The following is a 109,131-nucleotide window of genomic DNA, read 5'->3' as shown; positions in this document are numbered from 1 at the left end:
TGTGAGGGGAATGGGGGTGGTTGCAATTTTAAATAGGGTGATCAGGTTGGGCTTTATTCAGCTGACATTTGGGCAAAAGCTTACAGGAGGTGAGGGATTAAGCTATGTGGAAATCTAGGGAAAGGGTGTTCCAGGCAGAGGGCACAGCTAGTGAGAGGTGGAACGTGCCTGGTATGTTGAGGGAAAAACAGGTGGGCCAGTGTGGCTGTTGCCATGAGTATGGGGGGTGAGGATGGAACGGAAAGAGGGGACGGAGGAGTCGTTCAATCTTTCTGGGTCTCTGTTGCCCCATCTGTAAAATGAGGATAATCACATTACCTCAGAGGTTCGTTACGAAGATGAAACGAACACATGTGCATCTCTTAGAAGAGCGCCTGACCAACGGGAAGGTGGACTCTTGGGGCGCAAGTCCAACCTCCACCGCCGGGAGGTAGCAGCGAGTCCCGGCCGGGCTGGCCCAGCGCGCAGGGTCAAATGCACTGCCGGCCACGCCACGGCCACGTGAGCGCCGGGATCCGGCACGCTTCAAGCCATCTTTTGCTTCTCTGCGCACTTCGGCCTTCCCAGCGGGAGCACCCTCCCCTCTCCCTTTTAACGCTGGCTCAAGCCCTGCCTGCCTCCAGCCGCCTCCAGAGCTGAGCGTCCTCCCAGCTTCACTCCAGGGTATTGCCGGGATGCGGGAAAAGAAAGGGTGGGAATGGTGTGGGGATGAGGGGCGAAGAGAAAATCCAGAGACTCAGGGAGCCCCTTCCTCATGATCTGTGCAGACTTTCCCCCAGTCCCTCAGGCAGGCCAGCCGGTGGTGAAGGGCCCACCTCTGCTGAAGTTTAAAGACAGCTCCAGGGAATTCCTTGGTGGTCCAGTGGTTAGGACTCCATGCTTTCACTGCCGAGGGCCGGGGTTCAGTCCCTGGTCTGGGAACTAAGATCCCTCAAGCCGCATGGCTCAGCCAAAAAAGAAAAAAAATGTTCAAAAACAAAACAAAACAGCCCCCCCCAAAAAAACTCCAAAATATCGCCTGCTTCACTTACCCCTTTGCTTTAAAAATTTAAACTATTTAGAAAATACATGACCATGGTGAAGAAAAATCTTGTCAGTATAAGTACACACAAACACACACTGAAAAGTCTCTCTCCCATCATCGCCTGCTTGGAAAAACTGTCTTTTCACTGGTCTCTCTTCGTTTGGTCTCACTGGTCCCAATCACTACCGCCAGAGCATTCTGTCTAAGGAGCAGATCTATCTAGTTAAAACCCTTCAGTGGCTTCTTTTTTTTTTAATTAATTAATTAATTGATTTTATTTTTGGCTGTGTTGAGTCTTCGTTGCTGTGCCAGGCTTTCTCTAGTTGCGGCGAGCGGGGGTTACTCTTCGTTGTGGTGCGCGGGCTTCTCATTGTGGTGGCTTCTCTTGTTGCGGAGCACAGGCTGTAGATCGCGGGCTTCAGTAGTTGTGGCACTCGGGCTCAGTAGTTGTGGCTCGCAGGCTCTAGAGCTCAGGCTCAGTAGTTGTGGTGCACGGGCTTAGTTGCTCCACGGCACGAGGGATCTTCCCGGACCAGGGCTGGAACCTGTGTCCCCTGCATTGGCAGGTGGATTCTCAACCACCGCGCCACCAGGGAAGCCCTCTTCAGTGGCTTCTTACTACTTCAGGACAAATGCACACTCATCCTTCAAAATCTGGCTCTGGTCACTCATTCAGCTCCTCTCCTCCCAGACTCCACATGCTCCAGGCTCTTCCCTGTCCTGACATGTCCTTCCCACTCCAGCTCCTAGGCCTGCCCAGTCCTACTCACACTGCACCTATACCAATTTCCCAGACCTTCCTGTGTGGCTCTTAGCACAACTGATGACACGGAAATTGTCTGCCTTCCTCTTCAGGGCAGGGAAGGGTCTATTTATTTAATTCAACACCAATCCTCTCCTTGCACAGAAAAGTCACCTAAACTGTTTGTTGCTGGCATTAATTAGTAGTAATGATAATGTAACAGGGAAGAGCCATATCTGACTACATGTTCCATCTGTTTCTTTTACTTTAACCTTTGCTTTCTGCTGCTTTTGTTCACTAAAAGGATACTGTCTACACACAATGGCCTGCCTCGGGGAACCCTGCCCTTCTGCCTGAATGTTAAACCAAAGTGCCTTTGTTCAGGGAAACATCTGGACCCTGTCTGCCTTTGGGTGGCTATAAGAAAGAAGAAATTAACACATCCCCTCCCCGAGGCTGGCCATTCCAGGTGATATTTGCAAAACTTATGGCCTTTTTACTTTACTTCCTCATCTCCTCCCCCTCTCTGTGCTATAAAAGAAACTGGCATCCAAACCCCAATAAGTTGGTTATTTTGAGACTTTAGTCTGCCATATTCTCGGTCTGCTGAATTGCTTGCCCAACACCTCGTCTCCTATGGCCTGTCGTGCAGCAATAATATTAATAGTAATAATACCTAGTAGAGTGTTAATTCCACGCCTGGCACTATACTGGGCACTTTACATATATAAATTCATGTGACCATACAACCCCAAAGTTGGTACAACCTCATTTTACCAATACGGGAATTGAAGTATTGAGTAGTTTAAGTAACTTGCCCCAGATGGTAAGTGGCTGAGCTGGGGGTTGAACCAGGCAGTCTGGTTTCCCACAAATGAGTCAAGAGCTAGAAGGGAGAAGGACGGGACCTCAGGGGAGGAATCCAGGTAGGGTTTGGTCTGTGCACTTTGCATCTAAGGGTCTTCTCGCCCTCTCGCATTTCTTTCCCAGAGATCCTATTTTATAGAGCAGAAGACAGAGGCCCAGAGAGACCAGATAACTCCGGGAGCCCTGTGGAGAGAGCTGTGCTATTTATTTGGGGACCTGGGAGCAGAGACACAGCCACGATGGGCTGGCTCGAGTTGCGAGTCCTCCGCTCCAAACTACAACTCCCAGGAGGCACCGGGCGCCCATAGCCCACGTGACGTCACGGCGGCAGAGGGCGCGAGCGGCTCGGCCAGCCCGGCCGGTGGACTATTGGGCCGTTCCTCTCGGACCCCGGCCCTGGCTCTGGCCCCGAGGTAAGTGGAGCTACCCGCTCAGACCGTGCCGCGAAGGCTTCGTAGCGCGCGCCCGCCGCCTCCGCCCTTGCTCTGGATTGCTGGAGCGCGCGTGGACTGGGGTTGGGGGGCTGGGGGACTGGCATCTACCATATGGGGAAGATCCGGGCCGAACCAAGTGACCCTGCGGAGGGAGGGAACCAGACAGGGACTCCCGAGCCGCTACTTCAACGCAGCCGACCCTGGGGTGCACAACACTGTGTGCCGCAGGTACGCAGGCCAGACACCGGCCGGGGTCCGAAGGCGCCGGATTAGGGGTCAGCCCCGCCCCCTGAACGAGGGTGCCCGGGATCAGAGGGAGCGGGGGTTGAGGTTTTCGGGCTGGATGGGTCTAAGGATCCTCTTCCCTCCAGACTACCAGACAGAACATCAGATTGAAGAATAGTAGCCCCGGAAAGCAAGGTTATCCAGGGTCGGCCTGTGTGTGCTTGGGGAAGTGGTTGAAGGGGTGGGCAGAGATTGTCCAAATCTGACTAACCAGTGCTCACGTGGAAAGATAGTGCGCCTGGATTCAGAGCCTTACAACTCCCCCTTCTTCCGCCTTTATAGATGGGAGCTGCTCCTGGAGGCTGAGCTTGTCAGCATCCTCGACCGGCTCTCGCCCCTGAAGTCAGAGAAGTGCCCCTGCCCACCCACACCCTTCTTGCCCCATTTTGGGGTCGCCTCCATCTATCCGGTCCTCAGCCCTAGTGGCCGCCCAGTTCGACAAAAGAGCAAAACGATGATACTGGCTTCCGTGCTGGGGAGCGGACCCCGGGGCGGGCCAGCACTCTGGCCTCTCTTGGGGCCCTCACTGTCTCTCCGGGCCCGCTCCACATCAGCCACCGATACCCACCACGTGGAGATGGCACGGGAGCGCTCCAAGACAGTCACCTCCTTTTACAACCAGTCGGCCATCGATGTGGCAGCGGAGAAGGTGTGCAGCTAGGGCGGTGAGGCCTGGGTCCAGAGCTGGAGTGGGTGTCCAGGGAAGGGGTGGAGCTAATATGATGGGGGCAGGGTGTCAGAGATTCAGTGCTCAAGGGCCCTCTGCCCCTCCAGCCCTCAGTCCGTCTCACTCCGACCATGATGCTCTATTCAGGCCGCTCTCAGGATGGCAGTCACCTTCTGGTAAGATTCCTGCCCCTGTTTTTCTCTTGGTCCCTGGAGCTCTGACCCAGCCACTCAGGCCCTGGCCTTAACTTCCTTCCTCTTTTTCTTCTAGAAAAGTGCCCGGTACTTGCAGCAGGAGTTGCCAGTGAGGATCGCTCATCGTATCAAGGGCTTCCGCAGCCTTCCTTTCATCATTGGCTGCAACCCCACCATACTGCACGTGGTAAGGTGGCCTCAAGGCGGCGTCGGTTTCCCTAGTAGAGAGGACCTTAGATCAGTGTGCCCACCGCCCATGGGGGAAATGGAGAGACGGAATCAGAGTGGTAGAGGCTTACCTGCCAAAAGGTTTCAGGGCCACAGAGGACTCGGACCCAAGCCTTCATGGAGGCTTGAAAGGCCATGATGGGGTTTGAACCAAATGAATTGGGGTGGATGGCGATCCCCATAGGTGGGCATGGGTGGCTATTCTCTACCTGGTGCCCACAGCATCCCTGTGAATTCCCACACCTCTTCCTTGCAGCACGAGTTGTACATCCGTGCCTTCCAGAAGCTGACAGACTTCCCTCCGGTGAGGGCTGGGCCAGGGCAGGGTGAGGGGCTGAGAAGTCAGGGCTGGACCATCCAAGCTCATGACTCTGTGGCCTGCAGATCAAGGACCAGACGGATGATGCCCAATACTGCCAGCTGGTGCGACAGCTGTTGGACGACCACAAGGATGTGGTGACCCTCTTAGCTGAGGGCCTGCGTGAGAGCCGGAAGCACATAGAGGTCAGGGGCAGCGCAGTGGGGGCTCAGGCCTGTTGGGAGGGCCTGGGAAGGGCACAGGGTCTTTTTTTTTTTTTTTAACAGTTTTTGTTTTTATTTTTTGTTTATTTATTTTTGGCTGCGTTGGGTCTTTGTTGCTGCACGCGGGCTTTCTTTAGTTGCGGCGAGCTGGGGCTACTCTTTGTTGTGGTGCACGGGCTTCTCATTGCGGTGGCTTCTCTTGTTGCAGAGCACGGGCTCTAGGTGAGCGGGCTTCAGTAGTTGTGGTGCGCAGGCTCAGTAGTTGTGGTGCATGGGCTCAGTAGTTGTGGCTCGCGGGCTCTAGAGTGCAGGTTCGGTAGCTGTGGCGCACAGGCTTTGTTGCTCCACGGCATGTGGGATCTTCCCAGACCAGGGATCGAACCCGTGTCCCCTGCGTTAGCAGAAAGATTCTTAACCACTGCGCCACCAGGGAAGTCCCAGGCACAGGGTTTCTGAGCCCCTACTCTTTACAGGATGAGAAGCTCGTCCGCTACTTCTTAGACAAGACGTTGACTTCAAGGCTTGGGATCCGCATGTTGGCTACACATCATCTGGCGCTACATGAGGACAAGGTGGGGCACGGGGACCTGAGACCTACCTGGGAATGTCAAGCTTTTGGTGGCCACGGTGTGGGTGCAGGTGATCCCTGGCCCTGACCTTCTCTCTCCTGCCAGCCCGACTTTGTTGGCATCATCTGCACTCGCCTCTCGCCGAAGAAGATGATCGAAAAGTGGGTGGACTTTGCCAGGTGAGGCTAGAACGGCTAAGGGGGTGACGCTTCGGGCAGGGAAGGTTTGGGTCTGATCCGTTGCCCAGGGCATGGTCCAGGGCAGGGTTTTTCAACTGTGACACTGTTAACGTTTTGGGCCAGATCATTCTTTTCTGTGAGGGGCTGGCCTGTGCTTATTAGGATGTTCAGAAGAGTCCCCGGCTTCTACTCACTTGATGCCAGTAATACTCTCCAGCTGTGACAGCCAAAAATGTCGCTAGAGATTGAGATTGTGAAATTTCCCTGGGAGGGTGGGGACAGAATCACCTCCAGTTGATAACCACTGGAGGTCTGAACCCTTGCTCCTTTCCGCAGACGCCTGTGTGAACACAAGTATGGCAATGCCCCCCGAGTCCGCATCAATGGACATGTGGCTGCCCGTTTTCCCTTCATCCCGATGCCGCTGGACTACATCCTGCCCGAGCTGCTCAAGAATGCCATGAGGTGGGCTGCTGGATATATTGGAAGGGGGCAGACAGGAACTGGGGTGAGGCTGGGGCACCACCACCTACTGATCTTTGCCCCCTGCACAGAGCCACAATGGAGAGTCACCTAGACACTCCCTACAATGTCCCAGATGTGGTCATCACCATCGCCAACAATGATATCGATCTCGTCATCAGGTTTGCCCTGGGTGGGAGTTGGGGTGGGATGCATGGGGGTTCCGGGCACTGTTTCTGATTTGCTGGATGCTCTCAAGCCAGTACCTGCCCCAGTCTGAGATTCAGTTTCTGGTTGGACAGGATATTCTCCAGTCCTGAGATTGCCATGAGCTGGACATGAGTGGATCTGGGGCCAGCTGTGGGCCCCAGGGCCCTGTCCTTGTCAGCAGCTGAGGGGCCCAGAGTGGGAAAAGAGTCAGAAATAAACAGTCTGCGGTGCTGGGCTGAGAATAAACGTCAAGTCCTATGAGGAAGTATAAGCAGTTAGTGGCAGAGGTAAGGGTGGAGAAACATAGCTTAAAAAAAAAAGGCCCAAGAGTCTAGGTGACCACATTCCATGTCTGCATGGAAGCGACAGGAAACCCGACTTAGCACTGTCTACTTGGGGAGGTAGTGAGCCCCACCAAAGCTGAGCCAAACCCCTGTCGTCGTCATCCTGCCAGGATTTCAGACCGGGGCGGGGGAATCGCTCACAAAGACCTGGATCGGGTTATGGACTACCACTTCACTACAGCTGAGGCCAGCACCCAGGACCCCCGGATCAGCCCCCTCTTCGGCCACCTGGACCTGCACAGTGGCGGCCAGTCGGGACCCATGCACGGGTGAGGCCCCACCTGGCCAGAATGGAGGGGCGGGGGGGCGGGGCAGGAGACTCAAGCCTCTGAAGCCCGTGTTCTGTCCCCTTGCCCACCCCCAGCTTTGGCTTCGGGCTGCCCACATCGCGGGCCTACGCGGAGTACCTCGGTGGTTCCCTTCGGCTGCAGTCCCTACAGGGCATTGGCACGGACGTCTACCTGCGGCTCCGTCACATCGACGGCCGGGAGGAAAGCTTCCGCATCTGACCCTGCAGCCCTTGGCCTGCTTGCCTGCCCAGGCTAGGCCACACACCCTGGCAGGACCTTCCGGGCCCAGCAGGGTGCCACCCTGCTCTACACACTGCTGCATCTCGGGTCTTAGGGCCCCAAGCAGATGGACTTACGTGGAGCCAGGCACCTCCCCTCCTCCTCGATGGGGTCCACTGCTTCCCTGCCTCCAGGCCTTAGAGGGGATGAAGTGGGGACCCTTGGGGTCTCCAGCACCAGCTCCGTCATTCTTGTTCCTGGGGAACCCCCACTCTGACCTGCTGTTTGTTATTAAAGTTCACATTTTGAATGCCCTCTTGGGCCCCATGTGTGGGCAGGGCAGGTGAGCCTTTGTTTCTGCCCCCATTCAGGTCCCCTGGGCCCTCGGGTTTAACTAGTTCATGTTCCAGTCTCTGTCCTCACAGCCTGGCAGACCAGGAATGGAATTGGCCCCGAGTCGCTTGCATGTTACATTTGGCGGGAGTGGGGATGACTTGGGCAGTTTGTGCAAAGACCTTTCATTTATTTCATTTACCAAATGTTTCTGGCTCCCAGACAATATTGAAGGCCCGGGTTGGCCCAGCTTTAGGCCTCAGTTCTGACTCTTCCCTTCCCAGCAGTCATAGGTTGCGGAGGTGTAGGTCACCAGACTAGGCAACTTTCCAAGCCACCTGATTCCTGAACCTGAGTAAGGTTAAAAATACTGTCTGCCAGCTGTGCTTGCTGTTGCCAAGGAAAGGAACACACCAGATTGTGCTCTGACAGGCCCCAGAGGACAGTAGGGTCCTGGTAGGGAGGGCAAAAGGAAAGGACTCCAAGGAGCAGGTGGTGAGGTGACCGCCTGCCTATCTTGCCAGGGAAGGAGAAGGCCTGAAGGCCTGCTTGGTGGAACTGGTGATGGAGGTGGGGCACTGAGGGGAGACAGGAATTGTTTCTGGTGGTGGGAAACCACAGTGACTTGCCAGGCTGAAAATCCTGCTGGCTGCAGGGCAGAGGGGGTGAGACTGGAGAGGTAGGTGGCAGTCAGGGTGAAAGACCTTGAATTTACAGTGAAGAAGCATGGGTTTTATCCTGGAGGCAGCAGGGACCCATGGAAGGGTTTTAAGCTAGGAAGGGATGTTTCAGGTTGGGTTCCCTAGAAGCACATCTTAAAAGGAGGATTTGTGTCCGAGTGACTTGTTGAGAAAGTGCTCCCAGAAGGGAGTAGGGGAAGTGGGAAAGGGAAGGGCAGGAGGCCAGGCAAGAGAGCTAAGCTCCACAGTCATTGATGGGCTTCTCCACTGGACAATCATTTGTTCAATGTCCCTATTTGAATGGGGTTGGGGAGGTACTTAAAACTCGCTGGCTAAGAACTTCTGTTTTCATCTCTTCTGAGGCAAAATAGCTCTATTAGCCTGAGGGGCAGTTTGCCAAACAAGCCTCTGGTGCTGGCTTTTGAAAGCCCATCAAAGGAAATATGAGCACAAAGAAGCAACAGAAAGATTCTAGGGGATCTGGGTGAATCATCTACATAGTTCTAGGGGTGGGTGGAGAGTGGGAAAAGGTACTACAGTTTTAATTTTTTTTTCTTGCCTGATTTTTATTTTTTCTGTTTCATATGCTGCCAGACAACTGGCATTTACTGCTCCCCCCAAACTCCTTCATTCCCCAAAAGCCAAGTTACCAGCACTTCCCACTGCCATCCCTCACAAATACTTAGACATTTCCTGATCTATAACCTCATCCTTAGGGCTTGAGCATTACATCCCTCTTAGAATTGTTTCTAAGCCCAATAACCAAATTATAAATCAAAGATGATTAAGAAAGAGGCCAAAGGGAATGTTTGAGCACCTACCCTGTCTGGTATTGTGCAGTACACTTGTTTTATATACATAAGAGATAAGTATATGGTTTAACCTTTTTATAGTTATATGGCTTGTACAGTTTAACCTTTAACGACACTCTGGGAATGGACATACTTGTACAACTTCCCCAGTGAAGGGGCAGAACCCAGGATTCCTCACTCAATAAGCCCCAGATGCTCTCCATTATGTCCACTGCCTTTGGCTAGTTTCTGTTTAGCGGACCTGGTCCTTTCTTTACAAAGGCTTGATTCTGTGAGAGTGATTTATTGGCTGTCCTAGGACACACATCCGTCCTGCTTCCCCCACCCTAACTGTCCTTTTCTCACTCTCAACAAGGAAGGCAGTTTCTTCAGTCTTCACAGACGGGAGACCCGTATTTGGCAGGCGGAAGTGGGCGGCACGGGGATGGGTGCTAATCCCAAGTTCATCGCCCCAAAGCCAGGCATCCAGGTAGGCTGCTTTGCCTCTGCCAAGTGCGGGCAGCGCCCCCTGATCAGGCACCCGGACCTTTAAAAAGATCGAGCTGAGGCATCACATCAGGAAAGCCTTTTTCCTCTCTTCAACTCTAGGGTGCAGCCATAGTTCCAAACGAAAAACAACTCCAGGGCAACCGGCACAGTCCACGTCAATCTGGCCCAGCGCCGCGGAGACCGTCGCACGAGCCAATGAGCTCCTGCCACGTCACAGACCCCCTCCCCCCTCCAGCCGGCCGCGGCCTCCGCCACGAGTCGCTGACCCGGAGCTAAAGGCCCTGCGCGGCGCTGTATTCTGGCGTCACTTCCACTACAGCGATGGCGGCGCAGGGAGGAGCTGCGGCGATTGCGGCAGCGACTTCAGGGGTCGCGGGGGAGAGCGAGCCCGGGCCCGGCGAGAATGTGGCGGTCGAGGGGACCTCCCCGTCCCCGGGCCGCGTCTCTCCGCCGACCCCGGCGCGTGGCGAGCCAGAAGTCACCGTGGAGATCGGAGAAACGTACCTGTGCCGGCGGCCGGATAGCACCTGGCGTGAGGGCGGGACCCAGGGCCAGGGGGCGGGGTTTAAGGGCGGGGGCGGGGCCTGAGGGAGGAGAACGCGGACTTTCGGACTTGCCCGAACGCCTACAACCCCCTGCGAGTTGGGCGTTCGCCAAGTTCTTCCTAATGTGTGTAGAGCTCCCAGTCCACTTCCTTGCCCAGTCTTAGGCTTCATTCCCTTTTCTTGTTAACCTCCTTCCTCAATGGTCTCCCTTGTCTCTGTGACTCCCCCCTTCCATCCATCCCCTGCAGCCGCCAGCGGAGAGGACCTACCAGAACACAAAAGCGAGCTTCCCCTCCCTTCTATTGCTTTGCCTCATTTCCAGAATAAACCCCAAGTTCCTTAGAATGGCATTCATTTTTGTAACCTCTGTGTTTTCCAGCACCCTTAGTAAAGGCCATTGCCAGACCCGACCACACTGTGTGCTCTGAAGGCCATATGCCTTTTACTGCCTGTGCCCTCTGCTTGGAATGCCCTTTTTTCCCTTTCTCCTTGTTTAGCTGGCTAGCTCCAGTCATCCTTTTAGCATCATATCCCTTGTGATGCCATTCTTGACTCCCTTCAGGCAGATTGAGTCGTTCCCTTCTGTATGTTCCCTTTCTGTATGAAGAAATGCAACATTTTCTTCATACCTGAGCTATAGTGTATGTAGCATTATGTTGTCATTGACTGTCTGTCTGTCTTCTATCAAAGTGGGAGCTTCCGGAGGGCAGGCCTGCTCGTGATCCATTACTGTATTCAGCAGCAGCCCAGCACAGGGCCAGACGTGCGTGGTTGCCTTCCTCATCTATCGAATGGTCGGCTGTTTGTCATTGAAAGTTTTAGAGCCATTAATTCACCGTTTGAGGTGGGCACGGTTATCCTTATTTTACAGATGAAGGTGCTGAGGCTCAGAAAGCCAAAATAACTTGTTCAGTTAAATATAGCTAGGAAGTGGGGCCGTCTGATTCCACAGCTAGCCCTCATGACCCCTGAACAAATGAACGACTGAGTATAGTAAAAGAAACGTTGAATTCGGAGCCAGACTTAAATGCGGTTAAGTATTTGCTCTTATTACTTTTCAAATAGGTGACCCTGGGTAAGCCTCAGTTTCCTCGTCTCTAAAATAAGAATAACAGCTCAATCTGGCCCACCTCAGACAGTGATTGAAGGGAGTGGCAGAGGTGAACAGGTGAGGTTAGCGTACAATTGGCCACAGGATCTGGGAAACTGCTCCTCAGTGTGAAGGATCACTGTTGTTCCAGCCCTGTTTTCTTTCCTGGTGATCCTAGCCTTTTCCCTTCACAGATTCTGCTGAAGTGATCCAGTCTCGAGTGAACGATCAGGAGGGCCGAGAGGAATTCTATGTACACTATGTGGGCTGTGAGTGACTTGGGGTATCCAGGTCTGGGGGGGGCGGGGGCGGAAGGGCAGCACCCTCATGGCCCATCCTCACAGTTAACCGGCGACTGGACGAATGGGTTGACAAGAACCGGCTGGCGTTGACCAAGACAGTGAAGGATGCCGTGCAGAAGAACTCAGAGAAGTACCTCAGCGAGCTGGCCGAGCAGCCTGAGCGAAAGATCACTCGCAACCAAAAGCGCAAGCATGACGAGATCAACCACGTGCAGAAGGTCCGGGCCCCTCCCCTTCCCCGGGGCCGCAGGAGGCTCAGCTGCCTCTGCTGACTCCCTTGGGTCCCGGTGCCAAAACCACAGCAGCTCCCATTTCTTAAGCTCCTACAGTGTGTAGGGGACTCTATCTATTTCTTCCCAGGTATTCTTCACAGATGAGAAAACTGAGGCTCAGAGAGGGTGACAGCTTGGCTACAGTCTCGTGGCAAGGAAATGACACAGCTGGGACTGGAACTCAGGCCTCTTGCACCTTTCGTGCCTGCTCTTGGCTGTGCCACATTGACAGATGGACCTGGAGTCCAAAGGGGAGGAAGAGAATGAGTGATTTGGGGCACTTGCTATTACCAAGCATTGTGCTGAGTGTTGTGCCTATATAGGCTCATCAGATCCTCCCTAAACAACTCAACACCACGGGGATAATTAGTTTTTACTGAGGAAAACAGGAAGCAGGCTGAGAGAGGTTAAGTAACATGCCCAAGATCACACAGCTAATAAAAGGGTGGGTTGAGATTAGAGTTATAATGGCAAACATTTATAGGCTTGTGAACCACAGTATTAGGCTAAGTATTTCAGTATATGATCTCACTGAAGTTTCACAGCAACTCTGTGAGGTAAGCATTATATCCCCAGTTTACAAGGGAGGTACAGGTAGTTTTAGGAATCCAGTTAGGAATTAGATTGGCCAACTAGATTGTCCTACTTTGGGGCACAAGCTCTTTGAAACATGCCAGAAATTCCTGCCACTTTATTCCAAAACTTGGGTTCTTTTCACGAAGCTAGCCTGCCCTGGGGGGTTTCTATCCTCCCACTCTGAATCTTAGTTTCTGGATTTGTGAGATGGGCTGTGCACACAAGAGGAGGATTTATGGAGCTCTCAAGACGCCCAGATGTTCATTATTTTCAACCAGTGCCAGTCCATCCTTCTGAGTGCTCGTCCTGGGCTTAGCAGCAATGGTTTGCAAACTGTGGGGCTGTTAGTAGATTGCCAAATTAGTTCAGTGGGTTGTGACCATGTAAATTTCAAAAAAAAAAAAAAAGGAAGAACTAGGACAAGGTAGAAAGTACCATAGTGCATTGCACTTTATTAAAGGTAAGTATTGTTTTAAGAAGCTTCTGTCTCACATACAAATATATATATGTATATACACAAACTTGTCAGTTGGTTTACAGTGCTGTGATAAAAAAAATTTGAAATACCTGAATTAGAAAGATCTCTCACTGGGAATTCCCTGGCGGTCCAATGGTTAGGACTCGGCACTTTCACTGTCATCACCCGGGTTCAATCCCTGGTCAGGAAGTAAGATCCTGCAAGCCATGTGGCGTGGCCAAAAAAAAAGATCTCTCACCATCTAAGGCAGCACGGTCCAAATGAACGTCCTGTGATAAATGGAAATGTTCTGCCTCTGTGCTGTCCGAAACAGTAGCCACTACCCACGTGTGGCTCTTGAGCACTTGAAATGGGTTTCGTGTGAGTAGGAACTAAATTTTTTAATTTTATTAAAAGATTTTTTTTTTTTGGCCGCGCTGCACGGCATGTGGGATCTTAGTTCCCTGACCAGGGATCGAACCCATGTCCCCTGTATTGAAAGGCGGATTCTTTACCACTGGACCACGAGGGAAGTCCCAAGAGTTAAATTTTATCTGAATGTAATGAACTTAAATTTAGGTGGCCACTTGTGGCTAGTGACTACTTTACCGGACAGCTCAGATCTCAGGTTTTCTCAGCTCCCCAGCCGGGTTGCACTAGCGCATTAAGTCGCAAAGATGCACCTGTAAGCTGGCAGGCAGCGGGGTGGTTGACAGTGGGCCAGTGGGGCTAAAATCAAAGAACGAGCAACAGCGAGTTAACGATCAGCAAGGTTCTCCAGAGCCTAATTAATGTTTAATTCTAAATAAACTGCAGCATTTACGGAAAGTAGTGTTTTTGTAATTCTTTAATGCATTTACAGAGGATTGTGTTGTATGAGTTGGGAAATGTGTTTTAAAGAGGCACGTGAGGAGGAAAATCATCCTTCCCTCATCTTTGCAGGGGTTAGGTGTGGAGTTGGACAGGCGAGGGGCCCATGCCCAGCTGTCCTGGGTGCCAGTTCTGTGAGCTTACCTCTCTGTGCCTCAGTTTCCTCTTCCGTGCAGTGGAGAGAGTGAGGATTCCCATCTCAGGCTTGTTCTGAGTAATGCCTACGACGTAAGTGCTTAGTACTTGGAATAAATGGCAGCTGGCTAGTCCCCAAGGGCCAGTGACCTCGCCTCTCCCTGCCTGTTTACTTCTCTGTAAAGCAGAAGTAAGAACATTGTATCTCAGCGTTGCCAAAAGGGTTAAATGAGGCCATCCAGGCAAAGTGCTTTGTGGAAGGGGTTCCGGGTAAAAGACTGGCTCCTTCTCCCTTCTGAACTACAGGGCAAGGCTACCATCTACTCTGGTGTAGGTCATAGGCCTAACTGCGTCCACTGTCAGGCTGGACTTGGTTCCTCCTTCAGCATCTGGCCTAGGAACAAGATGGGCTGTGAGTGCCACCTGACTTGTAGTCCCTGCCTTCCAAAGACTTGGAAAATGGGGGAAACCAAGAAGGGGGAGTCGGAGGGTACTGTTGTTGACCACTGAATTCCTGACTTGGGAACGGATGTATTCTGCATCGGAAGAATGCAGTCAGGCCTCCTGGAGGATTGTTGACCACACCTTCCCAGGGTGCTGGGCCTTGAAGGACAGGGAGAGCACAGCAGAAACAATTACACGTGATCACTCGCCAAGCTCTGCCTCATCATGTACTTGCCTGGCTCGTGCTCGGTGCCAGGCTGAGTAAGCATTTTCTGGCAGCTGTAGGAGAGGGAAGGACATTCAGGGTGGAAGGAACTGCATGTGCAAAAGCATGGAGGCCAGCAACAGGAGTGTTGATAGCAGAGCAGATCTGAGGGGGCTGAGACTGGGGGCTGGGAATTTACAGAGGCCTCGTCAACTATCCAGACCTGAGACGGTGGCAGTGGCTATTTGGTGTGGGACAGAGGAACCGGTTCCAGAGATGACGAGGAGGTAGCGCTAACAGGACGTGGCCATTATTCGGATGCCAGGCTGAGAGAGGAGGAGGAGTCTTGAGAGCTGGCCTCTTATTGGTCTGGGGTAGTTGGACTGAAGGTGATGCTCCTCGTGAGATGGGGAACCCAGGAGGATGACCAGGTTTGCAGGGAGGAAAGGTTGAGTTCCTTTCTGGACACCTAGAGCCTGATGTGCCTGTGGGAGGGGCCTCCGGGAGCAGTCCCATGGGCAGGAAAGAGGTCCAGGCACACCGGAGTGTCCGCACCAGTTCCTGCTGTGGAAGCGGAAGACCAGGCCCATTATGTCATCTGTCTCACAACAACTGTGGCAGAGCTGGATTGACCGCGTTGTACAGCTGAAGCTCTTACCAGCCTAAGAACTGGAACCAGGCCTCCTGATCCTAGCCCTGTTCATCAGGCAAAAGGTCCAAACTTGGGCATCAGGAGTGTCTGGGATGTATGGGTGGGTGGGCAGATGGGAGAGGAACTTGGACCAGTCAGCTCCGAAACCAGGTGAAACAGGTTTGCTAGATAGGCGGGAAGTGCTGGGTTCTGGGATGGGAGGCGTGGCGTGACCTCCACTTCTGTTCACCTGTGTCCACTGCTCTTTCTCACTCAGACCTATGCAGAGATGGACCCCACAACAGCAGCCTTGGAGAAGGAACATGAGGCGGTAAGTAGGGGAGTGGGTCCTAACTGGGGGCACCCCTTCCCTACAGCATCCCTTGCCCCGACCGAGCCACCCCCTGCCCTTCACTCCCACCTCGCCCACAGATCACCAAGGTGAAGTACGTGGACAAGATCCACATCGGGAACTACGAAATCGACGCCTGGTACTTCTCCCCGTTCCCTGAAGACTATGGGAAACAGCCCAAGCTCTGGCTCTGCGAGTACTGCCTCAAGTACATGAAATACGAAAAGAGCTACCGCTTCCACTTGGTGAGGCTGGGCCGGGCCGGGCCTGGTGAGTGCGGTGGTGGGCATAGAGGCTGAGGGCCAGCTGAGGCAGCGGCACTAGGCAAGGTCCAGAGCAGTTGAGTCCAAGGAAAAGCTGCCCCGGCTGGAGAGACCTGGATTCCAGGCCTGACTCTGCCTTTGCTGGAGTGACCCTGGCCAACTTGCTGACCCTCCCCAGACCCCAGTTTCCTCTTCTGTGGAATGGGGACCTTCTGGGGTCCCTTGCCCTCAGCACATGTTTATCAAGGCCAGTCCAGAGCCAGGTTCCCCTGTGGAAAAGAGGAAGTAAGCACAGCTCCGAGCTGTGGGACCATGAGGTGCGGACAGACAGGAAGCTTTAATCCACATGCAGGACCTGCTGGGGCAGGGCAGTGGCATGTTTCCCACAGGGTAGAGACACTGAGGCAAATGTATGTGGTTTGGGAAATGCCCTTGTCATGGGTGCCGGCCCTCCAGAGTCCTCCAGAGCCAGGCTGAGCTGGACTTAAAACCGTCTCGCTGTGTGATGTTTGAGCCGGTTACTGTGCCTCGGTTTCTCCATCGGTAGAATAGCACCCGTCTCCTCAGATGGTTGGGAGTATTACTCGATGTAGGTAAAGGGTGGGGCCTGGGGTCTCCAGGTGGAGAGAAGCAGAGGCCTGCTGCAGGCCATACAGGGCGGGATGGGGCACCTAGCGGGGAGCCTTGGGGCCTCATGCCTGTGCCTCCCCCTGCCCGTCCCCACCCCCAGGGCCAGTGCCAGTGGCGGCAGCCCCCGGGGAAGGAGATCTACCGCAAGAGCAACATCTCTGTGTACGAGGTGGACGGCAAAGACCACAAGGTGAGCCCCGGGGGGAGGCGCTGTGACAGGTGGGGGGACACGCTGGGCACCTCCCGACGATCTCACGATCTCACCGGCGCCAAAGGGTACAGGCCGGCCTCAGTGTGCGAAGAGGACTGCGGGCTGGTGCTCAGCCTGGCACTCGGCCTGTGGTTGGTGCATAGTCAACTCGTGGCCCTGTGGTGCCAGCCTCGAGTTCTGGGTTTCCCTTCTCTCCCTGAGGACTTGCCTTCTGATGGGGTAGCTTGGGGGGGCTTAGGTTCAGGCGATTTTGGAACCCAGAGTGGAGACTGTCTTGCCTCAGGCTGTTCTTAAAAACTGCTTTCTCTTTCTGCCTGAAGAAAAGGTGTTTGTTTTTCCTGGGTGTGAACTGCTGTGTGTGAGGTTTCCTGCTGGGAGAGCTCTGTGGCCCAGACCGCTAAGTTCCTTGTTCCTGAAGGACTTCATTGCGGCATTGCGGCAGGGTGGGGCCTTTGGGGCCTGCTTTGCTGTGTTGAGAACTTGACCCTTGCCTGGTCAGTCTGGGAAGGTCTCCTGGGGAAGTCCAGTGGAGTGTAAGACGCAGAGGCCTGGCTTCTGAGTGGCTCCTGGCTTCAAATCGCCCCGTCACTTCCTAGCTGACCTTGGACAAGTTACTTAAGGTCCTTTGTTCCTGTTTCCTCATCTTTAAGACAGGAGTCATGCTAATAGTTAACTAACAGGCTTGTTAGTGGAGTAAATGAGACAGCGAAGTCAAGTACTTAGCACAGTCCCTGGCATCGAACAGGGTTTAGTAACCATGGGCCTCTGTCAGCCTTATGATAAGTAGCTTGTGAAATCTTAGCCCCACCAGAGCCCCCTGCTCTGCCCTCCTGAGCATGAATGGGGCTGAGGGCGGCAGGAGGGGCCCCAGCAGGAGACCTGGGTGTTCTTCCCAGTTCTGCCTTCTCCAGCTTTGGGTCCTCAGGCAAGCACCCCCCTCTGCCACCCGCCAGAGCCTCCGTTGCCTCCTAAGCAAAATGGGTCTAGCAGCGCTGGGTTCACACAATTGTTGAATCCAACGAGGGTGGGTGTAAAAGGTGTCCTTGATCTCTGCCATGAAGCCAACCTCCAGGTCCCACTGGCCCTCCTGGCATTGGTCTCTGTTCCGGTGTGGCTGAATGGGCAGACAGCTCAGGCTGCAGTCAGGCTCGAGGGTCGTCCATTCAGCAGACATTTACCAAGCTCCCAGCTTCACGCTTAGCCTTGAGCTAGGTGCTGAGGACACAGCTGTGAACAGTCAGAACTCATATAGCAGGTTGAATCCTGCCCTAGTGCTCACCAGCCATGGGACCTTGAGCGAGCCACTGTCTCCTCTGAGCTTGTTTCCTGACCTGAAACAGAAGAGTTCGTGTCTGTGAAGATTGAGCTCCTCTTCAGCGCTCAGAAGCGGTAGCCGTGATGGGTCCAGCTCTGCCGTTACCTCCTTGAGTGCTCATAGCTCTCTGATTTTCAGTTTCCCCATCCATCAGAACGTGACTCTAAGACTCCTTCCAATTCTAAACATGACTGTTCTGGTGAGGATCCCACTTCTCACCGTGCTGGCACTGGCTGCTGTCTGGAGCCTGGCACTTGCAGGGCAGGGTGGCAGCTCCTGCCCAGGCCTCCATGGGGCGAGGCGGAGGAGTTACGCCTGCTCCCTGAGCCTGCTTCCACCTCGCGACCCCTCAGATTTACTGTCAGAACCTGTGTCTGCTGGCCAAGCTTTTCCTGGACCACAAGACATTGTACTTCGACGTGGAGCCATTCGTCTTTTACATTTTGACCGAGGTGGACAGGCAGGGAGCCCACATCGTCGGCTATTTCTCGAAGGTGCTGGGTTGGGAAGCCCGGGTTGAGGGAGAGGGGGAGAATGAACCTGAAGCAGGGGCTGAGCCTCCGCAAAGGTCCTGACCACCCACCCCTACAGGAAAAGGAGTCACCAGATGGGAACAACGTGGCCTGCATCCTGACCCTGCCCCCCTACCAGCGCCGTGGCTATGGAAAGTTCCTCATTGCTTTCAGTGAGTGGTTCCCGGCCTGTCCAGGAAAGGCAGCTGTGGTGAGGGGTGCCAGGGCAGGGTGGGTCCTCAGTTTCCTCATTTCCACTGTTGCCAGGTTATGAGCTGTCCAAGCTGGAGAGCACAGTAGGCTCCCCTGAGAAGCCACTGTCTGACCTGGGCAAGCTCAGCTACCGCAGCTACTGGTCCTGGGTCCTTCTGGAGATCCTGCGAGACTTCCGGGGCACACTGTCCATCAAGGACCTTAGGTAAGGGAGGCACCTGGAACCCTCAAGAGGGAAGGACTCTCCTAAGATTGGCCGTGATGCTGTCAAACTGTCTCCTTGTCCCGTTTTGCTGTCCCAGCCAAATCCCACAAGGGCGCTCTCCCCAGCATCTGCTCTAATCCCTTTCTGCAGCCAGATGACGAGCATCACCCAGAATGACATCATCAGCACCCTCCAGTCCCTCAACATGGTCAAGTACTGGAAGGGCCAGCATGTGATCTGCGTCACGCCCAAGCTTGTGGAAGAACACCTCAAAAGTGCCCAGTATAAGAAACCACCCATAACAGGTGGGTGGAGTCTGCCCAGGGCGTGCGCGCGCGTGTGTGTGTGTGTGTGTGTGTGTGTGTGTGTGTGTGTGCGGAGGGTAGATGTAAGGACTGCTGTGAGCCAAGGCCTCTGTTTTGCTGTCATCGGATCCCCAACCAGTCTGACCAGCTCCCAGGACCGAAGCCTGGGGCAGCCCCCTCCCCAGGACCCAGTCTGCCCCTGTTCTCACCTCGAGGTGAAACCTGGTCTGGGCCCAGGGCAGAGCAGCCACTGCGAGCGGCCAGGCCCAGAGGCCCAGTCTTGCCTCTCATGCCTCTTCTCCCCACAGTGGACTCTGTCTGCCTCAAGTGGGCACCCCCCAAGCACAAGCAAGTCAAACTCTCCAAGAAGTGAGTGTCCTGTGCCTGTGCCCCTGCTGCTGGACCCGTGCCTCCTTGCACCCCAGCCTGTAAATATGTACAGACCTGTTTCGTCATTTTTTTAATAAAGTAAGTTCTGCCAGTGGCTCTGGACTTTGGAGGTGGGAGGGAGAGGCCCAGAGCGGATGGGCGTCATTTCACGTCACATGCACACGGCCAGTTGTGCTCAGAACATTTTACTCCATCTCGCTCCGTCTAACCCCACACACCAGGTGCAAGTCGGGGCCCAGTTCCGGTGGGGGCTCAGTCCTCCGGAGTCCAGGAGTCGGGGCTCAGGGGGGCGTGGCAGCCAGTGAGGCAAGAGTGGGGCCTTTTCTGTCCTTGAAAGCATGCTGCCCAGAGGCAGCCCCAGCCCAGAAAACAGTGAGAGGGTGAAATGATGGGGCTCATCAGGCAGAGCAGGTGAGGTGCTACAGCCAGCCTTTCAGCAGCAGGCATCTGGGCATCTTCTAGAAACAGGTGGGGAGCCGGGGCCCACTTTCATAGCCGAGGGTCCTTGGGGGCTCCATAGGAGCCCAACCAATAGGCTTGTGGACAGCAGATGGACGTGATCAGAGTTTCTAGCCAGTAGACTCCTAGGCAGTAAACTCCTGTGGTGGAGGTTACAGTCCCAAAGAGCAACCCAGAAGAGTGGGCTCAAAGGTCAGGATGGTGCTTTGAACTCCCACAGGGTCCTGGGAGGAAGGAGTGGCTCAAAGTCAGGCATCCTGGGAGCAGGCGTGTGCCCTTGGGTGTGATGTGGAGGTCCCGGAAGCAAGTCAGCTCCCAGGGTGAGTAGCTCAGTGGTCGTGCTGTGGGCGGAGGAGGCCCAGGGTCAGGCCTAGTGGCAGCAGAAGGAGGGGTCCCACCAAGCCTGGGGCTGGGGCAGGGTTGAAGGCCCCGTAGTTGCTGCAGAGGTTGCCATCAGGCTGGGACTCCTGGATCTGGGGCACCACCTGAGGCTGGAGCTCTGCCACTTTGTGGTGAATCCAGGAGGCATAGCTGGAGGTCAGAGTATACACACCGGGCCTGTTGGGGGCCCCACAGGCATCACCCCAGCTTACGATGCCTGCCAGGTACCAGCGGCCCCCCACTGGGCAGGAGAGTGGGCCCCCAGAGTCACCCTGAGGAGAAAATCCACACAGCAGCTGTCAGGACCAGCCCCCAGGCCTCCAACCATCTGTGCCAGCCCCATTGAGCCCTCATCTCCCAAGACACGCCTGTCTCATCTTTTCCCTGGACCCCCCGCGTGTACCTGGCAGGCGTCCTTGCCCCCTTTCACATAGCCAGCACACACCATGTCCTGCTGGATAAAGTGGGGCTCCTCGGGCTTGGCGTTGATATTGTACAGGCAGTTACAGGTCTCGCGACTGATCAGTGGCACCTCAAGTTGCTGCAGCGTCTTGGGGGCCTGGAGGCTCACTGTGGGGGCAAAAGATGCTTACCCAGGGCCTCCTACCCTGCGTCGGCTCCCTCCGTGCCCCTAGACATCAGCGCCCACCTCACCCTCACCTGAGGGGGCCACGTGGCCCCATCCCGTGACAGTGCACTGGAGACCATTGGGGAAGGAGGCGTTGGCTGTGGGGAGGCAGATGGGCCGGATGTAGCGAGAGAAGGTGACACAGCGGTTGAGCTGGAGGAGCGCGATGTCACCCATGGAGCCCTCCTGGAGGTAGCTGGGGTGGGAAATGACCTGCACCACCGTGCGGACCTCGGTGTCAGAGCTGTAGTAGTTCAGCTTGTGGGCCCCCAGCTTTACCTCGTAGTCCTCTGTGCGGTGCTCCCTGCAGGCAGAGGGGCGAAGGCTGGGACCCGAGAGACCGGGATCCCTGTTGCCTTGTGGCATCCAACCTCAGTTCCTGACCTTTCAGAGTCCACTCTGCATCCTAGTTTTATCCTGTGACCTGTGACCTCTGGCCTTCACTCCTGACGGATCCGTACAGACTTTATTGATATCCCTAGATACAACCCAAGAACCTCCAACCTCTGACCCACACTGATCCTTGAACTTTGACCTCCAGCCCACTTTTGACTTCCCCGCCCTGCCCCCTACCCAGCTGGTACCTTGGGAAGCAGTGAGCAGCCGACAGCACCCACTGCTCAGACAGGAGAGAGCCGCCACACGCGTGGGCGCCCTTGTAGCTGATGCTGACCTGCCAGGGCCACTGGCCGTGGGCTGAATCGCTACCACCTGTGATACGTGCTTGGGGGACCACGCCGCAGGAGGCTGCCCAGGGAGGAAAGGAAGGGAGGGGGTCAGGTCCTCAGGGTCCCCCAAACCACATCCTCGACCCTGCCACTCCCGACATAGCCCAGGAGGTGTGGTTTGGAGCTTCGGGAGTGAGTTCACAGAAACCAGCCACCCTGTGTCCCCATCCCATGGCTCACCAGTCACGGTCAGTTCTGCCCGCCCCCGCTACCCTCGACCCAGTGCCTAATTAAGGTCTCATCCAGCTTCTGTCTTCACCGGCCTTCCTGCCTTCCATCTGCTCCACTCCTTACAAATCTGGCCAGGTCATACCCCCGCTTAAATCCTTCCCTGGCCCGCACTGCCTTTACGAGAGACTCCAGACCTTCCATGGCACAGCCGTCCCTCTGGACACCCTGTCACAGCGGGCCACACACTTGTTCACCTCCAGACCTTGGCTTATTCAGGTCCCTCTGCCTAGAATACCCTTCCTCATCCCTACTTCGCTCGGCAAACTGCTATTTGCCTATGGAGATGGTTCAAATTCTCGGTCCCTCTGTAGCCTGCCCTGACCCTGCTGGCTGAGTGAGGCGACGCTTCGGAGTTCCCGAGGTCCGTGCTTCCCAGACGTGGCTGTTCCGCATTATGACGGTGTCTGCTTCAACCAGCCAACCTGGGCGTTCCCTAGGGGCAGGGACGAGGGCAGATCCCTATGTCCCCAGCACCCAGCACAGGGCTGGGCACACGGATGGAGTCGTGGATGTGTGTTGAACAAACGAATGGAACAGCCGGGCTCCCAGGGTGTGAATGTCTAGTTTCCAGGACAGCCCCACCCCCGCATAGGCCGCTGTTTGGAGCAGGACCCAAGTGCCCTTCACAAAGTCACCTGCTCAGAAGCAGGGAAAACCACCCAGTGAGGCTCCTCCCCCTCTCCTTGTAAAAAGGACAATAGAGACCAGCAGTTCAAGCAATGCCAGGCCCCAAAGGGGCTTTCACTTCCTTAATCTTCCAGACTCTTCATTGCAGCCCCAGGAGACAGACAGAATCAACTTCATTTTTTAAAAAAATCTTTTGTTTTTGGCCGCACTGTATGGCATGCGGGACCTTAGTTCCGTGACCAGGGATCGAACCCGTGCTCCCTGCATTGGAAGCACAGAGTCTGAACCACTGGACCACCAGGAATTCCCAGAATCAACTTCATTTTATTTTATTTTTGCCGCACCGCACGGCCTGTGGGATCCTAGTTCCCCAACCCGGGGGCCCTCGGCAGTGAAAGTGCGGAGTCCCAACCAGTGGACCCCAAGGGAACTCCCTCAACTTCATTTCAGAGGTGAGGGAACTGGCATTCGAGACACAGCCAGTACATGGTGAAGCCGGGATTGCCAAGGAGACGGATCCTTGGTTTGTTCCCTCAAAACAACCCACGTTTGGAGTCAGACCTGGGTTTAAATCCCAGTTCTGCCACTTACTGGCTGTGTGCCGTCGGGCAAGTTACTTCTCTGCCCCTCAATTTCTTAATCCAAAGAACGAGGGCTGTAATCCTCGCCTCCCAGAGCTATTGGGGGACCTAAATAAGACAACAGGAGTGAAAGAGACGGCCTTGCAGAGAGGGTCAGGCACTCAAACGCCCCAGGGAAATCTGAACCCGTGGCCCCTCCCCCTCCCCTTCCCCTCCCCCCACTTCCCCGGCGAGCCTCACCTTCAGCCCCAACGGCTCCTGGAGGGAAAGAGAAAGAGGGAGGGGTAAGCGGGGAAGTCTCAAGTGCCCAGACGCCCCCTTACCTCCTGCTTCTCCAGAGGGCTGCCCCCCCCCACAGGAAGCCAAAGCTGAGGGGAGAGGCCAAGAGCCAGGGAGGCTGAAGCTGGGGGTTCTTGAGCCCAGAATAAGGGATGTGCCCCAGAAAAGGGTTATACCCTCGGCCCCGGTGCACTGCCGGCCGCCCCCTCCCCCCCTCCCCCCCGTGCTCCACACTCCCCACCCCCACACGCTCACCCATCTCATTCCGGAATAATCCAAGCAAAATCAGAGTGGCCAGAGCCTCCAGCCACCTAGGCCCCAGGCCTGCCCTCTGGGCCATGACCCAGGACCAGGGGCCCTGGGAAGACACCAGGCACCCAAAGGAAGGGACCTCAGGCTGGGGTTCAAAGGCAAGATCCAGGTGTCAGAACCAGAGGGAAGCGGGAGCAGGTGTCCAAGGCGGCTTCGAAGGCAGGCAGCGGGCACAGAGTAAACGCCAGGGTCTCCGCAGCCGGCAGTGAGGACGAGTCTCCAGCCCGGCCTGGGTACACAGTAGATCTTCCTTCCGAAGTGGCAGCTCCTGGGAAAGGGCACCTACCTGCCGGCCCCTCCCCTGGTCCCGCCCTCCCTGATCAGCTCAGCCAGCCTCTCTTGTTGCCAAAGTCCTGAGTCCTCTCAGACCCCTAGTGTGTGTGTGTGTGTGTGTGTGTGTGTGTGTGTGTGTGTGTGTGTGTGTGTGTGTGCGCGAGGGGGGTGGGGGGATTGGGTTGAGTCCTGAGTCCTCTCAGATCCCTAGACACTGTGTGTGTGTGTGTGTGTGTGTGTGTGTGTGTGTGTGTGTGTGGCGAGGGGGGTGGGGGGTTTGGGCTGAGCAGCCCCAGGCAGGGCTGGAAACCCGGATGGCTGGATTCCTGACCCAGCGGCTCTCGGTCCCAGGTCTTTCAGGTCTCCATGACCAGTTATGCCCCCAGGGCCCGGCCCGGCCTGTGTTACTGTGGGGGCCATAGCTGCTTCTCCCTCCGTTCCGCCTGAGGCCTGGCATCTGAGCCCGGGACAGCCAGGTCTGCCCCCGGGCTGGGGCCTCTTCAGGTCCTTCTGTGGAGCCTGCAGCCTCATCTTCGTGGTGAGGTGTGGTGAGCGTGTCTGGTGGTGCTAATCATTCCACAAATACTTACTGAGCGCCTAATATGTTCCAGGCACAGGAGACAAAGTGGACACTGTCCCTGCCTTCCCTGAGCTCATGGTGAACTTGGGGTGACAGACTTGAATCATATAATGACACAAACAATTACGGAATAATTTCAAGCTACGAACTGTGATGGAGAAAGAAGAATGCGGGCTCTGGGAGCCACTTACAGGAGCCTGACCTAGGCTGGAATCAAGAAGGGCTCCTCAAGGAGGTGCCTTTAGAACTGAGACCTAAAGGGATTATGAAAAGCTGTTAACAAGGCAAAGATGGGGAAGGGTGGTCCAGGTGAATCGTCCTCAGAAGGAGGGCGCAGGTGACCTAGGTTCAGGGAAAGGAGGCCCATGTGCCTGGGTTGGGGGTCAGGAGCCTCCTCTGTGAGTGTATGAATCTGGGCAATTGGGAAAGTGTGTTGGCTTCAAGCTTTAGAAATACAGAGCCCCACTTGTCCACCTACCTTCCATAAGACTAGGTGTCTGGACCTCTGAGCCAGGACTTCAGGGCCTAGGCTGGAGGGCAGGGAACTCCTGTAATGGGAAAGGGGACAAAACCGACTCGGGGGACTTCCCTGGTGGTGCAGTGGTTAAGAATCCACCTGCCAATGCAGGAGACACGGGCTCGAGCCCTGGTCCGGGAAGATCCCATGTGCCGCAGAGCAACTAAGCCCGTGCGCCACAACTGCTGTGCCCGCACTCTACAGCCCATGAGCCACAACTACTGAGCCTGCGCTCTAGAGTCCGCAAACCACAACTACTGAAGCCCGCGCCTAGAGCCCGTGCTCTACAAGAAGAGAAGCACCGCAATGAGTAACCCGCGCACCGCAACGAAGAGTAGTCCCCGCTCAATGCAATTAGAGAAAACCCGCGCGCAGCAACGAAGACCCAACGCAGCCATAAATAAAGTAAGTAAGTAAATAAATTTATTAAAAAAAAAAAGACTGACTCGGGAAGGGGTCTAAGCTGGGGTGGAGGGGGAAGACCCTGGACACTGTGGGTGGGTTTGGGTAGAGGACAGGGTATATTAAATGTTTGTGGGGGATGACATACGAGTGACTGACTGGGTATGGGTGATCTTGGGTGGCTTCGGCCTGCAGCGACTTGAAGCAAGATTTCCGTTCTCTGGCCAGAGACGGAAGTCAGGCCGTGGCAGTGAGAGCGCTGAATCCTAGCCACTAGACCACCAGAGTACCAGTGGCCAGTGACAAGGCCCTGTCCCGTCAGCTGTGTAGAAATGAATTTCCACAAAGAGACGGAAAGTAGTGAAACAAGTAAAGTGTTTATTAGGAGGAAAAAGGGTACGCGTGGATAGACACACAGGTGGACTCAGAGAGAGAGTCGCGCGCTCGTGGGTAGTTTGAATCACTTATATGGGGCATTTCTTCCAGGTTTCCTTTGGCCAACCATCTTGCTTTCTCTGCCTCTGAGTCCGTACTTGGTTTACCTCAGGGTCCTCCCACGTGTGCGTGAGCAACTCTTAGCCAAGATGGATTCTAGCAAAGAGATCTATGGATAGGTTGGCATCACTTACTGTGGGGTAGCACCCCCTCCTTTTTGACCTCTGAGGAGCCTTTCTGCGCATGTAGAGTCGGGAAGGTCTCCTTGACCTCGAGAATGAGAAATACAGGGTCTCTTATCTGGGTGGGACTTAGCTCCTCCTCCTCTTCATCTTGGAGTATCTGCCCAGAGGGGACAAACTCCAGCTACTCAGCCTGGGGCCCGTCTATCTCCTGCCTCATGGAGAGCAGGTAGGGGTGTATGTCCCTGTGGAGATATAGATGCAGAATATTCTCTCCCTGGCTGTCCAGTGGCTAGGACCGTGTGTTCCACTGCAGGGGGCAGGGGTTCGATCCCTGGTCAGGGAACTAAGATCCTGCATGCCATGCAGTGCGGCCAAAGAAAAAAAAAACCAAAACGATTAGCCAGGGCCTTTAAGAACCTCTGCCCATCTTCTCAATCTCCCAAGAACTTCCAGCTTCCCTGTAAGGTCTCCCCTCCCCAACCTTCTGCCTACTCAACTCAGAGATGGTGACCCCAGCCCCAGAGGTGACTCCTCTGCCACCCTCAGCGGCTGGTTTCCACCCCAAGCACCCCTCCTGCCCCGGATGGGTCTCCCTTTGCCCTTATTCTTTACTAGAACCTCCTCTATGACTTGTTCCTGATCCCCAGTCCATGTGTTCCCCACCACGTTGGGAGCACTTCATGGGCTTGTCAAGGCCCGAGCTGTGCCGGGACTTGGCAATTAGCAGGGAACGTGGTTGAATGAATGCAGGGAGGTGCACTGGTAAGTGGGGGTGGGCGGAGGTAGTGAGATGTACATACAGGGGACTCTTGATGAGGCCCAAACCCTGGGGGCACTAGGCAGGATGTGGTGGACCCTTGAACCGTACAAGTGTCATGTGTGTGTACTGGGGACACTGGAGGTGAACACTCTGGGGCACCATTCATCAGGGTATGTGTACGGGGGAGGCTCCGTGCAGGTACAGGATATGGCAGACAGACCCTGGATTCCCAGACTCCTGGACCCTTCCTCTGACCCTCACCCTCAGTCCTTCTTGCTCTGGGGGGAGGGGCAGCAGGGTCCAGGAGAGCTAGGGCTGAGGTGTCCGGCAGGTGTGTGCTGGGGATGCTGATTCCACTGGGGAGGTAACACACACCCAGCTGGCCACTCAACCTCCCCCGCCCTGGGGCAGGAATGAGGGACAGATGCCACATTATCAGGGATACATTTTCTGGGAGCCCAAGGCCTGACTCACAGAGACCCAGGAGGGAGAGGCCCGCTCCCTGGGGCTTCCCCCGTCCCTCAGCCTGCCCCCAGCAATGCCACAAAGCCACGCATGTCTCTGTTTACACCTTTGTGGTCCACTGGCTCCCCCTGCCCTCAAGCATGCCAGGGCCCAAAATAGCTGGGCACTGAGGCCCAATTGTCTGAAGCCGCTGCAGTCTAGGTGGGTGGGGCGCTCAGGAGGTTCTGGGTAAGGGAACAGAGCCGGTTGGGCCACATTCCAGCCCCACCAGGTAGGAAGTAAAGGGCTGGAGGGGGTGGGGGAGGTGGCCGAGGGACCCAGGCCCCCTCAGCCCTGGATCAGGAGGGTCAGTAGCAGCAGGAAGAGAGCAGCTCGAGGGGAACCTGAGGCCCTGGCCATGTCAGGGGGACAGAGGTCGCCGCCTTCTGGGAGCCAGTGGGGGAAGCCACTGGGGTGCAGGAAATGCACCTCCCCCACTGTCTGGGAGATCCAGGTCTCTTCGGGTCCGATGGCAGCAAATAGGTCCCTGCTGCCTCGAACAGCCATGCCCACGAGGACCCAAGAGCCTTCCTCAGTCTGGCACAGGAGCGGAGGTGCTGAGGTCACCTGCAGCATCAGAGCCAAGACCAAAAGGGTCTCTTACCCTTTCCTCCTGGTCCCCTGCACCTTCTAGGGCCCAGCCACAAAGCACAGCTTGCCTCCATCCTCAGGCATCTTGGCCCCGGGTCTCTCTCAAGGTTCAGCCAGGAAGCACTGCTTCTTCCTATCTGAGACCCAGCACCCAAGAATTAACCCTGCCCTCTCCCTGGTGTCCAGCTGCCCAGCACTGTCTCTCCCCTGCCTGGACCAGGATACCCAGGCTCCGTACCTCACACCTGTCCTCCTGCCCCTCTGCATACAGGACACAGAGAGTTCCAGGGGGCAGAATGCCCTGATAGAGGCAGTGACAGAGTCGTGGTGTCAAGATGGAGACAGCAGCAGCCACAGGGACTAGAGAGAGGAAGGAAGTTTGTCCCAGGGATTCTGGTGTCCAGCCACTTCTCACCCCCAGGACCCAGGGCTCTCACCTCGGTCCTGGGGGTCCTTCCAGCCCAGCACCCAGCAGCTGGCCCCCAGGGGAGTACCCCCTGGGTGAAGGCAGATGGGCAAGGCTGATGGGGAGGGCTCCACCCGGGAGCTCAGCTCCAGGAGGGCCAGAGGGGGCCGAAGTCCCAGGTGCCGGGGCAGGCGGATGCTGATGACCAGTCGGGATACCTGGTGACTCTGTGGGAGGGGGCTGGCCCCAGCCCGGCCCAGGTACACTTCAATATAAGGCACTGTTGTAGAGCCCAGCCTGTTGGAACAAGGTCCAGTGTCATTTCCTGTTCCCCTCACTGCTGATAAAGTCCTTCCCAGTCCAGGGGAAAGGGTGGAATGAATCTCCAGGGTCATTCCACTAACTCCTTCATTCATTATTCCTCCTTCCAAATCTCTCTTTGTCTCAAAACACGTCGCAGCAATTACCCTGTGCTATAAAAGCCCTAAAGGGAGAACAAACCTCTATTGAAAGAGTCCTTTGGCCCATCTTCCAATTTTTCCCTCTTGCCAGGGAGATGGGTGAGACCCACCTGAGGATACAGTGAGTGGCTGCCAGGACCCAGCCTGGGGCCACGAGGATCCCAGTGCAGACTCGCTCTCCAGCTACATGCACCTCTGCCAGCCAGGGCCACAGGCCCCCCGTCAGAGCCGGCTCTGGCCGCAGTCCACAGGCTAGGGAGAGGAGGCGACTCCCTCAGTGGGGGCCCAACAGCTGACCCCCAAAGCCCCTACCATGGATCCAAGCACTCCCAGGAGCCCCTAAGCCCCAAAGGCACCTCCTCACCGCCATGCTCTGTGTGAGGGGGACAAGTTTGTGTCTCAGTCTCCTCCCCCTCAGGGCCCCAGTCCCAGGCCAACTGGTCCTCCAGGTAGGCTCCCCGAGTCACATGGCTGATCCATGGGCCGTGGGTCTGCAGCGGATAGAAGGCTCTGGGACGCAGGCAGTCACTGGGTAAGTCTCTGATTCCAGCCAGGAACCAGGTCCCCTCTTCCCGGCATAGAAGGCTCCAATGAGAGTAGTTCTGCAGCGAGAGTGTGTGTGTTACCAGCCTCTAGGTGTGTGCCAGTTGATGAGGGGATGCCAAAGTCCTGGGCCTTTCCTAGACTCCACACTCTCGCGTACTCGGACATAACAAATCCCACCTCCTCCAAGCCAGGCTCCAACACAAATCTGTGTAGTAAGTCGGCCCTCACTTTAGGTTTCTCTTTAAACCTAGAGGTAGCGAAAAGGCCCGGCGGGTCTCGGGGCCCCTCCCCAAAGTCCTTCTGGGCCAAGCTTCGCCCCCAGCGCGTTGGGCCCCGCCTTAACCCCGCCTCCGTCCCCAGATCACGGAGCCCAGTTCCTGTCTCTCTCAGGCCCCGCCCCCAGTCTGCCCCTCCCTCCTACTTAGACCCATGGGCCCCTCCCCCCCGCCGCTCACCCAACAGCGGCCTGCCACCTCCTCCTCCTGGTAGGCGGGGCAGAGAGCTAGAGGCGGCTCTCCCGGCGGCGGCACTGACTCCCCCTGGCGACCGTACAGGCAATGACACCACCAGACGCCCAACAGCTCCGCCTCAAGCAGCGAACCAGCTCCGGGCACTGGTTCTGGAAGAGAAAGGGAGGAGGCCTGCGCTGCGGTGGTGTCCGGCCCCGGCTCCGCCCCGCCCGGCCCGAGCCGGGTCCCTGCTCACCCGTGTGGCCCCAGCGAGCCAGGCGGCAGCGGCTCCCGGGCAGGAAATAGTGTTCTGGGTGGGGTAGGCACACTGGCCGCGGGGCCACGCTCAGGTTCACGGGCGCGCGCAGCTGCAGCAGCGCCAGGTTCGAGGCGTCGTCCCACGAGGCGTTCTCGTGCGGCACGAGGCGTGCCACCCGCTCCGCGCGCGGGCGCGAGGGCAGCATCACGCGCCAGTTGTCCAGGTCGCGGGGTGGGAGGTCTGTGCTGATGCGGCTGCGGGATGGGGAGACTGGGGACGTGGGCTGGATCCCGCATGCTCACGTCTAAACCTCCACCCGTGGCTTAGACTCTGGATCTCCAGGCAGGATTCTGCATCCCGGACCTGAGACCTGTGCACTCAGACACCCCCCCACCCCAATCCTGGGTCGAATTCGTATTACCCCTCTATTCGCCCCAGAGAGACTAGGACCCGGATTTTTGAGCTGGATCATACATCTCCCAATGGCACCCCACTCCCCTACCCCTATCCTACCCAGGGGAAGGGCTGGGCCAGTTAGATAGTGTCTCAGACTGATGGGGGAAGGGGCAAGAATCTGCCTGAGACTGGGCTTTCACTCACCCTGGAAAGCAGCTGGCAGGTGCCAAGACCCAGCTTTCAGACACCAGTGCCCCATAGCAGGGTCTGGATCCTGGGACCATCACCTGGGCTTCCCAGGGCCAGGCCCCTGGCCTTGGGGCCTTCCCGCACTCTGAGGGGTGAGAGGCCTGAGTGAGGGGGCTTCCTGAACCCCAGGCAATTTCCACCTGAACTCAAATCTCCCAGATCCAGCTGACATCCAGGTGTCCTGCCCCCCCTCACCTGGCAGGGCGATGGTACAGTTCTCATCCGTGGGCTCGGGGAGACCTGACTGGAGCTCCGGGGACTGGGTGGGAAAGGCAGGGCCAGGCTCTGGGCCCAACACCTGTTCCCTTATCCATGCCTCATAGGGAGCCACAGCAGTGAAGACTCCGGGGCGGTTCCTCCGTCCACAGCCAAAGCCAAAGCTGGTGATTCCCGCCTGGAACCATCGGCCACCTTCCTTGCAGACCAGGGGCCCCCCAGAGTCTCCCTGATGATAGATGACTTAGTGTCACGGGATCAGCCCAGAGACCCACCAGCTTATACCGGACCACCTCGCAAAGGTTCTACACCTCTTCTGGTTGGCCCTACATACAGCCACCTTCTCCTAGAAACATTTGTTGGCTGTGCCTTGTCCTCTGTAATCCCTACAACTCTAAACAGAGGAAAGCCTTGTAAAGTAGAAAGGCTGATGAGCAGTCGAAGCCAGGAGCACCAAGCTAACGCATTAAAGGCCATGCCAGAGAGGCCTGCAGGTCTCACTCAGAGCCAGTGACTCTTGTTCAATAAATAGTTCAAACAAACCCTGTCTTTGATTTCTAAGTTGTTAGAATTCCTTGTTAAATTGTTAAAGTAAATCAGAGATGCCAGCATTCAGGAGGAAAAGGCTGTTGGAAATAGGCTATTAGAAAAGCAGCAAGAAGGGACAGTTTGAAGGCAAGTAAGGAGGAAGAACTACAAGGAACAGACACTAAAACAAGGGTTCTGGGGCCATTTAATGCTGGGGCATTGTCCCTAAGATATCACTATATTCCAGGTTAGGCACCTCTGTGACCCCAGGAGGGTTACAAAGAAGGTGCAGAATCATCTAGAATTGTGCTGTCCAATATGGTAGACACTAGCCCCATGTGGCTATTTGAATTAATTAAAATTAAATGAAATTAAAATTCAATCCCTTGATCGCACTAGCCACCTTTCAAATGTGCGATAGCCAGTGTGGCTAGTGACTATCATATCAGACAGTGCAGATAGAAAAGATTTCCATCATCATAGGAAGTTTTATTCGACAGCACTGGTCTAGAGGAAGTTGAATTGTTGGCAGTCCTGTTCAAGAAGGCAGGGATTATGTCCCTAGGTCCTGGAACTTCATAACTGGGAAGGACCCTGAAAACCATCTAGACTGAATCCCCATCACCACCATGCATGCTTGAGTGCCCTCAAAGCTCTGTGCCATTGGAGGAACATTTCTGGGGAAAATGGTTAAAATATATCATGTTTTGGCCTTCAGCAGGTTATCTGGAAAATTCCCTTCTGTGAAGGATTAATTCATTTTAAAAAATAACTATTTGTTGAGTATCTACTAAGTGATAGGTGCTGTGCTATAGGCTGGGATATGGGATAATAATATAATGATAATAATAATAGTAATAATAATAGCTAATACTTATTTAGCTCTTACTAAGGACCAGGCACTGTTCTAAATGCTTTTTACATGTACAAATATATTTAGTTATCATAATGATTAATAAACCATACGATGATTTATTTAATCATCATAACCTCCAGACAAGTAACACTACCATCCCCGTCTTCCAGATGAGAAAATCTGCACAGAGAGAGCTCAAATAACTTGGCCAAGGCTATACAGCTAATAAGTGGTGGCACTGAGCTTCTAACCAGGATAACACTCCAGAGTCTGGCATGTGACCACTGCGCTACACTGCCATCGATAACAGTGCCCATTTGTTGAGCCCCAAGTTCTGTCCATTTGTAATCTTCACATCAATCCCATCCACTGGCAATCTTGCCCTCTTTTTGCAGATGAGGTTCAGAAATATGAGCGAGATGGGATTTGTCTATTAATCATACTGCTTCCTACTGGTGAGGGCTCTGCCTGGCCCTTCAGGCAGGTGCAGGGGCCTCCCCTCACCTGGCAGGTGTCCCTGCGGCCCTCTGGGTAGCCAGCACACAGCATCCCTGGCAATAGCTGGAAAGTGAGATTGAAGGGACCAGGCCGGCTGTAGAGACACTGACAGGCAGCTTCTCCCAGCACCCTTAGCTCCACTTCTTGTAGCACCCAGGGGAGAGGCAGGGGGTCTGTGGGCAGAACCAGAGAAGAAATGCTGTGAGTCAGGAATGCAGTCCCCTGTTCCCCAGGCCTCAGCTCGGTCCCCTCCAGCTGCCTCCTGGACATCTTTGTCTCTGCGCCCACCACATCCCAAACCAATGTCCCCTCCCACTCCTCTCTGTTCTTCTTCCTACAGCCTCATCTCAGGAACGGCCCCATCAAGCGTCCAGTGCGGGCTGCCCTGGGGCCCCACCTGGTAGCCGCCACCTCGCCAATAACCCACCTCCTGAGACGCCCCCCGCCGCCCCCGCCCCCACTCACCGGCCTCCTGGACGTCCCCCCAGCCCGTGGCCCAGCAGGCGGTGCCGTGAGCGAAGCGGTGCGAGGCGCGGGGCAGGCAGACGGGCCGCACGGTGGGGCCCAGCCTGGCGGGAGAGGCCAGGCGCAGCAGGGCCACGTCGGCACCACTTTCCACGCCGCTGTAGTTGTCCGGCACCAGGATGGCGGCCACCGCGCGGACGTGCGCGCCGTCCAGGGGTCCGTCCTGGGAGTGCACGCCCAGCACTACAGACCACTCGGCCGCGGGCTCCAAGGTCCCATTCCTGCGCCAAGGCCAAGGCCGGGGTGGGGTTAGGTGGACCGCATGGAGGGGGCAGGCCTCGTGGGGCTGGGGACTTGGAACCAGGGAGAAGGGGGCGGTCAGCGGTAAGCCAGGAGGAGCGGAATCCGATCCAGATTCGGGGCTGGGGCGATCGAGGTTGAGACAGACTCCTGAAAGGGGGAGGAGCGGTTGCGATTTGGAGGTGCTTGATGGGGGGCTTTGGAAAGGTGGAATTCAGACCCGGATATTTGGTGGAGTGGTGGGCGGAGTCTGCTGGCGGCCTCACCACACTCCGAACCTGGATACCCCGCAGAGCACTTAGCTTCAGGAGGGCGGGGAGGCGGGGGTAGCTGGGCTTCAATTTAGCCTTGAGTCCGCGGGACCCAGCTGCGGGGCGGGCTTGGCTTTTGAAAGAAAGGGGCTGGACGTGGGCGAATACTCACGTCACGAAACAGTGAGCGGCCGAGAGGACCCAGGAGGGGGCGATGAGGGAGCCCCCGCAGATGTGGCCCCCGCCCTGATGCAGGCTCACCTGCCACGGCCAGGTGCCCGGCTGCGAGTCTGAGCCCCCCATGATTCGGGCAGAGGGCTCAGGGCGACCGCAGTCTGCAATGGGATACCGTGGATGTCATCACCTGCCCCTGTCCCCCAAGCCAGAGGCCCAGGTAACTCAGGGCAAAGCCCCACCCCACAATCCACTTCACTTTGCCCCCGAACAGGGAACAAAGAGAACCTGGGCACTTCTAAGTTTCTGATCATTTCCACCTCCCTCATCGCTTAGCCTGCTTTAACCTCCTTTAAGATCTGAGGACCAGCCCCCCACCCTTCCTTACCCAGATCTTCAGGTTCTTCTTGGGTAGGACTGAGAGCTGGGAGTCACAGGGTAAAAAGAGGAAGATATTGGTGACATCCAGCCCTTGACAGCGGCCAGCTGCCATCTTCCTACTTTCCTCTTCCCCAATTCCCTGCCCTCTCAGCCGCCCTGCCAGCACCCATGCTACCTCTCCCATCTTTTCTGCCTCTGTGGGTGATATTCACCTAGTCCAGCTGCCTTACCTGAGTCCTGGAAGGCTCCTGGGATGGGGCTTATGGCTGGAAAGATGGAGGCAGGAAGAGGCTGGAGACCTATTCTCACAACACGCCCTCCCTGACCCCCTCCCCGCAAACTTTACAGGTACTCCATCCCCCCATGGCACCCAGGCCTCCTTTCCTCCTCCTCTCGTATGCTATTCCTTCCCCTCCCGACACCTCACTCCCACCTTCGCTGATGTCCTCCTCCCCTGCCTCCTCTGACACCCCACTCCCGAGGCAGACCCCTGGAGTCCTGCTTTCCAGCTCCCCAGATGTTAGAAGCCAGGCCCCTTACAACCATGCCCTGTCCCCTGAGGTTACCAAGGATGGCAAGTGGGAGAAGCAGGTGCTGGGACATGGTACATTTGAGTCAGCTGGAGGCACAGAGATGGGTGAAGATCTGCTCCCTGCCACAGCTCTGTCTGCCTAGGCAGCCCGTGACTCCTGATGGTCCCAGGGACAGCCCCACCCTCCCTGGCTGGAGCCCATCTCTGGGAATCTGAGTGGATCTGGGGCTAGAAGGAGGAAGTAGGGAGCCTGAAGTCCCCACCCAGAGCCCTGTGCGCGTCTCAGGTCTCTAGAGGCCCGGTGTGGGTGTTGGGGGCAGGTGTCCTCGCTCCAGGACACTTACTGGGTGGGAGAACCCGCAAAGGCGGAAGGAGAGGACAGCCAGGGGCTGGGAGGCCAAAGTTCTGGGTCCTTGGTGAGGCAGGGCTGCAGGTCAGCAGTGGCCCTTGGGACAGAGAAAGTGGCCCCTCAGTGGCGTGACTCACCTGAGACTTCATCTCTCTTTGGGGTGTGGCTACCCCAATGGCTTGGCCTTTTCTTCTCACACAGCTCTGGTTACTGGAGTCGCTGGCCAGGTCTGGGACGGGAGCCCTAGGGAATTCGATCCCATCCCAACAAAAGGATCACAGATTCCGGCAGGTTGGGCAGGACATAGGATTCTGGGAGGGGGCTGGGCAGGTTGGTAAGGCCGAGAAAGACTCCACCCTTCTTTGTGTTAGCGTAAGTACTCTCAGGTGTTTTGCCACTTACTCTGCGTGACCTTAGGAAAGTCACTCAACCCATCAGTATATTCAGTAGGACTCTACTTAAGAAATATGGTGCCTCGAAGAGGAATTGAGGAGAGTTTAATGAAGGAACTATTGACAGAGGTGTAGGCAGGGAACAGGGAAACCGACAGGGATGGTGAAGCACCCGGGGGCTAGCAGTAACAGAGAGCCCTGCCTGAAGAGACAAAGAGAGGGAGCACATACTGGAACGGGAAAGAGAGAGCTGGGCTGTAGGAGAGGGCCAGCCAACAGGAGCGCCTTCAATGGAGGAAGGCAACCTTTATCAACCTGTGGCTCAGCAGGGAGGGAGCTGGGAAAGAAAAGTCCCTATCTCACTCTTCTACTCTCTGATCACCTGCCAGCTCCTCCCATCATCTGAAACCTACCAGAAGTCAGAGTGCAAGGGAGCCCATGATGTGGTCCATAAAGGTCACCCTCTGGGGGAACAGATCAGGATGGAGAAGTGTGGGAAATGGAAATGGAGGGTCAAACAAAAAGTATCCACACAAATATATCTATTTTCTTATCAATAACATAAGCTAATAATAACAATACTCTATTAGTCCAGTTTCCCTAGAAAACAGAGGCCTAGGCAAAACCTACATGCTGTTTCCTTTTTGGGAAGTACAATCCCAGGGCAGCAAGAGTAAAGGAAAATGAGAAGTGATCAGGGAGAGAGGAAATGCAAATACAGAGACCCAACTATTGATTGATAATCTTGTTAACTTTAGCTAGTCCGTGGCAGGAAATGAAGGTCAACGTGGTGGTGTGAATATTACTAAAGGGAAACCTCACTGAAATGGAGTTGGGCGGCCAAAAGGGGGAGCTCTCACGCACATACTACTTGATGTCAATCGAGTTCCCAACTGGAAGAGACATCGCTTTGCATCTCCAGCAGGAAGTGACACTACTTTTCTACCCCCAGCGGGAGGAAGAAAGATTTTCTCCCTGCCTGGCAGCAGCTCAGCCAATGAGAGACTGTCTCAGACAGTGAAAAGCCACTATACTTTGAACTCCCAGTTTCTTCGAAAGGACTTTTTGTTTATAATAGCCCCTCTCAACTTCCCCCTCTCCTCTATAAGAGTTAACTCTCCTTTGCGTTACCTGGCTTGCATGTGGTTTGCCATAGTTGCATGTCCCGAATGGCAAATCTTTGTTGCTCCCGAATAAACCCATTTTCCTGGTAAAATAACTGGTTGTTGTATTGTTTTAGGATAACAACTTCAGACTTGTTAACACAATCCTTGGGTTTCTAAGTCTCCCCCCGGCACTTATTTGTAGGCATTTGTCCCTCCAAAGATAAAGAACCAGTCATTTATTCAACAAACACTCAGAAGAATGAGGTATGGGCAAAAAGAAGGTAGGAAGAAGAGGGTGTGGAGAGTGGCTAATGCAAAGCACGCACGCCACGAAGACCCTCACCTACAAACTGCTTCCTCCAATTCAGCAGTTAAGTGTTTTGGTCTCAGGACCTCCTTAGAAATCTTAAAAATTATTGAGGAATCTGAAGAGGTTTCGCTTATGTGCCTTATATCTATCAATATTTACTGCATTTGAAATTAAAACTGAAAAATACTTGAAATACATATCAATTCATTAAAAAGAAATTCATTATGTTAATGTAAATAACATATTTTTATGAAAAATAGCTACATTTCCAAAACCAAAGAAAAGGTGAGAAGAGTGGCATTGTTTTACACTTTTGCAAACCTTTTTTAGTGTCTCGATTAATAGAATACAGCTGGATTCTCATATCTGCTTTTGCATCCAGTCTATTGGGACATCATGTGTCAAGAATCCTTTGGAGGGCTTCCCTGGTAGCGCAGTGGTTAAGAATCCACCTGCCGAGGCAGAGGACACGAGTTCGAGCCCTGGTCCGGGAAGATTCCACATGCCGCGGAGCAACTAAGCCCATGTGCCACAACTACTGAGCCTGTGCTCTAGAGCCCGTGAGCCACAACTACTGAGCCCACGTGCCTAGAGCCCGTGCTCTGCAACAAGAGAAGCCACCGCAATAAGCCCGCACACCACAATGAAGAGTAGCCCCCGCTCGCTGCAACTAAAGAAAGCCCGTGTGCAGCAACGAAGACCCAACGCAGCCAAAAATAAATTTAAAAAAAGAAAAAGAAAAAAAAAGAACCGCCATTAAAAAAGAATCCTTTGGAAACCTACATTGTACACTTGACGTCATGAAAATAGTTTTGCCCTTGAGCACCTCTTGAAAGGGTCTTGGGGCTCCTCCAGGGGTTCCCAGACCATATTTGAGAACTGCTGCTCAAGACAGTAATTCTTACCCTTTCCCCAACCCAAAAGACCTTTCTAAATAGGACAGGGGCTCCCCAAAGCAATGCATCTTGTGGGAGCAAGAGGGAACACTTCCTTCTAGGGAGACAGATTGGAATTTCTGAGGGAGTGCAAGTGCAGTTTTCAAAAGCTGCCCTGGTGATTCTGACAGTTGCTCCACCCCGATATGCTCTTGCTTAAGAATCACTGCTCTAAGTTTTCTAATAGCCAACACAGAGGGAAACCCAAGCAGGAGTCTCTGTTCCAGGTACTAGGACAGAAAATAAATTTCTCCTGAAGGTACTCATGGAGAGGACACTTCGGTGTAATGAAATCTTCCTCAACAGTATCATTGTGGCAAAAACAGCAAAGAGGGACTCCCCTGGTGGTCCAGTGGTTAAGACTCCACGCTTCCAATGCAGGGAGCGTGGGTTCGTTCCCTGGCTGGGGAACTAAGATCCCACATGCCGTGGGGCAGCAAAACAAACAAACAAAACAAAAAAACAAAACAGCTAGGAGTTTCATAAGGTTGACTTTTTTTTTTTTTTTTTTTGTGATACGCGGGCCTCTCACTGTTGTGGCCTCTCCCGTTGGGGAGCACAGGCTCCGGACGCACAGGCTCAGCGGCCATGGCTCACAGGCCCAGCCGCTCCGCGGCACGTGGGATCTTCGTGGACCGGGGCACGAACCTGCGTCCCCTGGATCGGCAGGCGGACTCTCAACCACTGCGCCACCAGGGAAGCCCCATAAGGTTGACTTTTATAGAGCTGCTGAATGTCAGTCCATAACACCATAATCAAACATCGTCAATAAAATAATTATATGGGGATGCCTTTGGGTAAGAGAGGCAGTGCATGGACACACAGTTCACTGTTGATCTGTTTGGTGGAAGGGGAAATTATAGATCAACTAGTGTATTAGTTTTCTATCACCGACATAGCAAAATACCATACATTTAGTCACTTAAAACAACACACTTATTACCTTACAATTTTGAGGGTTAGAATTCTGACATGGGTCTCCCTGGGCTAAAATCACGGTGTCAGCAGGGCTGAGTTCCTTCCTCGAGGCTCTAAGGGAGAATCTATTTGCTTGTCTTTTCCAGCTTTCGGAGGCTGCTCTCATGGCTCATGGCTCCTTTCCTCCATCTTCAGCACCAGCAATGTTGCATCTCTCTGACCTTTTTCTGTCTTCACATCTTCCTCTTTGGCCAAAACCAGAAAAAGTTCTGTGAGTTTAAGGATTCATGTGATTTGTGAGGATGTGGAGAAAAGGGACACCTTGAGGACTGTTGGTGGGAATGTAAATTGGTGCAGCCGCTATGGAGAACAGTATGGAGGTTCCTCAAAAAATTAAAAATAAAGCTACCATATGATCCAGCAATTCTACTCCTGGGTATTTATCTAATTAGAGAAGATATATACACCTTATGCTCGTTGCAGCATTATTTACAATAGCCAAGATATGCAAGCAACACAAGTGCCCATCAATAGATGAATGGATAAAGAAGATGTGCATATATACAATGGAATATTATTCAGCTATAAAAGAGAATGAAATCTTGCCATTTGCGACAACGTCTTAGGATGGACCTAAGAGGACATTACTCTTAGTGAAATAAGTCAGACAGAGAAAGACAAATACCATATGACTTCACTTACATATGGACTCTAAAAAACAAAATAAATGAGCAAACATAACTAAACAGAAAGAGTCATAGAGACAGAGAACAAACAAGTGATTGCCAGAGGGAAGAGAGGTGGGAGGAGGAAAGAAATAGGTGAGGGAGATTAGAGGTACAAACTTCCAGCTGAAAAATAAATGAGTCACAGGGATGAAATGTGTGGTGTGGGGAATATAGTTAATAACTATGTAATATCTTTGTATGGTGACATATTGGAACTAGACTTATAGTGGTGATCATTTTGAAATGTACAGAAATACCAAATCACTGTGTTGTGTACCAGGAACTAACATAGTGTTGTAGGTCAATTATACTTCAAAAACAAACCAACAGGGACTTCCCTCATGGCACAGTGGTTAAGAATCCGCCTGCCAATGCAGGAGACATGGGTTCGAGCCCTGGTCCGGGAAGATCCCACATGCTGTGGAGCAACTAAGCCCGTGTGCCACAACTACTGAGCCTGCGCTCTAGAACCCACAAGCCACAACTACTGAAGCCTGTGCGCCTAGAGCCCGTGCTCTGCAACAAGAGAAGACACCGCAATGAGAAGCCCGCTCACCACAACGAAGAGTAGCCCCTGCTCACCGCAACCAGAGAAAGCCCGTGCGCAGCAATGAAGACCCAACGTAGCCAAAAATAAAATAAATACATTTATAAAAACAATGATATGAATGAACTTGTATACAAAACAGAAGCAGACTCACAGACACAGATAACAAACTTATGGTTACCAAAGGGGAAAGGGCGGCGGCGGGCGGGAGGGATAAATTAGCAGTTTGGGATATAACATATACACACTACTATATATAAAATAGATAAACAGCAAGGGCCCACTGTGTAGCACAGGAAACTATACTCAATATTGTATAGTAACCTATAAGGGAAAAGAATTTGAAAAACGGAATCACTGGCGCAGTGGTTGGGAGTCTGCCTGCCGATGCAGGGGACACGGGTTCGTGCCCCGGTCCGGGAGGATCCCACATGCCGCGGAGTGGCTGGGCCCGTGAGCCATGGCCGCTGGGCCTGCGCGTCGGGAGCCTGTGCTCCGCAGCGGATGAGGCCACAACAGTGAGAGGCCCGCGTACCGCAAAACGGAATCACTTTGTCATACACCTGAAACTAACACAACATTGTAAATTAACTATACTTCAATAAATAAATAATAAATAAATAAATGAACCTTGAATAAATAAATTAATAAAACAGAACCCCTTTTATTATCTCTCTTTGTTGTGTGGGGTGTCTGGGCTCCACTGGGTTGTTCTGCTGCTGATCCAGCTTGGGGTCTGTCATGGGGTTGCAGTCGGATGCAGCTGGGGCTGGAAATTTCTGGATGTTCACCTGGGATGGCTGGGCCTCTCTCCTTCTCCCCGTAATGTCAAGGTCTCTCCTCTCCATGTAGTCACTCTACATGGTCTCTCCAGCAAGGCAGCTGGACTTCTTACTGGTGGAGCAGAAGTTCCCAAGAACTCTAGAGCAGACGCTGCCATGCCTTCCTGGGGCTTAGGCCTGGACTGGCACAGGCCCACTGCTGCAGCATTCTATTGGTTAAAAAGAGTCACAACCTAGTGCAGATTTCAGTGAGAAGGGGATTACAAAGGGTATGAATACTAGAAGGCATGCTTCCTTGAGGGGGTCATCTTTTTTTTTTTTTTTTTTTTTGAGGGGGTCATCTTTGGAGCTGACCTACCACAGACTCTCAGGTACTTCAAAAAAAGAGGCTACCCAACAGCCAATATGCATATGAAAAGCTGTGCAAGATGACTTGAGAGAAATGAAAATGTAAACCATCAAGAGATTCCACCAAACATCCACCAGAATGGCTAAAATTTTAAAAGCTGTCGACGTCAAATATTGGTGAAGAGGTAGAGTGAGTGAAATTCTCATACACTGCTGAGGGGTGGGGAGGGTGGGTAGAAGATTGTTTGGTAGTATTCACTAAAGCTGAACATACACCTATACCATGACCCAATAACAATACTCCTATGACTAGACACAAGAGAAATGAGTGCACCAAAAGACATGAGTATAACAAAGTGTCTGTTGAAGCTTTATTCATAAGAGCCAAAACCCAGAAACAACATTAATGCCTAGTAACAGGAAAATTGATAAATCAATTGTAATATATTCATACAATGGAATACTATGCAGCAATAAAAAAGGATGAATTACTGACATGTACACCCACACGGATGGATCTCACAGAAATTGTTCAACAAATATAAGTATCATAAATGTATGATTCCAATTATATACAATTCAAGAACAAAACGAATCAACGAATATAGAAGTCAGAATAGTGGTGACCTCTGGTGGAAGCAGTGACTGGGAACAGCACAAAAATACTTGTTGGAGTGCAGGAAAGTTCTATATCTTGATCTAGGTGGTGGCTACTCAGGTGTATACAAATTCAGAACTTCATTGAGATTTAAGATTAGCACACTTTGTGAACTTTTACTGTGTGGTCGTTACGCCTGAATAAAAAGAGACAAAGCACATTTTGCAATTAAGTGGACTCCAGGGTCAATTAAGGAAAAACAACTGAGCCAGCTCCAAAAATTCTTTCCTAGACCACAAGCTTTGGTAAAAGGTGGAGCATTCCATCAGATACACCAGACCAGGCATGTTATGTAGTTTCTGAAAGTTCAGCCAAAAGAATGAAGCCCTTTAGTGATTGGAGAAACAATAAAAGCACACTTAAGCAAAGTTGTTGATACTACATTCCTGATAAAAAAGATAATTTCTTTTAAAAAAAATTGGTAACAAGTTACTTTTTTTTCTGAATTGGGCTTCTCACTAAAAAGGTTGATTATCACTGACCTAGAAAAAAAGACATTCTTGAGATAATCGTTAAAAAATATTGTTTCTCCCAGCCAAACTTTTGAAAGGTGCTGAGCAGAGGGGGCAGGAGATTGTTTCCACAGGTTAAGGTCAGGGCCACATATACTCCTTGTGACTAAGCTGGACAGTGCTGCATCTTCTTGTGAAAAGATGTGAAGAAATTGGAAAAGGATCTGGGGTGTCTGCTCTAACGCACACCAGAAGGGTGTCATCACAGAGCAAGGATGCAAACATTTTAGTTTGGAAAACTGTTAAAATTGGATGTAACCCCTGGTAAGGTTGTCAGGTAAAATAGACGATGTTCAGTTAAATCTGAATTTCAGATAATCAATGAACAAGTTTTTTGTATAACTATGTCCCACGCAATATTTGGGAAATAATTATTCGTGTTTATCTGAAATTCAGAGTTAATTTGGCATCCTGCATTTTTATTTGCTAAACTTGGCAACCCTATTCCCTTGGCTATAACATTGCCTTGCTAAGTTACTGTGTTGTTGTCTCTCGCTTGGAAGAAGACTTTCTGGAGTGTGCTCCAAAATAACTTGAGGTGGGGTCTAAAATGCGCACGCCATGTAACTCGGTGCAGTGTCCCTCTGAGTGGGGATGTTTGAGAGACCATTGATAAAATTTGACATATTTGACTCCACTCTGTACCAGAAGCCAAGTTGACTGGTAAGGTCAAGATGTCGTCTGAAGCTCCCACTTGTGGCAGGAAAGAGTAACTGCTCCTCTTTCCATAGCGCTCCACCAGACACTCCCATCCCCTGCCTCTATCACCTGGTCTCCAGGGACCGTGCTAGCACAAGGTCACCACCTGGGCCTCCCTTCCTTTCCTCCAATACATCCCCCAAGCAGCTGAGGCATACTGGAGACAGAAATCGCCCCAGGACTCAGCACTTTGGTCTCAAATGAGCAGCCCTACTTCAAGAGGACTCATTTTAGTGAGGTGCAGTCTATGCCATGTGGACGGTGGTTCTTGAGAGAAAGAGGAAATGATCTGTGTTGGGGTCTGGGAGAGAGACCATCTGCTCTCAGAAGGAGAGCAGCTGTGGACAGGTGTGGCTGAGCCTGGTTTAACCCCTGGGGGTAAGAGAGGGAGCCAGGAGATGATTGGGGTTGGGGTGAGGGCAAGATTTTTGAGAAGCAACTGTGGCAACAAGGCCCTGACTTGGAGGCCTGAGCTCAGGAAGCCTTCTAGACCCCTCTGTAAAGATGGGGGATGAAGCATGGTGGGCCTTGGGTACTCATACCATAGCAGATATTTCTCCTGTAGGCTGTTTGGGTTTTCTGAATTCTAAGCATCTAAAATGAGAGCGTGCATGAGGAGGGAAGCTGTAGATTACAGAAACCCACTCAGATTATATTAATAAAAAACAGGGGCTTCCCTGGTGGCGCAGTGGTTGAGAGTCCGCCTGCCGGTGCAGGGGACACGGGTTCGTGCCCCAGTCCAGGAAGATCCCACATGCCACGGAGCGGCTGGGCCTGTGAGCCATGGCCGCTGAGCCTGCGCATCTGGAGCCTGTGCTCCGCAACGGGAGAGGCCGTAACAGTGAGAGGCCCGCGTACCACTAAAAACAAACAAACAAACAAACAAGCAAAAAAACAGGCACATTATTTCAGGTTTCCCCTTATAAAAAATTAATAAACAGAAAACTCAATTAAATAGAGTTGGGAGACCAGAAGGGTCTACAACAGGAAACAGAGCCCAACAGCAAGAAAAAAGACTCCTTTTCTGGCAAAGACTTAGCTAATGAAAAACCATGGACTCTGTTTACTATAGCCCTCCCAACTTCCTTTTCCCCTCTATAAAAGAATTCTGCTTCCCCTGCTGTACAGGGACTTGCATGTGGCTTGAATTCCCTGCTGATTCCGAATAAACCCATCTTTGCTGGAAAAATAACTGGAAGTCTTTTTATTTTAGGTCAACATTTTGGTGGCCCATACAGAGACCAGAGAAGATCCCTGAAGGCTCTGGGGCTGGTGAGCAGACAGGTGTGGTACTCACAATTGAGCCCATTTTCACTCAGTGCTTTCTTACCAACCCTGGAGTTTGAAGGTGCATCTTTCTCCTGGATTGGAGCTCACACCCTCTTTGCATTTGAAGCTTTCCAGGATTTATTTAGGGTTTATTTTTAGGTTTTGTCTTTTGAGTTAAGGCCTTGCTCTGTATGTGAGTACTCATTTGATACTTCAGTCTGATTTTGAGATCAGACTGTTTCAACCAAAGCTGGCTGAAAATGCCTTTGGCCCATTCCTTTGGGAAGAGGGGCTGCTTCACTTAAACTGTGCCAGTTTTGCCACCTTTGGTCTATTCCTTTGGAATAAGCTATTCTCTGGAAACTGGCTGAAAAAGTCTTTGGCCTGGCTCCTCTGGGTCCAAGCTGTTTCCTTAGAATTAGCTGATATTAGCTTGCAAGCTGTCTGAATTGAACTGTTTGAAGCTGGAAGCTGTTGAAGCTGTTTGAAAATTTTTCTTTTACTCTAGAGAAAAACTTCTGAGAAATGGGATCCAGGTTATCTAAATATTTTGAGAGTGCCCCACATCTAGGGACTCTAGCCGATTTTATGTTTCAAAACTGCAGTTCTTCCTCATAATCATTTCTAACTAAACTGACCAACTTGAAGAAAGGCAATTTAGAATATCAATGGCCGTGATGGGGAACTTTGGAAATCCCCAAACTTAATTTCCTTAAAGCCAAATTGGACTACAATAGCTCAAACGTTTTCAGAACTGAGTGGAATGCTTTTTTTTTTTTTTTTTACGGTACGTGGGCCTCTCACTGTTGTGGCCTCTCCCGTTGCGGATCACAGGCTCAACATGAAAACATGTTTCCAGAAGCCTCAGGCTCTTCTTCCTTGGCTTCTTTGTCTCAGGCGCCACCTCTGGTGTCATCTTGTCTCTGTCTATGGGGCCATCTTCCTCTTTCCCTCCTACACCACCTAGGCCTCCTCTATACCCTCAGTTCCCCAGTACCTATTCTCTCCTTTTCTATGAAAATCTCCTTGCTCCCTTTTCTTCTGAACTTCTTTTCTATGAAAATCTCCTTGCTCCCTTTTCCTCTGAACTTGTCAGAATCTGTCCCTTTAAAGTTAAGCCTTCTGAGGATCCAGAGGCTAAACCTTTAATAACTTATACTCTCTGGACTAAAGCTGAACTGCAAGCCATAGTCAAAGATTTTCCCAAAGTAACTGAAGTTTCTCACAGATTTGCTGAGAAATTTAACAAAGTCACTCAGATTTATTAACCTGCTTTCTCTGACTTATAGCATTTTTTTTTTTTGGCTGTGCCACACAGCTTGTGGGATCTTAGTTCCCCAACCAGGGATCGAACCTGGGCCCTGGCAGTGAAAGTGCTGAGTCCTAACAATTGGACAGCCAGGAGATTCCCTTTATCAGCCATTTTCTATACCTGTCAGTGAAGGCCAGGCCCAGCATTGGATGAAAATTGAAAATAATTAGAAAAATCCTGACAGATCTCTAGAATTACAACTGGGAGACCAGCCTGCTAATTTATTGTATGATCAGGCTCATACAGTCGCTAGGTGACTCAACAGGGAAATTTGAAAGTCTGTTGATTGGAATAAAATTCAACCTTGCACACAAAAATCTGATGAACCTGTTCATGGCTACTTCAATGGGTTTCAAATTATTTGAAAAAAAGATGGCCCTTCCTTTAGATGTTGATTCCACCCAGGTAGATTTTAGCTCTATATTTGTTAATGAGCTGAGCTGGGAACTTTCCCTTTTAGTTAAAAGGACCAGAATGGAATGGGAAACTACGTCCACTTCAGATTTAAGGAAGACCGCCAAAATTCTTAATTTTCAACTCCAGCAAATGAAATCTCCTAAATGAAGCCCAAACCCTCCTAGTTTTTGCTATTATTGCAAAGATACAGGACATTGGAAAAAAAGATTGTTACAAATTTAAGTGCTTTAGATGTCTTCAGCCCTTTAAGCAGTCTTTCCAACGTCCTCTTAATTCTCAAAATGATGAGGCTCCAAGGATCTACAGGGGCTTTTCCCAAACTTCCCTTTTAATCAGTTTGGAGAAACATTTCTCCAGATTGGGGATGAATTTCTTCCAGTCCTAGCTGACACCAGAGCTACTCTTGACCCCACAATTATAAAACAGCCCCTGCCTCAGAGTGCTAACACAGTTCAAATAGTGAGGACCTCTAATGAACCTCAAGAGGTTCCTGCCTCAGGGACTTCCCTGGTGGTCCAGTGATTAAGACTCCATGCTTCCACTGCAGGGGTGTAGGTTCAATCCCTGGTAGGGGAACTAAGATCCCACATGTCACACAGCTAAAAAAAAAAAAAAGAGGGGCGTTTCTGTCTCTGAATCTATTTATTTTGTTTAGGCCCTTTGAGAGATACACACCCTTTTATACTTAGTTCCTCTGCTGTTACCCATTTATTAGGCTGAGACTTCTTAGAGAAGCATCATTCAAGAATTTCTTTCTCTCAAAAGGAGGAAATAATTTCAATCAAAGTAACCAACCAGGTGAACCAAATGACCCTTTGACATTCTTTATGCCTTCCATCTCTGACAGGACTAGAGCTGATTCTGGAAACACTAATCATTTGTCCCTATTGAATCAGCTACCACCTTTCTTATGGGAAAAAATCTCCAAATGATGCTGGCAAAAGTCAAAGCACACCTCCCATCAAAATTCAAATAGAGGGCTTCCCTGGTGGTGCAGTGGTTAAGAATCCGCCTGCTAATGCAGGGGACACGGGTTTGAGCCCTGGTCTGGGAAGATCCCACATGCCGCGGAGCAACTAAGCCCATGCACCACAACTACTGAGCCCAAGTGCCATAACCACTGAAGCCCGCACGCCTAGAACCTGTGCTCCACAACAAGAGAAGACACCGCAATGAGAAGCCCGCTCACCACAACGAAGAGTAGCCCCTGCTCACCGAAACTAGAGAAAGCCTGCGAGCACCAACGAAGATCCAACATAGCCAAAAATAAATAATAATAAAATAAATTTAAAAAATTCTAATAGATTCCTCAAAACCTCTTCTCAGAATTAGTCAATACCCTGTAAGTCAAGAAGCCCTTCAAGGCATAAATTCTATAACAGAAGATTACAAGGTTCAAGACCTCATTATCCCTTGTATTAGCCCCTGTAACACTCCCAGTTTTACCAGTGAGAAAACCTGAGGGCCAAGGGTGGAGGTTGGTCCAGGACCTCCAATAAACAACATTGACAATAAACATCCCTGGACATCCTGTCATTCCTAACCCTCATATGTGACTAACACCCATTCCTGGGAAGCTAATTCTTTACTGTAATTGATTTACAGTAAAGAAATGTAGGCATTCTTTAGTATTCCAGTTGATGAAGCTAGCCAATACCTTTTAGCCTTCACTTGGGAAGAAAAACAACTCACCTGGACAGTAAGGCTTCAAGGTTTTACTGAGAGTCCCTACTTCTTGCAAATCCTAAAGGCTGATCTATATGATATAAAGTTCCCTAGAGGTTTTATTTTGTTGTAATATGTGGATGATTTGCTTCTTTGCTCTTCTTTTCAAGCCTCCTCACAGGAAGACAACTTCCACTCGCTAAAGCTTTTAGCCTTAAAGGGACATAAATTCACCAAAGAAAAATTATGGTTTGCCCAAACCCAGGTTCAATATTAGCGCATTTGATAAGAGAACAAAGGCTACACTTGGATCCAGATAGGACTCATTGTGTCCTAAGTTTCCCCAAACCCAAAACTAAGAGTTAACTGGGAGGTTTTCTTGGGCTAGTTGGTAATTGCTGAAACTGGATTCCAAATTTTTCTCTTATGGCCAAACCTCTGTATGTTTTAGTCAACAATAAAAACCCTGACCCAATTTTGAGCCAGACAACATAGACTTCAAGGCCTTAAAAGGAGAGTTTGATGAACATACCTGACCTTGGGAATCCCAATGCTCAGATTCACCTTTTCCTTTTCGTATATGAAAAGGAAGGGAAAAGAGAGCACTTGGGCTACTCACCCGAAAATACAAGGACCTCCATCGACCCATAGGGTGTTATAGCCAGTAACTGGACCCAGTGGCACATGGATAGGTCCCTTACCTTAGAGCCATTATAGCCACTGCCCTTTTGGTTATGACCACTGAGAAAATCCTTGTGAGATCCCCTTTATCCATTTTTGTACCTCATGCAATAGAAGTTTTCCTGAATTTTCACCACACTCAGTAGTTCTCAGTCAGCCACCTCACCTCCTATGAAGTCCTTGTGTTAACTGCTCCTCACATAACCCTTTTTTGTTGTAATGATTTTAACCCTGCTACTCTTCTCCACTCTGTCACTGATGAAATTCCTCATGACTGCTTAACACCGATGGACCACCTCCTGACTCCCTGTGATGGTCTGCAGGAAATTCCTTTGGATAACGCTGACTTCTCATGGTTGAATGATGTTTCTTATTTAAAAGGTAACAATGGCTAATATCATGCTTGGTATGCTGTGCTACTCCTTTTGATGTTGTCTTGAGGCAGCATCTTTACCGACGGCTACTTCAACCCAACAGGCTGAATTATATCGTTCTTGTTTGTTGGCCAAGGACAAAATTGCCAATGTTTATTTATTTATTTTTATTTAATTAATTTATTTATTGGCTGTGCTGTGTGGCATGTGGGATCTTAGTTCCCTGACCAGGGATGGAACCCGTGCCCCCTGTGGTGGAAGCGCAGAGTCCTAACCACTGGACCGCCAAGGAATTCCCCCCAATTGCCAGTATTTATATTGATAGTAGATATGCTTTGGGAGTAGTTCATGATTTTGGAATGTTGTGGAAGCAACATGGCTTCCCCTCACTTCCAGTGGAAATAAAATTAAAAATGGCCCTTATATTCAGGAATTGGTGGATGCAATACTTTTACCTGCCACTTTAACTATTATTAAGGTTCTGGGGCATTCTAAACATGACTCTTTAGAAGCTAAGGAAAATCTCTTTGCTGATATTTCCACAAGAATGCTGTCCTTAATGGGACCAAGAGCAGCCAAACCTCTGTCATGGTCCAAAGGAATATTTCCCCCAAAGGATAAATTAGAAAAACTGGCTAGAGAACCCCAACAATTGGCCTCAGAAAAGGAAAAACAAGTTTGGAAATTCAACAACTCTTGGTTTGATAAAAAGAGAAGGCTCCGATTTGGGTCAAATAACAACCCAGTCCTACTGGAGACTCTAAAATTCCCACTTTTCACCACTGTACATGCATTAAACCATTGATCCACTAATAAAATAATAGCATTCATGAATCAATATTGGTGAGGAAACATGAACAACACCACAAAAAGTGCCTACCTCACTTGTCCCACTTGTCTGAAGTATAACCCAGGGAAGCCTGTTCGTACTGCTCCTGGACATTTTAAACTACCTAATGGACCATTTGAAATCTGGTAAATGGATTTCATACAACTTCCTCCATCTTATGGGTATAAATGTTTTAGTTATGGTCTACATGTTTTCACACTGGACTAAAGCCTTCCCTTGTTGATAGGTTACTGCCTCTTCTGTGGCTAAAATCCTTTTAGAAAAAACTACCCCTACTTGGGGAACTCCTTTTGTGTTTCATAGTGATAAAGGAACCCATTTTACTTGCCACATACTTCAACAAGTCTGTGCTGTTTGGCCCGTTTTACAAAACTTTCACTGTACATGCCACCCTCGACCAGGGATTGAACCCACGGGTGGCCTTTGGCAGTGAAAGCATGGAGTCCTAACCACTGGACTGACTGACAGGGAATTCCCTCGATACTCTTGTTTACTTGAACACATTAATGGCATTATTAAGACTCAATTGGCAAAGTTTATAGAGACCCTCCAAATACCTTGGTCATAAAGCACTGCTGTTGGTCTTTCTAAATCTCAGATCCACCCATTTTTGGAACCCATGAAACTTATCCTTTGAGATAGTAACAGGTCATCCAATGCACTTGTCTCTTGATTCTTTTGACCCACAACTGATAAAAGCAGAGATACTCCAATATTTCAAAGGCATAATTGCTTGTATTAAAAATAGTCATTCTGGACTTCCCTGGTGGCACACTGGTTAAGAATCTGCCTGCCAATGCAGGGGACACAGGTTCGAGCCTTGGTCCAGGAAGATCCCACATGCTGCGGAGCAACTAAACCCGTGTGCCACAACTGCTGAGCCTGTGCTCTAGAGCCCGTGAGTCACAACTACTGAACCCGAGTGCCATAACCACTGAAGCCCGCGCGCCTAGAGCCCGTGCTCCACAACAAGAGAAGACACCACAATGAGAAGCCCGCGCACCATAACGAAGAGTAGCCCTTGCTCTCAGCAACTAGAGAAAGCCCATGCAACAACGAAGACCCAATGCAGCCAAAAAAGAAAGAAATAAAGAGAAAGAAAAAAAAAGAGAAAAGCATTTAAAGAAATAATAATAATCATGCTTTGGTAGAGCAATCTTTTCACATTGTGCCCTTGGGAGATGAAGACCTTAAACATGACATCTTGCAACCTGGAGATTTAGTCTTTTGGAAAAGACACCTTCAGAAGAACTCTCTTCAACCTCACTGGAGAGGCCCCTATCAGGTTCTGCTAACCAGCCCTTGGGTTGTCAAACTCCAAGGCATAGACCCTTGGGTTCATGTGACACACCTAAAGGAAGCACTGAACCCTGACTGGACCTGCACATTTTCTGGTGTCCTGAAAGTAAAGAGTTCCTAGAACTGAAAGAGACAACATCTGATAAGACAGCTTTCCCAAGATATCCAGACCAGGCCTGTTGTATGTTTGTCACCAAACTGTTGACGACGACATAATGTTTCAGATGATCTCCAATATCTATGATCTTGACGACAGGTGGACTTGAGATTGAAAGTGCCTGAGAGTTCTCCCTCCTTTCCCTCCTTGTTACCCAGATGTGACCTCAACAGGTTTCCAATCTGTGTATATTCCCTCTGAAAAGAGACACTATAACCAGGAAAGGTCCTTCCTGGTGTTGTGGGACAAAAAGCTGCTGAAACTAGAAAACCTGACTCTTGATCAGCGATGCATTCAGAGAAACAACTGGATCAAAAGGAGGATCTGTAAAAAAAAAAAAACTTAATAAAGAGAAGCCTCAATTAAATAGAGTTGGAAGACCAGAGGGGAAGCACCATACCCTGGGACCATAGTAGAGTCTAACAGGAAGAAGAAAATTCCTCTTCTTTCCTGGCAAGGACTCAGCCAATGAAAAGCCATATACTCTTTGTTTATTATAGCCTTCCCACCTTCTTTTTCCCCTCTATAAAAGAGTTCTCCTTCTTTTGCTATGTGGGGACTTGCATGTGGCTTGCCATGGTTGCAGACTCTGAATTACAATTCTCTACTGATCCTGAATAAATTCATCTTTGCTGGAGAAATATCTGGCAGTCTATTTGTTTTAGGTCAACACCCTGCTCTCTGAAAGCAGAGCATTCTTATGAAACTTTTCGTAAGCCAAAATGGCGTAAAGCAAAGAAGCAATTACTTCAGAATACATCTTGCTAACGGTTGCACAAAATAAATCCAGAGAAAGCACAGATGCTCCCAGACGTAGTTCAAAGCTAAGGGAGCTTGATGTTGAAATGTTGAGTGTAGTTCCCAAGGAAGGAGCTTGGCGGTGCCACTCCCGCTACTTGGGGTGGACATAGCTTGCTCACAGCAAACACTGAACACTATTTTCACTTCTTTTTTGTAAAAGCAGAAACCCTCTTTGTATATCTTTCAGTTAACAAAGACAGGTACTAATGTAGGTCTTTCGTAGAAGTGAGTGGCATAAAGTGAACTTTTGAACAGAAGGAAAGATATACAAAGGTCATTAACTACATGTGGCTATTAATATTAAAATGCATTAAAATTAAATAGAATTTAAAATTCAGTTCTTTAGTTGCACTAACCACATTTCAAAGCCTCCATAGCCACATGGGGTTAGCGTCTGCCACACTGGACAGGACAGATACAGAACATTTCCATCATTGCAGAAAATCCTGTTGTATACCTGCTGTTCTATATTGTTTGTTCAGCTTCCAGTAGCACTTCCTCCTATCTGCTCCCCTGATCCACAGGAGTGGGGCCTTAGCTGATATTAACTCAAATTAAAAAAATGTTTTCCCCTGCTTAAAAGTCTTCCGTGGCTACTCAAGTCTCTTATAATAAAACCAGACTCCTCAGTATGGCCCAAAATGCCTGCGGACACAGGTTCCTGACTGCTTTTTTCAATCTCATCCTATCAGCCGTTTTGAAAGACACAACCTCACCTCCCTGACCGGTTCTTAGTCTAGGAGAATTGATTCAAGCTGGGCCCATCAGGGTGTTAGTAGGGATGGTGGTCTGTTGGTGACCCTGACTGGCCCTGCTCTCCAACGGATTGGTATTTGTCATAGTTTTCTACAGAGGGCACCAGACCCAATTGGTTAAAACAAGTCCCATTGCTCATTGGTAGGGAAAGAGTCTTCAGTTAGGTCCAATCAGAGGGTCTGGCATACAAGGTCAGTCTGAAGCCACACCTGTTTATTAGTTTCAGCTGGTTGAGATGAAATACAATATTCTCTTAGGCAAGTGTTACTGTAGATGGAAATCTTCCTTTTTAAGAGATACACCCTAAGTATATTTCCTGCCTGTCTCAATACACTATTCGTGATGCTAGTGGGAGAGCAGACCAAAACAAAAATGAGAGGGGAAGACTGTCACAGCCATTCCTCTCCTTCTTTCTTGCTACCTGGATCCCAATTTTGTTCAGCCATTGGGTGGGCAGCAATATGTCCACGGATGTAGGACCCCTACCTCCTGCCCAGCGGGTGCATGAGGATGGGTGTCAGCCACTTGGGGGCAACACTGCTCCTCTTCACCAGTGATTGGTTCAGTTCTGACCCAGGGAAACTCTGCTGGAGCTTCTGTAAAAGACTTTCTTCCACTATTTAAAAGAAAAGTTCCAGGGACTTCCCTGGAGGCCCCAGTGGTTAAGACTCTGTGCTTCCACTGTAGGGGGCATGGGTTTGATCTCTGATCAGGGAACTAAGATCCTGCATGCCCTGCTGTGTGGCCAAAAAAAAAAAAAAAGAAAGAAAAAGAAAAATCTCTTCAAGGAGAAAGGATCATCTTCCCATGGCAGGATTGTACTTCCTGCCCCCCTAGGGTCATGTGACTAGTTCTGGCCAATAAGCTCTGAGTGGAAATGCCATGGTGTTGGTTCACCAACTGGCCCCATAAACAAAGGGCAAAGAGAGGTCAAAGAAAGAAGCAGACCACTCCAGACTCCAGATTGGTAGATGGCAGGTGTAATAAGCAAGGGAACTTACATAGGAGGCTTGTCTTAGGCAGCCACAGATGAGTAGATCTCCACACCTGCCAGCCAGTATCTTACAAGTTTATATAGAGGCCTTAACTGGGTTTAGTCATATATACTGTCCAGTTGGTCTCAGCAATACCATACTCTCTCAAGGCTGCCTCCTTGTAATAGCTCCCACTGTGGGAACAATGGGCAGAGAGTACATTCCAAGGACGGGGGTGGGTGTGGGTGAGGAGCCTCCAAAAGACTGGGTCCAGCTTTCTGACGTCAGCTGGTGGTCATTTCCTCTCCATAACCTCCTCCAACACATGTGCAACTACCAGGCCAGAATTTTAGTGCTGGGACCTTCTAGCACTGGCTTTTTCCCCTTGCCCCAGTAATGAGCAATGTTTCAGCCTGGCCCCAGAATGAGAATGATGTAGAGCAGAGCCCTCAGTCAGCCCTCAGTGGACATGAAGCAAGACATAAACCTATGTGTGTTAAGCTCCTGAGATACTGGGGTTATTACCACAGCATGGTAATTTAGCACAGCAGTTCTCAAAGTGAGGTCTGGGGACCTCTGTGGGCTCCCAAACCCTTTCGGAGGGTCTGCAAGATCAAAACTATTTTTATGATAATACTAAAATGTTATTTGCTTTTTCACTCTGGAGTTTTCCAGAGACTACGTAACATGTGATGATGCTATCACTCCGATGGCTAACGAAATGTGTTCTTGTGTTTTAAAAATTTATCAGTTTTAATTTTCAGTATAGTAAATATAGATAGATATAACCTACATAAAGAAAAGCTTTTGGGGGTTCCTTTCTTCTCCCTTTCTTTGTTTTCATACCTATACACATTTCCCCCAAATATTTGTTTTATGACATGTATTATTACACAAAGTATACATTTAAATGATAGTGCTATGCAGAGCTTTAGCTTTCATTCATAGGGATGTATCCTTGCCCATCTATCTTCAAGAATACTGATATAATTTTCAGAGGAGATGGCCAGCAGGCTGTTAAAGCAGTGTGCTGGTTCTGCTCTGCTGTTCCCTTTCGGCTCCTTATGCAGGTTCCAACGGTGCTCCTAGCCAGCTCATCAGACACTTACGGCCATAAGGTCCCTCAGCATGCCAACTGGAGTTCCTGCTGTTGGAATCTATTTTTATATTATCCCATTTATAAAATCACAGGCTCTCCTGCTACAGGAAGTTCCTTGTCATTTCTTTCCCTGTGTTGCTGGGGGGTACTTACATCATTTTTTGTTTGTTTGTTTTTTGGGTTTTTTTTTGGCTGCACTGGGTCTTCATTGCTGGCTTCTCTCTAGTTGTGGCACTCGGGTTTAGTTGTCCCATGGCAAGGGGGGTCTTAGTTGCCGGATTCTTAACCACTGAATCACGAGGGAAGTCCCTCATTGTGGGTATTTAAAAAAATTTTTTAAATTAATTAATTAATTATTGGCTGTGTTGGGTCTTCATTGCTGCGCGCGGGCTTTCTCTAGTTGTGGTGAGAGGGGGCTACTCTTCATTGTGGTGTGTGGAGCAGGGGCTCCAGGTGCGTGGGCTTCAGTAGCTGTGGCTGAAAGTCTCCAGAGCGCAGGCTCAGTAGTTGTGGCGCACAGGCTTAGTTGTTCCGCGGCATGTGGGATCTTCCTGGACCAGGGCTCGAACCCGTGTCTCCTGCATCGGCAGGCGGATTCTTAACCACTGTGCCACCAGGGAAGCCCCCTCATTGTGTTTTATTTTACCATTTCTATGTAATGATTCTCCAGTTTTCCCACACTTTTCAACATCAGAACATGTTTTTTTTATTTTTATTTTTTTGCGGTACGCGGGCCTCTCACTGTTGTGGCCTCTCCCATTGCGGAGCACAGGCTCCGGACGCGCAGGCTCAGCGGCCATGGCTCACGGGTCCAGCTGCTCCGCGGCATGTGCGATCCTCCCGGACCGGGGCATGAACCCGTGTCCCTTGCATCGGCAGGCGGACTCTCAACCACTGCGCCACCAGGGAAGCCCAGAACATGTTTTATCTTTAGGTCTGTGCTCATTTGTACACTGGCTTTTTTTTTCTTTTTGGCCACACAGCATGGCTTGCGGGATCTTAGTTCCCCAACCAGGGATCAAACCCACGCCCCCTGCAGTGGAAGCAAGAAGTCTTAACCACTGGACCGCCAGGGAGGTTCCCCTCCGGCCTCTTTTTGAAAGATATAGTGTTTCCAGGGAACAGAGATTAAAAATTAAAGGTCTATTCCTTAGAAATTTTAGAGGCTAAAGTAGAAGTCTGAATTATTGAGAACTACTAGTTAAAGTAGGTCCTGCACAACTATTTGCTTTTTGTAATCCAGTTGACCCTTGAACATCACGGCAGGGTTAGGGGCGCTGACCTTCCACTTGTAATTTATGGTCGGCTCTCTGTACACGTGGTTCCTCTGTATACAAGGTCTCTCCATATCCATGGTTCCAAAGCCTGACGATTCAACCAACCGCAGATCGTGTAGAACTACAGTATGTTTTTATTGGAAAAAAGACAAAAACAAAAAACTGCTTGTAAGTGCACCTGCAGTTCAAACCTGTGTTGTTCAAGGGACAACTGTAATTAAAAACTTAGGCTAAAGCTGGAACAAGGGTATCCTAGATCATCCTGAGGTTTTCCTGATAAATTCCAATTACTCTGTGGTACTTGAGTATATTCAAATGCTTATTACGTTCTTTAGATAACACTGCTGAATAAGAGTTCTATAAATGAATTCAAGATGACACAGAAAAACTCTCACCCAGAGAGTTTATTTGAACCATCATTGCAAATACTACTTGCTGTCTTGCAGCAGTAAAAGGAAGTTCTGAAATAGACAAGCCCTGGTGAATTACCACCTCATAACTCCACTATAATTAGATACATTTTGATATGATTATCAGCAAATTTCCACACAATTTTGGTACTGGTTCAGAGGGTTTTTCCTGTTGTCATAGAAAAAGTAGCAGATAACAATTACGTTGAGCACAGCTACATTATTTTTCCCTGTGGGCAATAATAAACTATGCCTGTATCTCCAATTTTACACTCAATGGTGGTTAGGTTTCTGGATGACGGAACGATGTGTTTCGTCTACTGCAGAGAAGAAATACATCTCCACCTAAAAATTACTAAAGCCAAATTTACCCATAATGTCTTCTTATTTCAGTAAGAACCATCAGGTAAAAAAACCCCTGAGGACTTCCCTTCTGGTGCAGTGGTTAAGAATCCGCCTGCCAATGCAGGGGACATGGGTTCGAGCCCTGGTCTGGGAAGATCCCACATGCCGTGGAGCAACTAAGCCCGTGCACCACAAAGACTGAGCCTGTGCTCTAGAGCCTGCGAGCCACAACTACTGAGCCTGCGTGCTGCAACTACTGAAGCCCGTGTGCCTAGAGCCCGGGCTCCGCGACAAGAGAAGCCACCACATTTAGAAGCCTGCGCACCGCAACAAAGAGTAGCCCCCACTCAACACAACTAGAGAAAACCCACGCACAGCAACGAAGACCCAACACAGTCAAAAATAAATAAATTAAAATAATAAATAAATAAAAAAAGAAAACCCCTGAAATGAGAAGCAAATCTCTCAGTTTTACTATGCCATATTTTTCACACTTTTTTTTTTTTTTTTAAGCAACACTTTCCTAAGTTGTTTCATATGAAGCTTTCACTAAAGAAAGGAGTTGCGGGACTTCCCTGGTGGTGCAGTGGTTAAGAATCCGTCTGCCAACGCAGGTGACACGGACTTGAGCCCTGGTCTGGGAAGATCTCACATGCTGCAGAGCAACTAAGCCCGTGTGCCACAACTACTGAGCCCACGCACCACAACTACTGAAGCCTGCACGCCTAGAGCCCGTGCTCCGCAACAAGAGAAGCCACCACAATGAGAAGCCCGTGCACCACAAAGAAGAGTAGCCCCTGCTCGCTGCAACTACAGAAAGCCTGCGTGCAGCAACGAAGACCCAACGCAGCCAGAAAAAAAAAAAAAAAAAAAAAAGAGGAGCTGCTAAGTTCTCTGGTTTCTAATCAGCTAAGAGGCAGGAGCCTTAGGGCAAAATTCTTAAAAAGAAAAAAAGCCGTCAAAACCTGTTTTGGTTGAAAACAGAATTCATTGCAGTTTGGCTAGGCTCATCTTGTTGACCCACTAGATCTGAAGACATAGCTTGAAAAAATAATAGTGTAAAATATCTCACTGATTCGCTTTACTTCTTAAAATGTGGCCTAGAAAAATTAAAACTACGTAAGTGGATCTTAAGGCTCTAGATAGTTCCTTTGGACATTCATTAGAAGCAATTTTTTATATGTGTAGTTTTCATTTTAGGCGCCCCACAAAGAAAGCAAGGAGAACTTTTACTTGTATCTTCCTGTCGAAATATGCAAATGATTTGAACAAAATATATTTGGAATGTTCAGGTCTTTGCATAAACAACTCAAGCATAAAGTTTTTTCAGATTTTTTGCTTATTTCTCAGGAAGCCCCTGTATTGCTACCTTTTCTCAGCCCTCCTCCTTTTTCCTTTGTCTGTAGAGCGAGAGACCCTCACTGACAGGCAATGATGCGGAAATGCCACCAGAGCCTTTCATGTTTCATTTTCATGAACCGGGTACCAGTATTTGGGGCTGGCCAGTTTGTTCCCCTGGGACCTCTAACCCATTTGGAAATGGATGTGCCATTTTGACAGGACAGTTGTGCCCTTTGGTGTCACCATAAACACCAAATTCCTCGCCCTGTGTCCTTTCTGTCTCCTGGCTCTGCTTCCCAGGAGGCTTTCTGCCATTTTGCTCAGACCCAGTGAACTGTGTGGTCCTTTTTTAGCCGGTCCAAGCAGGTTTTCTCTTAGCACAGCCCAGTGAGCTGCCCAGTATTTACTTTCCCAGTTCTGTTTATCATGACAACTTCCCACAAAGACACAGAAACTGAGTTAACTACCAGCCCCCACAGCCAGCGGCACTTCCTGTCCTGGGCGCTGCCCAAGGAAATAATAAAGCAATTATTTCTTACTTGAAGCTGTGCATCTTGAAGGACGGGTGAGAGAGAAAAGGACATTTATTCATGCAGTTATGTTCCAGGCCCAGTTACAGGTGATTTGCAGATGGAAATATCGTTTGATATTCACCTTAGACCTACAAGGTCGCTTTCTTTTATTCTTATTTTGACTTATAGGAAGTAGCAGAGTTGTCTTACACCTCAGGGCCTCTGCTTAGGTTGCTATGGGTTTTGTCCCGCAGAAAACTCGTCTCCAAGAGGCAAATTGGGGCTGAGTGAAATTCAGCTCCTGCTCTATTCGCTAAGCCTTGGGCCCTGCTTGGGCCGTATTGGCCTGGAGGAAGGGATGCCTTCCCAAGTCACACAAAGACACACTGCAGGCCAAGTGCCCAGGTCTGGCCCAAAGCCCCACTCCATCCCTGTCAAAGTTCCTGAGAAGAGGGATGTTGCCTGCTCTTCCCCATGAGGCCTGTAGGCAGGGACCCAGCCACAGTGTCTGGAGGACAGGCTCTCGGTCAAGCTGGCTCCTCCTCCTTCCTCAGTTCACGCCATTCTTGGGCTGACAGATGCCTTGTTTGTCTGGTAGACTCCCAGCTGCAAAGTCATCACATCTATTATAGGGAAGGCTGATCCATTCCACTGCTCACTGCAAAACTAATCAAGCTTCTTTGGTCCCACCCTACAACATCCTCTTACCACTTACTGCTATGGCACTCTGTAAGAGTCAATTTCTTTTTGGTCAATATACATTCATGGTAAAAAATTCAAATATAAAGGAGGATACAGGGAAAAGTGAGTTTCCTTCATACACTCAATCCCAAGTTTCTCAGACTCCTTCCCCAGAAATAACCACTGTTACTAGTTTTTTTCTCTTCTAGAGATATTGTATGCATAAAAAAACACATATATATATATATATATAAAGTAACTCTCCCCCCTCACTTTAAAACCTAAATAATAGCATATTACACACATATTGTCCAGTACCTTGCTCTTTCCTCCCATTAATAATAGAGATTAGATAGTCTTTATATCTGTGCATTTAGATCCACCTTATTAAAAAAAAATCTCATGGTGTCTGTACACTTAGATCTATCTAATTTTCTTAATCTCATGGTATAGCCGTATCACAGTGGTTCTCAATCTTGGGTGACTCTGTACCCCCTCCCCCTCCAGCCAGGAGACAACTTTGGTTATTACAACTGGGGGTGGTTACAAACATCCAATATGGGTAGAGGCCAGGAATGCTGCTAAATATCCTATAATACACAGAACAGTCCCCCACAGCAAAGAATTACCTGGCCTAAAATGTCAATAGTGCCGAGACCGAGAAATTTTGCTGTATAATAACTCAGTTAACCAGATCCCCTATTGATAGGCACTTAGGTGGTTTCTAATATTTTGATATATAGACAGTGCTGCATTGACAATGGTATAAATTGGAGTTCTCAGTTGCAGATGGTATAATCTATTTTAGTTTAAGCAGAAAGGGATTATAAAGTGGTGACTAAGTTTTTGAGAAGGTTAAGAGTCAAGTTTGGATGCTTCCCAGCCAGTAATAGATACCAGGCTGAGGGTCCAACACCACCACAGAAAATTTCTAGTGGAAATTCCAGTGCTGTTGCCTCATGCCATTGACATTAGTGATACTAAGGATGTTATAACCTGCACAAGAGCTACCCCTGAAGGACCAAAGGCTTGGGCTGCTATGCTGGCCAGAACAGCTGAATGTACCACAAATGACTGCTGCCTCCAATCCTGCGTGATGCATCTGCTGGACAAAATTGGGCTGGAGATGATCAAGAGACAGGTGTGGAACTCAGGAGCATCATGGCTGGACCTACACATCGGGGAGCTGAAGGCATGATGTGGATGAGATTCTCCAGAGCCAATTTTTAACTTGGAGTCTTTGCTAGGGGTCTGAGAATAGCATCAGGGGGGTCACAGATTTGGACAGAAAAGAGTACATTTAAATTTTTACTAACCTCCAATTGACACTTAGCATTTTTCTCAATCGGCTATCTATAGGCAACAAACCACAGCAGTGTCTGGGTCTTTGACACCAACAGAAATCTCAGAAATTTTCATATCACACTGCAGCTGTTGCAGGTATCTTAAAACATTTTTTACATTCCGTTCTACTTCAAAATTCAGATATTATGCTATCAGGTCTGTATATTTGATCATGAAGATGTTTTTAAGAAATATTTTGATAACTCTATTTTCATTTAATTGGTTTCCTTTGTATTCTTACAATGTTTGTTTTATGCATTTAAAAATATTCTAAGAAGGGATCCACAGAATTCACTAGACTCTGGCACAAAAAGAGGTTAAGAACCTCTCATCTGGAACTAATCACAAACTCAACTGCCTCCAAGGGCCAGGTAGAGGCCTGAAAACCAGGACGTGCTTTGGTTTCTTACGTTTGAAGGGAAGAAACATTTTCCCTTGCTTTTAATTCCACTCTAAGAACAACTACGTTAAACACCTGATGTAAATGGCGATTGACTCTGGCTTCCATGTCAGGAATACTAGGAAGTAATGGAGACTCTGGTCAGTTGCAAGCACATGCCCCAGCAGCTTCTTGTCCCAGCTGACCCTTGCCCTGTGGGAAAGTGGGCCTTGGATGGCCAGAGCCTCCAGTTTTCAAGAAAAGCCAGAAGTTTGGATTTTTCTCTATTTTTAGTGTTGGCAAATGGTTAAAAAATTAAAACCAACATGTAGGCTACAGACAACCTGTCTGCGGGCTGCGTTTCACACCAGGCTGCAGTTGGGGCTTTTGAGTCTCGAGGAAGAAGCAAAGGAGGCTGAAGACAGAACTCTGGAGAGCACTGCTATCTGCAGGGCGAGCAGAGGAGGAGAATGCAGGGAAGGAGCTAAATGGACAGTGGGAAAGGGGGGAGGGCCCGGAGCAGGGATGCCAAGTAAGGAGACTTTTAAGGAGTGAGAGGCCCCCGTGTTTCGTGAGTCAGGAGAGGTTCACTGAGAGAGATAAGCCTGGAGAAACAGTCACTTGAGGTAGCCTTTCACAAGTCACAGTCTGAGCCTATTACTCCCTGCCACGCTGCTGCATGAGTGCCCTTCCCCACCCACGCCTTTGACTTTGCCATACCATCTGCCTGTTACACCATATCCTCTGCTGCTTGGTGAACTCCTACTTATCCTGTAAGGCCTGGCTTCAATGTCACCACCTCTTTTTCCTCTTCTGTGGTTGTCTACCTGATGGATGACTTGCTCTCCCAGAAGAGTTTCCACAGTCCTTGATTCCATGTTACAGCACTTACCACATTTGATTCAAATACACTTTGGGGTTTGTGGGGTTTGTGGGTCTCACCCACATCTTGCCCACTGGCTATAAGGTCTTGTGGCTCAGGGACTGGATTTTTTTATCCTCTTCTCTCTAGGTCTGCCCCAGGCTTGGTACATATTATGCAGCGCTCAAGCGACGTTTGCTGAAGCACGGGGGTTAACTCTGAGCCAGGCTGCCTGGGTTGGGAACCTGGCTTTGCCACTTTCTGTGTAGCCCTGGGCACAGCTTTTTATCTTTCAATGCCTTTTTGTTCATCTGTAAAATGTAATTCTCATGTCAACATTTTATTGTGAAGAGTAAGATTAAACAAGCTATACTTACAGCACTCAGAACACTGCCTGAAACTTAGTAAGCCTTATCAAAGTGTTATGTTATTATAAATATGTTATATATAAATATTATTATTATTATATGTTAGATTTGTTATTAAATTGCTTTATCTATTTTGTACACTAATGCATCCTCAGTACCCTGGACAGTCCCTGGAACACTGTAGGTACTTAATAAATATTTGTAGAATCAATGAATGAATGAGTGATGGACTTCCCTCTGTTTGCCCTCACTCAAGTGTCACAATGCCCTCCCAGTGGGGGTGGGGTGGGTGACAGGGTGTTCAAGGGCCATTAGGGCCTAAGTCAGGAATTCAGTAGAAGTTTGTGGGCATAGTCCACAATTATTTCTCTAGGAAAACGTGTCTAACCTACAAAGGAAGTTCTGGAACCCACATCACAGGTAAGCTGGGAAGGAAAATCCGCATGGCACATGTACCAGGAATAACCTCCTTTGTCTTGTTTTATTCAATACTTTCAAATTTCCTTCTCTAGGCAAGGCTGATTAGAGTGCAAGCTGCAAGTTAATTTAAATTTCGCTTTTTGTCCTTGCTCTTATAGGGAGTGAAAAGGCTTCAGAACACTTCAAAGTGTTCGCATAACCAACATAAGGAGTGTTTTGCAGCCACACAGACCTGGATTCAAATCAGGACCCGTGACCCTTAGCTGTTCTATAATCATGGATTGCACTCAGCCTGATTCTCATTTTTCTTACCTGTAAAATGGAGATAGCTTTACCTTCTTCATAAGACTGTAATGGGAAAGCAATTAATTGTGCATTTTGAAATCACTTCAGCTCTATACAAATATCAGTTATTATTGGATCTCCACATTGGTTCCTCGGTAGGGTTTCAGGAGAATAAAGAGTAGCCCTTTATCAGTAAAAAGGCTGGGAAATCCCTGATCTAATCTCAGTGCTCTTTGAGATCCGGAGGGTTTGGGCTTTCCAGTCCAAGAGCTAGTCAAGCCAAGCTACTCGCGGGCCAAGCCGTGAGGGTGTGGGTGGGCGATCAGTGCTTGACCAGACTGTGACCCAAGGTTCCGGGATAAACTCCATGCTTTCTTTCATGGCAAGCGTCACAATCTACAAACCCTGATAAGGACTTCAGCAGACGCAAGCCTGAAAGACGATGAGTGAATACCTAGACGCAGGGAGAGGGTCGGTGTGTGTTGTCGGTGGAGGAACACTAGAGCCGGAGAGGGAGGCTGGCGCCGGAGGGAGGATGCATTTGATGCAGTATAAGGGGAATGGAGCGCAGGAGCTCTCCATCCTGAGCGAAAGTGAGGCCCAGTGAAAGGGGCCAGCCTGAGGAATTTCGGTTCCCGCCCCTCGGCTCCCGGCTTTGACTACAGTTCCGCCCGCAACCGCCCTGGGCCCCTCGCCCCGCCCCCAGAGGGTAATCGGGCTGTACCATTATGCCATCATAGGGGTGAGGGTGAAACGTGGGCTTAGTCCTGAAAAGCAAATATAACTTCTTTGTCAGAAAAACAGAGGATTATATGTATTATTTGCAAGGTTCTTAGTTAATACGCTTCCTTTCTGCCTGCTAGGGTCCTCTATACTCCCTGAAGAGTTGCAGGAGTCGGCCACGATTCCCCCTTTCCTTTACGCAGTTGGTGCGTTCCCCCGGCATGCGTAGGCGGGGAGGCGTACATAAACCTCGACCCAGGAGGCGGGGCTGCTCAGTCCTCGAGGCGTCGGTGCTGTGGTGTTGGAATCTTGCTGATTGTCGGCCTGTGCGCGCGTGCGCGGACATGGCCTCAAACGGTATGTAAGGGCGCGAGGCGGCGGTGGCGCGCCGGCCCCGGGCCTTGTTACCTTCCAGTCGGGCTTTTGTTTTTCGGTGGGACCTGGGCGACGATCGCGTGTAGGGTCTTCTCGCAGCACTGGCGGGAAGCAGCGGAGAGGGGTGGAAGGGGGAGGCCGATGTCGCCATCTTGTTTCGCTCCTCTGGCGCCTGGCGCGGGGCGGGAGGTCTTCCCTTCGCAGCCCCTTTCCTTGAGGTGAGGGTTGGGAGGGACACTTCTTGGTGATTGGAAACGTGAGGCATGGATGGAAATGCCCGGTCCCTGTAGCCTTTTCTCCTTCTCATTCCAAGCCTCGCGCTCGGGCCCGCTTTGTCGCAGTGCTGCATCCGGGCATTCGGAGCGCGCACGCGCTCTGCTGGCCCCTCCCCCCTTTCTGGCGGCGCGAACCCCCCCTCCCGCCTCGTGTCGGCCCTGCTTTTTGTCGCGAGACCCTTCGCTGGAGGCTCCGCGGCGCGCGTCCGGTTTGGGCCTTGCCCCCGGGGTCCCTCGGGAAGGGGCGGGACCGCCTCGTTCCCGCCTCGCTTGCCACGCGGGCGGGGGCGGAGGCTTGGGCCAGCTTAACGGCTGGGGGTGGTCCAACGGACTTGGGGACCCGGCCCGAGGCTTTTCCCGCCTAAATTTCCTCTCTCGGAGGTGGTTACTGAAAGGAACGGCCGCCCGAGGCCACACCTTCTCCCGGTCCTTTTGCTCTTTTCTGCGGGAGGAAGCGCCTCGTTTCCTGTACCGGCGAGACGAGTGGATCTGGCCAGTGCGTCTAACATGTGGCGTTTTAAAAGCGCTTTCTCTTTCTTCGGTTCGCCGAGTCCGCCCACAGTCCCGAGGCAGGCAAGGAGGAGATAAGAAAACGCACTCGTGGGGAGCCACAGGGCTGGGGACTAGAGTACCAGTCGACTTGCCTCCCGAGGCGACCGCTCTTTGATGGTGATCTCTGTTGTTTGGGATCAAAGAGCGCTCTTCTCTTGGTTAGCTAGCTTTGCATTAAAAGCTTCCGTTTCCAGTCTCCAAGATTGGGCAAAGGGTGAAGAGCGGCCTCTTTGGAGACTTTCTGGTTTTTCGGATTGAGAAAGTGGAGGCTACGTTCCGAACAATTCTGCCTCTGGCTTGAATTAAAACCTGTTCTGCTGAAGCAGCTGTGTGACTTTAGCTTGATTTTCGGTGATATCTTTGTCTTCGAGCGGGTGTGAGAAGGAAATATGTGTAAATTTGTGCAGTTCCTGACATCGATTGAAGTTGCAGAAAATTGGAGCTGTTCACCAAGGCTCTTGCTTTTTCCAGTACTTAAGGCTTCTTGGTCTCTGTAGAAATTCGTTGTTTCTTTACTTTTCTTTATTGTAAGAAGACTTGACTACGGTCTGCCAGATTGCTCCTCTCAACTAGGGTTTCATGTGGGAATTTATGCCTCGTTGACTTTCCTCTCTGGGGGCCCCAAAGCTAGCTTGAGTTAAGACTTTTCGCTGTAGTCTACTCTTAGGGATGGTTGAAGGTAATATAATTGTGTTTTTGTTTTTCAGACTATACTCAACAAGCAACCCAAAGGTGAGTGTCATTTCTGGGCTTCCAGAGTTTGTAAAGGGCAAGGGTGGCTAAGGTGTTTTTGTCTGAGAGCACGGTTTGTCTTTTTCTCCAGTTATGGGGCCTACCCAACCCAGCCTGGGCAGGGCTATTCCCAGCAGAGCAATCAGCCCTATGGACAGCAGAGTTACAGTGGCTACGGCCAGTCAGCGGACACTTCAGGCTATGGCCAGAGCGGCTATGGTAGTTCTTACGGACAGGCCCAGAACAGTGAGTCTCTTTTAGTGGGTCACCCCACCTCTTCCTGCTGTTTCTGAATGTTGCTTTTTTCAAACCTAAGCAGTGCTGAAATGTTTGCTTTAACCAGTCTATGACCCTTAAAGCACTTCAGCGTTTGAGTCCTTTCAAACAAAAATACTTAATTGGTTTGTAATTGTTTCCTATTATTTTCTTTGACTATTTACTTTTCTATTTATGTTGCACTTTTCCCCATTTCCCCTAAGAGTGAAAGTGAAATGGGAGGGCGGGGTGTGTGTGTGGGAGTATTGCCTAAAGGGAGATAACTTTTAGATACTTAAAGGGAGAAAATGGCTTCCTTGAAGATGTTTGAAGTCCGACTGCTGTATATCACATGATACACCAGGAGGTGGAATTTGCCCTGAGGTCCTGAAGTGTAAATAATATGGGGTTGTCTTATTTGTACTGCACACGTTATGGGCAGGTTGAAATGCTGTTAATTAATAGGGATCTCTTGGGCTGTGATTAGTGGTGGTCCTGGAGGCTGGCTTTGGTGTGGGTGGGATGAGATTGGAACTCTGAAGTTGGTAGAATTTGGAATATTAAGCTTTAAGGTAAAAGAGAAGGGTAATCTCTGACTGTGAGTTGCAAGATTTCCAAGCATCTTCTAAGAGGCTGACTTTTCAAGTATGGGTAGCATTAGGTGGTATATAATGTTTTCTTCAACCCATTCCCTGCCTTTTCTCTTTCATCATAGTTTTTGTGACTTCCTTTTTCTTTTTCTTCTAGCAGGCTATGGCACACAGTCAACTCCCCAGGGATATGGCTCAACTGGTGGCTATGGCAGTAGCCAAAGTTCTCAGTCGTCTTACGGGCAGCAGTCCTCATACCCTGGCTATGGCCAGCAGCCAGCTCCTAGCAGCGCCTCGGGAAGGTAAGGAGTTGTGGGGAGAGGGGAGAGGACTGAAAGATTAGGGGTGCATGAGTGAGCATGAGGACTAACGGGGGTGGCCTCTGTTGGGTACAGAGAATGGGGTGTACTGAAAGTGAAAGAAGGTTTTGGACATGCTGGCATTATGATTCTGTTTTTTCCTTTTCCCTAGTTACGGTAGCAGTTCTCAGAGCAGCGGCTATGGGCAGCCCCAGAGTGGGGGCTATGGCCAGCAGTCTGGCTATGGTGGACAGCAGCAAAGCTATGGACAGCAGCAAAGCTACAATCCCCCTCAGGGCTATGGGCAGCAGAACCAGTACAACAGCAGCAGTGGAGGTGGAGGGGGTGGTGGAGGTGAGATGTCTTCAGCTTTGTCTCATACCTGCTTTTTGTAAGGAGTTGTATCCCGCTCGACCCGTTCCCTAAAAGGTTCTTAAAAATGTTGCGCTTTTGTTTCCTAGCTTCATTTTAATTTTTTTTGTCATTTATCACCTGGTGCAGTTGAACTGCTTTGTGCCACCTCACAGTCTGTTTTGTGTTTCTTAAAGGCATCCTTTCTTTCCTGACAGGTAACTATGGCCAAGATCAGTCCTCCATGAGTAGTAGTGGCGGCGGCGGTTATGGCAATCAGGACCAGAGTGGTGGCGGCGGCTACGGGGGAGGCCAGCAGGACCGTGGGGGCCGTGGCCGGGGCGGTGGCGGTGGTTACAGCCGCAGCAGTGGTGGCTATGAACCCAGAGGTCGTGGAGGCGGCCGTGGAGGCAGAGGCGGCATGGGGTAGGTGTCTTGTGAGCCAGGGAGTAACATCAGTGAGCAGTGTGGAGGGTTGCATGAATCTCCCTTGAAGCCTAGTCCCTTAGTGCATGGTTAGTCTTATTCTAGGGATTTGTGGGGGCTTTGATTTAGGAGCATTGACTGTTTCTTCTTCATACATCCCCATTTTATTTTTGTGAGAACTTGGGAACCTGAACTTCTACCCACACCTCTGTATAGAGATTTGAGTACTGACATTTTTATTTCTGAAGAAAAAGAAACATGGGTGTATATGGATTGGAGTCATTGATATCCTAGGCAAGAAAAATGGAAGTAAAGGCTTCTTTCTCTGCAAGGGAAACCGATGATCCCACTCCTGGTAATAGGGAAACTTGTTACTTGTTACTTGTATTCCCATGTGTCCTCTGAGGAAGTTGTAAATGGTTAACCTGACTTGAGCTTCCAGGAATTGGCTACTCTCTCTTTCTGTATTCTGTAGTCATTTGAATCCACGAGCACTCATTTGACTGACAGTAATGATTTTGTGTGTGACTTGGTTCATGGGGCTATCTGAAGTGTGCAGACCTTTTGGACAAAATACAGTACGCTTGGCAGTGGTATCCCACCTATTTGCTCCACTGTCCCCCTTCCTCTGGTTACTTGTCCAACTGGACCTTCTTTCCTCCCCTTCCTGCTGAAGTTGAAGTAAAACCTTAGATTTAATGTTAAAGCACTTGTCAAATCTGTTGGTAAATATGATTTGAAGGACCCTACTCTGTCTCCCTTGAGAGGGGAGGAATGTCAGTGTGTTACTCCTTTTTGGGAAAAAGTAGGTTTTTTAAAGAGTTTGTGTATGGTAAGTATTCAGAGGTGGGTGGGGGCAATCTCAAAAACCGTACAAAATAAGGAAAACTCTGTTGTGTGCGTGTGTTTAATGCAAAACTTTAAAAAGAAAAACAACTGTTAATGTGACTGTTAACTTGCTCTGCATTTTATGTGCCACAGGTATGAAAGGTGACATTGCAAAATACTCCGCTCTTCTCACAGTGTTAGAAGGGGTGACCCCGGGGGTGGGGAGAGATCAAAAACAGCTCAGTAGTTAGGGTAGGGCTTAGCTAAGTTTGTCTCGCTTTAAGGGGAAATTGCCTTTGGTTTTGACTTTTTATGGAACAGGGTTGGGTCTGCTTGCTGCTTTCAAAGCAAAAAACCACAAAAATGTGTTCAGGGCTACCCCAGCCTGGTGTGAAATGTCTTCTGGGTAAATCGGGGGTAGGGTTTTTAAACCAACTACTGGGTTGTCATCCACTCGCGACAAGAGGAAAAAACATCTGCTACGTCGGAAGAACGACCAAGGAAAATGGGTCTTTTTTTTTTCCAGAGGAAATAGATATATAACCTTTTAAAGCAAAATCCTTAAAAATTGTGTCTGAGAAATTGCACACGTGTGTGTGACATGCTCAAAGGTCAGACAAGGGGTGGTCAGGAAGGGGAATGTATTTTAGTAGCCATTTGTATTATCATTTTCCCAAAACACCTACCCATGTTTGGGGAATGTTGAACAAAATCAAAAACTGCCCTTTTGTAGCCGTTGGAAGCTTCATGTCCTTTCTTCTAACTTGTCTTCTCCAGCGGAAGTGACCGTGGTGGCTTCAATAAATTTGGTGGTAAGTGAACAGAGTTTCCAAAATTCCCAACTCCCAGCAATGCTTTGTCTGATTGTTCATTTGCAGATGTCTTAGCGTGTTTTAAGTGTCAAAGGTTTTGGAGTGTCCAGAACCACCTCCAGAAAGGGGTGGGGTAGAATGCCACCTGCTGCCAGATGTGTGCTAACCTGGAGGCAGGCAGGGGTAAGACTCAGCAGGCATCTGGTACCAATTGGGTTTGACCCAGGTTAAATAAGAGGTGTTTAAGTAGGCCTCTGACAGGAGTGTTGCCACACCCGGCACTTAGTGAGCACCGTAATGAGAAGCTGGAGAGTGTGCTGGAACACGTGGGGCCGACTTGGCTTTAGGATCCTTTTGATCAGTGTGTCCGAGGTTAGTGTGTGTGTGTGTGTGTGTGTGTGTGTGTGTGTGTGTGTGTGTATAACAATCTCCAAATGTTTTAATTCTGGACGAGGGATGTGAACTTTTGCCCTGCCCTGAGGATGGTGAAGTTGGTATATATTTATATATTAAATACTGAATGGTGTCAATGCGATTCTATATACACGCATTTAAACTCAATTCAGATGGGCAAATAGAAACTAGCTCTGGGAAGGAAGGTGTGGACTACTTCCAAGAAAGGTTGGGAGTATGTGTGGCTCATGGGAAATAACCAGGTCTTAAACAGCACAAAACTGAATTCATGGAAAAATGGCAAATTTGAGAAGTCTCCCAGTAAGCTGGAACTTTTCTGGTTTGGTTAACTAACAAAAGGTTTCTTGATTTGTCTCAACATTTAAAGCCAAAGGCTTGGGTTCATGATTTAGGTGTCATTGAGTGTGGGTACAATATTTATTTATGATGAATTCAGATAAACTTCGGTCAAAGATGGTCTCTGGAAAAAAAATAGAGGCTGCATTATGGAAATAAGATTTCTGGTCTGTTCCCTGGGACATGCTTAAAAAATACAATAGCTGTTATGTATGATTTTTATTTTCATGTGGTTTTGGGGAAAACAAACATGGTTTTAAGAATGGTTTCTAAAGATGAAATTAAAAATTGTTCTACAAGGGATAAGTGTCTTTGGTGTTAAAGTTTGGAGAAACTGTATGGATGCATATCACATTGCTGGTGGTGAGCCCATTTCTCTCTGGGGTGAGAGAACAGGGCCAAGCTATGAGTTGGTTAACTTCAAGGGGTCTCCCTCCTGGCCCTCCCAGTCTGTGCTGAGGACATTTCCCAGCCTGAGCTGAGGGAGGCAGCATTTTCTGAAATGTGGCGTTGTCCCTGTGGGGACTCAGGTTACATACAGATCTTAAGAAAAGGGGCCTCTGTCTTCCCCAGGCCTGCCTAGGATTTTTCTCTGGGCAGGCAACCCAGGACAGGGTTTGGAGTGAGGCTGTGAGCACTTACCTGATATTTTGCAAAAGTTTGGATTTGGTGTGAATTTTTCTCCTTGTCTTTCTCAGCCTGTTGACTAACGGCTCCTCTTTCCTTGTTTTTTTGTTTTTTGTTTTTTTTTCATGTCACTTAAGGCCCTCGGGACCAAGGATCACGTCATGACTCTGGTAAGTCCAGAGGTGGCATGAAGGAATGGCTCAAGTGGTATCAGGACTTTTCCTGGATGTTCTTTGAAACTTAAAGGGATGTGAAGAACAGGGGTAGAGAAGAAGGAAAATGTAGGGAAGGGAGTTTAGGTGTAGCTATACTTAACAGTGATTTATAAATGAGCCATGTATCAGAAATACCTGATGTGGTGATTTCCTCTCCCAGTAATTTAGGAGGTCTGGGAGGAGCCCGAGAATTTGCATTGCTAACAAGTTTCAGGAGATGCTGATGCATCTGTGTGTGGACCATAATCCTGAACTGCTGGTTCAGTAAGCAGTGGCTTTTAAAAATGGGGATCGTAACCAAATTATTGAACGAAAAGGACACAGAAAGGGAAGCACTTAGTGTATTTTTTGTTTTAATTATGTTTATATACTGGATTTTAGTGTAAAATAGGTTTCTTAACTTGGGGGTCTTAACGTTGACAAACAGCTGGTGTACTTACTGTGTGGTTGGGCAGTTAACTCCTGAGCCCTGGTTTCTTAGTGAGTATCAACATGTTTCAAAGGGTAGTTGTAAAACTAAATTTAAATTTGTGAAGTGGCTGGCATATTGGTACTCAGATAATAAAATAGAAGGGATGGGGATTTCTTTTGTCCGACCTAAACCAAAGTATATTGCTTGCTTTAGAATTTTTCTTCTTTGAAAGCGAAATAGCAAGTATTAAAGTTAGGTTATTAAGAGTCACTGACTTGTTTTACCTTTGCTTGTTTCCTCTCTTCAAATTCATGTTTCTTTCTGCGTTTGACAAGCAGAACAGGATAATTCAGACAACAACACCATCTTCGTGCAAGGCCTGGGCGAGAATGTTACAATTGAGTCTGTAGCCGATTACTTCAAGCAGATTGGTATCATTAAGGTACTTCTGGAGCAGAGTGGGTGCTTTCTATCAGTGCTGCAGGCTTTTGGATTTCACACCCTAGTGAAAAAAAAAAAGTCTTAATGGTTGCCTGCTTAATTTGTTGAAGAAAGAACATTAGCCTTTGCCATTTTTTAAAGGGAATCACATTTTAACACAAAGGCACAATTGATAAAAAAGGGAGTGTCTAAAACTTTTGAATTTGTAGTCTATAATCTTTACTTTCATCTTTTAATATTGAAGTGAGAAACAGTTATAGTTGACGGCTTTAATTCAAGTTACGTGAAATAGAAAGGTATGGTGGTGATAGTGCTGTCTTCTTTAAGACTGATGTTACCTCACGTTGATTTTTTCAGACAAATAAGAAAACAGGACAGCCCATGATTAATTTGTACACAGACAGGGAAACAGGCAAACTGAAGGGAGAGGCAACAGTGTCATTTGATGACCCACCTTCTGCTAAAGCAGCTATTGACTGGTTTGATGGTATGTATGTGGAGGCTGGCAGGGGTGGGGGACAGGGTAACTAGCTTTGGGAAACGGCCTGTGTTTTGAGGATTTCTGTGAGTCTTCCAACACTCCTATTTGGGCGTGGTCTTATTTTTTCTTAGGTTTCATGAGATTGTAAACATTTACAAGAAGGCAGAGTCTTCTCTTGATTGTACCAAGTGTGTTTTTGGACCCACAGGTCTTAATAAAAAGTCTCTTTATACCTCCTTTATTTCTTTAGGTAAAGAATTCTCTGGGAATCCTATCAAGGTCTCATTTGCTACTCGGCGAGCAGACTTCAATCGAGGTGGTGGCAATGGTCGTGGAGGCCGAGGGCGAGGAGGTGAGGAGCTACTTCTGCTGGCGTAAGAGGTGATGGGGAGAGAAGGGAGGGAGGATGGTAAGGGTTTGCATGGGAGAGAAGGTTAGGTTAACCAAACTTGGAAGCGGAGCAGACCTATTCTTGTGTCTACACTAGGACCCATGGGCCGTGGAGGCTATGGAGGTGGTGGCAGTGGTGGCGGTGGCCGAGGAGGATTCCCCAGCGGTGGCGGTGGCGGTGGAGGACAGCAGCGAGCAGGGGACTGGAAGTGTCCTAATCCGTGAGTGAAACTTCTTTAATTCTTTTCTCAGCCCTCTTACACGTGTGCCCTTTGGTACTATGGTAGAGCTTGTGTTTTCTGACTAAGAGATGTCAAAGGTACACTTTGACAGGCTTGGCCAGGAGTCACCTAGGTGAGGTAGCTCTAGTGGGAAAGATATTGGACTGGGTTCAATAACCTGCAGTTTTTGTCTGGCTCACTCCTGAGAAACAAGCCCTTTTGCTTTTCCGAGGCCTCATTTTCCTCACGTATCCGTAAGGTAACTGGAGTGTTCGTAATTCTAGGTCTTGTCTTACCGCCCCCCGGCCCTGACTAATTGTCTTATTTTCCTCAGTACGTGTGAGAACATGAACTTCTCTTGGAGGAATGAATGCAACCAGTGTAAGGCCCCTAAACCAGATGGCCCAGGAGGGGGACCAGGAGGTTCTCATATGGGTAAGGAAGAGGCAGAGCTGGTGATATGGAGTTGGGATCAAAAGGAGGCTAGAGGAAAGGTAGGAGGAATTTGGGGGATGTGATACGGGGATATATCATATTTATTTTTTCCTAGGGGGAAACTATGGAGACGATCGTCGTGGTGGCAGAGGAGGCTATGATCGGGGCGGCTACCGAGGCCGAGGCGGGGACCGTGGGGGCTTCCGAGGGGGCCGGGGTGGTGGGGACAGAGGTGGCTTTGGCCCTGGCAAGATGGACTCCAGGTAAGTAAGACTCTAAATTGAAATGAAAGTAGAGCAGTTGAACAGAGGTCATGGGATTGCAAGGTTTTGGGACAGTGGTTTCATTTTGAGGGCTAGGTTGGAAAGCTGAGACTGTAACCATAGTGGGTAGGGAAGGAGGGAAGGAAGATTATCTGGGGGAGCTAATCTGTAGACTCCCACGTACTCTCTATACCTATAGGGAGATATGAGCTAGTTCTTGGGGTTGGGTAGCAGGGGCAGATAGGATTTCTGGGGTGGGGTGGGTAGAGAGGTTGGTAACTCAGACCTAATGGATACTTTTTCTTGCAGGGGTGAGCACAGACAGGATCGCAGGGAGAGGCCGTATTAGCCTGGCTCCTGAAGTTCTGGAGCAGCTTTCTTCCTGTACCCAGTGTTACCCTCATTATTTTGTAACCTTCCAACTCCTGATCACCCACGGGTTTTTTGTGTCGGACTATGTAATTGTAACCATATCTCTGGTTCCCATTAAAAACCATCATTTTAGTTAAATTTTCTTCCTCTTCCCCCTCTTCACTGTCCTGGAGCATTGATGTCCAGGTCAAGAATGTGGGGAGTTTTCCTCTTTCAGATCAACCTGCCTTGTGGGAACTGGAATAGTTTGTTTGTTCCTGCTTAGCAGGAACTGGAATAAAGTGTTTGATACTTGTTTCAGGGAGAAAAGGTCAAGTGTATCCTTGAAAGTAGAGATTAAACTTTTCTGTTATGGTAAAAACTAGATGAATGAAAGTGGTAAATGAGAAACATGTGGTGTGTTGGCCCAGAATTGTCCAACCATTTGGAAGTTTTTCTTTTACCATGTTTATTCACATGCTGGTTTTAGTGAGTTTATTATAGTAGTTCTGTTCTTTTTTTAAGGCCTCTTGGCTCTTCTGGCACTTTTCTGAGTGGGGTTCAAACAAATTAGGTTGCTTTGGGGGTGGTATTCAAGCTTGATCATGATTGGAGCACATAGTTACTAGCCAGTTGGGTGTTTTGAAGGAAGGAGAGTAACTGAGCACCTACTTAATGGCAGGTGTTCCGTGGCCTTGCTCAGTTCACGCCCAGTGCATGGGTGATGTGGCTCTCGTTTCTCAGGAAATGGTCGACCCCAGGATGGAGTCCCTGTCTGATCACTTCATTTTCATTTCTTGGCATTTCGTTCTGAAATCATTGTTCTGAAGGGGACAGACTCCTATCCCAAACGTTGTTTGCCTAGGCCTTAAGAGGATGCTGAATTTTAGGGAAAGAGACTTGGGAAGGAGAGGAGATGGTAAAGGGGGGAAGGTTAGCTGGGAAAGTAAGGTAGAGGCAGTTCTTTATCTTTCAGGGTGACCCCCCCCATTAGTTTTCCTGAAGGTGGGGCTTTGGTAGGTGTCTTTAGGGAGACAGTGGTCTAGCTGGGTCATGTTTACATTCTGCCTATACCCAAGAGGGCTGAGGTCATTGGTAATTTTGAGAAAGGCAAAGGTTGGGGCCGATGAGTTGAAACCTCAGACTCTAGTGCCTGTCAACCTTAACATGCCTTTCCTGACCCCAAAAATCTCCCCCCCCGCCTTTTTTCCAGCTCAAACTGAGTTTAGAAAACTTTGCCCATCCCTGCCAAGCAGTTGAATTTTAGTTATACAGAACTGAAAATTATAGCCAACAGCAACAGGCTTCTTTGCTGTCAGAAGCACAGCTCGTAGAGTGCCTGGGACCCCTGTGGGAAGTGCTTTTTCTCTTGGTTTAAAATTGTCAAGTATGCTGTAAGTGTTCTCTTCTTAGGAGTTGTTTCGTCTTCCAATCTCTGGTAACTTGAGACGGAAGCTGTGGCTTTGTCAAAAGGAATAGCTGCTTTATCCTCCCTACTGTGTGGAGGTGCTCTACCAAGAGTAGGTGGAGAATGGCTGAGCTGCCCCAGGCAGTGCTTTCCTTTGGCTTACTGAACTTGGTACGCTTGAGAAACCCTCAGAATTAGAGCCGAGGATATGGCATCGTTTCTCTCCCTGGTGTGTTCAGCTGCCTCTGCTTTCTTAACAGTGATGCTTGGTTTGAGTGGTACTATCCGTCTCTGAGAAGTTTATTATGTGTGCTTCACCTGGTAGGGTTCTGGTGTTAGGGTTTGGTTGTGGTTCCTTCATCCCTACTGCTAGCGGTGAAGGAGGTTGAAGCTCTGGGTGAGACCCAGTTACTGACTGGGACTGTTAGTATTTAGTTCTTGTCCTTTAAAGGGCTACAATGATTGGCTTTGCTCTTAAGTAAAAGAAAATAGAGTCTCAAGTGTCTAGTGGGTAGATCCAGTTTGGAGTCCTTTTCCAGGAGAAACGAATGGATGACGACAGAACTAGCAACAGAGGGAATGTTGTTGGTTCTGGTGCCAGCTTATCCATTGGCGAGAAAATAGGAGTGAGACCTCAAGGGGGTTGGACTTTGGGCCCTCTGCTCTTGGCTGCATTCCCTTGTAAGCACTAGGCCAGTAATAGCCAGTCATATTTCTCTGATGAGGACCTTAGGCTAGTCCTTAGAGATCTAAAGAATACATTATTACTGAATTATGGAAAATGGCCTGCAGTCTGGAAGCACTTAGGCGCCTGGCTTTTTGAATTGGGACAGGCTGACTAGGGAGAAGTGAGGAGGGTAGGTTGTGGTGGGGAGAAGTGTGCTGCGGGTCTGTTTGCTTCCACTGATTTAGTTCTCAGGCTTTTCACCTTTTCCCCATCACATGCTGGATTTCAGTAACTTGGATATAGGGCTGAGGTTAAGTCATTGCTGGGTCCAGCTCCTGTGAGACTCAACACATTAACATCTTTATTTAGGCATGTTGCTTCCCACTTCCAGTGTCCTGTCAGTCTTCCACCAGGGGTTTTGTAACCAGGTCTCACTCCCTCTACTAGTCTGTGAGAGGCTCAGCTCAGTGTGAGGTCCCATCTGCAGCCATTCCTCTCCAGTCCTTTCAGAACTCAGACTCCCTTTTCTGCCTTTGGGCCCTCAATACTTAGTCTCTTTCCTTTCATCTTTAACTTTTATTTTGAAATAATTCAGAGTTAGGTTTCCACAAAAATTATCTTGTTCAGCTTCCCATGCAGACGGTAATCTTCCTGGTGCTGGGGGTATTAAGAAACGAGGAAGTAGTGTCAAGTGGATCTTGCCAGCAGGTTTGACTTTTGGGCTTGTAGAAATTGTTTGGCCCTCAATCCTATGATGTTAGCAGTTAGAGCTTTAAGAGACCATTGAATTTAAAATTCCTAAATTTTTTTTTTTGTTTTTTTTTTTTTTTTGCGGTACGCGGGCCTCTCACTGTTGTGGTCTCTCCCGTTGCGGAGCACAGGCTCCGGACGCGCAGGCTCAGCGGCCACGGCTCACGGGCCCAGCCGCTCTGCGGCATGTGGGATCCTCCCGGACCGGGGCATGAACCCGTGTCCCCTGCATCGGCAGGCGGACTCACAACCACTGCGCCACCAGGGAAGCCCTAAAATTCCTAAATATTTTTGAGGGAGGAACAGAAGTATGTCAGAGGAGTTTGGGTCTGGAAATAGTGCTCTGTGGATGGATTGTGCTCTCTCAGCTCTTTGGATTGTCTTGGGGTTGTAGTGCTAGCATGAAGGGCTCCTTTAACATGAAGGATAATTGAGAGCCACCAGTGTGGGGATTGGAGACAGGAAGGGAGCTTGGACTACGCGGTCGAAGATAGGGGATTCCTTGTGTGTAGTGGGGAACTGACCTTTAGGCCATTCCCGGTAGAGAATGCCAAGGAGGGTGGGGTGGGTATGGGAAGAAGAAACTGAAGGGAAGCAGGAACCAGGCTTTCCAGGTAGCATTCTGCATGCGCACCTCAGGGTGGCAGTGTTGCACAATTGCACTGATTCCTTGTAGCTGTTCTGTGCAGGATCCTTAGGGCCTCACTGCAGCCTGCTTGAGGTAAGAACCTGTCAGATTTAGCTTGATGGCTGTTTTTTTTTTTTTTTTCCCTCCCCTCTTAAACCAGAATTTGAGGGGAAGCGGGCCCATCCTGTATACTCTTTCCCTGAGTGAAAAGGCAGATCCCTCTGTGAGAAAGCTTCTGCAAACCTGTCACAGGCTGACTGAGGTGGCAGAGCCACATTCTCTCTATAGCAGTGTGTAAGTTGAATACGTACCTGAATTGCTTGGCAATGTGGTTAGCACGTCGGTTCTAACTCAGTGTGTATAGGTCCTGGTGGGGTGCTGCCACCTCTGGCGATGCTCTGAAGTTCTGCAGAGACTCCTTTTCTGCTAATTCCCCCCGTCATGTCTGGAAAGGGGAACTCAGTTTTGTACAAAACTGTTCATGTAGACAGTTTAAGCCAGGAGCTAAGAAAAAGGTCACTCGTGGAAGGCTGGGTCCTGGATGTGGGTTTTTGTTCTTATTAGCACAGGCCCAGTGGACATTACCTGTTGATCTGCTTGTTTTGTTTTTTTTCAGTCTTGTGATGCTTAGAGGTTTGAGCAGAAAATGTTGTTTCAGACTGAGGAGCCTAAGCCATTGAGCGGCTAGGAACAGAAACATCGTGGAGATCCCTGTTGACACCAATGTGTGCTCACTGTGAGCCAGTTGATTTTAGGTGATGAGCTGTGTCCTCTTACCCCTACTTTATAGATGGGGTGCTGAGGTACAAACTGGCCTTAAGTCTCATAACTGGTGAGTGAGGTAGAGCAGGGATTTGAATCTGTCCTTTGGCTGCAGAAGTGTGTCCTTAACCAGTATGCTGTGGCTGGTAGAACTCTGAGCCTCACCCTTCTCCCCGCCTCCCCCACCAAATAAAAAGGAAAAAGAAAACCCCCAAGAAGTCTTTCAACTTCGGGGAGCTGTTTCTTAGAACTGTCTTTTGCCTCAGGCTTGCACTAGTTTTTGTAGCTGCTCTGTTTGAGCATCTGCTGTGCAAGGAAGTGTTATGGCTCCATATCATGAGAAGCATTAGGTTCCTATGAAGTGTAAAAAAAAATCCTCTGTTAAGACAGTAGACATACACAGTAACTGATGTTATTTTTCACATGCAAGGCACTGTACAGAGGTTGAAAAGATGTCTTTTTGTGGGGATCTAATGGGAGAGTCCTGTGTGAAAGTAGATGTGACAATATGGTTTGCTCTACCACAGGGAACCTAGGTGAAAATGCCACTGGAGCCCAGAGGAAGGCCCTCTCTGGGCATGCTAGGACAGGTGGGTTTCAAGGTATCCAGAGTCGGGATCAGCGTGCGGTAGGGCAGGGTGTATAAGTAGTGTTGAGATCTGGTGGTATGTGAAGAGGAAGGTAGGAGAGGTTGGATGGGGTTATTCAGGGTCGGGTTGGAAGCGGGGCTTAGGTGTGCTAGTGTTAGAAGGGAGTCCTTTTCCATCATCAGTTTTCAGTACTCAGGCCCTTTAAGGTGGTTGACGAGAAGCAGGGAGATCAGGAGGCCTGTTGTGGTAAGACATGAAGGCATACGCCAGATGGGGGCAGTGAAGTTGAAAAGGAAGGTGTTTGGATGTAAGTTGGAAGACTGACTAAACTTTATGGAACATGCTGGTGTTTCTTGTTTTCTGGTTAGGCTGCTGCTGTTGCCATATGTCGAGATACAGGGATAGTAAAAGGAAGACAACTTCAGTTTGGGAAATGGCAAGGTCCTTCAGAACATAAGTGAGCAAACACATCTCGGGGATTGAATGAGGCTTGGTTTATAAGATTTAATAAGTCTTGGTAGAAAAGGGCTGAGGGTAGAATGGGGAGCATCACTTATTTTATGGGGTATTTGGCCAAAGAAGATGAGCCCACGGGATCCTGAGTATTTGGGCTGATTCCCACTTTTGGGGAGGCTCAGCTTTCCTCCTGGAGTCCTAAATGGCATTAGGAGCAGTCCCATGTCACTGTAGCCTTGACAGTGGTCATTAGCTTAGCTTTTTGGTAGCTTCCTCCTGCAGTGAACAACTTGTTTTCTCCTGTTGCTCTGGTGATCTGGTCATCAGAACAGGGAAGTGTTAGACTGTGTGGGGTGGGGGGAGGGGGATAAACACTGCATCTGTCAATTCTTGTGTCTAGGGAGGGTGTTCCAAGTGAAGCCTTCATACAGCTTTTCCATTCTGTGCTGGTCTATCGTTGTGAACAGCACACTTTGTACCCTCGTATCTGGATCGCCGAGTCTGATGATCTGACTCCTAAGGATAGGATATCTGGCCTCCTTGGGGCCTGCCTGTTGCTTTGCATCTACTCCCTGCAGGCCAGAAAGAATTTGGGTGCCAAGTGTACTCAGGATGTGGTCCTAGAATCTGGTTCCCTAACTGCCTCTGGAAAGGCTCCCTAAGTGCTGTTTTGTGGAAATAAATACTCCTATTTTCTTTTGTGGGCACAATTTCATCAAGAGAGGGAACAGCTACTAGAACTCATTTCCTGAAGTTGCTTTTGTGGTTGGCATGTTTTCTGGGCAGGGTGTAACCTATAACCTCTTGGAGCGGGTGGGAGGGAGCAGAGGGAGTGACGCCTGCTGGTGTCTGTGCCAGAAGGAGCCCTAGGGACACTCGGTGGCTTGTGCTGTTTCCTGCTTAGATGGTACTCTTGTCACTTCCCCTGAAAATTGCTCTCATTTTGCAATTTGTTTTCCTATGAAAAAGCGAAAGAGAAGCTTGGCAGACGAGTCTTTCTAAATGCATGTCAAGTCTGGCCCCCCACAGTTCCAGGCCCTTTGTACATATTTCTATTTTAATTTTTAGACCTTGGCCACAAGACTAACTTGTGTTCACAGGTCTCAAGGGCAGACCCTGTGGGGTGGCATTAAGGGAGCCACCAAATGATGAGTGAGGGACCATTCCTTGGTGACTGAGGCAGGAAGGATGAAGTGTTTGGGGAGTCTGCTGCCCCAGGAACAGGTGGAGGCTAGAGCGTCATCTGAGCCACTGCGGCACTTGGATATGTAGCTCAGCTCCGCATGAGCTTCCAGGCTGGAAGTAGGAAGACACACCAAGTACAAGCTGGATTTTCATATGTATATTAAAAAAATCACAGACTCCAGGTAAGATGGCTGGAACTGCCAGGGGTTGTCTGTGGGACCGCTGCTGGGGAAGATGCCTCAGCTCTGCTCCAGGTCGACCACCAGGTAGGGCTGGGTGTCCCTCAGGGCCTGGAGGAGCAGATCCTTGCAGGTCAGGTTCCAGGCTGGAGCAAAGCTGAAGAGCTTCCTCATCTTGGTAGGATTGGTGCGCTCCGCCCGCACTGCCTGGTACTGGTCCTCTGTCAGGACCTTCCCGTACAGGGCATCCAGCACCCCATCCACGTCTGTGACCCGCGCAATGAGGGCTGCCCGATGCTGCTCCACAAAGTGCAGTGCTGGGGCGGGAGGGAGGAGAGGGGATGAGCTGGGACCAGGGTGGGTGCTGGAGCCTGTCCCTCTTGAACACTAGGCTTTCTTTAGAAATTGCCCTGAATGCAACCCTAAGCGGTGGGGTTCAAGGTGGGCATGCCACCAGGACTCTACCTATAGTGGGATGAGTTTAACTTTGTCTCCCTTTTTCCTCCCAGCCAGGCTCAGCCCCAGGAGGTGTGTGAGTAGGTGGGTGGGAAGGGTTGGCCTAGCTTTGTGCTCTTTAGGTGCTCTTGGCCTTGGGACAAGAGATAGGCTGTGCAGGGGTACGGTGGGGCGGGGCTGGTGAGGTGCCCAGGTAGGTGAGGTTGGGCGTTGAAGGCTTTACCTGGCTTGGCTGCTGTCTGGGGAGGGGCCTTGATCCCGGCTGGCGTGGTTCCGGGGCCTGTAAGAAAATGTTAAGTGGTGTCTCCCAAGTGTTTCTGGGTTCGGGGGTCTCTTGGTCCGGAAGCCAAGGTCAGTACCAAGCGCGGGAAGCCATCCCAGCAGGAGGATTTTATTAAAGGGTAGGAGAAACGGGAAGCGGAAGCTCCGAGAGAGGCGAACTTTTGGGTTGGGAGGAGGGTGTAGAGGGGATACTGGTCTGGACCTGTGTGGAGGGGGCGCACTCACCCTCGCGCAAGGTCTCCTTCAGCTGCTCCGCCACCTCCTGCATGCCGATGTTGCACAGCACGAGTACCGTGAGCTCGGCACTGTACGCCTCCAGATAGTAGCTGACGAGCTTGTCGGTGAGGTCCACAGCATCCATGGGCAGCAGCGTCCCCCGTGGGATGCGTCCGTAGCCTTCGCGCAGCGGCACTGAAAGCAGCTTCATCTTGAACTTCTTGAACTCGTCAGTGGTCAGGTTTTCCAGCGCATCCAGGATGGCATCACGCGTGCACCCCATGGCTCCTGGGGTCCCCTGCCGCAGCCGCCGCTTCAGCTCGCTCAGGCAGTCTGCCAAGCAGGAAGTCTGCTCTGGGGCGGGGCCTGGAACTCTCCGCCTTCACTCCTGTCCCTGCCTCAGAGCTTTGCCCTTGGGTGTTAGGCTCCTGACTACCGCGTTCCTTCCCTTTCTCTCCTGGCCACCGGGGGGCGCCCAGATTGCATCCTTTGGCTGGTCTAAGAGGTGGGACCCAGGAGACCCGGTGGAAAGGGGCTCGTGGGTGGTGCCTGCCTCTCCAGGCTTGGACTAGGTAGCACAGATCAGGAACCTGGTTTATTGGAGCGCTAAGGCTTAGAATCGTGGAATTTTGGAACCCTGAAATCTCCATGTTTCCTTAAACCTTGGCATCCTCTCTCCCTGTCATAGGGTCAGAATCATAGAATCCTAGCAGCCACGTAGCTCCCCGAATTCCACGGGTAGAGATTACTGTGTGTGCTTTCTCTCTCCAAGCCTCAGTTTCCTTATCCATGAAATGGGGATAATAACACTCATTCACTTAGTAAATATTCCAGCATAACATGGGCTACCTGATGGTGCCTGAAACCTTGCCAAATGCTTCCTGGGAGAGCCAGGATTTGGTCCCCCAGGAACTGAATTTCTTGGGAAGTGATGACAAGAGACACTTGGAATGGTTGAGAAAATTCTTGACTGGAGGGAAGGTCATGGGAAGAGAGCTATTCTGGGGTCAGGGGGCTTGACCCAGAAGAGCAGATGAAAGGTGTCTTGGGTTGGTGTAGGTTGGAGTGGGATGGCGTGGGTTGGCTTTGGAGGCTAAGCTGTGCCCAGAATCCTTAATTTGCCCTTAACATGGCTGGGAAGGCCCTGCTGGTCTGCCCCTGTGCACCTCGCCAGCCTTGTCTTGCACCACACCCTGACCACACTCCATCTCTGAGTTCCAACCACACTGGCCTCTCAGTTCTTCAAATGTGCCAGGCTCCTTTGCTTCTCCAAGCCTTTGCACATGCTGTTCCCTCAGCCTGGAGCTCTCTTCCCTCACTCTTTGCCTGACAAACTCTCAAGACTTTAGGTCTTAAGTTAAATGCTACTTCCTCTGGGAGACCAGGTTTAGAATCCCTCCAGTTCAAAACACTTGCTACTGATTTGTAGCTCTTACAGCAATTGTGACTAAATTGTAACTGAGTATGTTTAGGCACCCACCTCCCCACTAAAACATGAGCTCTATGAGGGCAGGGACCTTGTCTGGTTCATTGCTGAATCTCCAGCATCAAGAGTGCCTGGGACATAGTAGGTACTCAGTGAAGATTTGCTGAATGAAGGAATGACTGAGGCTGTGTTACCTGCAACATGTGTTCCAAAAGCTTCCAGCAGAGTAGCAGGGCCCTGCTCCCCATCCGTGTGCGTGTTGCCCCACACAGGCTGGGTAGTACTGTGTGCCAACATCCTTACCATGGGTGGCACTTGTGGCCCAGCGGCTAGTGTTCCCTGGCTCATGGCTGTTTATTATTGTGCCTCTTCACTGGTCTTCGTCCTTGCAGATTCTCCATGTCATTTTGTGCACTGTGGCCAGAAGGCTACATCTTCCTAGCCCACACATTGATGCTGTCCCTCCCCTGCTTGAAAACCTCCTATGACCCCTCAGTGCCCCCAGAATCAAGTCTAAGCTCCTTGGCTTGGCCTTTAAGTCCCTTGCCAGCTTCCTCGGCAGCACCTTCTACCCTGTGGGCCTCTGGACCTCTGCACGTGCAGCACCTGCTCTCTACTTGGCCTCTCTTCCCTCCTGGTCTGCTTGATGAGTTCCTGCCTGTCCTCCAACATGCATCAGGAGTCACTTTTTCTAAGAAATAGAAAAACTGAGCCCCTATATGTAGGCTGTGATCCTTCACATGCGTTATTTCTAACCCTTACAACAGTCCCTTTGGGATAGGGAATAGTAGCCCTGTTGTACAAGTGAGAAGATTGAGGCTCAGAGAGGTTGAAGGACTTGCCCAAGGTCATATAGCTGAGGGATCATGCAGGTTGTCTGGTTAGCTTCTGAGTCTGGCTGCTGTCTACTCCTCCCAGTTGGCTTTACTGTCCTCTGTGCAAAATGAATTATTCCTTGGCCATGTCGGCTGGATGCCCCTATGATGCCTTTCTCACAGTGTTTACCACACAGTGTGTCTGGTCACTCTGCTTTCCTCACCAGACTGAGGACCCTTTCAGGTCCACAGCACCCAGCACAGGGCTTGGCACAGATCCAGCCTTGATAAGCTTTCATGAAATGACAAAAGAATCCTAGAATCTAGAATCATAGAAACCTGCTCTTTTCACGTTTGTTGGAATCTTAGAAGCTGTGGGTGTTTGATCCATGGAATTTAAAAAGCGATTGCCTGATTCAAACCGCACCTCCCCAAAAGAGCAGGGATCCCCTTGGCCGTACATATGGCCATTTGACTGCATCTCTTGAATTCTTGTTTGGATGGGGTGGCCTTGGCTTTACGTAAAACCAACGTAACACATCTCAATGGAACTTTTGGGGCTGCAGGAAATTGCACACTGGGGAGTGTGTGTCATGACTAGGAGGTCTCCTCCTCACACCTGGCTTCCACAGTGCCCCTTCCCTTGTTCCTGCTTATCACCACCCAGGGCCCTTCCTCTTGGACCCAGCTTGGCCCCTGGCACCTGACTCAGTCTCATTCCTGCTCACACACATTCATACGGAGACACAGAAGATCCGGCTGTGATTTTTCGCCTGACATGCCTCAGAGCACACGCTAGCACTTTGGTGTGATGTCACAGGGAGCCAAGGGACAAGGGGCTGGAAGTGCAGGAGCATCCTCTACTAGCAGTGGAAGCCTCACTCCTGCAGTGATTTCAGGCTGGAGGTCAGAGAGCACAAGTGACACCTTGTCAGGTGGACATGCTCTATTGAGCCCACTGTAGACTCTCAACTCAGAAGGAAAATCTATTTGATTCTAAAAAGATGTATTAACTATATATAAAATAGATAAACAAGGACCTACTGTATAGCACAGGGAACTATATTCAATATCTTGTAATACCTATAATGGAAAAGAATTGGAAAAAGAATATATATACACACACACACATGTATAACTGAATCGCTTTGCTGTACACCTGAAACATTGTAAATCAACTACACTTCAATAAAAAATAAAAATTTACAAATTAGAAAAAAGATGTCCTAAGAACCTACTAGATGCCCAACCTCATGATAAGTGATGTGGGAGACTAATAATAGTAATGACAGCTTCCCTTTTTCAAATTTACTGTTCCAGGCACTGTGTTAAGCACTTAACATGCATAATCTCACTTAATTCTCCCAACAACCCCATGAGGTAAGTGTGTCTATCCTACCTCACAGAGGAAGAAACTGAAGTTTTCAAAAATTCCTCTGGAAGACTGCACTGGTAGTACATGAGGAAATACAGACGGAGCCACCTGACTCCTGGGCCCAAATTCCAACCTACGTCCTCAAAGTCCCACTCTCTGGCTTCAGAAATTGACAAATTGCTTGGAGAGATAATGTACATGGAAATGTATGCCTCCTCCAGACTGTCGGAATACTCCCTTAGGAGGGCAGATGTTGCAATACTAGGAATGATAACGGTTAACTTCCTCCTCTTAGCAGAATGCTCAAGAAACTTACAAAGCACATTCAGAAGACTGTGGAATAGTGGGAAAAACAGGAGATGAGGGGTATCAGACCCACTCAGGTTTGATTCCCAGACCCTCTACCTCTTAGCTGTGTGACTCAGGGTGGTCACAGCCCTCTTCCGGGGTCTGCACTCGCCAGCGCATAGGAAATGAATGCTCTGAGAAGGACAGTGGCTTCTCTAGGGTACCCTAGGGAGGTAGACTCAGAGCCAGCTCGTTGTTGGAGACTGCAGGGAGGTTTCCCCCTGCAGAGGTGGGGAATAGGAGCCCTGGGCAACTCTCTGGGAAGCTGTGGTAATCCCTTCTCCCTGGGCCCCCCTTTTCTGGGGGAAGTACTCCGAGTTCTGAGCTTTGACTCCTGGCAGGAAAAAACCTCCGGGTCTCCCCTCGGGCCCACCTTCTTGCCCCCTGGACTAGGCCAGACCAGTTGTTGGTGGTAAGATGCTTCCTGGGTGTGATCCGACACCTCTACCCCCCAACAAGAGTAACTGATTGCTGGAGCCAGATTGCACCTCCTGGGGTCAGAAGACCATAGACTTCCAGGACATTGGGCAAGTCATTTAATCTCTTTATGCCTCATGACTTCCTGTTAAGATAGGGAAAATGATGGGGTTGTTATGAGGTTATAAATGAGGTTATGAGGCTATAACTGGATTGAGAAGTGTGAAGTGCTTGGAACAGGCCTGGCACAGAGTAGGTGCTTTTGTCATTGTTAAAGTTTCTTAACATTCTTCAGTTTCCGAACCTGTGAAGTGGGGATGATGTTATTGACCTTATGGGGCTGTAGGGAAGGTTCGTTGGAACAATTAGTAGTAATAATTGTAATAATATCAATATCAACATTTATTGAACATTTTCTACGGGCCTGGCATTGTTCTAAAAGCTTTCTATGAATTAGCTTGTTGAATCTTCCTAATGATCCAATAGTCTCGATAATAATCCTGACATGATCCCCATTTTCCAGATGAGAAAATCAGGTTGATCAAGGTCACACGATGAGGAAAGAGCAGTCAAGATCTGAGCCTAGTGGTGGCAGTCACTGCTTCCGAAGTCCTTGGGTGCCAGCATGCTGTCCTTGCTGTTTATTTAGTATATTATCTAGTTTCATCCTCATAACAACCCTACAGGGATGGTATTATTATCCTACTTATCCTTATGTTGTAGCTGAAGACGCTGCAGCCCAAAAGGGTAGGTGATCTTTCTGGGGACACCCAGCATGAGTTTGTGACACCAGCATTCAGATCCTGCATCTGCAGGGGCCCTGATCGGGGGATTTCTGGCTTCTCTTTGCATTTATCTAATACAAGGAGTTCTCACCTCCCATGGCACTTATCACTCCAGCCGTTGGGAAGCTCTCCCTTAGGACAAGCTGAAATCTGCCCCCTCTGAGTTCTGGGCCTCAGCAATACTAGTCCTCACCTCCTCCTCCCCTGGACGTGGTTTTGGGCCCCTTATTGTCCCCCACCCTGCTGTAGTTGATCTATGTCCCTTTCATGGGTCAGAGGTCAGATCTGGCCCATCTACAGAAAAGGATTGAGTTGAGTATCACCTCCCTTTCCTGGGCACCCACTCCTAGTGACCAAAACCTTCAGCCCTAGGCTGGTAGGGGTAGAAACTCCAGGTGAGATCTATATTCAGGATGTTGACTTTTTGAACTAAAATGAAGTGGCTAGTGGTTTCAGAGACCAGCTCCAGATGTGCTCTCATCCCCACCTGCCTCCTGTTTGGGGAAGTGGAACTTCTCTGGATTTCTCAGGGTTCTGGTAAAAAGCCCTATCTTCCTGAGACACTTCATATAACCAGAATCCTTCATATAACCAGGATTAATTGCTCTAATCCAAAAGAATGATAAAACCTCACTTATCTCTTCCTGAGAGGCCCAAATCATTACAGCCTGAACAAAGTTCCTAGGTTAAGACCCCAAGGTGCCAGGGAGCCTGGAGCAGCTCCCTCAGCGGGCCAGCATGAAACATGCAAGAACTTCAACGGTTCAAGAAGGAATGAGCCCCAGAACTCAGAGACAAGTCATAAAAGCAGAGGTGTGCTAGGAGCTATCTGACTCCTGGGGAGATTTGTTTACTTGCCAAAAAGTTGGAGTAAGAAGATCTTTAAGGGGGGCTTCCCTGGTGGTCCAGTGGTTAAGACTCCACACTTCCATTGCAGGGGCCATGGGTTCGATTCCTGGTCAGGAGCTAAGATTCCTCATGTTGCAAGGCGTGGCCAAAAAAAAGAAGACTTTTAAGGAGGGAAGGGGGACAGCTGCTTCCTTCTCCTTTATAAGCAGGGAAAATAATTCTTCCTTGATTCTCACCTACGGGGTGTCTGGCTACTCTCATGGGACAATTGACCTGGCTCTTGTCGAAGCTCAGACTAACAGAGATGGAGAGTGGTTGAGGGAGAAATGAACAAATCCAGGAAAAGGCTGAGAGGCCAGAAGAGGACAGAGTGAGTCTCTGTGTTTATTCATTCACTAAGTATTTACTGAGCACCTGCTGTGTGCCACAGACTTTGTTCAAAGTTGGAGATGAGCAGTGAACAAAATTTATATTCTGGTAGGAGGAGACAGACAAGGAACCAACAAGTAAAATATATCATGTGTCAGATCGTGATAAATGTTATGGAGAAAGATAAAAAGGGGAAGGGAGATGTGAGATTTAAAATCAGGGAGGTAGGAAAAGCCCCACTGAAAAAGTGACATGGGGTAAAGATCTGAGGGAGGAGGGGGAGGCAGCCACGAAATAACTGGGGTTTGAAAGAGTGTTCCAGGCAGAGGGGAGAGAAATGCAAAGGCCGAGGCGGGAGTGAGCAGAGGGAGAGGTGAGTGATGACTAGGGTGTGAGGACTTTGGTTTTTTGTCTTTTGTTTTTTTTTCGGTATGTGGGCCTTTCACTGTTGTGGCCTCTCCCGCTGCGGAGCACAGACTCCAGACGCGCAGGCTCAGCGGCCATGGCTCACAGGCCCAGCCGCTCTGCGGCATGTGGGATCTTCCCGGACCGGGGCACGAACCCGTGTCCCCTGCATCAGCAGGCGGACTCTCAACCACTGCGCCACCAGGGAAGCCCCTAGGACTTTGGTTTTTAAATTGAGATTTGAAGGATAAGCCTTGAGGCTCTCGGCTGCAGGCTCTGGATCTAGTTCATTCATTTATTCAGCTGTCCCTCTATCACTCATTTTCCAAGCACTTAGGGAGGCCCACTTTGCCCCATAGCTTGTGCTGAGCATTGGAGACACCAACAGGGAAAAGGCTCTCCCCTCAGCCCTGCAGGAATAAAAACTTTCAGGGTTGGGGGAGGTTCTATTCTCCCGAATGTGGAAATAATACTGCCGGTGTGACTTTGGAGAGCCTTAACCCTGGGGAATAAGTGGGTGACAAGCTGGGGAGGGGGCCACAGGCAGGGAACGGGGGAGGCTGGAGAGTGCGGAGGCTGGGGTGAGGGAGAAAGAGGAGACTCCCTTCAATCATGTTTCTGTCTTTTCCGTGGTATGAGAGGCCCTGTCTCTGCTGGCTCTGAGCTCTGGCTCCAGGCTGGGCAGGGGAGAGGGCAGTGGGATGGGCCAGGACAGGTGGCCTTGACATGTGATGCTTGTCCGCTGACAGCTCAGTCCTCACTTTTAGAACGGTTTCCAGAAGTGATGGAAGGGGATGGGCAGGGCAGCTAAATATAGTCCTGGGGCCAGAGCTCAGTCTGGGAGGGGCTGTCTGCTATTCAATGCGGGCCCATCACCCGTGGTGTCCCTTGTCCTCGGTCTGAGCTCGGTGCTTCCTTCTCACCTGTCTTCAGACACAGATCTGACCCACCTACAGTTAGGCCTGACCTTGACTGGGCCTCTTGCAAGTCTCTTTCTGTCCAAGATCTCCAACCAGACCTGTGAGTCCTGCGGGTCCTGCCGGCCTGGGGATATGGAGGAGGGGAGGGCTGCGGGCCCTGGAGAGGTGAGAGGAGGGGAGGGGGGAGGGGCGCTTGAGAATCTGGGGTTGGGGCTGAGGCCTGGGGCTAAGTCGGGGGAAGGATAGTGGGTAAGACCGTGTTTGCAACCCAGCCTCGTGTTTAGGAACTGGGATTGAGACCGGGTCCCTGATAGGGGCTATTTGGGGGGCCGGGGCTGAGAACCGCAGTTGAGGCTGCCTTTGGGACTGAGAGGGAGTCCCCTTCCCTCCCTTGGCCGGAACCAGAGTCCCTTCCTGTTTGAGATGAGAGGCTTCTATAGGCTGGGGCTCCTCCCTGCGGGGCTGCCAAACCGGCGCGGGGCTGCCAACCCGGCCTGGGGCTGGGGCTGGCCCGGGATTGTGGCTCCGCTGAGCCTCCCTGACCGACACCTCCTTACCCAGGCCCGCAATGTCGGCTGCACCCGGCCTCCTGCACCAGGAGCTGTCCTGCCCGCTGTGCCTGCAGCTGTTCGACGCGCCCGTGACAGCCGAGTGCGGCCACAGCTTCTGCCGCGCCTGCCTGGGCCGCGTGGCAGGGGAGCCGGCCGCGGACGGCACGGTGCTCTGCCCGAGCTGCCAGGCACCCACGCGGCCGCAGGCGCTCAGCATCAACCTGCAGCTGGCGCGCCTGGTGGAGGGGCTGGCGCAGGTGCCACAGGGCCACTGCGAAGAGCACCTAGACCCGCTGAGCATCTACTGCGAGCAGGACCGCGTGCTCGTGTGCGGCGTGTGCGCCTCGCTCGGTTCGCATCGCGGCCACCGCCTGCTGCCCGCCGCCGAAGCCCATGCGCGCCTCAAGGTGCGGGGCCGGGCGGCCTCCGGTGGGGGGCGGGGGCGGATGGGGTTGTTGGACGGGTCGGGGCCGGGCCGATCGGGCCTCTTGAGCTTCAGGGCCCGGGGCGCCTGGAGTTGCCAGGTACGCGGGCAGGGCGGGGCGGCTAGGGAATGGGGATGCTGATGAGCTCAAGGCGGAGTTTGGCGGAGACCCGAGCCTTGAAGAGGCGCTCGGAGACCGGCCTCGGCGAGATAGGCGCGCCAGCTGGAGCGCGCCGGAGATGCGGGGGACTCAGCCATAGGGCGGAGTCTGCGGAGCCGGGGGCTGAGCGAGGACTGAGTCGGTGCCCGCGGCCCAGGCGCGCAGGCTCTGCTGCTGGGCACAGGCCCGGGTAAGAGGGGCGGGGCGTGGTGCTGGGCGGGGCGGGCACACAGCTGCTGGGCGGTGGCCCCCCCCTGCGCCCCTGGAGCAGCAGAGCTTGTGCGGGCCTGACCGTCATCAGATGTGGCCTAATCCAAGGGGACCCGGGAGGCCAAGGCACGCCTGGGTACGCACCTCTGTGCACAGGCCCAGGTTGGCACCGAGACCCAAGTCCAGGCTGTTATTGTGATTGGAGCTGGAAGTTCCGAACGCTTCCAGAGCCCACACACAGTTGTGCGCCCCGAGGTTGGCGATCTCCATGGAAGCCCAGCAAAGACACCCAGGCATTGGCAAATGGGGACACAGGCACACGCTGGCTCAGCTGTCATACGTATGGCAAATCACACGCATGCAGCTACGGGAGGGTTTTAGGTATACACAGGCCCGAGGAGGTCTGTCATGAAGCATTTATAGGGTCGTTGGAAGAATAAACGACAGGTGCAGGGGCGGGAGGAGGCGGGGTCTGGAGGCGTGGAGCGGTGCTCCGTCGCCGTCTCCGCGGTGCAGAAACTGCTAGCGTCTTCTCGCGCTGCTGTTTGGGGGGGTGGGGGGGTGGGTAATCTTTGCCCACAAACATCAGCGTTGCAATGCACTTCTCCTTGGCTCCAGACTCCTAGAGGGGGTAGACCCCGCCCTGAGGCTGGTATTCGAAGGCCCCACTCTCTCCCAGGGGCCCAAGTTCACCGTACCTCCGGCTTCAGCCTAGCACAGTCCAGCTCGGTGCTGGCTGGTGGTCCCTAACCCAGTGCAGGAGCCTCCTCCACCCAGGAGCCCTCCCTACCCAGGCTCACCTCTGCTGATAACCACAGAACTCCCATCCTTATCCATCTTTATCTGTGAAGAGAGAACAGAGTCTGTGAAATGGGACAGGGCAGCAGGCAGCCCAGGAGCCTCCAGGGGGCAGGTGGGGTGGGATACAGTCTGCCAGGGCCTGTACCAGCCCAACCCTAAGCCGCAGAGAGGGGCTGGCTTTAGGTCTGAAATGGGGATCCCTGGAAGGAGCCTGAAGGAGAAGCGGGGCAGGAAGCCTGGGGTGGGACTGAACACCTGGGTCCTTGGGGAGGAAGAGGGGCTGGGTCCAGAGACCATGTGCCAGACCCAAGTATGGTTGAATGGGATCTGCCGGGTGAGGGGGACACTCACACCCCCCTGAAGCCGTGCTGCCTCCTCCTGCACACCTCGGAGTAGGAGACAAGCCTGTCGGTAAGATTCACCACACGCCACATCGTGGAGCACTGCTCCCCACACCTCCTCACTGCGGGATGTTCCGAAAGTCTCTGTGCAGCCCCCAGCTTCTAGGGTGGCATTGTGCTTGGTCCCCATGACTCAGCCCTTCTGCCCATGAACCTCAGATGGCTGAGAGCCACCAGGCCCACCCTGTCCTGCAGGACGTCTGGGGCAGGAGACTGACCTGGTGGCTGGCCACGGGAGCCCATGGTACAATTCCAGTGGGGATTCATCAGCAAACAGTGCTTAGAGGGTCTCCCGGCTTCCTTTAGGGGGAGGTGGGAAGGAGGCTGCCAATTTGTCACAACCAGAGGTGAGGTGGGGATGACTGTTCCCATTCTGCAGAAGACCAAACTGAGGTTGGAAGCCATGGAGGCATGGCTGATTCCAGGGCCATGGGTCTGATTCCAGGGCCGTGCACCTCCCAGCAAACAGTGGCTTTGGCTGGAGGTATAGGAACTCCCCTACACCTGCATTTCAGGAATCACAAACTGACAGACCTACGGTAGGAGCTGACCCACAGATATGTTTGGTTCATTCATGCAGAAGACATTTTTATTAAAATGTCTACCCCAAGAGCCCACCGGTGTGCAGGGAGGCTGATTAGGGCGTTTTGCTAAGGTTCAGCTTTTAAGTATAGGGTGAAGGCCAGGAATAGGAGGAGGCTGCATTTCTTCTTTTCACATCCTCTGCTCACCACTGAAACCTGCTGTGTGCAAAGCCCCTGCCCCTCCAGTGGAGGAGACCAAACCACATTTGTGATTATCATCCTCACAGAGACCTGTGCTGGGGGGCTGTCTGCTGAGGGGATGGAATCAGGGAAGGAAGGCAAGGCTAGGGAGGACTTACCTAGCCAGACCACAGGAGGGTGAAGCATTCTAGACCTCAGAACCAGTACCGGCAAGGGCTTGAGACCAGCGAGCGTGTATGGTAAGATGCCAGCCTGGCTGGAAGAGAAGGTGGCGCTGAGGCTGAGCCAGAGGGAGCAGGTTAAGTGGGGGAGGTGGGCAGCAACATCACTTCTTTATGTCTCACTGCCCAGACGCAGCTCCCACAGCAGAAGCTGCAGCTGCAGGAGGCATGTATGCGGAAGGAGAAGAGTGTGGCTGTGCTGGAGCATCAGCTGGTGGAGGTGGAGGTGAGGGGCTCCGCACAGCAGAGCTCGGGGACTGGGGGTCTAGGCTGGGGGTTCCCGGCTAAATGTTTTTGTCTGTCTGTCCCCACAGGAGACAGTGCGTCAGTTCCGGGGGGCCGTGGGAGAGCAGCTGGGCAAGATGCGGTTGTTCCTGGCTGCACTGGAGGGCTCCTTGGACCGCGAAGCTGAACGTGTACGGGGTGAGGCAGGGGTGGCCTTGCGACGGGAGCTGGGGAGCCTGAACTCTTACCTGGAGCAGCTGCGGCAGATGGAGAAGGTGCTGGAGGAGGTGGCAGACAAGCCACAGACTGAGTTCCTCATGGTGAGCGCTGGGTGGCTTTCCTCTCTGCCCCTCAGCCAGGGTTCAGGTCTCAGAGACCTCATTCCATTGTCAGGAAGGGACCCCTGAGGTCCAGAGAGGGGCAGGGGAGAGCCAGTGTCACACACTGAGGAGGGGTGCACCCCAAGATGGCCATTATGGTTGTTTAAGTTGGGCACTGCACAAGGACGCTATATCTAAGTGGGCACCATTCATATCATAGATATTGTAGGTCTGCATATTTATTAGGACAATGTTTTTACCAGGTGGAATTAGTTTCTTGAGGAAGGGGGTACTTTATTCATTTTTTAAATTAAAAAAATTATTTGTATTTATTTTATTTTTGGCTGGATTGGGTCTTCGTTGCTGCTTTCTCTACTTGTGGCGAGCGGGGGCTACTGTTCGTTATGGTGCGCGGCCTTCTCATTGCGGTGGCTTCTCTTGTTGCTCTAGGCATGTGGGCTCAGTAGTTGTAGCTCGCAGGCTCTAGAGCTCAGGCTTCGTGGTTGTGGCGCACGGGCTTAGGTGCTCCGCGGCATGTGGGATCTTCCCGGACCAGGGCTTGAACCCGTGTCCCCTGCATTGGCAGGCAGATTCTTAACCACTGGGACATCAGGGAAGTCCCAGGAGGGTACTTTTTTCGAATTCACACAGAGGTAAAAGGCTAAGGGCGACCTTGAATTCTGGGTTTCTTTTGTCTTCTCTGATTCTTCCTGGTCCCACACTTAGCATTTCTGTGGTCCACCCCACCCTCAGAAGTCCCCAGTGTCCCCACTGCCTGCTCAGCTCCATTCTCTTTTTCTCTCTTTCCAGAAATACTGCCTGGTGACCAGCAGGTGAGATCAGCCTGGCCCTGCCCCCTTTCCCACTTTGCCCTTGTCTGCCAGGGACACTGGCTGGCTCACCCTCTACTCGCATTCAGTCCACTGCGATTCCCCTGCACTTTGTGTGGATGTAGAAAAGAACCCAACCCGTCCTTCTCCTCGGGGACCTCCCAGACTGGTCCTGGAGACAGACAGGGACACAGCACACAGGGATCACTCAGTGCTGCTGTGGAGGGGAGGGGGTGGCCAGGGCAGGTTTTCCGGAGGTGTGCATTGTAGAGTTGGATGCTGAAGGAGTGAACAGGAGTTGGCTAGGTTAAAGAGTTGGTGGAAGAGCATTGCAGGCAGGGGGAACAGCAGTGCAAACCGCTAAGAGGGAGGGAAGATGAAGCTGGTGAGGCAGGAGGGGCCCAACTGTGAAGGGCGGAGGAGCTGGACCTTATCCTAACAGAAGGCTTTAAAAAAATTCTAGTAAAATATTCATAACATAAAATTTACCATTTTAACCTTTTTTTTTGTTTTTGGCGCGGCTTGTGAGATCTTAGTTTCCTGACCAGGGATCCGCAGTGAAAGCACAGAATCCTAACTACTGGATCACCAGGGAATTCCCCCATTTTAACCATTTTTTTTTTAGTGTACATTTTAAGTTCAGTGGCATTAAGTACATTCATGTTGTTGTGTAACCATCACCGCCATCCATCTCCACAACTTTTTCATCTTCCCCAACTGAAACACCAACAGAGGAGTTTTAAGCCAGGATGTGATGTGGTGGGGCTGGTGTGGGGGGAACCCTGGAACTCCACCGCAGCACGCATCCTCCTCTCTTCTGGGTACTCCCGCTTGCCCTCCCCCAACCCCGTGCCTCCTCCAGGAAGTCCCTTCGCACACACCTCCCCCCCCTCCCCCACCAGGCTGCAGAAGATCCTGGCAGAGTCACCACCACCTGCCCGTCTGGACATCCAGCTGCCCGTCATCTCAGATGACTTCAAATTCCAGGTGTGGAGGAAGATGTTCCGAGCTCTGATGCCAGGTACTGGGAGGGTCTTGCTCTGGGTTTGCGTTTGTAACTGTGTGGTTGATGGGAGGCTCCGGCCACATGCAGAGAGGCCTCCCAATCCCAACTGGGGAGGTCATCCAAGAAGGGCCCACTGCCCCTTTCCCTTGGGGTTTCCCTGCACCTTCATAACCTGTGCTCAGAGAGGGATCTGAGAGGGCATGGGGTTTTCAGGTGGGTGACTGACATGGTGAGGACACTGCTTACTGAAAGGATGTTGCTGCCGGCAGCAGGGGAGGCTGGGGCCCGGGTTTGAGCCCTGCGTGATCCTTGGCCCATCCCTGCCCCTGTTGGCCAGTGGAGATGATGATCCCTGCTAACTGGGGGCTGAGGACCTGCAGCAATGGAATCCTGCGGTCAGACACTGACTCTGGCCTGTGGCTGGGGAGGCCCAAGGGCTCAGCCTCCTCTCCCCAATAGCTAAAGCACATTGGGGTGCTGCAGGTTATAGGCTCCAGGACACGTACACAAGGCTGGTGCAGCCCTCACTTGTGGGAATGGAGGGACCTCCATTTTATCCAAGAGAAGACTAAGGCCCAGAGACTGGATCAAGGCTGAGGTCACACTGTGGGGCGAGGTAGGGACTTGCCTAGGACCGGGCTTCCTTACCATCTCCTGCTCTGGGGCCTTAGACAGCGAGTGACATGCCTTGTATCAACTTACTCCTGCCCACAACCCTGGAAGGAGGCAATTACGGCCTCGTTTTACAGCTGAACTGTCTGAAGCCCTGAGAGGTGTGGTCTTTGGCCCCCACCAGTAAGCAGAGAGGGGCTCACTTCCCAGAGATGCCGGGAGGATTAGAGGAGACCAAGCTGGCCCACAGGTGGGTGGGCAGAAGGCTCGCGGGAGCCACACCCGCAGGGCCTGACCCTCCTCCCTCCGGTGGCAGCGCTGCAGGAGCTGACCTTTGACCCGAGCACGGCCCACCCAAGCCTGGTGCTGTGTGCCTCGGGCCGCCGTGTGGAGTGCTCGGAGCAGAAGGCGCCGCCGGCCGGAGAGGACCCACGCCAGTTTGACAAGGCCGTGGCGGTAGTGGCGCACCAGCTGCTCTCCGAGGGCGAGCATTACTGGGAGGTGGAGGTGGGCGACAAGCCGCGCTGGGCGCTGGGCGTGATCTCGGCCCAGGCTGGTCGCCGCGGCCGGCTGCAAGCGGTGCCCTCGCAGGGGCTCTGGCTGCTCGGGCTGCGCGAAGGCAAGATCCTGGAGGCTCACGTCGAGGCTAAGGAGCCCCGTGCCCTGCGCACCCCCGAGAGGCGGCCGACGCGCATCGGGATCTACCTGAGCTTCTGCGATGGCGTCCTCTCCTTCTACGATGCCAGCGACCCCGACGCACTCGAGCTGCTCTTCGCCTTCCACGAGCGCCTGCCCGGGCCTGTGTACCCCTTCTTCGACGTGTGCTGGCACGACAAGGGCAAGAACACTCAGCCGCTGCTGCTCGTGGGGCCCGACGGCGGTGGCGACGCCTGAGCCACCCGCCGGGTTTGGGGAGGGTGCGGGGCCCTGCCGGCCTGGAAGGAGAGACGGGTTGGGTTGCCGGGCTTGAAGGCAGGGCGGAGGGGGTTGGGGACCGGGGACTCCAAGCGTTGTGAGAACTTTGGGGTTGGCATGAACAGGGGACTGCCAGCCAGGGGTTGGGGTGGTGGTGGGAAAGGGAGATCTGAAGTCAGGTCAGTGGGGGAACTCCACTTGGGGAACCAGGAAAGCCCAAGGGTTCCGGGAAGAAACAGATTGGGGAAGGGTCAGGGGGCTTGGGGAGAATTGCGGGGAGGAGCTGGAGAACTCTGTAGAGCAGCGGTCCGCAACCTTTTTGGCACCAGGGACCGGTTTCGTGGAAGACAATTTTTCCACGGATGGGGGTTGGGGGCGGGGGTGTGGGGGATGGTTCAGGCGGTTAATGCCAGCGATGGGGAGCGCAGATGAAGCTGCGGCTGGCTTGCGTGCAGCCCACCTCCTGCTGTGCGGCCCCGGTTCCTAACGGGCCACAGACTGCCACTGGTCTGTGGCCCTGGGGGTTGGGGAGCCCTGATGTAGAGTAAGGAGCCCCTGCAGGCTCACACTCCGCTCCCCCTTGGGGGCCTCCACTGCCAGGGTCCAGACTCACTGTAGCAAGAGGCCTTCCACTTGGTGATTCCCCAACTGGAGCATGCATCAATATCACCTTTTCAAGGCACCTAACAGTTCTGGTTCAGTACACCAGGGCAGGTCAAAAATGTGCCTTTCTAACAAGTCTGCAGGGGGTGCTGATGCTACAGGTCACAAGCAGGATCACACCTGAAGCATTGCTGACTTAGGTAGCCCTCCTTCTGTTCAGTCAGCTCTCTGTTATAGAGAGTCAGTTATCACATAGCTGTCAGCTATGAGGCATGGAAGACCCAAAACATATTCCTCCATGCAACAGCTGTTTAAAAACTGCAAGAGGGCTTCCCTGTGGAAGCCCTTAACAGTGGTTAAGAATCCACCTGCCAATGCAGGGCACACAGGTTCGAGCCCTGGTCCGGGAAGATCCCACATGCCGTGGAGCAACTAAGCCTGTCCGCCACAACTACTGAGCCTGTGCTCTAGAGCCTGTGAGTCAGAACTACTGAGCCCGCACGCCTAGAGCCTGTGCTCTGCCACAAGAGAAGCCACTGCAATGAGAAGCCCACGCACCGCAACGTAGAGTAGCCCCTGCTCGCTGCAACTAGAGAAAGCCCGCGCTCAGCAATGAAGACCCAAAGCAGCCAAAAGTAAAAAACAAACAAATAAATAAATAAATTAAAAAAAATAAAAATAAAAACTGCCAGAGCCTATGCTGGGTGAATAAACTGACCCCCAATTTTTTGCCCTTTGTCTCTGGAATATGTTCACTGAGTGTCTAGGACATGGAGGAAATCCCCCAAGTTGCCAACGAAGAGAAAGAGCCTGAAGCTAGCCCTGCCCTGGGCCCTGCTGCTTGTGGAGGATAGAAGCTCCCACCTCATCACATCCCCCACCCCCCAGTTGCCTCCTCAAAAGCCAACTTTTTTTTTTTTTTAACTCAAAGCCCTGTTTCTTGGGTTTTGGAGTAACCACTGAAGCCAAGAGTGGGAGTCCCTCTTCCCTGGAGGGAGAGGTTTTTGGGGACTCAGGCAGGTGGGACAGGTGGCTGCTGCCTCTCTCATCCTAAGGGAGGGTGAAGGCCTGCAGCCATGCATTGTCACCAGTGGGCCTGCTGCTGCTGTGTGAAAAGGCCTGGGGCCCCCTGGCAACTGTGGGGATTTTCTGGGGGTGGGGGGAGAGGAAGGTGGGCAGGGTAAGAAAGGCCTCAAGACCTGGCTGGGGGTGCACTCCTGGCTGCGTCTCACAGAGGAGGGCCTCTTGGACCCTGGCTCTGGGACACAGAAGAGAGGATTCATTTGAGAAGCTCTTTCATGCTAGAAAATAAAACCATAAAGTAAAGGGATTCTTTGGTTGTCGAATCCAGCAGCATGAATAAACGCTATTATATTCCGACTCCTTCCTCATTGAATCTGTGTGAAGAGATGAATGACCTATTGCTAGGCAGTATCCTCTCATGGCCAGCCCAGCCTTCAGTCTTGACTCATCAAATCTTTTTAAAAACACAACTGTGGTCATGTGATTCAGTTGCTCAAAACTTTCAAGGACTCCTAGTTTCCTGCAGGAAGAAGCCCCCAGTCTTTGGCTTGGCCGCCCACGTGCGCCGCTCGGCTTGTGCGATCTTAGTTCCCTGACCAGGGATTGAACCCGAGCCCTCGGCAGTGAAAGTGGAGTCCTAACCTCTGCACAGGGAATCCCCCCTCCAGCCTCATCTTGTGCCTCGTGTACACATACGCCTACACTCTGGCCCTACTGAACTCTTGGGGTCCCTGTACACCCCATATTATGCAAGTCTCCACTAGGAATGGCTTTTCCTTCCCCCACTCATCCTACAAGTTTCTCCAGAAACACATTTCTTAGCTTCTCTTGATCCCAGCACCTCTTTACAATGTGCAACCACTGCACTGAATCCCCATCATGGGTGCCTGGGGAGGGCTGGAGGCTCTTGGGCCCAAGAGCCTCCAGCCCTTTTCTAGGAAATGGGTACTCTGAGACACAGAGGCCAAGACAGGATTAAATGTGCAAGGATTTTTTTCTGAGGGAAGGCGCCTGTGAGAGAGAAAATGGGGCCGTCAGATTGTGATGCCCGACTGCCCCCTAGTGAAGGAGAGAGGGAAGGTTGGGTGGATGTGTCCTTGACTGTTGTGGGGACTCCTCCAGGGAGCTGCCCCCGTGAGGGGCCATGGGTGTCCCTGCCTTGCTTGAGGGAGCAGACTGCGGGGATAGGTCTCATGGCTCTTCAGCGGCTGCCCTCAGACATTTGCTCCACGAGTTGGAGTTACAGGGGGCAATTTTCTTTTGTTGGAATTACAGTGGGAAACTCCCTTTTCACAGCCTTCACAGGTTCTTTGTGTGTAAAGTTAGCCTGGCTTGGCTGTGTGCATTGAGAGAAATGACCCGGTGACCTTCCCCATGGCTGACTGAGTGAGAGATGGAGTCCCTGAGCCAAAGGCAGTCGTGATGGGACGAGTGTGTGGGAAACTCTGCGTGATCCTTGTTGGATGGAGGTCACCTGGTTCAGTCAGAATCTCCCTGGGGCTGGAGGAAGGGGAAATGGGAACAGAGACGTGGATCCCTCCAGCAAAGGATCAGAATCTCCTCTTTTAGTATTAATATATCCCCCTTTGTGGACACTCTGGGAACCCATTGCAACTGGCTGCAGAGAGGTTTGCTATGCCTCCTGACTTCTGTGTGTCCAAGAACAAACGGTCATGCTAAACAGCAGGCAAAAACATTTATTGAGAGCTTGTTTTGTGTCAATAACTTTGTATTCAATATTTCATTTATCCTCATAACCCTAGGCCTCACGACCACTAGCATCTCACTAGGCTGCCAGGTTCGGTTGCCTCTTTCCCGGGGTTCGAGTATCGCTGGGAACATGATGGTCTGACCCTGAAGGATGTACCACAGGTGCATGGTATGTCCTGGAGCCTCACCTTTACACCAAGATCCTTCTTCTTTTTCTTGATAACGGCGGTGGTGGTGGGAAAGTTGCGTTATTCAACCAATACGTAAACATCGAAAACATCATGTTCGTATCAAAAGAAACATTATGGAGTACAGAATTTGCACAGATTTTTGAGATTAAACAAGAGATGTCCACAAAGTTTTGCCCTGGTGCTGGCTGTTTGGATCTAGACTTTCAGACCCTCAAGGATATGAGTTCTTAAAATTATTTTAAAAATTAAAAAATATATAAATAATGCATGAATATACTTAATAATATTTTACAAGGGGAAAGTTCTCTGCCCATGCTTTCAAATCCTAATTTCTTCTCTTCCTTCCTCGTCAGAAATGATCCCCATTGTCAGTTTGGTGAGTAGTTTTCCAGGATTTTCTGTACATATATGTGTCCCACGGATAATATTGATATATAATACAGTGTTTTTCTTTCTGTATAAGTGATGTCATACTCTATATGAGTATGACATACTATTCTACGTATTCTGCAACATCCTTTTTTCAATTCAGTCATACAGACAGGCGATCTGTCCATGTTACTATACAGAACGTACCTTCTCCTTTTTGATTGCGGTGTACTCCACTGTGTGAATGTGTCATAGCTTACTTTATCATTCCCTGATTGATTGGTATTTGTTTCTCACCTTTGTTATTACAAACAATGCTGCAGTTAACATCTGTGGATGTGCCTCTGTGTGCACATGTGCAAGGGTTTCTTCTCTAGGGTAGGTACTGAGTGGTAGAGTTTCTGAGTCCCAGCATGAGCATCTTAAAAATTTTAATGGTGTCACCATAAAATTGTGGACTTGAAGAAAAAGTGGTGGAGTGGAAGGATTACATGGACATGAAGTGGTTAAAACTTCAAAGCTGTTGGACTTGAAGGATTACATCAGGAAACTATCTTTTATCATTGGGTTCAGCCATGCTCTGGAGGACTGTATAGCTTTTGGGTCATTCTCAGCTATCAGAACAGTCATTCTGATGTCATTTTCGGGTATGAGAATGTCCAGTCCAGCATAATTCAAAATTTCAACATCGCTGTCAATTTAAAGCCTCCACTTTCCACTTCAGTGGAAAAGGGGGTGGGGATCGAGTTTTTCACTCTCCTCTCAATCCCCTTCCTTCCCCCAAACCCTCCCCACCCCTGCTCTGCTGGCTCCTTCAAGGTTCAGGTTACTTAGAGGAAAAAGAGGCAGAGTGACATATGATCGGTAGTGGCTCTAATCTGGGACCCCCGTCATGACAGGCACCCAAATACTGCTGCTTTCATGGGAGGCATTGTTGGGTTCTTCAGAGGTGACGTAGGCAGACAATCTCGGGCCCTCCTGTGACAACCCCTCAGCCCCTGCCCTGCGTCCCCGCGCCACACACCTGCAGTGGCTACACTACTCCTGGCTCCCTTTGCCAAGGCAGGTGGGCGGCTGCCCCAGGCAGGGACCTATCACACCTTGAGCCCAGTTACTTTTGTCCGCATTCACTTGGCCTAGGGCTTCCCACCTAAAGATAAGGGCGTGATCCTATCTCTCTCCTTGCCTCACCATCTTGGGCTGCTCCTGTATACTCTGTCCCTCCTTTACAGTCCTCCAGATGGGAAGCCAGCGTCAGTCTCCAAGCCCAGGCGACATGTGTCAGGTTCTCCTAAAGGAAGTCAGAAAGAGGAAGACAAATACCGTATGCTAACACATATATATGGAATTTAAGGAAAAAAAAAATGTCATGAAGAACCTAGGGGTAAGACAGGAATAAAGACACAGACCTACTAGAGAATGGACTTGAGGACATGGGGAGGGGGAAGGGTGAGCTCTGACAAAGTGAGAGAGAGGCATGGAGATATATACGCTACCAAACGTAAAGTAGATAGCTAGTGGGAAGCAGCCGCGTAGCACAGGGAGATCAGCTCGATGCTTTGTGACCGCCTGGAGGGGTGGGATAGGGAGGGTGGGAGGGAGGGAGAAGCAAGAGGGAAGAGATATGGGAACATATGTATATGTATAACTGATTCACTTTGTTATAAAGTAAAAAAAAAAAAAAAAAAAAAGAACTTCTGGCCAGCCTTCATCTTTCCAGTTCCTGCAGCCCAGGGCGGGAGAGCTACCTCCAATCTCCATGAAGGCTTCTTTTGGGAAACCCTGTCACTTGCTTCCGGGTGTGAGGAACCCTCTTTGGGGAACAGGAGGGGAAACCTCACAGCTCTCTAGTCCATCCAGGTGGGTGATGTGGCTGGAATTTGTGGGGCTGGACCTGATCTCTCACTAGGAAGTCCCAAAGGGTATGTCCGCAGCTCTCTTTAGAATATGGGGCAGTGTATTTATCGTGATCATGTACTGTCCTCAGCTTTGGGACTTTAAACAAAAATTGTCTCTATCAGTTTATACTCCAAACAGCGCCAATACGAGAATATAGTTTCCCTAGAGCTTCTCCAGCACTCAATATTATCAAACTCAAATTCTTTTTTCTTTTTGCCAATGTGGTAAGAAATAAATAAATAGTATCCTACTGTTCTTTTTTTTAAAATTTTTATTGGAGTAGACTTGATTTACAAAGTTGTTAGCTTCAGGTGTCCCACTGTTATTTTAATTTATATGTTTTTCATTACATGTATTTATAGACCAGTTATTTTTCCTCTTCTAAAAATTACCTGTGCATATCACTTACTCCTTTTTCCTAATGAGTTATAGTGGTTCTTTATAAATTCTGCATACATATCTTTTGCCTACTACATATATATGTTGCAAGTTTTTTCTCCTAATCAGACAGTTTGTCTTTTGTTTTTGGAATTCTATGCCTTGTGGGTTTTAGAGAAAAAGTTTTTGAAAAGCTCAGGCCCAAGTGTCTTTTGCATGGGTATTTTTGTGCCCTCAGGGTACCTGAACAAGGATAGGCACTTCTCTTTAAACTGTGAGTTCCTTCCAGCAGGAGAGGGCTTCTAACTCTTGAGCATGTGCTCTTTGTATCAACACCCCCACTGCTCTGCCTGGTAGGAAAATCCCTTGTCCCTAAGTGGAGTTTGAACCTTAAACCCTAATGTCTTCAGAACCTCCCAATTTCAAAGCAACCACACCTTACATAGGTAGTGCTTTAGGATTGTAAGCGCTTTCGAATCTATAATCTTATCTGATCCTCTTGGAGGGTTGGGGGAGAATGGAAATTATGTTTCCATCTTATTGGAGAAAACTGTGTTTCTCATGACAACTGACTGATGGTGCCAGGCTTGGAGCCCAAGTCTGTTTCTCTCCAAATCTTGACCTTTCTTGACTTTGTATTCCACACAGTCCTTATTTAATCCTCAGCTTAAAAGAGATCTGAAGAAGTTGCTGGGGGGGGGTATGACAGGTACCTTGAGATCCTCAGAAGGAATGCTGTGTTAGTGAAATTGAAGGTAATCATAGCCAACCTAAGTTGTTACTGATTTTCAGGCTTTTTCCTGAGAATAGAGCCTGAGCAAAGAATTTCAAAAGGCTGGGTGGAGCTGGGGGTTTCAGGAAAGGACTCGAGAGCCAGGAAACCCCCTGTTCAGTTGCCCAAGGCCTGGCTGAATGGATAGAAACAGCTTCCTCTGTGTAAACGCATGTTCTTTTCCTTCAAACCATCGTGAAACTTTGTGAACCAAATAGTGTACTATATAATGTCAAAGAGTTTTTAATGAAATGGGACTTACTCATGATTTAAGTGAGAGACAACAAACAAGTGTCATATCAAACTATATATCCACCATGGTTGTAATTATGAGAAAAAATTTCTCTGAAACAAAGACAAAAGCAATGCTGAAACATGTCACCCATGGGATTCTCGGTGATTTAACTTTTCTTCTATTTCTCTGCTGTCTCCCCGTCTTTGGCAGTGAGTGGGTGCCATCATAGATGTCCACAAGATGGAGGGATGAGGACTCAGAAAGAGATGTCTCATGGGACCACACTCAAGTGTGCAGTTAGGTGGGGACCATCAGTGTTATTTTCTTCTTCAAACGAGTGAGGATACTGATGCTTAGAGGAGGTAACAAAAGTAGGAGTGGCAAAGCTGGCTCGGTCTAACTCACAACTAGTTTACACGTCAAGGCCATGAAGTAAATTTTGTCTCTGGAAGGGATGTTCTCCAACAATAACTTGATGGTTTTACTGGAACAGTCATTCATCAGTGACTCACACACGAGAACGTTATTCTCTTTTTGATACACCTATAATCCTGCTGATTCAGTCCAGGAGAAGGTCTGCATTTGGGACTCTTAGGACCTTTTGGACACTTCCTCATCTTTGTAACAGAGAAAGATGTTTGTCTCAGGTTCAGACCCTATAATAAGCAAAATCTTGCAGGAATTTAATTTTCTTTTGTATTCATTATATTTATTTTTACCATTACCTTCTATTTATAAGCAAGTAATACTGGCTTCTATCTATGGTTTTGATATATAACGTTAACTTTAAAAATACATGTATTGGGACTTCCCTGGTGGCGCAGTGGTTGAGAATCTGCCTGCCAATGGAGGGGACACGGGTTCGAGCCCTGGTCTGGGAAGATCCCACATGCCACGGAGTAACTAAGCCTGTGCGCCACAACTACTGAGCCTGCACTCTAGAGCCCGTGAGCCACAACTACTGAGCCCACGTGCCACAACTACTGAAGCCCGCGTGCCTAGAGCCTGTGCTCCACAACAAGAGAAGCCACCGCAATGAGAAGCCCACGCACCACAACGAAGAGTAGCCCCTGCTTGCCACAACTAGAGAAAGCCCGTGCATAGCAACGAAGACCCAACACAGGCAAAAATAAAAATAAATAAATAAATGAAAAAAGAAATACATGTATTAGTACAGCATAGGAAATATAGCCAATATTGTATAATAACTATAAATGGAGTATAATCTTTAAAAATTGTTGTACGCTTGAAACTTACATGAGATTGTACATCAACTATGCCTCAATAAAAAATTGAAAAAATACATGTATTAGAGAAAACACACACACGTGCACACACACGCTTGTATAGTCCTAGATTATCTCGGGAAAGACATACAAGAAACTGGTCCTGTGGCTCTGGGAGGTTGGGGGCAGGGCTGGGAGGGAAACTTCACTGTGTACATTATTGAACCTTTTGAATTTTGAACAATATGAATGTATTATCTATTAAAATATAATTTTTATTTTTAAAATAGAAACTAACAATGGAAAAAGAAAATTTAAGTGAAAAAGAGAGTCTATTAAAATATGTGAAGTAAATACTACAGGTGGCAATGTGACAAATATGAAAAGGTCATGTGGCTTTTGGCAAAAATTGTAAAGGCGATATGTGAATGAATGAAGTCTGGGAAACAGTCCTTAAAGGATTTGAGGTATTTTGGCAAGTTCTCTTTCAAGTGGAGGAGGCCATGTCCGTGGTGATGAGCAGGCGTCAGGAGGCTGGGGGTGGGGTGGGCAGGGTGTCTCCTCTCTGGGTCTCAGTTTCCTCATCTGTAGTGGGAAGGGACTGCTCTAAAGAATTCTCTGAGATCCCACGGTCTTAGTTTGGGTTCCCCCAGAAGCAGACCTTAAGACAAAGATCCCAGGGAAAGCGGGGTTATTTACGAGGTGCAGGAACCGGCCCCCTCCAGGGTGTGGGGAAGTGAGGTAGGGAAGGTGGGTTCTGAAGCAGGTCTGCACTGTGGCGAGTGGAGCTTCCTCCCCTGAGAAGCAGTCGCCTCACCCCACCTGTGGGGGAAGATCTGGACACTAGACACGACTGGTTTTTGTCAGTCACAGGTAGAGGGTGGCTCCAAGGTGTGTGGGGGGGGTTCATTCCCCTGCACTTCTAGCCTGCTTTCACAAGGGCAAGGTCACTTTCTGAGGCTTCAGAGACAGTCCTCAGGCGGGGAGAAGCAGCTGCAGTGGGGGGAAGGCCTGAAGCACAGAGAGGTGTGAGGCCCGAGGGACCAGCCACCAGCCGGTGTCAGTCACACCCTCTGACTGGCTTAGAGTCTCTGATCTCAGATGGCTTCCTGAGGTAAATGTGGAGGCAGCGGGAGGGCTTCTAGAGGATTCTCAGTTCCTGGATGTGGGCAAGAGAGAAGGGGAGTGGCAGGGGGACAAGTGGAACTGACCTGGGAGGGACACAGCAGCAAAGCAGGCCCCCTGGCTGTTCCTTGGGGCTGAGTCACCCCTGCTGTGAGGACCTAGTCATCCTCTCTGGCCCTGCCTGCTCCTCGGGGCCCAGGAGCAACATCCAGGCCTGGAGAAGGGAGTGTGGAGGTGGCTTCATGCACCACTAGATCTGGCACTGGATCTTCATGTACTGAAGGCAGAATGGGTTTCCCAAGAATGACTAGGGGCTAGGCCCGGATGACTGGGTTTCTGGGAGGGGAAGGGAGACTGAGGGGCAGATGCTGGGTGTGGGGACGTGGGGAATGGGCTCAGCACTGGTTATCCAAGACTGAGGAAGTGGGAAGAACGGAGGCCAGCCCGGGGTCCTGGAAGAGGGAGGGGTGGGGACAGGGAGGCGGGGCCCTGGGGGAGGTTGTGATGGGGTGAGATTTCTCTGCTGTTCCGGGGGTGCTGGAAGCCTGTTGCCAGAGACACCTGTCGTGTTTTGCCTCTCCGCCCAGTACTCAGTCAGCCTTCCTTTCTTAATAGGAGCTTCAGCAATGATTTGGCCATATTGCTAATTTTACAGGTGAGGAAACTGAGCCAGCCACAGGAATTAGTCACAGGAACTAGCAGAACGAAGACAGGAGATCTCTTTCCCCACTCCTACTTCAGAAACCTTTTTGAGACAGCACTCTCACTTTGGAAATGTAAGATCCCCAGTAGAGAAACCATCTATTTAATTAATTAAATAAATAATTAATTAATTTTTGGCCATGCCATGTGGGTTGCGGGATCTCAGTTCTCTGACCAGGCATCAAACCCATGCCCCCTGCAATGGAAGTGCAGAGTCCTAACCACTGGACCGCCAAGGAATTCCCTGAAATCATATATTTTAAAAAATATATATTTTACTTTTTTAAATTGAAGTATATTGATTTACAATATTATATTAGCTTTAGGTGTACAACATAGTGAGTCCATATTTTTATAGATTATGCTCCAATTAAAGTTATTACAAAATAATGGCTATATTTCCTTGTGCTGTACAATATACCCTTGTTGCTTATCTATTTTATACATAGCAGTTTATATTTCTTAATCCTGTACCCCTATCTTGCCCCTCCCCACTTCCCTCTCTCTATTGGTAACCACTAGTTTGTTCTTTGTGTCTGAGAGTCCCATATACTTTTTTTAACCTAAGGTGCACAAAATTGGATTATGCATAACACTTCATGGGTCCGCTATCATCAAATGGTCTATGCATACCCCTTTTGTCTTCTGTTATCTATTTATTAAAAAATCTGAGCACCTGTGAATCCAGTGCCTAACCCAACGCATAGATTATTTCTAAGGACTTCCTCACAGACAGGCTTCTGCCCTGTCCCAGCCCCAGCCTGCTTCTCAGAAGGGACCACTAACCTGGATTTGTGTTTTCATTTTTCTGCTTTTCCTTCTTTTAATTATCACAGATGTCTTTAGCTTCATTTTACTTGCTTCTGAACTGTATAAAAGAAGCATGAAAATATTTTGTTTTCTGGGACTGGCTTGTTTATTAAAAATTTTCTTGTTATGGAGATTTCAAACCCACAAAACGGAGAGAAGCAGAATATCATGGACCTCTATATACCCAGCAGCCACCTTCAACCATTATCAAGGTTTTGCCACACTTGCTTCATCTATCATGTTTTTCTTTCTCTTTTCCTGCAAATCTTAGACATCTTATCATTTCACTGAAGCCCTTCTTACTGCTGATATAAATTTGCAGAGCACGAAGTAAAAAGCCACCTTTTCACATTAGGAGACATAAATTTGTAAAAATAACTTGAATAAAAACTACAATTTGGGTGTCAAAAAATTGTACTTGTGCATTTAATCACTTGTACATATGTCAATACTCATTTCTAAAAACTGTTGACATTTTCTTACATAACTATATTACTATTATCACACCTAACAAAAATCAACAATGATTCCTTATTGCCGTGCAATACCAGGGACCTGCTAATTTGACTTTACATTACTTTGCTAGGATTCATCCAGGGTGTTCCACTGGCTGTAAAATATTCTAGTTATCCATTGTATCTGTCCATTCTCTTACTGTTGGGCGTTGGCTCATTTCCAGTTTTTAGTCATTGTGACTAGTATGGGTGTGAATATTCTTGCATGCGTCTCCTGGCATATATGTGCTAAATTTGTTTTGAAAAATACCTAAAAGTGGAATTTCTGGGTAAGTGGAAACATGGGTTCTCCAATTTTCACAGTAACCGGCAGTGATTGGAGATTCCGTGGACCTCTCTAATACTTGGATGTCTGTACTGGGTTGTAAAGTAAAATTCAGTTTTTTACTGTGGTGACATTCAGAAAAGTTTGAACAACCTTGGTTTAAAGAGTCAAATAGTTATACAATGCTTGTTACAAAAAGCCTGCCGTTCCTTTGTCTTTCTCCCCTTGCCCCTGCCCCCTTCCCCGCTGCTGGCATTCACTTTCCTTAATTTTGGTATTCATCTCCATAACTCGAAGTAACCTGCTTCTAATGCTACTTCTTAATTTTCAGGCATTATTTATTAGGCCTTCCTACTACGGAAGATTCTTTTTTTAATCTCCTTCTCTTTTTCCTCCATCCTCCCAATATAGTTAAATCTTTATTTTTGATTAAATCAATATTCTGGCTTTATATTATGATGACTATGTATATGCTATTCATGGCAGAACCATGTAATGTACTTTGATTTCTTTTTCTCTCTCTCTCTTTTTTTTTTTTCTTTGCGGTACGTGGGCCTCTCACTATTGTGGCCTCTCCCGTTGCGGAGCACAGGCTCCGGACGCGCAGGCTCAGCGGCCATGGCTCACGGGCCCAGCCGCTCCGCGGCATGTGGGATCTTCCCGGACAGGGGTACGAACCCGTGTCCCCTGCATCGGCAGGCGGACTCTCAACCACTGCGCCACCAGGGAAGCCCTCTCTC

General features: G+C 50.2%; 7 protein-coding genes across 10 annotated transcripts; 4 read left to right on the top strand and 3 right to left on the bottom strand.

The window, feature by feature from the left end:
• The first annotated feature begins 2,920 nt into the window (after window positions 1–2,920).
• Window positions 2,921–7,563, top strand: BCKDK (branched chain keto acid dehydrogenase kinase). Of its 2 annotated transcripts, XM_022588224.3 has the most exons (12): window positions 2,921–3,046; window positions 3,635–4,001; window positions 4,127–4,195; window positions 4,290–4,400; window positions 4,698–4,745; window positions 4,826–4,945; window positions 5,437–5,535; window positions 5,638–5,711; window positions 6,048–6,176; window positions 6,266–6,355; window positions 6,838–6,996; window positions 7,092–7,563. In XM_022588224.3, the coding sequence occupies exons 2-12, from the start codon at window positions 3,807–3,809 to the stop codon at window positions 7,234–7,236; spliced, it is 1,239 nt and encodes a 412-aa protein (XP_022443932.1). In that variant the 5' UTR covers window positions 2,921–3,046; window positions 3,635–3,806; the 3' UTR covers window positions 7,237–7,563. The 2 variants fall into 2 exon arrangements, with proteins under 2 accessions (XP_022443932.1, XP_089751995.1); XM_089895869.1 differs by lacking the exon at window positions 4,127–4,195.
• Window positions 7,564–9,853: 2,290 nt separating this feature from the next.
• On the top strand, window positions 9,854–19,567 carry KAT8 (lysine acetyltransferase 8). The gene is made up of 11 exons (XM_022588223.3): window positions 9,854–10,082; window positions 11,380–11,454; window positions 11,530–11,705; window positions 15,355–15,408; window positions 15,510–15,674; window positions 16,423–16,512; window positions 18,202–18,342; window positions 18,440–18,533; window positions 18,628–18,778; window positions 18,929–19,083; window positions 19,392–19,567. The coding sequence occupies exons 1-11, from the start codon at window positions 9,872–9,874 to the stop codon at window positions 19,454–19,456; spliced, it is 1,377 nt and encodes a 458-aa protein (XP_022443931.1). The 5' UTR covers window positions 9,854–9,871; the 3' UTR covers window positions 19,457–19,567.
• Window positions 19,276–23,742, bottom strand: PRSS8 (serine protease 8). Its single transcript, XM_030763682.2, has 6 exons — window positions 23,643–23,742; window positions 23,349–23,366; window positions 21,526–21,688; window positions 20,974–21,245; window positions 20,717–20,883; window positions 19,276–20,585 (listed from the first exon to the last, which is right to left on the bottom strand). Exons 1-6 carry the CDS (start codon window positions 23,725–23,727, stop codon window positions 20,262–20,264), a joined length of 1,029 nt encoding a protein of 342 aa, XP_030619542.2. The 5' UTR covers window positions 23,728–23,742; the 3' UTR covers window positions 19,276–20,261.
• Window positions 23,743–25,829: 2,087 nt separating this feature from the next.
• On the bottom strand, window positions 25,830–34,493 carry PRSS36 (serine protease 36). Its single transcript, XM_089895392.1, is given in 13 exon segments — window positions 25,830–27,922; window positions 28,185–28,306; window positions 28,384–28,649; window positions 28,924–29,065; window positions 29,178–29,415; window positions 29,815–29,990; window positions 29,993–30,312; window positions 30,668–30,797; window positions 30,908–31,157; window positions 32,817–32,983; window positions 33,276–33,556; window positions 33,999–34,174; window positions 34,389–34,493. Coding segments are annotated over 13 exon segments (2,652 nt in total). The 3' UTR covers window positions 25,830–27,643.
• Window positions 34,494–64,048: 29,555 nt separating this feature from the next.
• On the top strand, window positions 64,049–74,038 carry FUS (FUS DNA/RNA binding protein). Of its 3 annotated transcripts, none has more exons than XM_022588219.3 (15): window positions 64,049–64,155; window positions 65,708–65,732; window positions 65,824–65,978; window positions 66,738–66,879; window positions 67,049–67,230; window positions 67,446–67,653; window positions 69,259–69,293; window positions 70,808–70,840; window positions 71,636–71,739; window positions 72,096–72,225; window positions 72,470–72,571; window positions 72,707–72,830; window positions 73,165–73,265; window positions 73,381–73,528; window positions 73,838–74,038. In XM_022588219.3, exons 1-15 carry the CDS (start codon window positions 64,143–64,145, stop codon window positions 73,875–73,877), a joined length of 1,542 nt encoding a protein of 513 aa, XP_022443927.1. In that variant the 5' UTR covers window positions 64,049–64,142; the 3' UTR covers window positions 73,878–74,038. The 3 variants fall into 3 exon arrangements, with proteins under 3 accessions (XP_022443927.1, XP_022443925.1, XP_089751988.1); XM_022588217.3 differs by having other exon boundaries at window positions 66,735–66,879; XM_089895862.1 differs by lacking the exons at window positions 67,446–67,653; window positions 69,259–69,293 and having other exon boundaries at window positions 66,735–66,879.
• Window positions 74,039–74,157: 119 nt separating this feature from the next.
• On the top strand, window positions 74,158–96,928 carry TRIM72 (tripartite motif containing 72). The gene is made up of 7 exons (XM_089895863.1): window positions 74,158–89,267; window positions 89,729–90,125; window positions 92,791–92,886; window positions 92,975–93,205; window positions 94,016–94,038; window positions 94,938–95,056; window positions 95,970–96,928. The coding sequence occupies exons 2-7, from the start codon at window positions 89,736–89,738 to the stop codon at window positions 96,545–96,547; spliced, it is 1,437 nt and encodes a 478-aa protein (XP_089751989.1). The 5' UTR covers window positions 74,158–89,267; window positions 89,729–89,735; the 3' UTR covers window positions 96,548–96,928.
• On the bottom strand, window positions 80,468–81,778 carry PYCARD (PYD and CARD domain containing). The gene is made up of 3 exons (XM_022588216.3): window positions 81,468–81,778; window positions 81,184–81,240; window positions 80,468–80,821 (listed from the first exon to the last, which is right to left on the bottom strand). Exons 1-3 carry the CDS (start codon window positions 81,739–81,741, stop codon window positions 80,565–80,567), a joined length of 588 nt encoding a protein of 195 aa, XP_022443924.1. The 5' UTR covers window positions 81,742–81,778; the 3' UTR covers window positions 80,468–80,564.
• Window positions 96,929–109,131: the final 12,203 nt, after the last annotated feature.

This window comes from Delphinapterus leucas, chromosome 15 (assembly GCF_059928025.1).
Source record: "Delphinapterus leucas isolate spDelLeu-1000000601 "Yukka" chromosome 15, BTC_Dleu_Yukka2, whole genome shotgun sequence".
Classification (NCBI taxonomy): Eukaryota; Metazoa; Chordata; class Mammalia; order Artiodactyla; family Monodontidae; genus Delphinapterus; species Delphinapterus leucas.
This window is presented reverse-complemented; position numbering and strand designations above follow the sequence as displayed.

Excerpts from the sequence above, each read along its gene's own strand:
- BCKDK (XM_022588224.3), top strand. The coding sequence starts at position 3,807 with ATGATACTGGCTTCCGTGCTGGGGAGCGGACCCCGGGGCGGGCCAGCA. Across the intron at positions 5,536-5,637 it reads TGGCGCTACATGAGGACAAG|CCCGACTTTGTTGGCATCAT; the intron begins GTGGGGCACGGG and ends CTCTCCTGCCAG. Across the intron at positions 5,712-6,047 it reads AAGTGGGTGGACTTTGCCAG|ACGCCTGTGTGAACACAAGT; the intron begins GTGAGGCTAGAA and ends TCCTTTCCGCAG.
- KAT8 (XM_022588223.3), top strand. The coding sequence starts at position 9,872 with ATGGCGGCGCAGGGAGGAGCTGCGGCGATTGCGGCAGCGACTTCAGGG. Across the intron at positions 11,455-11,529 it reads CTATGTACACTATGTGGGCT|TTAACCGGCGACTGGACGAA; the intron begins GTGAGTGACTTG and ends CCATCCTCACAG. Across the intron at positions 18,779-18,928 it reads CTGTCCATCAAGGACCTTAG|CCAGATGACGAGCATCACCC; the intron begins GTAAGGGAGGCA and ends CCCTTTCTGCAG.
- PRSS8 (XM_030763682.2), bottom strand. The coding sequence starts at position 23,727 with ATGGCCCAGAGGGCAGGCCTGGGGCCTAGGTGGCTGGAGGCTCTGGCC. Across the intron at positions 21,246-21,525 it reads GCTGCTCACTGCTTCCCAAG|GGAGCACCGCACAGAGGACT; the intron begins GTACCAGCTGGG and ends CTCTGCCTGCAG. Across the intron at positions 20,586-20,716 it reads GGGGCAAGGACGCCTGCCAG|GGTGACTCTGGGGGCCCACT; the intron begins GTACACGCGGGG and ends TTTTCTCCTCAG.
- FUS (XM_022588217.3), top strand. Across the intron at positions 71,740-72,095 it reads AGCAGATTGGTATCATTAAG|ACAAATAAGAAAACAGGACA; the intron begins GTACTTCTGGAG and ends TGATTTTTTCAG. Across the intron at positions 72,572-72,706 it reads TGGAGGCCGAGGGCGAGGAG|GACCCATGGGCCGTGGAGGC; the intron begins GTGAGGAGCTAC and ends TGTCTACACTAG.
- PYCARD (XM_022588216.3), bottom strand. The coding sequence starts at position 81,741 with ATGGGGTGCACGCGTGATGCCATCCTGGATGCGCTGGAAAACCTGACC. Across the intron at positions 81,241-81,467 it reads GAAGGAGACCTTGCGCGAGG|GCCCCGGAACCACGCCAGCC; the intron begins GTGAGTGCGCCC and ends ATTTTCTTACAG. Across the intron at positions 80,822-81,183 it reads CCAGACAGCAGCCAAGCCAG|CACTGCACTTTGTGGAGCAG; the intron begins GTAAAGCCTTCA and ends CTCCCGCCCCAG.
- TRIM72 (XM_089895863.1), top strand. The coding sequence starts at position 89,736 with ATGTCGGCTGCACCCGGCCTCCTGCACCAGGAGCTGTCCTGCCCGCTG. Across the intron at positions 90,126-92,790 it reads AAGCCCATGCGCGCCTCAAG|ACGCAGCTCCCACAGCAGAA; the intron begins GTGCGGGGCCGG and ends CTCACTGCCCAG. Across the intron at positions 94,039-94,937 it reads TACTGCCTGGTGACCAGCAG|GCTGCAGAAGATCCTGGCAG; the intron begins GTGAGATCAGCC and ends CTCCCCCACCAG.